Below are 144179 nucleotides of genomic sequence, written 5' to 3'. Positions count from 1 at the left end.
TTTCATACATGACATGAAACACAGCCTACGCACGAAAGTGACTAGGAGGAAGGATATTATAAAGTGATGCAAACAGAAATTCCACCAGCCTCCATGTATCATCATGTGTCAAAACTCAGCCAAGCTCAGTGAGCATTCTCATCACATTGCCTCAACAGCTTCCATCCAGGTGAGCCAGCTCAAGACTTTGCTCTCCACCAGGAAGAAGATGACAGACTGTGAATTTGGATATATTTACAGGCTAGCTCAGGACTATCTGCAGTACGTCCTACAGATACCACAACCTGGATCAGGTCCAAGCAAAGCGTCCAGAGTACTACAAAAGGTTGCGTTCTCAGTCCAAAAAGAAGTGGAAAAGAATCTGAAGCCATGCTTGGACAACGTTAATGTTGTGTCCGTAGACACTGCCAGAACACTATTCAACCAAGTAATGGAAAAGGAGTTTGAAGATGGCATCATTAACTGGGGAAGAATTGTAACCATATTTGCATTTGAAGGTATTCTCATCAAGAAACTTCTACGACAGCAAATTGCCCCGGATGTGGATACTTACAAGGAGATTTCATATTTTGTTGCGGAGTTCATCATGAATAACACAGGAGGATGGATAAAGCAAAACGGAGGCTGGGTATGTGTGATGGAAAAATTCTTCATTGTTCTTTACTGTGAAATAGAAATTGAGAATTTCTTTGCTAGTTAAAACAACAACAAAACACTTTACCTAAGAATACTATTTTCCTTGGGTGGCTTGTTTTAATTTTTAAAATATACTTTCTGGCTTATTTCCAATAAATCCTTGAACTTGAACTTTATAGTTGGAAAGCACTTGTGCTTCCAGTTTTTATTCCTAACAGTATAAATTACAGTAGTGAGGTTTGGGGACTAATAAAGCACCTCTCTCATGCAGCTTCACAATCAGCTGTGCACACACTCTAATCTAGTACTTAGCTTTTGCTAGAGTTGTCATGACAGTACAGACAGTACAGGGATTTCTACAATCAGTACAGAAAGTTGCTATTAGATGCTGTTATTTTTAGGTATTTATGGGTTGCAAAAGATAGGTGTAAATTTTTGTAAGTTCATCGCTTACAAATCGGTGTTTTTCAATTTACTAATACATAACAAATTATAACATACACTAATATATAGCAAATTACATTATATATAATATATAACAAATTATTACTAATAATAAATTCTGGGATGTTAAAGTTTGTTGATTAAAACATAATGTACTGTATGACCAGCAAGAACCTTCATTCAAGAATTTTCAAATAAAAATTCACTTTATTATCAGTGCCTCAAAAAGCCAAGACCGCATAGAGGCCTGTGTTGAAACTCATGTTGGTAAAAAGCCTGACACAGCTGGATGTATATGGTTTCCTTTATATTCCAATATACTTAATAATTATTTTTTTAAAGCACTTAAGTGTTCATTGATCCTCTTTCCAACCCCTAATTCCTGGCCTTCACCTCTCCCAAGAGGTAACCACTGTTATTAATTATTTTGCATGCAAAACATGCCTACTGAATCTATCCATAGAAAATAAACAATACTTCTTTGTAAAAAATTTTTCGTAAAAAAAGTTTTATGTAAAATGTATATGTATGCTTATGTATATGTTTTACATAACATATATGTTATACCATATAACACATACTTTTTTTACATATACACATAAATTTTTTATGTATACATATAAATTTTGCATATATATTTTTACATGTGTATATGTAAAAATAGTACATGGTACTAATTCTGCCACTTATTTTTTTACCCAGAGTTATTTAAAATAGTATTATTAAGAGTGCTGTGTATATTCTGTTATATGTAAATGCTGTGGAGTATCTGGCCATTTCTAGCTGATAGCTGTTTAGGTTATCTCGAGTTTGCTATCACACACAATGCTTCATTGAATATCATTTTATGTAAATCTTCCCTTGTGCGTGTGTGTAGTTTTCTAGGGTGGATGTTGGGTTGTAGATGCTGGGTCATGGTGTACATACATTTTTTAATTTAGTAGGTCCTTGCCCTCCAAAGTGGCTCCACCAAGTTACACTCCCATCGGCAGCTTGTCAGAGTATCCCAGGGTTCCCCCTACCCCAGCTGACTAACTTTAGGTTGCTGCAATTCGCCATAATTTTCTTAATTTGTTGGGCTAAAAATATAGAGTTTATCTTGTTTCAATTCTCGTTTTCTTGATTTCTAGTAAGGTTAATTTTTTTTTTTACATTTTAAGCATCTTTTCATATATTAACTGATCATTTGTAAATGCAGGGAATTGTCTGTTTACGCCCTTTGCCCATTTTCCTTTTGTCTTTTTCTTATTGATTTGTAGGAATTCTTTGAATATGCTGGATACAAATTATTATTTTTATTATTGTTTAAATTTTTTGAGACAGAGTTTTCGTTCTTGTTGCCCAGGCTGGAGTGCAATGGTATGATCTCAGCTCACGGCAACCTCTGCCTCCTGGTTTCAAGCGATTCTCCTGCCTCAGCCTCCCAAGTAGCTGGGATTACAGGCGTGCGCCACCACACCCAGCTAATTTTGTATTTTTAGTAGAGACAGGGTTTCACCATGTTGGTCAGGCTGGTCTCGAACTCCTGACCTCGGGTGATCCTCCCCCTTTGGCCTCCCAAAGTGATGGGATCACAGGCGTGAGCCATGCACCCAAATTATTTTTATGTATGTGGCAGATATCTTTTAGTTTGCTGATTATCCTTTAAAGCTAATGATGTCTTTGGTCATTATAAACGTTTAAAAGTTTGTTGCAATCAAATTTATTGATCTTTTACTTGATGCCTTTTTCATTTTGTTTAAGGCCTTCCTGCATGATAGAGCTTACTGCAGCTACTCCCCTTTCTCAATCACCTTCTTCCTGGAACTTAGTTCTTTCTAACTGAGCCTGGCTGAGGCTGGGCGAAGCATGTGAAATGTTTTGTCATGTTTTCTTCCGGTTGGCTGTGGGAGGCTATACTCGAGGACTGGTGGAAATTTCAGCTGCACTGTGTAGATTTCAGGTGAAGGCAAACGTTCTCTAGCACAGAGGATCACAGATGAGCCCGCGGAGAAATACTCTACTAGTTTGCAGGCTCTGTGTGGGTTTGGATTGTATTTCCAATGCTTAGCATAACACTTGGAACACACAGACAGTGAATAAATATTACTTAAAAATTTAACTTCTCCACAATAAATTTTGTGAGCTCCTGGAACTCACTGTTAGCAAGAGGTGTGGAATTGTCTCTGAGAATTTCTAGTAGTACCCTCATCTTTCGAGGGCGGTACAGATGTAAACATGAGTGTGGCCGCATGAACCTCTCCCAAGTGTAGATACAAATACACATATTGCCTGCACATGCACACACTCAGCCTTTCTAAAGTTTCCAAGCTCTCTTTTTTTTAAAAAAACACCTGAATAGTTCAAGTTGTAGACATGAAATAAATACTCTTGAAAATGTCATTTCAAAGCAATCTCCATGCTGCTTTCCCAGCTCAGATGAGACATTGATTCTGTCAACGATAGGCAGTGCTTTTTTGAGTCAGTGCAAACTGGCATGGAAAACTGTTATCATCTTTTCATAGTAATGTTGACAAATCTGCTCAAATGAATGAATTTACTCTTGAATGATTCATTTCAGGGGAAATGGCACAATCACACGCCTATGCTGGTAGAGTCAGTGGCCCACAAGAAGAGGTAAGAGTAGAGGAGGCCCTTACAGCTTTATCAAGATGTGAGCACATACGATCTATAATTTAATTGAATGTTAAAATTGCCCAGAGACTTTATGAAAACTTTGAATCAAGAATGTGGTATGTGCCGGGTGCAGTGGCTCACGCCTGTAATCCCAGCACTTTGGGAGGCTGAGGTGGGTGGATTACCTGAGGTCAGGAGTTCAAGAGCAGCCTGGCTAAGATGGTAAAGCCCTGTCTCTACTGAAAATACAAAATTAGCAGGGCCTGGTGGCGGGTGCCTATAATCCCAGCTACTTAGGAGGCTAAGGCAGGAGAATCACTTGAACCTGGGAGGCGGAGGTTGCAGTGAGCCAGGATTGTGCCACTCCAGCCTGGGCAACAGGGTGACTCCATCTCAAAAAAAAAAAAAAAAAAGCAGTATGTGAGCACAACATAGATGTTCAGAGCACCAACTCAGAATCAGACAGACCTGGCTTCATTTCTGGGCTTGAGTGCTTACTACCTGTGTGAATTGTACAGGTTGCTTAACTTCCCTAAGTCTTGTTTCCATATCTGTAAAAACAGGAAAATATTGCAGCCTATGTCTTGGGACTGGTATAAGGATCAAATTAGTTAATATATGCAAAGCACTTGAAACAATTCCTGAAAATGAGTACTCAAAACAAGTTTAGGGTTATTGTTTATCATGTAAAACAGATCCCCTAATGGGAAGAAACAAGACTGGTCTATCAGTAATGGGACTCATAATCTCTTTCGTTATTCTATTTCTCCTTTTTATCAGTTGTCTTCCCTTCCTTCCTGCTTTCCTGCCTTCTTTTGTTTGTGGCTTCTCATCTCTCTTTTTCTCGTCTTCCACATTTACCATGATTTCCTCCTGTCCCCTCTTCTAATTTGAAGTGCTGAGAAAGGATGTGCTCTCACAAGATCTGATAGGAGAGCTAGTGCCATTTGGCTGCCTTCAGTATTCATGAGCAAATGATAGTTCTTGAAAACCATTAGAATGTTCATGAGATGAAACTCATGTCTCTTCTCTTGGGATCACCCTTCCTTTTGAACCAGGTGGGTCTTCTTACTTCCTCCCGCTTCAATGAAGCATTCTCCTCTGCATATGCTGGGGGAGTAGAAAGAATGCTTGGCACTCAGCTCCACATGGGAGAAATCGTGTCTACTTAATGCATCACTGTGTACCTCATGCCTAGCATAGGGCCTATTGCATAGAAGGTAACAGTATTTGCTGATGGAATGATTCAACGAACCAACACTGAAACTGGAGATTTGAAATCTGGTTTTCTCACTCACTAGAAGTATAACCTTGGGTAAATTACTGAGGTACTCAGAGACTCAGATTCCTTATATAATGTATATAATAATATGATATGACATATGATAATTTATTATATATATAATATTTAATGAAAACAGTCTTACCTACCTTTAAAGGAAAGCTAAAGGATTATAAAACACTTTTTGTAAAACAGTGCTTTCCAAGCTGTCGAATACTATGCAACTATGAGAGTTACGTGGGAAATTCCAGGAAGTTTAAGTATGTAATTCTTTGCCCTTTTGAAAGTAGGATGTACAGTCAGAGTTGGTGCTTTCCCAGTAACCACCATTTTAAAGGTTGGGTCATACAGTTAGGCCAAGAGGTTTTTTTTTTTTTTTTTTTTTCTTTGTCATCCTCTTACTCTAAATAATAGTCTGGTCAATTTGAGGCCAAATAAATGGGCACACAGAGACATATAGATGATTAACTAAGTGTTCACTTTGGCAAAGGCATTTCCAAAAGGTATAAAGATCCAGCAGCGAGGTGACACTATCTCAAGTGTTCATATATATCCTTTTATTAAATAAGTTTTGGGGCAAAATTTTCTATTTCTTTTGAATTTTTGCTTGAGATTTTAAAATCATTTAGTGAAAAATAAAAGACCCTCAAGTCAGGCAGAAATGTATGACACTTAAGTGCTAGTTCTCTAACCTTGGGAGTCAGCCTGGACTCCTGTCTCTCATAGCCCACATCCATCCATCAGCAAATCCCCCTGGCTGCCCCTTTGAAATGCTGTAATCCCCTGTGCATCTAGGGGATCCCCTGTGCATCTTCCTCTCTCACTTGACTTTGTCAGTAGCCTCCTGCCAGACTCCATGGTTCCATCCTTTATCTGCTATAATTTGTTTTCCACATAGCCCCCACAGTGATATTTTTAAAACTTGAGGGGCCGGGCGCAGTGGCTCATGCCTGTATTCCCAGCACTTTGGGAGGCCGAGGCGGGCAGATCATGAGGTCAGGAGATCGAGACCATCCTGGCTAACACAGTGAAACCCCGTCTCTACTAAAAATACAAAAAATTAGCTGGGCGTGGTGGTGCACACCTGTAATCCCAGCTACTTGGGAGGCTGAGGCAGGAGAATTGCTTGAACCCAGGAGGCAGAGGTTGCAGTGAGCCGAGATCGTGCCACTGCACTCCAGCCTGGGTAACAGAGTGAGACTCTATCTCAAAAAAATGAAATAAAATAAAAACTTGAATTAGATCATGTCTTGGCCTAATCATAACCCTCCAAGCTGCCCCTTTACCCTGGGAACAAAAGCACAAAATCCTGACTGTGGTCCTCAAAGCCCTACATGACCTAGCCTCTAACCGCCTCTCAAATCTCATCTTCTATGAATCCCTCCGTGTTCTCATAGCTCCAGCCTCGTTGGATAAGCTAAGCACATTCCACCCTCAAGGCCTTTGCACTTGCTGCTGCCTCTGCCTGGAATAATTTTCCGCCAGAAGTTTGCCTGGCTTACTTCTTCCCTTTGTTCAGGCCTCTGTTCCAAAGTTGCCTCCTCAGAGAAGTCTTCCTTGATCACCCCAACTGAGAAAGTACTACTGCCACTCTGTCTCCCTACCCAACTTTAGTGCCTTCATAATAGTTTTCATGACTGGACATCCCATTGCATATTTATTTGCTTATCTGTTTATTGTGTGTGTCTGCCATGAGAATGTAAGCTTAGTGAGGGCAGGGATCCTGTATGATTTCTTCACCACTGTGTTTCCAGTGCTTTAAATGGTACCTGGCATGTGGCCAGTGCTCAACGAATATTTCCTGAATGAATAAATGAATAATAATATTTAGAGAACATCATAATGGTAACATAATGGTATTTGCCTGTATTTTTTTTTTTTTTGAAACGGGGTCTTGCTGTTTAACATAATGTAACGTAATGGGAGTAACATAATGGTATTTGCCTGTATTTTTTTTTTTTGAAACAGCGTCTTGCTCTGTCACCCAGGCTGGAGTGCAGTGGCGCGATCTTGGCTCACTGCAGCCTCGACCTCCAGGGCTCATGCAATCCTCCCATCTCAGCCTCCCAAAGTGCTAGGATTACAGGCTTGAGTCACTGCGCCCGGCTGCCTGTATCTTTAAAAATCCTGAGGTTTTGATTTTCTTTGGACTATTGATACAGTATATTATTTTATGCTTTAGGTTTTCTTGTAACCAAGGTAGCTGAATTTAACAAACTGTCACCATTCCCAGAAATAACAAGGCCTGCACTATTCTTATTTACTACTACATTACTGATAGGATATTGAATCCTTATTTGTATATTTATTTTTATGTAATGGTTTTAAGATACAAATAGCATCATTAAAGAAAATATATTTGAAAATAACATTTTTGAAAGGAAGAAACTCACTCGCATCACCCTAACATATCCACATGCAGACATTGTATGCAATTATAATTAGGGCATACAAGAGTTTTTTCGTGTGACATATTATAAATATTTTCAACACTGTCTCACATATTTCATGTTAACATTAGGCATTAATTTCTAGTGTCTACAGAATATTCCATTAATTGTTATATCATAATTTACTTAACCAATTCCCAATTGTTAGACAATTTGGTTTTTTCGAGTTTTCCCCTTTTAGATACAATGCTTCAACAGTGAAGCATGGATATGCTTTTCTGGCGCCCCCAACCCTCCAATATTTTAGTTGACTGCCTCATGATAAATTTCTAACACTGGAATGACTGGTTCATAAGATGTGTGTATAATTACAATACTCTAGCATATTGGAAAACATATTTTCTTTCCAAAAGTATTCTATCAATGGAACAATGTCACAACAAACTTAACGATGTGGGTGGTACTATTAATAATTTTGAGGTTTGATAGGCATAAAATAACAAAGCCAATTCAATAGGTCTAAAAAACAATAAGACTGTGTTAAAAGTACATTTTTAACTGCTATTAGTGTTTTTCCCATATACTTGTTAATAATTTATATTTCTCTCTTTAATAGTCTTTCCCTTTTAAACTATTAAGGGCCTGAGGATTTTCTGTTACATTTGAATGAACTCTTTCATGCTATAGGTAAATATTTTCCTAGTCTATTGTTCTTTTAATTTTAAGTTTTCATAGTTTAAAAAAATTTTGGGCCGGGCACGGTGGCTCATGTCTGTAACCCCAGCACTTTGGGAGGCCGAGGCAGGTGGATCATGAGGTCAAGAGATTGAGACCATCCTGGCCAACATGGTGAAACCCGGTTTCTACTAAAAATACAAAAATTAGCTGGGCGTGGTGGCATGTGCCCGTAGTCCTAGCTACTTGGGAGGCTGAGGCAGAGGCAGAAGAATCGCTTGAACCCAGGAGGCAGAGGTTGCAGTGAGCCGAGATCGCGCCGTTGCACTCCAGCCTGGGTGGCAGAGCAAGACTTTGACTCAAAAAATAATAATAATAAATAAATTTTAATCTCCTTCTGGCTGAATTCACCAATTTTTTCTTTGTTCACTGTCCTTTCTTTCAACATTGATGTATATAAGGTGATACATTATGACTGCCCAATGATAATAGACAATGATCGTTGTCATAATAATAAAAATCATGCTGGGTGCGGTGGCTCACACCTGTAATCCCAGCACTTTGTGAGGCCGAGGTGAGTGGATCATGAGGTCAGGAGTTCAAGACCAGCCTGGCCAACATAGTGAAACCCCGTCTCTACTAAAAATACAAAAATTAGCCAGGCATGGTGGCATGTGTCTGTAGTCCCAGCTACTCAGAAGGCTGAGGCAGGAGAATTGCTTGAACCCGGGAGACAGAGGCTGCGGTGAGCTGAGATTGCACCACTGCACTCCAGCCTGGGCAACAGAGCGAGACTCCATCTCAAAAAAAAATAATAATAATTTCAGAGGGCCTCATTATACTTGGGAAACATGGGGTTTATGAAAATTCTAGGAAGGAGAGTAATGAAGTGGATACCTCTTGAGAGTGTATAGGAAACTATGAGTATGTACTGGCAGGAGGGAAAGAGGAAGCAGAGAGAGGGGCAGTTTCCTTCCTCTGTCAAGGCATGACAGCATGTCTCAGAGCACGATGCACACTTAACACGTAGGCAGAAAATGGCTTTCTTAGGCAATCTTTCAAATGGAAAATCCCCTTGGCTGGTAGTAGTCATCTGCTCTACCAGTGATGCTCATAAAATGATTCCAAGGCACTGCAGAGCTCTCGAGTCTCTCCCAGCTATCAAAGAGTTATGCTTGGTTTACATTTCAATATTAGTTACACTAGGCTCTGAGCTACTTGCAGGCATTTGTAACCCCAGGTTCTGAAACCTGTAAGATGAAGACGTAAATGTTTGCCAGATGACCATTTGAAAAAATTATATTAACAATTTTCTAATTCTTTTGGCACTTGTTTGGAAATGTATGGAGTGGAAAGAAGTAGGGTGTTCGCATTCTCATCCAAGTCCAGGCACCAAGGGGTTGGCTAATCTTAGATAACTTATTTTTTTTCTGGGCCTCGATTTCCTCATTTGTTAAAATAAGGGAGGGCTTCAGGCTAGATGATCTCAGAGGTACTTTTTGGTGAGGATTATTTGACTACAGATTGTAAATTAACTAAATAAAATGTACAGTTAATTGGGTTATCCTATATTTTTAAAACTATGTCTGATCACAAAGAGAGTAGATTATAAAAGAAGCTATCAACCTTTTCGTAGCTTCAAAGGTATTAGTTTAATTTGGATTTATTGTGAGTTCTCATGATTTTCAATACAATGCAGTTTACAGTGTAATATAATTCATATTACAAATATAAGTGCATTGAAATCAATGTTGGACAATTGAACAAGAACGAGAAAAAAAAGGCTTTCTATCCTCTAGAGCTGTGCTTGCTGTCCACTATGGTAGTGAAATGTGGCTAGCCTGAATTAAGATGTGCTGTTAAGTACTAAATACTCATTGGATTTCGAAGGTTTGTTATGAAAAAAGAATATCTCATTAATGATTTTATACTGATTACATATTAAAATAAAAACTCTAAATGTATCTTAAAAGTTAGTTTTATCTATTTTTTTACTTTGTAAAATATGGCTACAAAAAATTTAAATTACAGATGTAGGTCACACTGTATTTCTGTTAGATGCTGCTGCTTAAGGGGTAGAAGGGGTAGAAGATTAACTATTTGCACTATTTAAATGAAAATATTTTCGCTTTTTATTCCAGCATACTTAATCTCCAATGATTTTTAAAATGTTAAATTTATTCTCTCATAGGAAAATGGCTTTGTAAAGAAGTTTGAACCTAAATCTGGCTGGATGACTTTTCTAGAAGTTACAGGAAAGATCTGTGAAATGCTATCTCTCCTGAAGGAATACTGTTGACCAGAAAGGACACTCCATATTGTGAAACCGGCCTAATTTTTCTGACTTTTATGGAAACGATTGCCAACACATACTTCTACTTTTAAATAAACAACTTTGATGATGTAACTTGACCTTCCAGAGTTATGGAAATTTTGTCCCCATGTAATGAATACATTGTATGTATTTTTCTCTATATGCCATTTTGTCTTCATTTCTTGGGTCTGGCTGGAAATTCAGCCAAAGGGTAAAGCTCAACACAGGAGCTAGGCAATTAATTCTGGGATGATGACCAGGAAGGCGGTGTCTTTTCTGCCCCACGGTAGACTCTTCAGGTGTGCCCATTACCCAAAAGTCCTTCTCTGTGTCACTAGGCTAGACTGCAGACTAGACTGAGAAGCAGACTCAGGCTAGAAGCAGACTCAGGTCGGCTTCCCTCTTCCCTCCTGCCTTCCTTCTTTCCCTTGCTTTCTTCAGTTGCCAGTGACCCTGGCTGCTTAGAGTTTCCACTGATGCCTCCTCCCCACCCTTCTCTCTCTGGCTTGCCATTTGGGGTTGATGGATATGGCAACCCGATATGCAAGATAGTCGGGGATATTCTGAACAAAGAAAATTAGGTAAATAATTCAATGTGGAACTAGTGTTTAAAAAAATGTTTTTTTTTTTTTTTTTTTTTTGTAAAAATGAACAGATTAGGAATTATGTAGTTTGTTAGATCTTGTGTTCTAATTTTTACATCAGCAAATATGATTGTGATATGGGAACTCTATACCTTGTTCTAGACCTTCCTGGCCTTCCCTTCCTCTTTTTTTTTTTAATTTTAATTTTAATTTTTTTAAATTTTTTGTTTGTTTGTTTGTTTTTGAGACGGAGTTTCGCTCTGTCTCCCAGGCTGGAGTGCAGTGGTGCGATCTCGGCTCACTGCAAACTCCATCTCCTGGGTTCACGTCATTCTCCCGCCTCAGCCTCCCTAGTAGCTGGGACTACAGGTGCCTGCCACGACGCCCGGCTAATTTTTTTTTTTTTTTTTTGTATTTTTAGTAGAGACGGGGTTTCACCGTGTTAGCCTCGTAGTCCTGATCAAGTAGTCTCGATCTCCTGATCTCGTGATCCTCCCGCCTCGGCCTCCCAAAGTGCTGGGATTACAGGCATGAACCACCGCGCCAGGCCCTCTTGACTTCCTCTTACAAACATTCCCCCTGGGGCTTGCAAAATTACCTTTCCCTGGAAGCTGTTGATAGATTGCATAAAGAAGCCAGAGCTCGGGCCATGTACATTCTCGCCGGGCACTTCAGTTAATTAATGCTTTACCTAGGAGGTGTGATTCTCTTTTTTTTTTTTTTTTTTTTTGTGTGTGTGTGTGTGTGTGAGATGGAGTTTTGCTCTTGTTGCCCAGGCTGGAGTGCAATGGTACGATCTTGGCTCACTGCAACCTCCGCCTCCCGGATTCAAGCGATTCTCCTGCCTCAGCCTCCAGAGTAGCTGGGATTACAGGTGTCCCCTACCACGCCTGGCTAATTTTTGTATTTTTAGTAGAGATGGGGTTTCACCATGTTGGCCAGGCTGGTCTCAAACTCCTGACCTCAGGTGATCTGCTCGCCTCAGCCTCCCAAAGTGCTGAGATTTCAGGTGTGAGACAACGCACCTGGCCAGGAGGTGTGATTCTTAATGGTGGGGATTAGGACACAGGTGCTGTCAGTAGGGAAGCGTTTTTGGCAGAGGCAGCTTTGGTTTATTTAAGAAGTCACATCTAAGAGGCAACCATCTATGCCATCTGAGGCGCCTGTCTACTGGGAGCAGGGTAAGACTTCACAGTTTCCTTTTTTCTTCTCTTCCTCCAAGTGCCTCACCCCCACCCCCCCATCTGCTTTTAGTGTTCATTCCTTTTTTTTTTGGAGACGGAGTCTTGCTTGCTCTGTCGCTCAGGCTAGAGTGCAGTGGCACGATCTCGGCTCACTGCAACCTCCGCCTCCTGGGTTCATGCCATTCTCCTGCCTCAGCCTCCCGAGTAGCTGGGACTACGGGTGCCCACCACCACTCCCGGCTAATTTTTTGTTTTTGTTTTTTTTTTTTTTTTTTTTAGTAGAGACGGGGTTTCACCGTGTTAGCCAGGATGGTCTCAATCTCCTGACCTCATGATCCACCCGCCTCGGCCTCCCAAAGTGCTGGGATTACAAGCCTGAGCCACCGCCCCGGCCGTGTTCATTCATTTTTGTGTGTTAATCAGAGCTGAGTGGTGGGAAAGAACAGTCACTGATGGTTCTAACAGGAAGTACATATATGGGCACTATTACCTGGAATACATTCACACTAGCAACCACAAAATCTGGTTTTTACACTGCAGTTATTTCTTTAGCAATGTGACACTGGGAAATCAGTGACTATTTCTGATTTGGTCTGTGACCTGGTCTTTTAAACTGTACCTTGCTGTGTGTTTTGTTTATTAATTTACTTTAAAAAAAGGTTTTTATGGCCGGGCGTGGTGGCTCACGCCTGTAATCCCAGCACTTTGGGAGGCTGAGGTGGGTGGATCACCTGAGGTCAGGAGTTCCAGACCAGCCTGGCCAGCATGGTGAAACCTCATCTCTACTAAAAATACAAAAATTAGCCGGGTGTGGTGGCGCGCACCTATAGTCCCAGCTATTTGGGAGGCTGAGGCAGGAGAATCACTTGAATCCAGGAGGTGGAGGTTGCAGTGAGCTGAGATCGCACCATTGCACTCTAGGCCAGGTGACAAGAGCGAAACTCCATCTCAAAAAACAAACAAACAAAAAAAAAAGGTTTTTATAAACCTCAACTCTTACTTCATGTGGCACAGAAAAATTAAATGGAAACAGATCACAGGCCTAAATTTATGTGAAAATTATACAACGTCTAGAAGAAAATGTAAGAGAAAATCTTTACAACCTTGGTGTAGGCAGATTTGTTAGGCAGAACACACAAAGCTTGAGCCAGCAAAGAAAATATTGATAATTAAAAAATCAAAAAATTAAAAATTTTTAATTTTTACTCTTAAAAAGACACTTAAGAACTCAAACAGAAGGTATTTGAATTATACCTCAATAAAGCTATTAAAAAAAGCTCTCAAAAAGGCAAACCACAGAACAGGAGACAATCTGTACCACACTAATATCTGATAAAGGACTTGTGATATGTGATACTCTTACAATTCAATAACAAGATCATCATCAACCTAATACTAAGCATGGGTAAAAGATTTGAACAGACACCTCACAAAAGCAGATACACAATGGCCAGTAGACATGGAAAAGATGTTCCTGGAAAACATGTTCAGCACCATTAGTCATCAGAGAAATGCATTTAAAACCACAGCAAGAGACCACTACGCATCCTCCAGAACAGCTAAAATGAAAAAGATAGACAATGCCAAGCTTTTGGGAAAATGAGCAACTGGAAGTCTTACACACTACTGATGATAATATAAAATTGTACTATTACTTTGGAAAACAGCTTGGAAATTTCTTATAAACATACACTTATTGTAGGACCCAGAAATTCTTCTCCTAGATATTTACCCCAAAGAAATAAACACATATGCTCATATTATTCATAGCTTTATTCATAATAGTCCAAACTGGAACCCAAATGTTCATCAACAGGGGAGTGAATAAACACACTTTGGAATATCCATGAGACAGAATGTCACTCAGCAATAAAAAGGAATGAACTACTGGTACATGCAACAGAATAGATAAATCTCAAAAACATGTCGAGTGAAAAAAGCCAGTCACAAGAGTACATAGTGTATTATCTCCTTTATGTGAAACTCAAAAAAGGACAATACGTAGTGTCAGAAAGCAGGTCAGTTGTTGCCTGGGGCTGGGATGTGAGTATTGACTGAGTAAGAACTTTGCCTGGGGTGATAGAAATGTTCTTCATCTTGATTGTGGTAGTAGTTACATGGGTGTATAAATTTGTCAAAACTCATACAGATGTACACTTAAAACTGGTGCATTTTATTGTAGATAAATAATATCTCAATGAAGTTGACTTAGAAAAAAGTGTTTTTGGCCAGGCACGTTGGCTCATGCCTGTAATCTCAACACTTTGGGAGGCTGAGGCGGGCGGATCACAAGGTTAGATCGAGACCATCCTGGCCAACATGGTGAAACCCTGTCTCTACTAAAAGTACAAAAATTAGCCAGGCGTGGTGGCTGGCGCCTGCAGTCCCAGCTACGAGGGAGGCTGAGGCAGGAGAATTGCTTGAACCTGGGAGGCGGAGGTTTCAGTGAGCCGAGATTGCGCCACTGCACTCCAGCCTGGTGTCAGAGTGAGACTCCGTCTCAAAAAAAAAAAAAAAAAAAGAAAGAAAAGAAAAAAACAGTTTTGCAAAAAATGATAAACACTCATCAGAAGCAACGTAAACAGTAAGAAAAAATACAAAATTAGAGAAATAAAAATCACTCCAACTACTAATTTAAACTGGAAAGTTATTAATGCCGTGAATAAAGTCCTGAAGCACCATTATTTTGTTTGCCTTGTCATTTAAAAGGACTTTGTCATTGTAAATTAGAGCCTTGCTGACACTCTACCAGGCCCTCCCTACGTGGTTTGGTCTCTACTGTGATTGTCCCACTTCATTTCAGTTGTGTCCTCCTCGGGGGTCTGTCTTTTCTGCAGCTTTGCTGGGCTGTTTTCAGGACCTTCTGCCACAGATGTTTGCCCGTGCTGTTCCTTCTGCCTCTGCATCTGGTTAATGCTTACTTGCCTTTCAGATTTCAGCTCAAAGTTCACTTCTTCAGGATGCCTTCCCTGACTAGGTTAAATTCTGCAATTACAGTCTTACAAAATGCCACTGTCTCAATTACAGGGTTACATTTGTGTGATTTTGAAATCAATATATCTGTTTCCCCAATAGATACTAAGTTCTGTATGGGCAGGAACCATGGCTGTTTTTGTTTACCATTTCATTTCAGAGCTCAGTTCAGAACCTGGTAAGAGTTCAATAATATTTTTGTTTAAAAAGAAATGGGGGCCAGGCACGGTGACTCACACCTGTAATCTCAGCACTTTGGGAGGCTGAGGCAGGTGGATCGCTTGAGGTCTGGAGTTCAAGACCAGCCTGGCCAACATAGTGAAACCCCGTCTCTACTAAAAATACAAAAATTAGCTGGGCGTGGTGGTGTGCGCCTGTAATCCCATTTACTCAGAAAGCTGAGGCAGGAGAACTGCTTGAACCCAGAAGACAGAGATTGCAGTGAATCAAGATTGTGCCACTGCACTCCAGCCTGGGCGATAGAACAAGACTGTCTCAACAACAAGAACAACAAAAACTACAACAACAAATGGGAATGAACATAAATTGGTTTTGATTATGTCATTTTGTAGCAAATGAGGCTGGGGTGAGGCTGAACATCATATTCTCAGTAACAGCATGTGCTGTGGTTTGACTGCTCCAAAACTCATGTTGAAACTTAATCCCCAATGCAACAGTGTTGAGAGGCTGGGCCTTTAAGAGCTAATTCAATCATGAGGGCTCTGCCCTCACGAATGAATTAATCCATTTATGGATTAATAAATTAATGGGTTAATGGATTAATGGGTTATCATGGGAGGGGAACTGGTGGCTTTATAAGGAGAGGAAGAGAGACCTGAGCTAGCATGCTCAGCCCTCTTGCCGTGTGATACCCTGCACTGCCTTAGGATTCCACAGAGTCCCCACCAGCAAGAAGGCCCTCACCAGGTCCAGGCGCAGTGGCTCACTCTTGTAATCCCAGCACTTTGGGAGGCCGAGATGGGTGGATCATGAGGTCAGGAATTCAAGACCAGCCTGGCCAATATGGTGAAACCCTGTCTCTCTAAAAAAAAAAAAAAATACAAAAATTAGCCAGGCATGGTGGTGTGCACCTGTAGTCCCAGCTGCTCAGGAGGCTGAGGCAGGACAATCGCTTGAACCCAGGAGGTGGAGGTTGCAGTGAGCCGAGATCGTGCCACTGCACCCCAGCCTGGGTGACAGAGTGGGACTCTGTCTCAAAAAAAAAAAGAAGAAGTCCATCACCAGATGCACCTCCTCAACCTTAGACTTCCTGACTTCCATAGCAGTACAAAAATAAATTTCTTTCCTTTACAAATTACCCATTTTAGGTATTTCGTTATACACAACAGAAAATAGACTAATACAGCATGGGAGAGTGTAATGGCTGTTTAGTGGTTGTTGTCCATGTGCGAAGAACTTTAGATACATAATTTTTAATGTTCATGATGACCCTCTGAAGTAGATATTTTCCCTATTTTACTGTTGAAGAAACAGGCTTAAAACCAGTAAGAAACGTGCCCAATGTCACAGAGTTGGGGGCTTCTGATCTCCCAATAGTCCTCACTGGCTCTCAGTCACTGGGCGTCCTCCTCCTGCACCACTTCCTCCTGATCCCATGGGGCCACTCAGACCCTATGCTTCCTTCCCCATCCCTTTCACAGGCTGAAACTCGGCATGAAGGCCAACTGGGTGAAACTGGTTTCCCCACTGATGGTGAGGACCTTTGGTGGGCAGGTAGCCATCCCCATACTCTCTCTTTTTCACCTTCCACCCTTTTACATGTGTCCTCCCAGTTGTATTGTCCCCAACTTAAACTGCTTGCCACTATTTTGGATCTGGACACGTTTTACATAGTGTGCAAAGTTGCTCACAGGGAAACGTTGCTTGGTAACATCCCACAGAACATGAAAATACAACAAATCCTTTATTTATAATTGGGAGCTCTGTGTGGTTATTTCTGCTTGAAGATGCTATTAGGATCCCATCACCAGGACAGGGCAACGCCAAATCGTTTTTCTACAGTTTGGGTTTTTGTGGATTCATCTGCCTTATGACTAGAGGCAGCATTTTCAAGACAGCTGACTGGGCCTAGGACTATGATTTATTGCCTTAAAAGCTAAGCCTGACTGGCTCACGTGAGATCCAAACCCACGACCCATGATTCCTTACACTGTTTTAAAGTAGGAGATAGATGACTAGGCTATTTGAGCAACAGAAGAATGTATATATAGAGTTTAGTATTATAAACTCTTGCAACACAATTATTTTGACACAATCTCATTTCCATTGACCTTACTTCCTATTTCACTGAGAACTTCTACATCCTCTCTCTGCCATATCTACCTCCCCTGCTGCATCTAGACAGGTTAAATTTCCCTTCCTGGTATTATGGTGAATCAGTTATTCTAAGGCCAACCCCTACATTTGTGTGTTAGACCTTGTTTCTTATTTCCTCTGCAGGAGGAAACTATTCTGCATCATACAATTTCCTGTCTCTAATGGACCAGTCCTATTAGCACCTGAACTTGCTATAGTTTCTCCTTGGTAAAAGCAAACAAACAAAAAACCAAACACACAGTCTCTGAGTGACTACCCTATTTTTTTGCTTCCCTTCATAGAAAAAATCCTCAAAAGAGGTCTCTATAATACTTCCTGTCTCCGATTCCTCTCCTCTCATTGTCTCTTGAACATGTATCAATCAGACTCTCATCCCCACTACTAAGTTCAGGGATGAATTCTCAGTCCTCAACTTCCTTTATGTGACATTTGACACAGTGAATGACTTTCTACATATTTTAATTTGACTTCTGGAACATTACTCTGTGGTTCTCCTCCCATGTCGCTGATTACTCTGTTTCCCTTGATGAATCTTCCTCATCTCCCCAAGCTAAACTCTGTAACTCTGAATATTGGAGTGCCCTGGCTAGTTTTTGGCTTACTTCTCTTCCTTACCTGCCTTCATGTGCTAGATATCTCTTTCAGTAGCATGGCTTTTAGGATCCACCATGTGCTGATGACTCCCAAAATCGTATCTCCAGCCAAGACCTCTCCCTTCAACTCCAGACTCAAATATCCAATTGCTGACCTGATGTCTCTCTACTTGGATGTTTAACAAGCACTTCAGATTTACTGTCTAAATCTGAATATCTGAACCTCTAACCCCTGAATCCTTCACCATCTTAGTTAATGGCATTTCCATCTTTTTACCCACTTAAGGTGGAAATCTTCTGGACTCATTGACTCTTTTCTTTCTTTCACTATACCCATTCAATCCATCAGGCAAAACTGTGTGGTTCTTTCATCAAAATACATGCAGGGCCAGGCGTGGTGGGTCACACCTTTAATCCCAGCACTTTGGGAGGCCGAGGCAGGTGGATCACGAGGTCAAGAGACCGAGATCATCCTGACCAACATGGTGAAACCCCGTCTCTACTAAAAATACAAAAATTAGCCGGGTGTGGTGGTGTGTACCTGTAATCCCAGCTACTTGGGAGGCTGAGGCAGGAGAATTGCTTGAACCCAGGAGGTGGAGGTTGCAGTGAGCCCAGATCATGCCACTGCACTCCTGCCTGGGCAACAGAGCGAGACTCCGTCTCAAAAAAAAGTATATAAATTATATATAATATATAAATTAACATGTAAATTATATATTTTATTAAAAAATTAATATATATAATTTCATATATATATAAATTACTTATTAAACTACTGCTATCCAGACTTGAACCACTTGAAGTCCCTTGTATAGATTTTGCAGTGACCTCCTAGCTGGTCGTCTGGCTTATTTCCTTGCTCCTCTACAATTTGTTCTCAACCTACAGTCAGAAGGGTCCTTCAAAATGTAAGATCACTTATGTTCCCTCTCCATTCACAACTCAGTGGTTTCCGCTGCACACAGAGAAATAGTCCAAGTTCTTAAAATGGGCTCCAACGCCTTTCACAATTTACTTCCCTGTGAACAGCTTGACTTCATCTTTCCCTTGCTCATGAAGCTTCCCTACAGTGTCAACCACACTCCGTCTTCCCAATATCTGAAACCTCTTATGTTACTGAGTCTTTTTTTAGGATCTTGATCTCTGCCTTGGTAACATGGCTCCTGAGGCTTAAACAAAATTGGTGAAATGTCCACAGAGCTCTCTGGGGACTCAGAACCATAATGAACTTCACACCTAGTGTGGCATGTACAAGTGCTGGTGCTTTGAAAGTACAATCCTTGATGGAAATGCAGAGTATGAATACTACATTGTTGTTAACTCTCAAGGATTTTGGAGCAAATGAGGAAGACTTTTCCCTCAAGGGAATCAAAGCTTTACCTAACTGGACAAGGGTGTTTTATTTTTAAAGGGTTCTGTCCAGGGTGCAGAATCATCAGAGTAGATATGAATACACAGAAAATAGATGCCTCGGAATTCCGCAGGGACACCTGACCCACAGCATTCTTCCTCCATAGTGCTGGGGTCGCCTCTATCAGTAAGTCCTCAGGCTGCTCTGCCTGCCTCTTCAGTGTCCTTTTGCTTTCATCCTTGTTGATATCCAATCAGCTTCTCAACCAGAAACTTGGTTCCTGGCAGTCATTCTCAAACCTTCTTCCATTCCTTTTATTCAACTAAAAATGGACAAATCCTGCCAATTTTACTTGTTAGATATCTCTTAATCTACCCACTTTTCTCATTCTTAACTTTTATGCCAACCACTGATAGAACTTTTTTTTTTTTTTTGAGGCGGAGTCCCACTCTGTCGCTCAGGCTGGAGTGCAGTGGCACGATCTCAGCTCACTGTAGCCTCCGCTTCCCAGGTTCAAGCAATTCTCCTGCCTCAGCCTCCCGAGCTGGGACTACAGACGCGCGCTACCACGCCTGGCTAATTTTTTTTTTGGATTTTTGGTAGAGATGGGGTTTCACCATGTTGGTCAAGCTGGTCTTGATCTCCTGACCTCGTGATCCACCTGCCTTGGCCTCCCAAAGTGCTGGGATTATAAGTATGAGCCACCGTGCCTGGCCCCTTCCTCCCCAACGCCCCCCCACCCCCGCTTCTTTTTTTGAGACAGAGTTTCACTCTTGTTGCCCAGGCTGGAGTGCAATGGCATGATCTCGGCTCACCGCAACCTCCGCCTCCCGGGTTCAAGGGATTCTCCTGCCTCAGCCTCCCGAGTAGCTGGGATTACAGGCATGCGCCACCACGCCTGGCTAATTTTCTATTTTTAGTAGAGATGGGATTTCTCCATGTTGGTCAGGCTGGTCTCGAATTCCTGACTTCAGGTGATCCGCCGGCCTCGGCCTCCGAAAGTGCTGCAGTGTGAGCCACCTTGCCTGGCCACAACCTTTTTTTTTTTTTTTTTTTTTTTTGAGACGGAGTCTCGCTCTGTCGCCCAGACTGGAGTGCAGTGGCGCGATCTCGGCTCACTGCAAGCTCCGCCTCTCGGGTTCGGCCATTCTCCTGCCTCAGCCTCCCAAGTTGCTGGGACTACAGGCGCCTGCCACCACGCCCAGCTAATTTTTTTTGTATTTTTAGTACAGACGGGGTTTCACCATGTTAGCCAGGATGGTCTGGATCTCCTGACCTCATGATCCACCCGCCTCGGCCTCCTAAAGTGCTGAGATTACAGGCGTGAGCCACTGCGACCGGCCCCGGCCACAACCTTTTTACTCACATATCCATATCTACTCCTGTCTCCATTTGGTACATTTGATACAGCCAGCGTATTAATCTTAAAAAGGAAATCTGATGTCACAATACTGCTTAAAAATCATTCAATTAATTCCAGCACTTTGGGAGGCCAAGGCAGGAGGATCACAGGTCAGGAGATTGAGACCATCCTGGGCAACATGGTGAAACCCCATGTCTACTAAAAATACAAAAATTATCTGGGCCAGGTGATCAAGGTTAAGGTGATAAGTTGTGTTGATAGCACACCTTGATATCATGTGATGAAAAGGCATTTAATCTTTGTGGTATTGTTTCCCCAAAACCCATAATCCCAGGAAAACATCAAATGTAAATTTGGGGACATTCTACAAAATACCCAACCAGTATTTCTCAAAACTGTCAAGGTCATCAAAAACAAAAAGTCTGAGGAAAATTTCACATTTAAGAGGAGCCTATAGGCAGGGCACGGTGGCTTACACCTGTAATCGCAGCACTTTGGGAGGCCGTGGCGGGTGGATCACAAGGTCAGGAGTTCAAGACCAGCCTGGCCAACATAGTGAAACCCTGTCTCTATTAAAAATACAAAAATTAGCCAGCATGGTGGCACATGCCTGTAATCCCAGATACTAGGGAGGCTGAGGCAGGAGAATCGCTTGAGCCTGGGAGGCAGAGGTTGCATTGAGCCTAGATAGTGCCATTGCACTCCATCCTAGGTGACAGAGTGAGACTCCAACTAAAAAAAAAAGAGGAGCCTATAGAGACACAGTGTGGTATCCTGGATTGGATCCTAGAACAGAAAACAGATATCACTGATGTCACTGGAAAAACCAGTAAAAAAAGTTTGGAGTCTATTTAATAGTAATATATTAGTGTTTCTTAGTTTTGTCAAATGTGCCATGGTAATGTAAGATCTTAACATTAGGGGAAACTGGATAAAGGATATGTGGGAACTGTTAGTATTATCTTTGCAACTTTTATGTGAATTTCAAATTATTCCAAAATGTTCATTAAAAAACAAACAGATGGCTGGGCTCGGTGGCTCAAACCAGTAATCCCAGCACTTTGGGAGGCGGGGGCAGGCAGATCACAAGGTCAGGAGATAGATGCCATCCTGGCTAACACGGTGAAACCTCGTCTCTACTAAAAAAAAGTACAAAAAATTAGCCAGGCGTGGTGGCAGGCGCCTGTAGTCCCAGCTACTTGGGAGGCTGAGGCAGGAGAATCGCTTGAACCCAGGAGGCAGAGGTTGCAGTGAGCCAAGATTGTGCCACTGCACTCCAGCCTGGGTGACAGACAAAACAAACACAAACAAACAAACAGACACTGGCCGGGTGCGGTGGCTCATGCCTGTAATTGCAGCACTTTGAGAGGCTGAGGCGGGTGGATCACCTGAGTTCAGGAGTTCAAGACCAGCCTGGCCAACATGGCAAAACCGTGTCACTACTAACAATACAAAAAATTAGTCGGGCATGGTGGCAGGAACCTGTAATCCCAGCTATTTGGGAGGCTGAGGCAGAAGAATTGTCTGAACCCAGAGGGCAAAGGTTGCAGTGAGCTGAGATCGATCATGCCATTGCACTCCAGCCTGGGTGACAGAGCGAGACTCTGTCTCAAAAAAAAAAAAAAAAAAAAAAACAGACAAACGAAATACAAGCTCATGTCATCTGGACCCAGGTTCTTCAGCTTCATCTTGTGCCTCTCTCCTCTTGGCTCTTGGTTGATTAGCCATTGGGGCCACCTTTCAATTCCAATATCATGCCATGTTTCCCTTTAGAACCTTTGTATATACAGTTGTTTCTTCATGAAAAATTTTCCAGTTTTTCTCTCTTCCCTGTTCTCACTCTCTCACCTAAAGAATGCATACTTAGCCTTGTGATTTCAGCTGAAAAGTCATTTCCTTGGAGTGGGGGTGGGGGTGATGGTGGAACAGGGGAAGGAGGGGTCGGTCACCAGCAACCTCCTAATCTATCTAAATGGAGAGAATGCTCTGTGCAGGCTGGCTATATTATTGTTTGCATGATAATTTTATTTCTTCCTGCAAATTGGCACTTGGTTTATACATTGATTAGTGGTAGTACTTCCCAAACACAACCAGTGAGACCGCATGGCAGTTGGTTATTGGGTTTTCTCTGGTGACACTGTGGCTTTTCTTTTAAATTTCTACAATGACTACCTACCACCCCGAGCTGAGGCAGTCAACTCCTTCTGAAAACGACGTGCCACCCTTAAAGTGCGTGGCAGCACTTCAGCTATAGCTCCATCAGCAAAGAGTACAATGGGGTTTCTTCTCTTGACCTGAAATTTCAACAGCAGCTGGGGATTTTATTAGCTTAATAAGTTGCTCTTCCCACCTCGTTGTCGCATGACACAGCCTTCCCTCCCTGACTCAGCAACTATCTGCTGAGCATCCGTTCCACACCAGGCCTGGTGTTGAGCAGTGAAGATACAGGTGACTGCAGAACATGGGCCGGTCTCATACTTCACAGGATGAACAAGAACAGAGCTACAGAGCTAATAAAACAGTGCTGTGACAGAGGAGGAGGTGCATTTTAGTGTCAGTTTTGGAGATCCTGGGTTAGAATCTGATAACCTTTATGTAGTATGTACGTGAGCTAGGGCAAGACACTTAGGATTTCCAAACCTGTTTCCTCTTCTATAAAAATACTGTAATAATATGTACTTTGTGATTTCGTTTTGAGGAACATAGAAATTACATAAGAAATTTAACTTGGCACCTGGCATTTAGTAAACTCAAAAATGGTACCTATTATCACTGGCCTTATTGTAGTCCAGATGCCCGTTCTCCTCTCATCCTCCAGTTTTTGTTTTTGTTTTTTTTTAGACGGAGTCTCGCTCTGTTGCCCAGGCTGGAGTGCAGTGGCGCAATCTCAGCTCACTGCAAGCTCTGCCTCCCGGGTTCACGCCATTCTTCTGCCTCAGCCTCCCAAGTAGCTGGGACTACAGGCGCCCACCACCACACCTGGCTCATTTTTTGTGTTTTTAGTAGAGCGGGGTTTCACCGTGTTAGCCAGGATGGTCTCGATCTCCTGACCTCGTGATCCGCCCGCCTCGGCCTCCCAAAGTGCTGGGATTACAGGTGTGAGCCACTGTGCCTGGCCTCATCCTCCAGTTGTTAAATTTTTCCCATACTAATCAGCCTTATGTTTACCCACAAGAATCCACTCACATGACTGTGCAATAAGGACCACTGAATATTTTGTCAGGGAGAGAGGTGAGGGGCCACATAAAATATAACCGAAAAAAATTCCTCTTAGACATTTTTATTCTTCAAAGCAAAGTTTCTCTTCCTGGCTGTGTTGTTTCCAGGGACTTTTCCCTTCTTTCCTCTCCCTCCAATGCAGGAGAAACTAGCCTTCTTATCCCCACAATCTTTTCTTTGTATTTGAGTGATTTCCCTCTACTCTTCCCTTTGGGAAGCAACTTTAAGTCCTGTAGTCATCTTATGTAAGCAGTTGAGGGATCATGTTTTTATCATTTTGGCTTCTAGCTCTCTACCCCAAGTGTCTTTCAGAAGTACTTCTTAAAAAAAGAAGTCATACACATGGTACTTTCCTAGGAGGAGTTCTAGTGAATAAAACACCTGTCACTCAGACTGGAGTGCAGTGGTGCTCACTGCAGCCTCGACCTCCTGGGTTCAAGTGGTCTTCCTGCCTCAGCCTCCCAAGTAGCTGGGATCACAAGTGTATGCCACCACAACTGGCTAATGTTAAATTTTTTTTGTAGATATGGATATCTTGCTTTGTTGTCCAGGCCAGTCGGGAACTCTTTAACTCAAGTGATCCTCCCCTCTCAGCCTGCGAAAGTTTTGGGATTACTGGCATGAGCCACTGTGCTCAGCTACATGTTTTTTGACTTAACACATAGGGTCAACTAAAATTCCATGTTTTTCACATGATGGTCTCTCCTATCACATGCTTTCATAAAGTTTATTTAACAGTTAAAAATTTTTTTGAACTTTTATTTTGCACTAATTTTAGTTTTACAGAAAAGTTGCAAAAATAGTACACTTCATCTAGCTGCCACCAACATTAACATCTTATATAGTCATAGTACGACTATCCAAAGAAGGAAATTAACATTGACACAGTATGATTAACCAATCTACAAATCTTACTGGTATTCCCCAGTTTTCTCACTAATGTCTTTTTCTGGTCCAAAATCTAAAAGAGATCATGCAATTTAGTTGTCATGTCTCCTTAAAGCTGTGACAATTCCTCAGTCTTTTGTCTTTCATGACTTTGGGACTTCTGAAGATTACTAGTCTGGCATTTTATAGAATGTCCCTCAATCTGGGTTTGATGGTTTCTCATGATTAGATTGAGGTTATGCATTTCCGGCAGGAATACAACAGAAAGCTGTGTCCTTTCCAGTGCATCATACTGGGGGCAACATATGTCATCTTATTAGTAATGCTAACATTGACTACTCAGTTAAAGTGGTGTCTGCTAGGTTTCTCCACTATTAAGTTTCTTGTGGGGATATATTTTTGAGATTATGGTGTTTTTGCGATTATGATGTTTCTCATCATTCTTCCACCCACTAAACTTAGCATCCATCAACAGTTTTCATCTGCAACAATTATAACTGCAATGTTTGCTTAATGGTGATTTTCCATTTCCATTATTCCTTCCACATTTATTAACTGGAATTATGTGATAAGGAAGCATATCTCTTCTCTCGTAGTTATTTATTCATATCAGTGTGCACTATGGATATTTATTTTATGGGTTATGATGTAAGATTATCATTATTTTGTTGCTCAGATTGTCCAAGCATTAGCCATTGGGAACCCCGATTCAGCTCCTGGCTCCCTTTTGTCATGCTCCCTTCCTTTCAGAGCATGTCCTTGCTTTGTGGCACCACAAGATACTCCAGTCTTGGCTCTGATTTTCACTGCCCCAACTCTAGAATCAGCCATTTCTCCAAGAAGCTCTTTTTTTAAAAAAAAAAATTGGAAAATGATATTAAGAAACCAAGATCTTGTTGTTAGATTTCATTGCTACTCGTGTGTTATTGCTTCCAGGTCCTCTCACAAACAGAGCTAGTTAATAAAATACAGGGGAAAAATGTAAATAAAGATATTTCTATATATTTTGTATCTTTTTTTTTTTTTTCTTAACACAATAGTTTATTTATTGAGTGCCTCCTCTCCCAGTCCTTGCAGTCTCTAGGTCACTTTTTCTGCTTGTAGATTTTGTGCACAAGACCCAGAAAGATGGCTGGGAGCAGGGGCGCTGCGGACTGTTCAGTGAGACCCATAATGTGGCTGTAACCGTCTTCCTCATACTGCAAGAACACGGCCGGCAGATCCAGCTCCTCATATAGTGCCTTCACCTGGACTACCTTCTTGGCCTTCTTCTGTCCGTAATTTTCCTTCCGGATCTGGTACTGTTCCAGAGTGGACCGTTGCAGACACTGAACCACCACCAGCCAGCTGCATTTGTTGTCCTGGATGCCAGTGCCAACTTTGCGGGTCACAATGGGGTCCCCAAAGAGGTCAAGGTAATCATCCTGAACTTGAAAAAACTCTCCCATCTCCAGTAGGATCTTCTAAGCATTGGCGTGCTCCTTCTCACCATCAAGTCCTACCATGTGCATGACTGCAGCTACAGGAAGGTAGAAAGAGTAGAAAGCTGTCTTGTACTTGACAATAGATTTGTACCTCTTTTCAGTGAATCTGCCAAAATCCACATGGTCCTAGGGGGCTGTGATGAGGTCCAGGGTCTGCCCAATCTCAGGCTGATAGGAAATCTGCAGGAAGAGCTCAATCAGGTTCCGGTAATAGGGCTGCGCTCGGCAATAGAGCTTCAGCAGGTAGTAGATACACGCTTCCAGAAGGATAGCATAATTGATGGCATCCTACCCCACACTCGTCTTCTGATAACAGCAGATCTGTCCCCAGCGGGTGAGGGATGAATCCATGATGTCATCTGTCACCAGGAAGAAAGCTTGCAGCATTTCCACACACCAGCCCACAGTCAGGGCCCTCTGGAGACTATCAGCATCCTGTTTCCTTGGCTGCACCAGCTCCTGGAATGCTACTAGCACCATCAAACCCCAGTGATACTTGTTTCCAATGGCATTGTACTCCAGGACCTCCTTGAGCCGGGCAATAGCATCTCCTGTCTCTGAGTGCCCCATGTCATCCTCAGTCAACACTCCAACGATCTGGGAGAAGTGCTGAAAGAAATCCTGCTTTTCTTGGGCATAAACATCTGATTTCTGGTCCCCATTCATTCTGAGGGAGGAGCAAAGGGCTGTGTTCCTGGATGTGGGTTCCTGCCGTATCTATCTGTGTGTGTACACTAAAAACCACGTGTTCATACCTCGGATTGACACCTCTGATTCTAATCCAAAACAACAGGGGTCATTCTAGCCTTCCCCCTTTTCTTATTTGTAACTTGTTTTTCCAACAGGGAGAATCCCGATTGTCATTGGTCACAACAAATTTACTTATTTGTTCAATGATATACAGACACAGATAAGGTAGATTCACAATTGCTAATTTATACCCCTGTGAAAAACAAATGTACTAACCAGAGGACAATATTTGTATGAAGTTGTTTTTGTCTTTAGTCTTATGACGCAGTCAAAATAAAAGTTTCCTAAATTACTTAAGTATTTTCTTCTCCACCCACTTTGTGGTGGTGATGTTAGTTATTTATTAACACAGGTTTTTTTTTTTTCTGCTTGCATTCTATTTTGGCTTGCCTCCACACCCTGGTTGACTGGATGTATGTGTGTATGTGAAACATTACCATGGTTCTGAGGCAGAACTATACACAAAGCTACAATCGGAGAAATGCTACTCTCTCCTCATCACTGCTACTCCATTCCCATCCTCCCATTGTTTCCACCCAGCTCTCACCCTTTCCCTGTAGGTACCCAAAGCTTGTTTTTGGTTTATGTTTACTGAATTCCCCCTATAATGTATATTTTCTTTTATCTCTTTTATTTTAGGAAGATATAATTCACATAACATTAAACTCCCTTTTAAAATGTTCAATTCAGTGGTTTTCAGTATAGTCAAGAGTTGTACAACTATCACCACACTCTAACTTTAGAACATTTTCATCAACTCAAAAAGAAATCCTGTACCCCAGTTCCACCAGTTGTCCCAGGCAACCACTAATCTACCTTCTGTTTCTATGGGTTTGCCTGCTCTGGACATTTCATATAAACAGGATCATACAATACGTGGCCTTTTGTGTCTGATTTCTTTCACTTAGGATTCCTTTTTTTTTTTTTTTTTTTTTTTTAAGACAAGGTCTTGCTCTGTCACCCATGCTGGAGTGCAGTGGCATAATCATGGCTCATTGCAGACTGCCTGGGCTCAAGCAATTCTCCTACCTCAGCTTCTCGAGTAACTGGGACGACAAGTGCACACCACCATGCTTGGCTAATAGTTAAAAAATTATTATCTGTAGAGATGAGGTTTCACTAGGTTGTCTAGGCTGGTCTCAAACTCAAGGGCTCAAGTGATCCCCCCACCTCGGTCTCTGAAAGTGTTGGGGTTACAGGCATGAGCTAGGCAGGATACCATTTTCAAAGGCCATCTGTGTCACAGTATATACCAGTACTTCATTCCTTTTTATGACTAATATTCCAAGGTATGAAAATTCTACATTTTGTTTAGACATTTCGTCAGTTGGTAGAAACTTGACAGAAATTTCCTCTTTTTCATTATTGTGAATAGTGCTGCTATGAACACTCATAAGCAAGTTTTATGTGAACATGTTTTCTTAAGTATATATGTAGGAGTGAAATTACTGTGCCATATGACAACTCTGTATTTAACTTTTTGAGGAACTGCAAAACTGTTTTCCAAAGTGTCTGCATCATTTTACCTTCCCATGGATATGAGTTTCAATTTCTCCACATCTTTGCTAATACTTGTTATTTCCTTTTTTTTTTTTTTAATTACAACCATGCTAGTGGGTGTGAAGTGGTATCTATTTGTGGTTTTGAAGTGCATTTCTCTAACGACTAATGATGTTGAACATCTTTCCATGTGCTTAAAGGCTATTTATATATTTTGTCTGAAGAAATGTCTATTCAAGTCCTTTGCCTATTTTTAAATTAGATTATCTGTCTTTTTATTGCTGAGTTGTAAGAGTTCTTTATATATTCTGGATGCAAATGCCTTATCAGATACATAATTTGCAAATATTTTCTCCTATTCTATAGGTTGTCTTTTCACTTTCTTGAAGGTGTCCTTTGATGCACAAATATTTAAGTTTGATGAAGTCCAATTTACCTATTTTTTCTTGTTGCTTGTGTTTTTGGGGCCGTAACTAAGAAAGCACTTATGAACTTGATGATGTAAGTGATGAAGAATTTATGCCTATTTTTCTTCTGAGTGTTTATTGTTTTAGCTCTTACATTCAGGACTTTGATCTTTTTTGAGTTAAATTTTGACTGTGATGTTAGGCAGGGGTCCAGCTACCTTCTTGCGCATGGGGACTTTCAGTTGTCCCAGCACTGACAACTAGTGTTTTAGTTCTCCTTCTCCCTCTAATGTTTTTTGACTTATTACAAATTATTAAGGGCCTTATTAATCATAGATAAAGATGAGCATATTTCCCCAGCCATGCTTATCATCTTCCTAGTAATTATTCAAAGGGTCCAAAAATTGAACGTGAGAAGTTAAGCCTTGGTCCTAACCCACAAGATGGAGAGAATGATGCCCTGGTGACAGAGCTGTTCTAATTCAAGGATGGAGGGAGTGGTAAAAGCTAAGAGGCCGTCAGTTCAGCCTCACTGGCTGGCTCCTTATCCTATGGCTTTCAGTCCTAACCTCTAATGGGTAAAGCCCAAATGTCAGCTCTTCTCTCCTATTCTGGCTTAAATTCAGTATTAATCAGCTGCTAATGAATTGTTGAGCTTCTACGGGTAGCTCAGGTTGATGCTGCACTCTTTCTAGTAATCTACCCAGGAGGCCAGTTGAACTGTACTTCTCTTTTTTTTTTTTTTTTTTGGAGACAAGTCTCGCTCTGTTGCCCATGCTAGAGTGCAGTGGCACGATCTCGGCTCACTGCAACCTCCACCTCCTGGGTTCAAGCGATTCTCCTGCCTCAGCCTCCTGAGTAGCTGGGGTTACAGGCACGCACCACCACGCCCAGCTAATTTTTGTATTTTTAGTAGAGACGGGGTTTCACCATGTTGGTAGGCTGGTCTCAAACTCCTGACCTCGTGATCCGCCAGCCTCGGCCTCCCAAAGTGCTAGGATTACAAGCGTGAGCCACTGCACCCAGCCGAACTGTACTTGTCTTTTAACTATTTTGCTTTGTCTACGATCTTGCTTTAACACCTCAGAATTGATCTAAAAGGTGGATGTGGGGTAGGGTTGGAAAAAAGCACCCTTTCTTCTCGTTATATAAGAAATTACATTATAGAAATTTGAGAAAAATAAAATGAAGAAAACAAAAATCACCTATATCATAATCCTCTGATATATTTTTTTTCCAGTTTTTACTATGCTTTTATAAAATAAACTTGACATTATAATAGATATTTACTTTTATACTGTTTTTTCTTTTTCTTTTTCTTTCTTTCTTTCTTTCTTTTTAAGAGACAGTCTCGCTGTGTCACCAAGGCTGCAGTGCAGTGGTACGATCATAGCTCTCTATAACCTCTTTGAACTTCTGGGCTCGGGGGTCCTCCTGCCTCAGCCTCCTGAGTAGCTGGTACTATAGGTACGAACCACCATGCCTGGATAATATTTTGAATATTTTTTGTAGAGACAGAGGCTCACTATGTTGCCCAGGCTGGTCTCGAACTCCTGGCCTCAAGTGATCCTCCACCTCAGCCTTGTTCTTTTCTTTTTGTTTTGTTTTGTTTTTTTGAGACGGAGTCTCACTCTGTCACCCAGGCTGGGGTGCAGTGGCGTGATCTCGGCTCACTGCAACTTCCGCCTCCTGGGTTCAAGCGATTCTCCTGCCTCAGCCTCCTGACTAGCTGGGAATACAGGTGTGTGCCACCACGCTTGGCTAATTTTTTGTATTTTAGTAAAGATGGGGTTTCACCATGTTAGCCAGGATGGTCTCAATCTCCTGACCTGGTGATCCACCTGCCTTGGCCTCCCAAAGTGTTGGGATTACAGGCGTGAGCCACCTCACCTGGCCGTTTTTTTCTTAACATTATAATATAACCATTCTTTCATTTAAAAATTCTTTTAAAACATTAGTGAAAACAGAGATGTGTCTAATTTCACAAGGTACAAATTTTTTACATGGAGATTGTTTTTAGCTTTTTACTATTATAAATATTTCCAAAATAAACATGTATGTACATAAATATTTTTTCCAGATAATTACTGTCTTAGGTTAAATTACCAGATCTAGAATTATCTGACCTAAATCTATGAATACAGTTAAGCTCTTGGAGAATACTGCCATATTGTTTTTCAAAAAGCTTGCTGTAGACCAGGCGCATGGCTCATGCCTGTAATCCCAGCACTTTGGGAGGCTAAGGAAGGCAGACAACTTGAGGTCAGGAGTTCAAGACCAGCCTGGCCAACGTGGTGAAACCCTATCTCTACTAAAAATACAAATAATTAGCCAGGCATCGTGGCAGGCACCTGTAGTCCTAACTACTCAGGAGGCTAAGGCAGGAGAATCGCTTGAACCCGGGAGGCGAAGGTTGCAGTGAGTCAAGATGGCTCCATTTTACCATCTAGCCTGGGTGACAGAGTGAGACTCTGTCTCAAAAACAATAACAACAACAAAAACCAAAGAGCTTGCTGTAATTTACACTTTCATTGACTGTCGTATGAGAGTGAGTGCCCTTTTTACCCCAAAACATTGCACCTTAAGACAGGGTAAGAAGCAATATGATGAAAAGGAGGAGGTAAATGGAAAAGGGAGATCAGGCGGTAAATGGAAAAGGGAGATCAGGCCATCACTTGAGAGAGAATATTCATTTCTGAGTTCTCTCCTTCTACATGAGTATGTGATGGGGCTATTTCGCCATTCTGATTTTCTTGGGGGCTTTTAGCCTTGCCTTATCATGCATCTAGGGAAACAAAAGATCTTCAATCATAAGATGCTTTGGTGCTGCTGGCATTCAAACTTATCATTTGACAGGGAGATGAAGGAAATTAAATTGCACAGTCTGGACACTTTGGAACATCCTTCCTCCCTCTGTCTTTTCTTCTCACCCTTCACATCTGATTGACAAATCCTGCCACTCCACCTCCTCTCTGTCACCTCCTCTCCATACCTATCACATTCTCTAGTTCAGGCTGTCATCATCCTTCACTTGAATAGAATGAACAAATTACCTATGGTCTATTTATCGAACAGTATACATACAGTAGTGAAAATCATGAACTAGGGCTAAATTTTTATTTTAAAATGCAGTTAGATTTGTTACAAGTTGGATGCATCTAAATTATCAAACTAAAATATCATGCCAAATTTGTTGTTTTCTTACAACTTTATCATAGGTCTTTGCTGAGAAAACTTACTTGAGGTCTATAGCTATGTCTCTATATTGTATCTACATCTCCATATGAAACAGAGCATTTCCGCTCTTTCATACTCCATCATTGTGAATGAAATTAAATAGGAACTTTCAAGCTGGTAGGGAAGAAACCGATGGCAATGCTTGAGGAGGAGAGGGATCAAACGAAATGCTGAATTGTGAGGGAAATCCACCTTAACGTGATTCATGTCAAATTCAGAAATTTTAATATTTGTAGTAAACTCTCATGTCCACACTCCAGAGAAGGTCTGAGAGTTGAATATAGCTTAGAAGGCAAGGAAAATTGAGAGTAGAGAAATGCTGTGTTTCACCTCTGTTGCATGCACTTAAGAGGAAGAATTTATAAATGGCAGACTTGGGTTACTTTGCTATTCTATTTTAGCTCCTATTTTTTGTCATTTTTCTTGATGTTTTCTTCTCTTTTATTGTAGTATCTTTTTTTTATACATGGTAACTATGGACAGCAAAATTTCTTACAAACTTATTTCCTGAAAGTAAAATGAGAGGAAGAATTTATAAATGGCAGACTTGGGTTACTTTGCTGTTCTATTTTAGCTCCTATTTTTTGTCATTTTTCTTGATGTTTTCTTCTCTTTTATTGTAGTATCTTTTTTTTTATACATGGTAACTATGGACAGCAGAATTTCTTACAAACTTATTTCCTGAAAGTAAAATGATATCCATTTGGGAGAATACTTGGGAATATCTTGTTAATTTGAAGAGGCACATACCATGTAACCCAGAAATTGTACCTGTAGGTGTATATCCTAGGGGAACTCTTGCACATATGCACAAGGAGACATGTACAAGTATGTACTTGCCACATTGTTGGTTATGTCTTCTATTAATAGAAGAATGATCAAATTACCTATGGTCTATTTATTGAACAGTATAACATACAGCAGTGAAAATAATGAACTAGGGCTACATGTATCAACATGGTGAATCTTGAAACCATAATGCTGAGGGAAAAAGAAGATGGCATAAGAATACTGATAGTATAACAGCATTTGAAACAGTGTGGCATAGCCATGCAGATGTTCTGGTGTCAGGCTCACTTGGTTCAAACCTGCTTCTGTTCTTTCCTAACGTTAAGACCTTGGTAAGTCTCGAACCTTGATTGGCCTTCATTTTCTTATCTGTAAGAAAGATTTTCTTTCCTCATTTTCTTATCTGTAAAGTGGGGATAATATTTTCCACATCTTATGGTTATTGTGAAAATTACAATGTTAGTACTAAAGTAGTAAGAGGAATACATAGCAGGATTATATTTATGCAGTGCATATTCCATCTAAAATCATGCAAAACAATACTGTATTTGTATAAGAATGTGTATATGTTGGTAAAAGTACATACAGATAAATGAGTGAGAATGATAAGCACAAATTTATGATAGTGGTTATCTCCTGGAGGAAGGGATATTTCTTGAGCTGTAGTGGGTACATGATTGTTTGTTGTTATACTTCTTATGCCTTTGTGTATGACTGAACTATTTCATGATAAAATTTAAATCAAATGAATGAAATTTATTCTTAAAACTATAAATACAGTGTAACCAAATTTCTGAGAAATTGGAAACACGAGGAAAAACTCCAAATTATACCATCTTACCTCACAATTTTTAAAAAATTAAGTAATTTCTCCAACAACTGAGTGAGACTGGTGAATGAGAATGTTATTTTTGTAGCATTTTTTTTTTTTTTTTTGGAAAGAGTCTCGCTCAGGCTGGAGTGCAGTGGCGTGATGTTGGCTCAGGGCAACCTCCGCCTCGCAGGTTCAAGTGATTCTCCTGCCTCAATCCCCTGAGCAGCTGGGATTACAGGCATGTGCCACTATGCCAGGCTAAGTTTTGTATTTTTAATAGAAACAGGGTTTCTCCATGTTGGCCAGGCTGGTCTCGAACTCCTGACCTCAGGTGGTCCACCCACCTCAGCCTTCCAAAGTGGGATTACAGGCGTGAGCCACTGTGCCTGGCCAGCAGCATTCTTCGTAATAGCCAAAACATGGACTCAAGCCGAATGGCCACCAACAGGAGAAGGGATAAACACAATGTGGTATATCCACACAATGGAATACAATTCAGCAATAAAAGGAATGAAATGCTGGTATATGCTACCACTTCAGTGAAATCCAAAATCATTATGCCCAGCAAAAAGAGCCAGACAAAAAAGGCCACATACTGTATGATTCTATTTGTATGAAATGTCTAGAAAAGGCAAATCTGTAGAAGTAAAGAGTAGATTAGTGGTTGGCTGGGGCTGGGAAAGGAACAAGGAGTAACTGCAGATGAGCATGAAGGACTTGGGGGGTTGATGGAAATATTGTACAACTCAGTGGTTGTGATGATTGCAGAACTTTGTATAATTACTCAAACAAACTGCATTGTACACTTAAAAGGGTGAATATTGGCTGGGCACGGTGGCTCACGCCTGCAATCCCAGCACTTTGGGAGGCCAACGGGGGCGGATCACAAGGTCAGGAGTTTGAGACCAGCCTGGCCAATATGGTGAAACACCATCTCTACTAAAAATACAAAAATTAGCCAGGCATGGTGGTGGGCACCTGCAGTCTCAGCTATTTGGGAGGCTGAGGCAGGAGAACTGCTTGAACCCAGGAGGTGCAGGTTGCAGTGAGCTGAGATCATGCCACTGCACTCTAGCCTGGGTGACAGAGTGAGACTCCGTCTCAAAAAAAAAAAAAAAAAAGAGTGAATGTTATAGTATATGTGTCAAGAAAGCTGTTTTAAAAAGCAGCCTTGGCTGGGCATGGTGGCTTAGGCCTATAACCCCAGCATTTTGGGAGGCCAAGGTGGGTAGATCACTTGAGGCCAGGAGTTTGAGACTAGCCTGGGCAGCATGGTGAAACCCCATCTCTACAAAAAATTCAAAAGTTAGCCAGGCATGGTGGCAAGCATCCGTGGTCCCAGCTACTCGGGAGGTTGTGGTGGAAGAATTGCTTGAGCCCCATGGGGAAAAGAAAGAGAGATCAGATGGTTACCATGTCTGTGTAGAAAAGGAAAACATAAGAAACTCATTTTGATCTGTACTAAGAAAAATTGTTTCTGCTTTGAGATGCTGTTAACCTGTAACTTTAGCCCCAACCCTGTGCTCACAGAAACATGTGCTATAATGAATCAAAGTTTAAGGAATTTAGCGTTGTGCAGGATGTGCCTTGTTAACAATATGTTTGCAGGCAGTATGCTTGGTAAAAGTCATCGCCATTCTTCATTCTCTATTAACCAGGGACACGATGCACTGCAGAAAGCTGCAGGGACCTCTGCCCAAGAAAGCCTGGGTATTGTCCAAGGTTTCCCCGCACTGAGAAAGCCTGAGATATGGCCTCATGGGAAAAGAAAGGCCTTACCATCCCCCACCCTGACACCCGTAAAGTGTCTGTGCTGAGGAGGATTAGTGAAAGAGGGAGGCCTCTGCAGTTGAGATAAGAGGAAGGCTTCTGTCTCCTGCTCGTCCCTGGAAATGGAATGTCTTGGTGGAAAGCTGACCATTCCCATTTGTTCTATTCTGAGATAGGAGAAAACTGCCCTGTGGCTAGAGGCGAGATACGCTGGCAGCAATACTGCTCTGTTACTCTTTGCTACACTGAGATGTTTGGGTAAAGAGAAACATAAATCTAGCCTACGTGCACATCCGGGCACAGTACCTTTCCTTGAACTTATTCATGATACAGATTCCTTTGCTCACATGTTTCCCTGCTGACCTTCTCCCCACTTGTTGCCTTGCTATACTCCCCTCGCTAAGATAGTAAAAATAAAGATCAATAAATACTGAGGGAACTCAGAGATGGGTGCTGGTGTGGGTCCTCCGTATGCTGAGCGCCGTTTCCCTGGGCCCACTGTTCTTTTTCTGTACTTTGTCTCTGTGTCTTATTTCTTTTCTCAGTCTCTCTCAGAGCCCAGGAGGCAGAGATTGCAGTGAGCCAAGATCACACCACTGTACTCCAGCCTGGGTGACAGAACAAGACCTTGTGTCAAAATAAATAAATAAATAATAAAACTGCAATGCTGCCCCGCCTCCCTCCCTATTTTTCTCCATAGGACTATTTCTATGCCCTTCACTCTATGCCCTCCTCCATTTGTTTACCATTTTTATTTATTTTGGGTTTATCTTCTCATCATAGCTTCTTACAAACATAAGTATATATGTATATATTTTCATATCCTTTACTGCTTCTTGTACTAAAGGTGCATACTATAAACACCATTCTGAACCAGTTATCCTGGAGCTACATGATCTTCATCTCTTTCCTTTTCATTGATGCATAGTCCTCCATCACGTGGATGTATCATAGTTTTTTAAAACTAGTCCCACATTGGTAATTTTGGGTTGCTCTCAGTCTTTTGCTATTGCAATAATACCATAATAAATAGCTTTGTGCATAGGTCTTACACATCTTACCCCTCAATTTTGAAAATTAAGTAATTTCTACAACAACTGAGTGAGACTGGTGAATGAGAATGTTATTTTTGCAGCATTATTATTATTTTTGAGACAGAGTCTCGCTCTGTTGCCCAGGCTGAAGTGCAATGGCACGATCTCGGCTCACTGCAACCTCTGGGTTCAAGCAATTCTCCTGCCTCAGCCTCCCTAGTAGCTGGGATTACAGGCACCTGCCACCATGCCCAGCTAATTTTTGTATTTTTCAGTAGAGATGGGGTTTCACCATGTTGGCCAGGCTGGTCTCGAACTCCTGACCTCAAGTGATCCACCCACCACAACCTTCCAAAGTGCTGGGATTACAGGCGTGAGCCACCATGGCTGGCCCAGGCTACACCTACTCTTAAAGGGGACCTTGTGCAACATGATGATGTAGCTCTGAATGCATCAAAGGTGAAGAGATAGAAAGGCATGTCTTTTATCTTGGCTGTTGGGGAGGTTGGGGAAATTCATTGCCTCTCATGTAGCCTGCAGTCCCACCTTTGAAAGCAGTACACACACTCCAGCTGTCCTACAGTAGACACATACCTTCTCCCTGCCAGGATAAATACATTTAACACCATGATCTGCCCTGCTGTTTTTGCACAGCAGAATTTTGGTGTTTTGCTCATGAATTGTCTGCAAATGATACTATAACATGATTTGAGCCCAATATTCAAGTACTCAGTAAGCAGAGTTGCTAACTGACACCTGCATCTGACTCAAGGTGAACTAAATACCAGGCCACACCTCTTGATCAACTGACATCGGCTGCAAAAATAGGCAGTAGAAAAAGCTCAAACAATTTGGGAGGATTGTTGTGGTAGGGAAGAGGAAACAAGTCCTGTAATAATGCAGGTAGACAAACATGCCCACAGACAAAGGAGCTCTGTTGGCCACTACTTCATTTGTAGGTGCCACATGTGAGGTAAACCATACCCACTGATAACAGGGAGCCACCTGTGCCATACCTGACTATTCATCTCTAACCTGCCCTGCCCAACACCTTGCCCTCATTTCTCTAGAATAGAGTGAAGATGTGCGATGAAGGCTATCTGGTTTCTAGGAACTACGGGAAGATAGAATCTGTTTACACAATGGTGGACTCTTCTGCATTAGAGAGCTTTGTAGATTGGGCTCTAGTCGAGCAGATCTGGTTACCAATTTGTCTCAATGCTGGAAACTCACAACCCTGCCAAGGCACAGAATCCCTAACCCTTAAATGCAACTGTTTCTTCCAAATGCCCTGCTACAAAGGGCATGGAAACAAAGGTTGCAACTGCCTGCAACCACTTCCTTTTGGCATTCACAAAGAATCACCCTCTCATCTAGCATTGAACCCAGTGCTCCTGGCTTTCATTTGTTTCCCTGGCTCTTTACTTTGGCTTTTCAGATCGGCTTCTAATCTTATTTCAGGACCCGTTCAAATTTTTCTTCTCTGATGTATAGGCCCAGGACTGTTGCCAGTAAATTCTGACTCTCAAATCTTCTTGCTTTGTTGATTGTGGTGGTACTACTGCCCTGGGTAAAAAACTCCTTCCGCTAACTTCTGCCCCCAAAAACTCCTACAGGCTGGGCTAGTTCACTAACCTTTGCAATGAGAAGCTCAGATGCTGAAGCTTTATTTTTATTTTTATTTTGAGACGGAGTCTCACTCTATCGCCCAGACTGGAATGCGGTAGCGGAATCTAGGCTCACTACAACTTCCACCTCCTGGGTTCAAGCAATTTTCCTGCCTCAGCTTCTCAAGTAGCTGGGACTACAGGCATGTACCACCACGCCTGGCTCGTTTTTTTGTATTTTCAGTAGAGATGGGGTTTCAACATATTGGTCATGCTGGTCTCGAACTCTTGACCTCAAATAATCTGCCCGCCTCGGCCTCCCAAAATTCTGAGATTACAGGCGTGAGCCACTGTGCCTGGACACTGAAACTTCACTTCAGCAAACTGCTGACTGATGGGTCTCTCGGCATTCCTACCTATCTCTCCAGTAGCTGGAGTACTGCCCAAATACACAGCCAACTTTTGAACAAGAGATCCAGGAACTACCTTCTTCTCTAAGGAACTGATTCCTTCAGTGCTGGGTTCCAGAGGTGCTGAGACATCAAAACTGGCAAACTTGCTCTTAGAGGAAGAAGACTGAGTTGTTGGGTATCACAAAGGCAATGACCCTTAAGTTCTCAACATTGTTCCTCAATCCCTACCCCAGAGGGTGGCTAACTAGGTATTAATACTTTCTTAAGTAAAAGAATGGAGAACTCATCATGTTCATGGGCCAAAGAAGATTGTGAGCGCAATTCTGAAGTGAGACCAGCTGGGTTCAAATTCAGCTCCACTACCTCCTGGCTATGGGACTGGAAATTATTTAACCTCTCTGTGTTTCAGTTTCTTCATTTGTAAAATGGAGATGATGATGGTAACAGCAGCTACCTCTAAAGACTATTGTGAGTTTTAAATGAATTATTACGTGTCACAAAAGTGGTCAATAGCTGTTAGTTACTACTATTACTGGGCCAATTTGGAGACCTGGATATTTACAGAATTAAACTTCCAGGGCACATATAACTTTGTCTACATAAGAAGGATGATGGACAGAAAGTAACTTTGTAGACATACTTGGTCAAATTGAATAGTTGATGATGTCCTTGTCTGTGTAATACTCCAGGGGTACCCAAAGAATCAGAAATGGAATTCTCCACAACTTCTTAGAAGGCTAATTATATAAGTATCTTAATGGCAGCTTAATTTACTTTTGCTTGATACAAGTTTCTATTTATAATCTACTCTCTCCATTGCATCTCCAAGTCAATACTCAGAATAATGTATTTTAAATCCTAGGGCAGATTATTGAGACTTATCTTATTGACTTGGAGATTTGGATTATTCCTAGTATGTTTTCTTCCATCTTCAAATAGTAGTTTCTCTAGAACATCAAAGACATTCAGAAGTGGTTCATATTCCACTTTTCTAACTTCACTGTCTTACTGATATACTAAAGAAAAAAAAAAAGAAATAGTAGATGTTATTTAAGAATCTTATTTTCCCATCACCTGCCAGAAAAACGGTGAAAGACAAGGTATTGTTTCACTTTGGGTAAGACAGCAGCTTCCTAACAGTTCAAGAACCTGTTCACCCTCTGCTCTGATCACAGACTTACCCACCCCTACGTCTATATAATATATGCCCCCCAACAGTGTGGTAGGGGACCACCGTCTAGACTGAATCCCCCTAAGGAAGTCCCCCCTCTTTTTGCCACCAAGCTTTCAATTCTTATGTACCTAACCTTTAAGGTTCCTGGGATTCCTTTATAAAATTGTATTGTGCCAAGACCATGAAGAAGAGGCCCTTTGACAGACCAGAGGGAGGCACATCTGGAGGAAGGATGCCGGTAAGGAATAGATGAAAGAGGATAAATAGAAAATACCTGACCATGTGTACCCATGAAGATTAAATGAACAGACTGTCTAGTGAAATGATCTGTTATTTTTAAAAATGGATGGATTGGATAGCAAAGGTTTTGTCAAAGGAGTGAGCATTTTCTAAGGAAATGCAAATATTTCTATGTCTAGTAATTTCTAAATTACTTTTTAGCATGTGCTCAGACGGACAGACACACACACACACTTTGATTTAGGATTTTAGAATGGCTAAATATCTTTAAGCCATTGAGTAATAGTTTTTCATTCTAAATGCTTTTAGTGGCTTGTAATATTTTCCACTTTGTCCGGAATTTTGCTAAGAGCTAACATGCGCGTAGGAGCAAGTTATGAAAATGGCCACACCTGCTTAGAAAAGAAGAAAGTCCCTCTTCCAGTAAGAAAGCAAGGCTATCATAAAAGACAACACCTGAAAAGCTAGTTGGGTTAACTGCGATGCATACTTCAGACACCTCCTAGCTCCGTATCTATATAACAGTTCTTGTATCTATAAAACAGTCACATTTACAGTGATTTAAAAAAAAATGCTCTAACACTTCTGAGTCACCAGAGAGGACAGGGTATCATAGTTCACCAGAAAGAGGAAGATCCTGGCAAGGTTAAGGATAGAAAGGAAATATTCTTGTCCTCATACTCTCTCCTCAGCAACTCCTAAGGGCTGTTTGCTCTCAGGAAGTGGACAGTGACCTAGTTTTAAGGACGACATATATAGTATGACATGTTGCTCTTTTGGAAGGGGAAAATATAATTGTAAAAGTCAACTGGCCGGGTGTGGTGGCTCACGCCTGTAATCCCAGCACTATGGGAGGCCGAGGTGGGTGGATCACGAGGTCAGGAGTTCAAGACCAGCCTGGCCGAGATGGTGAAACCCTGTCTCTACTAAAGATACAAAAATTAGCTGGGCATGGTGGCAGGCGCCTGTAATCCCAGCTGCTCGGGAGGCTGAGGCAGGAGAATCACTTGAACCCGGGAGGCAGAGATTGCAGTGAGCTGAGACTGCACCACTGCACTCCAGCCTGGGCGACAGAGCGAGCGAGACTCCTTCTCAAAAAAAAAAACAAAAAAAAAAGTCAACCATTCGGCAGGGCACAGTGGCTCACTCCTGTAATCCCAACACTTTGGGAATCTGAGGCAGGCAGATCACCTGAGGTCAGGAGTTTGAGACTAGCCTGGCCAACATGGTGAAACTCCGTCTCTATTAAAAATACAAAAATTACTCAGGTGTGGTGGTGGGCACCTGTAATCTCAGTTACTATGGAGGCTGAGGCAGGAGAATCGCTTGAACCCAGGAAGTGGAGGTTGCAGTGAGCCGAGATTGTGCCATTGCACTGCAGCCTGGGCGACAAGAGCGAAACTCTGATTCAAAATAAAAAAAACAGTCAGCCATTCAAAATAATTGCAAATTTCCCCTTCAAGGACTTGAGATATAACCATATTATCTGAAATTCTCTTTTAGGAGGCTTCACTTAACCTAAATCCATTCACTCACTCATTCAAACATTTACTGAGCATTTAGCATGTACTAGGCACTGTTGTAGGCACTGGGGATGTAACTGAACTCCGTTCTCATGAAGTTCACATTCTATTGGGGAGAGACAGGCAGGAAAGGGGAAGGAAGGAAGGAAGAAAGGAAGGAAGGAAGGAAGGAAGGAAAGAAGGAAGGAAGGAAGGAAGGAAAGAAAGATAGATGTGTTGGAGGAAAAATGAAACAGAATTAAGAGGATGGGGGATAGGGATGCTATTTTATGGAGAATCATCATAATGAGGATAGTGAATTCAGGTGATATTTGAGCAGAGACCAGAATGAAGTGAGGCAGTCAGTCACATGACAATGTGGAGGAAGAACAGATGCTAAATAGATGGAAAAGCAAGTGCAAAGTTCCTAAAGTAGTAACATGCTTGGCTTGTTTGAAGAACATCGGGAAGGCCAGTGTGATACAGTGAGAAGGGGAAGGGTGGTTTAATGAGATACTTGCGGAAGTTGCCAAGTATCCAGAGCCTTATAGGCCAGGGAAAAGACTCTGAAATACGTTGGGAAGCAACTGGAGGATTCTGAGCAGGAGAGTAACCTGATGTGACTTACACAAAGGATCATCTGGTTGCCGTGTATACAAGATACTGTAAGTAGCAAAGTGGAATAGCTCATTAAAACAGTACCACTGTAATCTAGACAAGAGAAGATGGCGACTTGAATTAGAGTCGCAGCAGTGGAGGTACTGGGAAGTAATCAGACATATTTTGAATGCAGAGCCAGCATGACTTGCTTAAAGAATGGATTTGGTAGGCCGGGCGCAGTGGCTCACACCTGTAATCCCAGCACTTTGGGAGGCTGAGGCGGGCAGATCACAAGGTCAGGAGATTGAGACCATCCTGGCCAACATGGTGAAACCCCATCTCTACTAAAAATACAAAAATTAGCTGGGCATGGAGGCACGCGGGTGTAGTCCCAGCTACTAGGGAGGCTGAGGCAGGAGAATCACTTGAACCCTGGAGTCGGAGGTTGCAGTGAGCCAAGATCGGGCCACTGCACTCCAGCCTGGCGACAGAGCAAGACTTCATCTCAAAAAAAAAAAAAAAAAAAAAAGGGATTTGGTGGGTGAAAGAAAGTGAGGAGTGAGGAGTAGGGACTATCCTAAGGTTTTTGGTCTGAGCATCTAGAAGAAAAGAGCTGCCATTTACTGGAATGGTGAAGACTACAGGACAAGCAGACGAGGGTGTGTGTGTGTGTGTGTGGGTATGAGTTGAAAGTTGTCACCGGGCACAGTGGCTCATGCCTGTAATCCCAGCACTTTGGGAGGTGGAGGTGGGCGGATCACGAGATCAGGAGATCGAGACCATCCTAGCCAACATGGTGAAATGCTGTCTCTACTAAAAATACAAAAATTAGCCGGGCGTGGTGGTGCGTGCCTGTAATCTCAGCTACTCGGGAGGCTGAGGCAGAATAGCTTGAACCTGGAAGTTGGAGGTTGCAGTGAGCCAAGATCGCATCACTGCACTCCAGCCTGGCAATAGAGCGAGACTCCGTCTCAAAACAAAACAAAACAAAACAAAACAAAACAAAACAAAACACGAAAGTTGTCTTGTACTTACACGGCCTATTAAACATCCAAATATCTAGATTGGTGCCTGCCACATAGTAGATGCTCAATATTTACTGAGTGAAAAAGGTAAGATATTGAGTAAGGCAACTGAATTGAAAAATCCAAGTATATCTATCTACTATTAACTTCTCTATATATTTAAGTATATTTACTCTTATGTTTTGCAACCATGGGGGCTCATCAGAATCCTTTACTTTTTGGTCTTGGAAGAGATATTGGAGATCCTCCAACTCACATATTCTAAATTAAGTTAAGGACCAGAGATTAAGAGACAAGTGATCAGGGCAAGCACATTTATGCTACAGCTAGAACCCAACATCAGGATTTCTGATTCTTAATTCATTGTTCCACACTACAACAAGCTCTCCTTGCCCCAAACATTAGTGCTAACTTCATATGTCCAGTGAATTACTCTTTTCAAGGAGTATATTGGAAGGGTTCTCCTTACAGACACTGACTAGTTGGAATCTATTTCACAAAGCATTAAACGCAAGTGAGAACTTCTATACGTGAAGTATTTTTTTTTTTTTTTTTTTTGAGATGGAGTCTCGCTCTGTACCCAGGCTGGAGTACAGTGGCGCAATCTCGGCTCACCACAACCTCTGTCTCTTGGGTTCAAGAGATTCTCCTACCTCAGTTTCCCGAGTAGCTGGGACTACAGGTGCACGCCACCATGCCCGGCTAATTTTTGTATTTTTAGTAGAGACAGGGTTTCACTATGTTGGCCAGGATGGTTTCTATCTACTGACCTCATGATCCGCCCACCTCGGCCTCCCAAAGTGCTGCGATTACAGACAGGCGTAAGCCACCGCGCCCGGCCAGTAGTCATGATTTTCAACCCTCTGGCAACGTGTTCAGACTGGTCCGAAACAGCAATGATATTTAGATGTGCATTACACAGATTATATATATTACTTGGCAATTATGTTGGCAAACAAATACATCCTTTTGTGTCCGGAATTGGTGGGTTCTTGGTCTCACTGACTTCAAGAATGAAGCCGTGGACCCTCGCAGTGAGTGTTACAGTTCTTAAAGGCGGCGTGGCGTGTCGCGAATTTGTTCCTTCTGACGTTCGGATGTGTTCTTCCTTCTGGTGGAACGAAGTTTCTTCTTTCTGGTGGGTTCGTGGTCTCACTGGCTCAGGAGTGAAGTTGCAGACCTTCACCATGAGTGTTATAGCTCATAAAGGCAGTGTGGATCCAAAGAGTGAGCAGCAGCAAGATTTACTGCAAAGAGCAAAAGAACAAAGCTTCTACAGTGTGGAAGGGGACCCCAACGCGTTGCCACTGCTAGCTCGGGCAGCCCACTTTTATTCTCTTATCTGGCCCCACCCACATCCTGCTGATTGGTCCATTTTACAGATAGCCAAGTGGTCTGTTTTGACCGGGAGCTGATTGGTGCGTTTACAATCGCTGAGCTAGACACAAAGGTTCTCCACGTCCCCACTAGATTAGCTAGATACAGAGTGTCCACACAAAGGTTCTCCAAGTCTCCACCAGAGTGGCTAGATACAGAGTGTGGGTTGGTGCATTCACAAACCCTGAGCTAGAAACAGGGTGCTGATTGGTGTGTTTACAAACCTTGAGCTAGATACACAGTGCCGATTGGTGTGTTTACAATCCGTTAGCTAGACATAAAGGTTCTCCAAGTCCCCACCAGACTCAGGAGCCCAGCTGGCTTCACCCAGTGGATCCCGCACCGGGGCTGCAGGTGGAGCTGCCTGCCAGTCCCACGCAGTGCGCCCGCACTCCTCAGCCCTTGGGTGGTCGATGGGACTGGGCGCCGTGAAGCAGGGGGTGGTGCTCGTAGGGGAGGCTTGGGCCGCACAGGAGCGGGGGCGGGGGAAGGCTCAGGCATGAAGGGCTGCAGGTCCCGAGCCCTGCTCCGCGGGGAGGCACCTAAGGCCCGCCAGAAATGGAGCGCAGCGCTGGTGGGCCGGCATTACTGGGGGACCCAGCACACCCTCTGCAGCCGCTGGCCTGGGTGCTAAGCCCCTCATTGCCCGGGGCCGGCCGGGCCGGCAGGGCCCTCTGAGTGCCGGCCCGCCGAGCCCACACCCACCCGGAACTCGCGCTGGCCCGCAAGCACTGCGCGCAGCCCCGGTTCCCGCCCGTGCCTCCCCCTCCACACCTCCCCGCAAGCTGAGGGAGCCGGCTCCGGCCTTGGCCAACCCAGAAAGGGGCTCCCACAGTGCAGCGTCGGGGTGAAGGGCTCCTCAAGCCGGCCAAAGTGGGAGCCCAGGCAGAGGAGGCGCCAAGAGGGAGCGAGGGCTGTGAGGACTGCCAGCACGCTATCACCTCTCACTTTGACTAGGTCTGTATAGCTAGGAAAATACTCGACTGACAGTTAGCCAGCAAACTTTTAACACAATACGTTTTTTTGCTATGAATAAACATCTACCTGGTCTTTGGCCTGTAAGAACTTACATTCTACTTAACTTTCAACAAACCAAGTATTGAGTGTCCACTGTGTCAGTGTACTAGACATGGTAAACAAAAATGGTGTCTTTAAATCAAGTAAACAGACAAAAACAAAATAATAGAAAATAATGAAAATTTTTTTAAAAAGTGCAAACACCTATTGAAAACTATGGCTCGGGTAATGCTAGAATACAAAGAATAATTAGATTTTTGTGGAATTTTCAGGAAGAGGTTTCCTGAATGAATGAGCGAGTACGGGTTTTAAGAAAAGGAATCAGCTATGGCAGGCAGGATATTCTAGGCAAGGAAACTAAGGCACTAGAAAAGCTAAAGGGTAGAAGCAAATCAGTCGTGGCATGAGTCCACACCCAGGTGTAATAGAACTGGATCACTGGCCAGGCACGGTGGCTCACGCCTGTAATCCCAGCACTTTGAGAGGCCGAGGCGGGCGGATCATGAAGTCAGGAGATCGAGACCATCCTGGCTAACATGGTGAAACACCGTCTCTACCAAAAACAAAAAATTAGCCGGGCGCGGTGGCGGGCGCCTGTTGTCCCAGCTACGCGGGAGGCTGAGGCAGGAGAATGGCCTGAACTCGGGAGGCGGAGCTTGCAGTGAGCCGAGATCGCGCCACTGCACTCCAGCCTGGGCCAAAGAGCGAGACTCCATCTCAAAAATAAATAAATAAATAAATAAAAGAACTGGATCACTGTTTGGAGGAGGGAAACTCCACTCTTAATAACTTCTACTTGTGTTTAGTAAGTAGCGTTAATAACTCCACTTGTGTTTGTGGCTGCAAACACAAGCCAAAGCAGTGCACAATTGACATCTGAAGCCCAATGAATGTCATCAAAACAAAGCACTTAAGTTTTGTTTGGATTTGCTGCCACTAATACACATCATAAAGGCAGATTTTCACACTCATACAATTTTCTGCATTCTTCAGTATCTGTCAGCGTGTTCAAGTACTTTTAATACACAACTTAAAGTCAAGACACACTTCGGAAAACTTTTTCCGAAGAAAATGATCCAAAGAGCAGAATGTGAGTCAATAAACGGAGAAAGGCAAGCAGCGGTTTTCCATCTTCTGTGCCAGTGTGCTGTAAACTTTTACGTCAGGAAAACTGTTTTAATCGATGAGATAATGCCTTTCAAAGTGATTAGCACGGCCGGGCGCGCGGTGGCTGATGCCAGTAATCCCAGCACTTCAAGTGGCTGAGGTGAGCGGATCACCCTGAGGTCAGCGTCCAGACCAGCCTGGCCAAAATGGCGAAACCCCGTCTCTAGTAAAATACAAAAATCAGCGGGGCGTGGTGGCGCCCGCCTGTAATCCCAGTTACTCAGGAGGCTGAGGCAGGAGAATCGCTTTAAACCGGGAGGCGGAGGTTGCAGTGAGCCAAGATCGGGCCATTGCACTCCAGCCTCGGTGACAAAAAATAATAATAATAAAATAAAAAAGGGCTTAGCATAGTATCTGGCCAGTAGGAAGAAATTATGATTATTATTTTGACCTTAGACCTCTCTTAACTGTCTGAAATTCGGGTTTCTTACAGGACACAGGCGGCCTCTGAGGCTCCCGCCAGCGGAGACAATCTCCCATTAAAATAGGCATCGGTTAAATATTTGCTGAACAAAGTAAACTATCTCTCCCCGGACCCCATTGAGCGCCCACTCGAGATCCGGCCCGGAGCCGGGCGGGACTGGCCCGTGGGTCCCACACGCCGTATAAGGGGGTGGAGAACACCCCACACGCCCAGACCAATAGGCGGGGTGAACGAGGACCGTGTTCACCACCTCAGCCCGGCTCGCGGCATGCCTTCTGCTCGCCTCCGGGCCTGCAGGGGCTTTCCATCGCGGGTCAGGCCGCGTTCCACTTCTGCCAGCAGTCCAGACACGCCCCTTCGGGTGCAATCCCCGCCCCTCACACACCTGGCCCCGCCCTGTAGGGAGCTCGGCGGTCCTCTCTGCGCCAGGTCTTCTTAGCGCCCGCCGGGGCCACGCCCACCCCCGACGCTCTGAGGTCACCTACAGGGCAGACCCTCGGTGGGCGGAGGGACGGAGGGAAGATGGCGGCAGAGACCGGATATTGGCGCTGCCTCGCCGAATCCCGGACGGGTGCTGAGGAGGTGGTTCATCTGTGGCCAGCGGCGCTTCGGAACCCGCGCTGGGGGAACCCTGGCGACGGGGCCTGGCCCTGCTATATGCGGGGGCCTCGGCTGGAGTGAGCGGCGTGGAGGCCTCTTTCCTCCGGCTCTTTCCTTGTTGCTGCGAGAGCGAGAGGGCCGCGGGCGGCGGAGGCAGCGGGGCCGGGATGGAGGACGTTAACTCCAACGTGAACGCGGACCAGGAGGTGCGGAAGCTGCAGGAGCCGGTGAAGAAGCTGGGGAAGCAGCACGAACAGCTGAGGAGCCGCTCGCTCTGTGCTGGGGCCGGGATCCATCGGCCCGGCAGGGCGGTTCGCCGGCTTCTCCACTCCCTTCTACGGCGCGGGGTCCCCTTGGGGCTTCCCCTTGGGCCTCAGCGCAAAGTCGGGCGGCGGGGCCGGGTGGACCCGAGGGGGACGAATAACGAGGAGCTGCGGGACGCCACCTTTTTGCTGGCGGCGGGGGAGGGCGGCTTGCTGGACGACCTGGAGCGTCCGTCAGGCTAGGAGGAGGGGGAGGAGAGCTGGTGAGCGCGGGGCGCCGGGCGGGGCTGGGCGGGGACGCCCCGGGGGCGGAGGACATCCCCGAGGGTCCCTCTGGTCGGGTGCCTGGCTTTGTGTAGCCAGCCAGGTCCGCTCTCGGCGGGTACTTGTGGTCTTCTTGCTCTGGCAGAGGGGAGGTCAGTTGGAGTTGGGGGTTCGAGGCTTGAGAGTACAGGGCTTGGAGCTCCTTCTCTGGATTGTGGACCCTCTGGGTGCTGGGACCTATTGGGGTTGGTGGGTTGGTTGGATCCAGAAGGGCTGTTCGCCGTGGGGAGGAGTCGGAGGTGGGAAACTGCTTTGTAGGCAGAGATTCTGCTTTGTATAAGAGACCAGAGCTGGTCTGGGCATTTTGGATGTTGGGGAGGGGTTTGGCTTGATGAGGTATCACCAAGTCCGGGGGGCAGACCAAAGTCGTCTACGTCTATGCAGCGGTTGGTGTTTGGGATCAATTTCTAGCGGGGATGGGGAGACCATGTGGATCAGCACTCCCCTTTGGGTAGTGGGGTAAAGCTTGCTCTGTGTGAAGAGGTCAGAGAATGGTGCTGTTTTGTGTGAAGAATCAAGGGTGGAACAAGAACCCTGGCTCTGATTTTTTAAAACAAGAATTGATTGGCATTTTGCAGAGCTCTGAATTGACATTTATCACATCTATCCTTCATTTCCATGTCCTCCTATGGGCAGAGAAAGAGTCCTATTTTAATACCTAAACCAAAGCTGTATTGTCATAAGCCACTTCTTGATGAAATTGCGACCCACATCTTAATATCACTTTCATGTGCCTGCTGGCGGGGAGGCTTTTCCCCTCATTTTATTATAAAGATGTCTGTGGGAAATTCTCTTAATTCATCCTTTTTAAAATTGTACCTTTTAGCTAAAATGTCTCTGCTCTGTTGAAATTCAAACTTCTAACTTAGTGAAATCGAAATCATTCATAGACTATAGTATTGCAGGGCTCGAACTGTGCAGTGTTCTGAGGTAGTTAAGAGCTTTGCTGGATTCAGGCCCTGGTTTTGCCACTTACTAGCTGTATGACCTTGAGCAAGTTATTCTGAGCTTCGCTTTCTTCCTCTATGATGGAGAAAATGATAATAGCACTTACCTCTATAGAGTTATGAAAATTTAGTAAGATAATCCATGTATGCATTTAGCACTGTTGAAATCTTGGCTCACTGCAAACTCCGCCTCCCAGGTTCACGCCATTCTCCTGCCTCAACCTCCCGAGTAGTTGGGACTACAGGCACCGGCCACCACGCCCGGCTAATTTTTTGTTTTCATATTTTTAGAAGAGATGGGGTTTCACTGTGTTAGCCAGGATGGCCTCGATCTGACTTCGTGATCCTCCCGCCTTGGCCTTCCAAAGAGCTGGGATTACAGGCGTGAGCCACCGTGCCCGGCCTGTTACTCTTAAGCCTAGCTATTTAAATCAAACATTTTGTGAGCTCTTACATGATGTTATAGGAGACTCTGAAGATTCTCAAGCGTTGATCCATGTTCATAAGGCAGTTATAGTCTTGTTGAGAACTAAGTTTTATGCAGATAAATAAACTAGAAAGTGTATGGTGAATTGCTGAAAGAGAGATAGAACAAAAGTACTGTCAGTGTGCAGTAACTGGGAAGAAAACAGTCGTCCAAAGTAGATGGGCCAAACTTTGAGGAGGAGGCTTTGGAGTCTGGAAGTGAGGAAAGAGTGGGAAGGGCATTTTATGCTCTGACAAGAGCAGAGTCAGAGATATTTGTAACTCCCAGTTAGGAAGATTTGAATAACAGAAGTACTCTTGAGTATGTGGTGACAAACCTTTATTTTTTATTTACTTTTTTTTTTTTTTTTGAGACGGAGTCTCGCTCTGTTGCTCTGGCTGGAGTGCAGTGGCATGATCTCAGCTCACTGCAACCTCCGCCTTCCGGGTTCAAGCAATTCTTCTGCCCCAGCATCCCAAGTAGCTGGGACTACAGGTGCCCACCCCCATGCCCAGCTAATTTTTGTATTTTTAGTAGAGATGGGGTTTCACCATACTGGCTAGGCTGGTCTCGAACTCCAGACCTCGTGATCTGCCCGCCTTGGCCTTCCAAAGTGCTGCGTGAGCTACCACACCCAGCCGACAAACCTTTATTACCAGGTGATGTCAAATATTATTAGAGCTGACTGTGGTAGTGACAGTTTTTCATATAAATGTGAAATTGCATCCTCCCAAAGGAATCCTGAGTATGTATGCACTTTAAAAGAACCCAGAATCATCTAAATATTGTCACATGACTCTTGCAAGTGATGATAATAGTGATGCTCATAATAATGAGGATTAGCTGCACTCATCAGCCTGTAGAAAGTAAAAAGTTTCCTTTTCAAAATTTCCTTTCTTGTTAAAGAATAAATCATAAGTGTTAGAAATAATAGTTTCTTTTAAAGACTAACTTCCTTCAAGCCTCCTCTCCTCTGTGCTAATAACTCTTTGTTAAGCCCTATCCTATGTAGCTGTTAGATTTAAGGGAATAAGTATATTCTATGTCCTTGTACTTTAACCAAGATATTTGTGCTGGACATGCTCACAGGCACGTTCCAGCTCACAGCCTATGCCTCTTCCTTATTTGGAAATAGTATTACTTTTCTAAGTCATTTCGCAGGCAACTTCCTCTTTTCCTTTGTTCTCTATTGCCTTTCCCTATATAGGAAAGTTTTAAGTTATTAGTCAGTCGGGTTTAATTTAAATTGTGAGATCCAGCTCCAGCCAATGGAGACAGGACACAAGCTGCATAAGTGATTAAAAACTGCTTCCCTCCTTTGTTTGGGTGTGCTGTCGCCATTGTTTGATCTGTGAGGAGCACCCTTTCTGCAGAAAGTAAAATTGCCTTGCTGAAAAAACTTTTGTCTAAATGCTGGTTTTTCCTTGTGGTACCTAGGAACAAGCATTCTGTTTCTAAATAAACATTTTACTTATAACAATGGCGGTGGCCTGTACAGGGAGCCATTCTCCTCCGGGGGCGGGGGGGTGGGTCTCTGGTCCTCTCTCATGAGGAAGGCGCCCCACTGCCTTGTTGCGGAGGCCTCAGGGTAAGGAATCGAGACCCACCAGGTGTGACAAATAAACTGGACTCTCAGCAACGTGGAAAGAAACCAGCTGGTGACCTGGAGTAAAAGATCCTCACATACCATGTGGACCAGGCAACTCTGCACAGACCAAGGAAGGAAATGCCAGGGGAGCCAGTAAAATACTTCCTTGGTGGTCAGGACTAAGGAAAAAGAAGCCACAGGGCGGTGAAGCATTCTTTGGTTGGGACATACCAAGGTAAAGCATTCCTTAGGACTAAGGAAAGAAAAGCCACCGGGGGAGGGGTGGTGAAGTATTCCTTGGTCGAGGTGTCTTGGAGGTTAAAAAGAGGTGAAAAATCCCCATTAGGGGGAGATTGAACCTCACAGAAACTTCCAGTCATAGGAAAAATGTTCAAAACTTCCCTTTCCCCTCTTCTTGGGGGAAGAAAGAGGCAAGGGAAAGACCAACAGAGAGGAAAGAGAAACTAGGAAAGGAAGTCAGAGAGAAAGCGAGAGCAGCGAGCATGGCTCTACGTTGTTGCGGATCGCTGGCACCTGGCAGAGCGGCGGTGGCTGGGGCACTCTCCTCGCTCCTGGCTGCACAGCCAGAGCCACCCAGGCTGCCGGCCCCTGAGCCCCGCACCTTCCGCGCCCCTCGGGTGCATCCTGCCACCCTCGGAGGCTGGCTGACCATGGACGCCTGCAAGTTGGAGCCGAGTGGGAGACTATGAGCGCACTGGGGCCAGGAGCCTGTGCCAGGCAGCCAGGCGCGCCAGAGGGTGGGTCCCTCTCCCCAGCCTGGCTCTGTGTGGAAGAAGAGGGCAGGGACCAGCACCAGGAGGAGAGCAAAGGAGGCGAAGGGGCATGACTCATGCAACTTGGGGCAGGCATCTATCTGCCTAGCCTCTAGGCCGGCGGTGGCCCAGACTGTGGCCACGTAGATCCCACCCAGCCCAGAAGACTAAGTGTAAGAGAAAGAGGAAACGGGATGACAGAAAAAGAGAGAGCCCAAATGAGAGAGAGGGAGGGAGAGAATAAGTGAAAGACTGAAAGAGACAGAGATCAAAGAAAGACACAGAAGGTAAGACTGGGAAGAGAAATAGTGTAAAAGGTAGTCAAAAAGTTGAGGCATGTCAAAGATTGTGAAAGTTGAAAAAAATGTTATAAAAGGGAATTTATGCAAGAAATATTGTATAATTTAAAAGTAGGCATCCTGAATGTAAAACTATTAAACAGTTTATGTGCAAAATATGTAAAGAAAGTAAAATATACTTTTAGTAAAAGAATTATAAGGAGGCATAAGAATACAGATTTTTACCCACATTAAAAGGTTAAAAAATAAGTGCTAAAAAAATTCAAAAGGAAAATGAATATTGCTAAACCAAAAAGAAATATCCAAGTACCTTATTAAAAAAAAAATCTTGTTCCATCTGCATCAAAGAACCCAGGCCAGGGCCCTCTAAGCTCAGGCTTAATGCCAACGAGTTTCCACCTCCAGCAGCTCTTATAGAGGCTGCAGTGCGAGCTGGCTGGAGGACCTAAGCACAGACAGACACTTCGTGTGCGGGGGAGGGGGCCGGGCAACCATTAGCCAGCCAGCCCAGCCCAAGGCCAGGGGCCAGATGGCGGGGTCTCAGGGAGGAGCAAGGTCCAGGGGCAGCCGGGTGAATCACAAGGCCCCTCATCCCCAAGGCCTCAATGCATGGGAGCGGTGAGGGCCATAAGGAGGCCAAGACCTTAAGAGGTGGTGGGGCTGCATTGTCCGCAGTGCTGAGCTAGGGTGGAGTGGGAGGCTTCACCATGGGGCCTCAAGCCCCAGGATATGCAGAGTTCTGACAAAATAAGGAGCCCCAAAGGATCCCTCAGAGACAACATAAGTAAAAACAAGGAAAAAGAAACTTCTTAGCAAAAAGGCACTAGGGACTATAAAGTCAAAAAGATACCTATGGGTTACCTTACTTACATTCCACTGCTGATGCCCCCACATTTAAAACAAAAGATCAGTTTCTTAGAAATTATATACTTATCTTCCACTTTCCCTTCCCTCAGAACTAAAAGTCTTTTAGCACAGGTACCAATCCTAGAATTTCCAGTACACTACCACCAGCCTGGGGACCACGTCCTCATCAAAGCATAGAAAGAAGAAAAACTGGAGCCAGCCTGGGAAGGACCCTACCTTGTGCTGCTAACCACCGAGACTGCCTTTTGCACAGCAGAAAAAGGATGGACACATCATACCCCAGTCAAGAAAGCGTCATCACCTTCAAAATCATGGGACGTTATTCCAAGGTCAAGCCCTACCAAATTAAGGCTAAGAAAAGTTTTATCTATCTTTTTCTTTTTCTTCCCTTTAACTATTCCCCATCTTATTATTCATGTAACTAGATCTAACTCACCTGAAGTTATTACTTTTGATGCCTGTTTAGTTACACCTTGTGAAGATTTAAATAACCAAAGACAGCTTACTACTTCAGAAAAATATCTCTGTCCCTCTTGGACTTCCTTAGTTTAGAAAGACATAATAAGTTCCTATAAGGATACTAATAATCCAGAGAATGGTAGCTATATTAATTGGTAGGAATTGGACTCTTGTCCCTCTAAAACAAAATCTCTATATTCTGCTTGGTCTAATATCCTATAGAACACTAAAAGTCTAAGGTGGACTGCTTCCAGAGGTCTTTGTCCTTAAAACCATATATCCATTTCACCAAAAGAGTTGCTCTTTCTAGCTGTCAACATAACCAATGTAATCCTATACAGCTTACTATTACTATTGCAACATCTGAAAACTCCTCTGCTTCATTAAGTCATATTTATAACATGGGAACTGACATTTCAGAAAAGGATCCTAAAGGAATTTTTAAAATACGCTTTATTGCTCCTTCAACCTCTCCATCAATCACTCCTCCCAAACATAGTGACAAAACCAAAGTCTCTGTAGTAGAAGTAAAAAATCTAAGGCAAACCATAGCAATTAAGACAGGGTATCAGGATGTAGATGCCTAGCTAAAATGGATTAAATTTTCCATCCACACTTGAAATAAAAGCCATTATTATGCTTGTGTGCACAGTAGGTCAGAGGCTCAGGTTGTCTCCTTTCCACTCAGATGGTCCTCTAATCAACATGACATGGACTGCATGGTAGCTCTTTTTCAAAATCCTACAGCCTAAGATAGTAAACTGTGCCAAACTCTCTCTGCTATTTCCTAAAGTGCAGTACCCCAAGGACCATTCAGCCTCCATCTTCCAAGACCAATTTTATCTCGTGTCTCCAATGACAAGGGGAAAATTTGTCATTCCTTGGAGACTTAACAGAATGCAGTAAGGTCAGGCACTTCCAAAAGCTGACCCATCAGTCCACCCTTATTCATCCCCAAGCAGATGTATGGTGGTATTATAAAGGACCTTTGCTGGACACTCTGCCAAATAATTAAAGCAGTACTTGCGCTCTAGTTCGATTGGCTATCCCTTTTACCCTTGCATTTCATCAACCAGAAAAACTTCTTCTTTTAAAAACTCAAGCAAAACAACTAAGCCAAAACATGTTTTAAAAAAAAAAGGTTTAAAGAAAAATATAAAATCAAGAGGAGGGAATTGTAGAAAGTAAAAAGTTTCCTCTTCAAAGTTTCCCTTCTTTTTAAAGAATAAATCATAAGTGTTAGAAATAATACTTTCTTTTAAAGACTAACTTCCTTCAAGCCTCCTCTCCTCTGTGCTAATAACTCTTTGTTAAGCCCTATCCTATGTAGCTGTTAGATATAAGGCAATAAGTAAATTCTATGTCCTTGTACTTTAACCAAGGTATTTGTGCTGGACATGCCTCTGTTCCTTTGTTCTCTATTGCCTTTCCCTATATTGGAAAGTTTTAAGTTATTAGCCAGTCGGGTTTAATTTAAATTGTGAGGTCCAGCTCCAGCCAATGGAGACAGGACACAGTAGCAGGGACAAGCTGCATAAGGGATAAAAATTGCTTCCCTCCTTTGTTCGGGTGTGCTGTCGCCATTGTTTCATCTGTGAGGAGCACCCTTTCTGCAGAAAGTAAAATTGCCTTGCTGAAAAAACTTTTTGTCTAAATGCGGATTTTTCCTTGCAGTACTGAGGAGCAAGCATTCTGTTTCTAAATAAACATTTTACTTATAACAAGTCCACTTTAAATGATGTATTATTAGAACACATTGAGTCCACTTGGAGAAGCCGATTAAGTCTTGGGCTGCTTTGGTTCCTGAGCATGAGTTTTATTAAGCTTTGTCAAGTCTTCCTAAATACTATGCCAGGAGTTTCTTTTGACCAGATGATTCCTGCTTATTGCTTTGATCCTGGCTTCATATCTAGATATTATAGATGTCCTACACTTTTTCTGAGAACATTTGTGTGAATTGAAAGTTGGATAAATCATATGTAAAATGCATTGAGGCATGTGTGTAGGGTAAAAGTTATAGGGGGTGGATGTCAGTGGCAGGAAGATTTGAAGTTGAGATTTTTTTCTTTCTTAGCAAGCTAAAAATCTACCTTCTGTAACTTCTAGCCATTGCATCTTCTTTTTCATTTAGAGGAGTGTTTCCTCCAGAGTGTATATACCACAAAATGTTAGTTCTGAAGATGTCAATAAATACCATGTAGGAAAAAAAAGTGGGTGGGTCCTGGGGTTGAATAAATGTGGGAAAAAACTGGTTTCAACAAAGATAAACAAGTTTCTTTAATGCTGGGCTCTTGGAGATGCTAATGTGTACTGAACATAGTAAATCTCTAGGGAGTATGGTTTGTTCCTAAATCTAATCAAGCTCCCAAGGAACTAGCATCTTATAGAACACACATAGAAAATAGTGCTCTACAGTAGTCACTTTCACACTTTTTTTCTTGGATCCAACTTCATGATAAGACATACATTTTAACTCATAATCTATTCACTGTATATGAATGACTGAAACAGAAGTTTCACAAAATTATGATTACGTTTACCACAAATGGTGTACTCTAATATTTTCCTTCTGTTTCATTAGAAAAAAAATCCCTAAGCTGATTTTGTGACCCATGAATGAGTTTCATTTCTCACTTTGAAAACACTGTTCTAGAATAACAGAAAGATCTAGGGACGAGAACTAACATCACTATGCATCACAGTTTGTCAGTCTGTGCCAGGCAGCTTTTAAATATTTTTTGCCTCTAATTTTTATACGTTTATGAGGTAGGTATCATTTTCTAGGTAAGGACACTAATCTCTCTCCAAGCCAAGTAACACACAGTAAATAATGGCACCAGGATTTGAATCTGGGTCTTTATACATCATAGCCTATGCTGTTCTCACTGTATTTTGCTTTTTCCAAGTATAACCCCGTTTTTACATGAATGGCCCCTTCACATATTTGAAGACTACTGTCGTGTCACTGCTGACCCTTTCTCCCTGCCACACACGGTGAGCATTCCCTTCTCCAGAGTCAATAATCCGAGTTAGTTTAACCATTCGTTAGATAATGTAATTCTCTGATCCTTCAACCATGGTTATTTTTTCTTAATTAACCCTTAATTGCTCATTGTCATTATACATTGTGCCCAGCATTTTAGATGATATTTGACCAGGCAGAGTGTGTGGTGGGTATGAGCCAAATGCTGGTTTTTTTTTTTTTTTAAACCAAATATTTCATTAACAGTTTTAACTTCTGTTACTTATGCTTAATATGAACCAGAAGTATCAACTTCTCTCCAAAATGTTTTATACATAAGATGTTAAACTGAGTCTTCCTAATCTTGTTTTTGTGTAGTGGATTTTTTTTTTAAGCTTAAATATAAGGCTTTTATTTTTATTTTTTATTTTTTTAGGTGTGCTTAGATTAAATATAAGGTTTTTAAATTTCGTTTTGTTAGTTTTTATTTAGACATTTAATATTACACTTTCTATTTTGTCATCTTTATATTTGGTAGGCATACCTACTATGTCTTCATTCAAATTGTTGATAAAAATATTGACAGAATAAATTACTCAGAAGTGTGCAAGTCAACTAGACTCACTTTAGATTAACACAGTCCATTAATCAGCACGCATTATGGTTGTTTAATAACAACTAGTTCTGTCTATTATTGTCAGGCCCATATGACATTTTGTGTGGATATTAGGAAAGATTTTGTCAAGTGCTGTACTATAATTAAGTTATACTGTGCCTACAAGATTCTCACCTACAGTGAAGAATACTACATTACTAACGTTTGAAAATAACCATTGCAGTTGATTCAGTTCAACTTGCTCATGGTGAATCTTCTAGCTAGGATTTCATGTATTCACTTTTCCTTTCTTAACTTCCAAACGTTCTTTTTAATCTAATTTTGAATTTTGCAAGGAATCAGTTTTGTCTGGACTTTCTAGACACTGTTTATTTTTCTCATGAGAAATTATCATATTTCCTTTTATCCAGACTTTTGATCCTACCAATGTTCACCATGATATTAGTGATAAAATTTCTGTTCCTTTCCATCATTGGGAGTGATATGCCTAAACCCATGTCAAGCTACATCCTGGCTCACTGGATAAGTTTATGAAGATGCTTTAAACTCATACTGACTTCTCAAGAATAACCTTTGTTGATAAATGTCCCAATTCAGAGACAGGTAGCTCTGTGGTTTTTAGTCTTTTTTGTCACTTGTGGCTCTTCACTGCTGAGAGTTTATTTATTACATGACTTCTTTGTTTATGTATGCTTTTTGTAGAGGGCCATTGGTAAAATTTGCCTGTAATTTAATCTGATAAGCCTAAGTTAATAAAACAATTTGTGTACTTATCACCACTTATCTAAATAGTTTGGCAGTCATTCACTGATTAACGTACTAACATCTTGGGAAATTTTATGTTTTCTAGACTCTTCTGTACCAAAGAGATGTTACTTTAAAGGAATGTGGTTTCTTTGTGTGTGTGTGTTAGATTAATCAGCTTTTTTTTTTTTTTAAGACAGGGTCTTGCTATGTTGCCCAGGCTGGTCTCAAATGCCTAGGCTCAAGCAGTCTGCTCACCTTAGCCTCCCAAAGTGTTAGGATTACAGGCATGAGCCACCATGTCTGGCCCTCTATTCCCTTGTTTGCAGTGGTTTTCCAGTCATTCTAAAATGGCTTTAAAATTTTTTCTTTAATGGAACAAATTCTTAGAGTACCTGTGTGCAGCACAGTGTTGGGAACACTGAGAGACATGATAATACAAGTTTTTTCTTTTTTTTCTTTCCTTTTTTTTTTGAGACAGAGTTTTGCTCTGTTGCCCAGGCTGGAGTGCAGTGGCACGATCTCGGCTCACTGCAAGCTCTGCCTCCCGGGTTCACACCATTCTCCTGCCTCAGCCTCCCGAGTAGCTGGGACTACAGGTGCCCACCACCACGCCCGGCTAATTTTTTGTATTTTTAGTAGAGATGGAGTTTCACCATGTTGGCCAGAATGGTCTCGATCTCTTGACCTCGTGATCCACCCGTCTTGGCCTCCCAAAGTGCTGGGATTACAGGCGTGAGCCACTGCGCTGGGCCCCAGGTTCTTACTTTCTTAAAAAATAGAATTTAGCCAAGCAAGGCCCCATAGTTGGTAACAGTCTATTACAGTCACTATTGTGTGCCCATGTTTTATATGCCAAGTGTTGTGTAAGCAGCGGTCTCCAACCTTTTTGGCATCAGGGACTGGTTTCGTGGAAGACAATTTTTCCACGGACTGGGGGTGGCAGATGGGGGTTGATTTCAGGATGATTCAAATGCATTATATTTATTGTGCACTTTATTTCTGTTATTATTACAGTGTAATATATAATGAAATGATTATACAACTCAGCACAATGTAGAATCAGCGAGGGCCCTGAACTTGTTTTCCTGCAACTAGATGGTCCCTTCTGGGGTTGATGGGAGATTGTAACAGATCGTCAGGCATTAGATTCCCATAAGGAGTGCCCAACCTAGATCCCTTGTGTGCACAGTTCACGATAGGGCTCATGCTGCTATAAGAATCTAATGCTACCGCTGACCTGAAGAGGTGGAACTCAGGCGGTAATGCAAGCAATGGGGACTCGCTGTAAATACAGATGAAGCTTTGCTTACTTGCTCAGCCACTCATCCTGCTATGTGGCCTGGGTCCTAACAGGCCGCTGACTGGTACTGGTCCATGGCCTGGGGGTTGGGGACACTTGGTGTAAGGCATTTTATTTATTTTTTTGAGACACAGTCTTGCTCTGTCGCCCAGGCTGGAGTGCAGTGGTGTGATCTCGGCTCACTGCAACCTCCACCTCCCAAGTTCAAGCGATTCTCCTGCCTCAGCCTCCTGAGTAGCTGGGATTACAGGCACATGCCACCACGCCTGGCTAATTTTTAGTATTTTAGTAGAGATGGGGTTTCACTGTGTTGCCCAGGCTGGTCTCGAACTCCTGAGCTCAGTCAACCCACCCACCTCAGCCTCCCAAAGTGCTAGGATTACAGGCGTGAGCCACCGCACCTGGCCACACATTTTTTTTTTTTTTTAATTGAGATAGAGAACTCGCTGTGTTACCCAGGCTGGAGTGCAGTGGTGGAATCCACAGCTCACTACAGCTTTGACCTCCCAGGCTTGAGTGATTGTGTTACCTCAACCTCTTGAGTAGCTAGGACCACAGGTGTGTTACACCACGCCTGGCTAATTTATTTTTTATGTTTTGTAGAGATAAGGTCTCACTATGTTGCCCAGGCTGGTCTTGAACTCCTGGGCTCAAGTGATTCACCTGCTTCAACCTCCCGAAGTGTTGGGATTACAGGCGTGAGCCATTATGCCCAGCTCCTTTACACATGTTAAATCATTTAAAGTGTACAATTTTGTCATACTTACTATTCTTTCTTTATTGTAAAATGTACATAACAAAATTTACCATGATAATCATTTTTAAGTGTACAGTTCAGTGGCATTTAAGTACATTCACATTGTTGTGCAGTCATCACCACCATCCATCTCTAGAACTTTCATCTTCCTCGACTGAAACTGTGTACCCATTAAAGAACAATTGCCTGTTCCCATGGCCCCCAGCCCCTGGCAACTACCATTCTACTTTCTGTGTCTATGATTTTGACCATTCTAGGTACCTCATATAAATAGAATCATACAATATTTGTTTTTTTGTGTCTGGCTTATTTAGCATTATGTTTTCACAGTACATCCATGTGGTAGAATGTGTCATGTTATCCCCATTTTACAGTAAAAGAAGCTAAACCCAAAGTTGCATAGCTAATAAAGTGAAATTGAGATTCACACCAAACCTAAAAGTCATGTCTAATGAAGAACGTTTGACCTTGTTTTATTTAGCCTATTTAGCTTGGGAAGAGAACTTTCTGAATATTTGAAGGACTATAATAAGGATTATTACTTATATAACTCCTCATCATTACACTAATAGGTGTAAATTAGAGGCAGGCAAATTTTGATTTAGTAGAAGGAAGGATTTTCTAATAGAGCTGTTTTTGGATGATATGGACTACTGGAAAAAATTGTTGGAAATAACCTTCAGAAGACTGCCAAATGTTCCTGTGGCAGGGAATGTTACAAAGAAGTAAAAAAGTTGAGTTATCTGAATTCTAAGTGTTCTTTTAATTCTGTTGTGGTCTGTGTGGGAGCATAAGATAGCTTCAAGACAAAGTGCTAAGCTTAAGTGTGGGAGAGATCTTTAGCAATGGAAGCATCATGGATTTTTTATTTTTAAGTCTATGGCGCATTTCTCTAAATATCCTCAGTAATGGCCAATTGTTTTCCTCTTGAGGGTAGGTTTGAATTTTGAAAACCATTAGAAGTCCTTATCATGCCTGGTGAATAAAAATGGATTAGCAAGATACTTAGAAGTCCTCAGCAGTCCAATGCCAGTTTGCCTTTTTCCTAGATTTACTTGCTTTTCCCAGAACCTTTATGAACATTTATGTTGGCATTTGATGTTCATCCCTTTTTTTCTCTTCCTCTTACCAAAATTTTCCTTATTCTTCAAGCACGATGCAGATTTTCTTTCCTTTGTGAAGTTGTGAATTTTTAACTTGGTTTACTTCCTCTTTAATGTTAACCTGTTGAGAGGTGAAGCCAGCTGGACTTCCTGCCTCAAGTGGGGACTTGGAGAACTTTTCTGTCTAGCTAGAGGATTGTAAATGCACCAATCAGTGCTCTGTGTCTAGCTAAAGGATTGTAAATGCACCAATCAGCACTCTGTAAAGTGGACCAATCAGTGCTCTGTAAAATGGACCAATCAGCAGGATGTGGGTGGGGACAAATAAGGGAATAAAAGCTGGCCACCCCAACCAGCAGTGGCGATCCACTGGGGTCTCCTTCTACAGCTGTGGAACCCTTGTTCTTTTGCTCTTCACAATAAATCTTGCTGCTGCTAACTCTTTGGGTCTGTGCCACCTTTAAGAGCTGTAACATTCACCTCAAAGGTTGGAGGCTTCATTGTTTAAGTCAGTGAGACCAAGAACCCGCTGGAAGGAACCAACTGTGGACACACTATCACTGTTTATATATCCTTTCTTAGAGTATATTTAACATGACCACCTTGTACTTTGGTCTGTGTAGTCTAGATTGTGAGCAATCTAAGCAGGAGGACAGTACCATATTCATGTTTAAGTTTCTGAACAGAACCACTGTATAGTAAGACTTCAGTTATACTAATTTAAATGAAATCAGTCTGTCAGTGATGTTAGGTTAAAATGAGGTGAAGCTGTAAACTAATGAGACCGAATTTCTTACATGACCCTTATGCCAGTTACAGATGAGGAATTTCACAGATTCTGAATAATGGCAGTATTGAATCTCTACTTTCCCATGATGAATTAAAGAAGAAAATACTGTCTAGATCTAGTGTCTGATTTTAAAAATCAGTTTTAGAATTAACCAAAATACTGGCATGGCTCTATTTCGTAGGATTACAGAAACACTTTGTTTTAAACTTCTTTATGTACTTTTTGTGATTTCCAAGTTTTCTCATATGAACATGAATTGCTTTTATAATTTAAAAAATCCTACTGATAAAATTTGTCAGTTTCATTACCCCGTGGTCATGTAGGGATCATAATATAACCTGATACATTAAAAGCCATTGATGTTTTCCTTGTTACTTAGTGCTAGTAAGAGTATACATCACAGATGGAGAAATTTTGGTTTCAATAAGTTTAGATATGCATTTTTGATAGAATGGGAACCCAAGACAGCTGATATGATCTTATGATCTATTATACTTGTTTGTTTTAAATTTAACAGTTTAATTGGAAAAAAAAATTTCTTGAATTGGATAGCACCCACGACCAAAAGTGGTTTAGAATGTCTTTTATTCTTGTTTTTAACTTTTCATTTATTTATTTATTTAGAGATGGAGTCTTGCTCTGTCGCTCAGACTGGAGCGTGGTGGCTTGATCTCGGCTCACTGCAACCTCCATCTCCCAGGTTCAAGTGATTCTGCTGCCTAAGCCTCCCGAGTAGCTGGGATTACAGGCGCCTGCCACCATATCCAGCTAATTTTTGTATTTTTACTAGAGACGGGGTTTCACCATGTTGACCAGGCTGGTCTCTAACTCCTGACCTCAGGTGATCCGTCTGCCTTGGCCTCCTAAAGTGCTGGGATTACAGGCGTGAGCCACTGTGCCCAGCCTAACTTTACATTTAGAAAATGAAATTGCACAAGTGTAACTATTAAAATGTTTATCGTATCTACCTAAATAAACTATGTAGTCTGTTTTCATGAAAAACAACAGCAACTTTGTTTTTTAGGAATATCAGATAAGGAACCCAAAACAGTATTGCTCACATCCTGTGAACCTTCTGGATTGCTGATGTTGTTGCTGTTCCTCGGTCCCATCTTTGAGGCCACCCTGCATTCAAAACCCTGTGCCAAATTGCCCAGGGAACCTGGTCCTGATGCCCTGGTAGCCCAAAAGGGCTACTTGCCTTCTCCTTCCACTTACCCAGACCCCTGCCTCCCTACCCTTCTGCTAGGAACATGTCTACAACTATATAAATTCGTGTAATTTTGACATGATATTTGAAAAACACAATTTGGGCAGTAAATAGCAGAATTAAGTAGTGTCTTAATGTAAATGGTTTGTGTTACCACAATACACTGTTTCTTATAGTAATTGTACTAGCCAAAGCACATTGCATGTGACTCCTGTTGCACTAGTTTTTAGTAGCAAAAATGAACTTGTAAAAGAATGTAGGTTTTAAGGCTTTGGTAATATAAGTTCTTCTTTCTTTCTTTCTTTCTTATTTATTTTAAGACAGTTTCATTCTGTCGCCCAGGCTGGAGTGCAATGGCGCGATCTCGGCTCACTGCAACCTTTGTCTCCCAGGTTCAGGTGAGTCTCCTGCCTCAGAGTCCAGAGTAGCTGGGAATACAGGTGGCTGCCACCACGCCTGGCTAATTTTTTTGGTGTTTATTTTTAGTAGAGATGGGGTTTCACCATGTTGGCCAGGCTAACATAATACTTCTTTGTAAAAAAACTTTTTGTAAATGTTTTATGTAAAATGTTTTATATAAGCATACATATATGTACATGTATTTTATATATACATAAAAATCTTGCATACATATATTTATGTGTGTATATGTAAAAACAGTACATGGTAGTAATTCTGCAACTTTTTTTATCCAAAGGTATTTAAAATAGTATTATTAAGAGTGCTATGTATATTCTATTGTATGTAAATACTGTAGAGTATCTGGCCATTTGTGGCTGATAGCTGTTTAGGTTATTTCAAGTTTGTTATCACACGCAATGCTTTATTGAATGTCATTTTTCCTCATGCATGTGTGTAGTTTTCTAGGGTGGATGTTGGGTTGTAGATGCTGGGTCATGGTGTACGTACATTTTTTAATTTACTAGGTCCTTGCCTTCCAAAGTGGCTCCACCAGCTTACACTCCCATCAGCAGCTTGTTAGAGTATCCATGTCTCCCTACCCCAGCTGACTAATGTTAGTTTGTAGCAATCTGTTATAATTTCCTTAATTTGTTGGGCTAAAAAACTACAGAGTTTATCTTGTTTTAATTCTTGTTTCCTTGATTCCCAGTAAGGTAAATATTTTTCCATTTGAGCATCTTTTCATATATTAACTGATCATTTGTAAATCTTATGCAGAGAATTGCCCGTTTACATCCTTTGCCCATTTTCCTATTATTTGGTCTCTTATTGATTTGTAGGAATTCTTTGAATATTCTGGATACAAATTATTTTTATATATGTGGCAGTTATCTTTAGTTTGCTGATTATTAAGATTATTATTATTTTTTTGAGACGGAGTCTCACTCTGTCTCCCAGGCTGGAGTGCAGTGGCACGATCTCAGCTCACTGCAAGCTCCGCCTCCCAGGTTCACACCATTCTCCTGCCTCTGCCTCCCGAGTAGCTGGGACTACAGGTGTCCGCCACCATGCCCGGCTAATTTTTTGTATTTTTAGTAGAGACGGGGTTTCACCGTGTTAGCCAGGATGGTCTCAATCTCCTGACCCCGTGATCCACCCGCCTCGGCCTCCCAAAGTGCTGGGATTACAGGCGTGAGCCACCGCACCCGGCCTGCTGATTATTCTTTAAAGCTGACAATGTCTTCGGTCATTATAGCTGTTTAAATATTTGTTGGTGATTAAATTTATTGATCTTTTACTTGATGCCTTTTTCATTTTGTTTAAGGCCTTCCTGCATGATAGAGATTACTGCAGCTACTCCCCTTTCTTAGTTACCTTCTTTCTGGAACTTAGTTCTTTCTAACTGAGCCTAACTGAGGCTGGGTGAAGCATGTGAAATGTTTTGTCATGTTTTCTTCTGGTTGGCTGTGGGAGGCTATACTCGAGGACTGGTGGAAATTTCAGCTGCACTGTGTAGACTTCAGGTGAAGGCAAACGTTCTCTAGCACAGAGGATCACAGATGAGCCTGCAGAGAAATACTCTACTAGTTTGCAGGCTCTATGTGGGTTTGGATTGTGTTTCCAATGCCTAGCTTCATACTTGGAACACACAGACAGTGAATAAATATTACTTAAAAATTTAACTTCTCCACAATAAATTTTGTGAGCTTCTGGAACTCATTGTTAGCAAAGGCTGTAGAATTGTCTCTGAGAATTTCTAGTAGTACCCTCATCTTTTGAGGGCGGTACAGATGTAAACATGAGTGTGGCCGCATGAACCTCTCCCGAGTGTAGATACAAATACACATATTGCCTGCACATGCACACACTCAGCCTTTCTAAAGTTTCCAAGCTCTCTTTTTTTTTAAAAAAAAAAAACACCTGAATAGTTCAAGTTGTAGACATGAAATAAATACTCTTGAAGATGTCATTTCAAAGCAATCTATGTGCTCCTTTTCCAGCTCAGATGAGGCATTGATCTTAAGGAAAGGCAGTGGTTTTTTGGGTCAGTACAAACCGGCATGGAAAACTGTTACCTTCTTTTCATAGTGATGTTGACAAATCTGCTCAAATGAATGAATTTACTCTTGAATGATTCATTTCAGGGGAAATGGCACAATCACTTCCTTATGCTAGTAGTCAGTGGCCCACAAGAAGAGGTAAGAGTAGAAGAGGCACTCACAACTTTATCAAGATGTGAGCACTGGCTTTAACTTGCCTGAAAAAACTCTCAAGAAATCACTGATCATAAAACATACAATCTATAATTTTTTTTTTTTTTTTTGAGATGGAGTCTCGCTCTGTCTCCCAGGCTGGAGTGCAGTGGTGCGATCTCGGCTCACTGCAAGCTCCGCCTCCCAGGTTCCCGCCATTCTCCTGCTTCAGCCTCCCGAGTAGCTGGGACTACAGGCTCCTGCCACCACGCCCGGCTAAGTTTTTGGATTTTTAGTAGAGACGGGGTTTCACCGTGTTTGCCAGGATGGTCTCGATCTCCTGACGTCGTGATCTGCCCGCCTCGGCCTCCCAAAGTGCTGGGATTACAGGCGTGAGCCACCGTGCCCGGCCACAATCTATAATTTAATTAAATTTTAAAAGTGCCCAGAGACGTTATGGAAACTTTGTATTAAGAATGCAGTATGTGAGTACAGCATAGATATTTGGAGCACCAACTTGGAAGCAGACAGACCTGGCTTCATTTCTGGGCTCAAGTGCTTACTACCTTTGTGACTTATACAAGTTTCTTTCTTTCTTTTTTTTTTTTTTTGAGATGGAGTCTCGCTGTGTCACCCAGGCTGGAGTGCAGTGGCACGATCTCTGCTCACTGCAAGCTCTGCCTCCTGGGTTCATGCTGTTCTCCTGCCTCAGCCTCCCAAGTAGCTGGGACTACAGGTGCCTGCCACCATGCTTGGCTAATTTTTATTTTATTTTATTATTATTTTTTATTTTTGGTAGAGATGGGGTTTCACTGTGTTAGCCAGGATTGTCTCAATCTCCAGACCTCGGACTTATACAAGTTTCTTAACTTCCCTAAGTCTTGGTTCCTCATCTGTAAAAACAGGAAAATATTGCAACCTATCTCCTGGGACTTGTATAAGGATTAAATCAGTTAATGTAAACAAAGCACTTGGAACAATTCCTGAAAATGAGTACTCAATACAAGCTTAGGGTTTTTGTTGTAATAGTAGTATTACCTAGCTTCCATTGAGAGAATCTGACTATATTTAGTTTCCATAAATTATATGATCAAATACAGTTAGATACTAGTTACCATGTAAAACAGATCCCCTAATGGGAAGAAATGAGACTGGTCTATCAGTAATGGGACTCATAATCTCTTTTCTTATTCTCTTTCTCCTTTTTATCAGCTTGTCTTTCCTGCCTGCCTGCCTTCCTGCCTTCTTTTGTTTGTGGCTTCTCATCTCTCTTTTTGTCCTCTTCCACATTTACCATGATTTCCTCCTGTCCCCTCTTCTAATTTGAAGTGCTGAGAAAGGATGTGCTCTCATAAGATCTGATAGGAGAGCTAGTGCCATTTGGCTGCCTCCAGCATTCATAAGGAAAGGATGGTTCTTAACAACCATTAGTATGATCATGAGATGAAACTCGTGTCTCTTCCCTTGGGATCACCCTTCCTTTTGAACCAGGTGGGTCTTCTTACTTCCTCCCGCTTCAATGAAGCATTCTCCTCTGCATATGCTGGGGGAGTAGAAAGAATGCTTGGCACTCAGCTCCACATGGGAGAAATCATATCTATTTAATGCATCACTGTGTACCTCATGCCTAGGACCTGTTGCATAGAAGGTAACAAATATTTGCTGATGGAATGATTCAGTGAAGCAACACTGAAACTGGAGATTTGAACTCTGGTTTTCTTACTCACTAGAGGTATAACCTTGGGTAAGTTACTGAGGTACTCTGAGACTCAGATTCCTTATATAATGTATATAATAATATGACATATGATAATTTATTATATATTTTTAATGAAAATGATATGACATGATAATTTATTATATATAATATTTAATGAAAACAATAATACCTACCTTTAATGGAAAGTTAAAGGATTATAAAACTTTTTTTAAAAAGTGCTTTGCAAACTGTCAAATACCATGCAACTATGAGAGTTATGTGGGAAATTCCAGGAAGTTTAGATAGGTAATTCTTTGCCCTTCTGAAAGTAGGATGTACAGTCAGAGTTGGTGCTTTCCAAGTAACCACCATTTTAAAGCTTGGGTCATAGAGTTAGGCCAAGCGGTCTTTCTTTTCTTTGTCATCCTCTTACCCTAAATAATAGTCTGGTTAATTTGAGGCCAAATAAATGGGCACACAGAGACATATAGATGATTGACTAAGCATTCAGTTTGGCAAAGGCGTTTCCAAAACATATAAACATCTAGCAGCGAGGTGCTATGATCTCAAGTATTCATATATATCCTTTTATTAAATAAGTTTTGGGGCAAAATTTTTCTATTTCTTTTGAATTTTTACTTGAGATTTTAAAATCATTTAGTGAAAAATAAAAGACCCTCAAGTCAGGCAGAAATGATACTGACACAGGAGTTAGAGAAAAGCACCTCTCCCGAGGGGCCCCTCAGTCAAGCTCTCTTAAGTGCTAGTTCTCTAACCTTGGGAGTCAGCCTGGACTCCTGTCTCTCATAGCCCACATCCATCCATCAGCAAATCCCCCTGGCTCCAGCCCCTTTGAAATGCTGTAATCACTTGACTCTGTCAGTAGCCTCCTGCCAGACTCCATGGTTCCATCCTTTATCTGCTATAATTTGTTCTCCACATAGTACCCAGTATGATATGTTACAAACTTGAATTAGATCTGATCTTAGCCTAATCAGAACTCTCCAAAATGCCCCTTCACCCTGGGAACAAAAGCACAACATCCTGAGTATGAAGTCACCCAAAGCCCTTTATGACCTGGCCTCTACCTGCCTCTCAAATCTCATTTTCTACGAATCCCTCCCTGTTCTCATAGCTCCAGCCTCCTTAGATAAGCTAAGCACACTCCATCCTCCAGTCTTTGCAGTTGCTGTTGCCTCTGCCTGGAATAATTTTCCACCATAAGTTTGCCTGCCTTCCCTCTTCTTTTCGCCCAGGTATCCCTTCCAAGGAATTCTTCTCCTCAGCGAAATCTTCCTTGATCACCCCATCTAAGAAAGTACCACTGCCACTCTCTGTCTCCCTACCCAACTTTATTGCCTTCATAATAGTTTTCATGACTGGACATCCCATTGCATATTTATTTGCTTATCTGTTTATTGTGTGTGTCTTCCATGAGAATGTAAGCTTAGTGAGGACACTGATCCTGTATGCTTTGTTCACCACTGTGTTTCCAGTACTTTAACTGGTACTGGCATGTGGCCAATGCTCAGTGAATATTTCCTGAGTGAACAAAGGAATAGTCTTTAGAGAAGTGAGAAAGCATGATATTTGCCTGTGTCTTTTTTTTTTTTTTTTTCATACAACGTCTTGCTCTGCCACCCAGGCTGGAGTGCATTGCTGTGATCATGGCCCACTGCAGCCTTGACTTACCAGGCTCAAACAATCCTACCACCCCAGCCTCCCAAAGTACTAGGATTACAGGCATGAGCCACTGTGCCTGGCTGCCTGTATCTTTAAAAATTCTGAGGTTCTGATTTTCTTTGGATTACTGATACTGTATATTATTTTCGGCTTTAGGTTTTGTTGAAACCAAGGTAGCTGAATTTAACAAACTATCACTATTCCCAGTGATATAAGGCCTGATATAATATATTATATTATATCAGTGATATAATAATAAGTGATATAATAATAATAAGTGATATAATAATAAGTGATATAATAAGTGATATAAATAATAAGTGATATAATAATAATAAGTGATATAATAATAAGGCCTGAACAATTCTTATTTACTACTACATTACTGATAGGATATTGAATCCTTATTTGTATATTTATTTTTATATAATGGTCTTAAGATACAAATAGCATCATTAAAGAAAATATATTTGAAAATAACATTTTTGAAAGGAAGAAAGGTCACTCCCATCACCCTAACATATCCACATGCAGACGTTGTATGCAATTATAATTAGGGTGTACAGAAGAGTTTTTTGGTGTGACATACAAGTATTTTCAACACTGTCTCACATACTCCATGTTAACATTAGGCATTAATTTCTAATGTCTACAGAATAGTTCATTAATTTGCCATATCATAATTTATTTAACCAATTCCCAGTTGTTAGACAATTTGGTTTTGATTTTTCCCCTTTTATTTATTTATTTATTTTTTGAGACACAGTCTCACTCTGTCATCCAGGCTGTAGTGCAGTGGCTTGATCTTGGCTCACTGCAACCTTCACCTCCCAGGTTCAAGCAATTCTTCTGCCTCAGCCTCCTCAGTAGCTGGGATTACAGGCATATACCACCACACCCAACTAATTTTTGTATTTTTAGTGGAGACCGAGTTTCACCACATTGGCCAGGCTGGTCTCGAACTCCTGACCTCAAGTGATCTCCCCACCTCAGCCTCCCAAAGTGCTGGGATTATAGTTCTGAGCCACTTCGCCCAGCCTAGTTTCCCCCTTTTAGATATAATGCTTCAGTAGTGAAGCATGGGTATGCTTTTCTGGTGCCCCCTACCTTCCAATATTTTAGAAGACTGCCTCATGATAAATTTCTAACAGTGGAATAACTGGTTCATAAGACGTGTGTATAATTACAATATTCTAGCATATTGGAAAACATATTTTCTTTCCAAAAGTATTATATCAATAGAACAATATCATTAACAACCTTATCAGTGTGAGTGGTACTATTAATAATTTTGAGGGTTTAATAGGCATCAAATAAAGCCAATTTAATAGGTCTAAAAAACAATAAGACTTTGTTAAAATGTACATTTCTTTAACTGCTATTAATGTTTTTCTCATATACTTGTGAATGATTTATATTTCTCTCTTTAATGGTCTCTCCTTTTTAAACTATTAAGGGCCTGAGAATTTTCTCTCACATTTGAATGAACACTTTCATGGTATATGTAAATATTTTCCTAGTGTATTGTTCTTTTTAGTTTTTCATAGTTAAAAAAAATTTTTAATCTTCATCTGGCTGAATTCATCAATATTTTCTTTGTTCACTGTCCTTTAGACGTTGATGTATGACATGTTAGCTGATCAATGATAATAGACAATGATTATTGTTATAATAAAAATCATTTCAGAGGGTCTCATCATACTTGCGAAATATGGGGTTTAGGAAGGGGCATAATGAAGTGGATACCTCCCTAGGGTGTAATCTATGAGTATGTACTGGCAGGAGGGAAAGAGGAAGAAGAGGGGCAGTTTCCTTCGTCTGTCAAGGCACAACAGCATGTCTCAGAGCATGATGCACACTTAACACGTAGGCAGAAAATGGCTTTCTTAGGCAATCTTTCTTTCGAATGAAATCCCGCTGGCTGGTGGTATTCATCTGCTTTGCCAGTGATGCTCATAAAATGATTCCAAGGCACCGCAGAGCTCTTGAATCTCTCCCAACTATCAAAGGATTATGCTTGGTTTACGTTTCAATATTAGTTACACTATGCTCTGAGCTACTTGCAGGCATTTGTAACCCCAGGTTCTGGAACCTGTAAGATGCAGACACAAATGTTTGCTAGATGAACATTTGAAAAAAATTATTTTAACAATTTTTGAATGTTTTGGCACTTGTTTGGAAATGTATGGAGTGGAAAGAAGTAGGGTGTTTGCATTCTAACCCAGGTCCAGGCACCAAGGGGTTGGCTAATCTTAGATAACTGATTTTTTTTGTGGGCCCCACTTTCCCCATTTAAGAGAGGGCATTAGTCTAGATGATCTCAGAGGTACTTTTCAGTGAGGATTCTATGATTATAGATTGTAAATTAGATAAAATGTCCAGTTAATTGAGTTATCCCACATTTTTAAAACTATGTCCGATCACAAAGAGTAGATTATAAAAGAAACCATCAACCTTTTCATAGCTTCAAAGGTATTGGTTTAATTTGGATTTACTGTGAGTTCTCATGAGTTTCAATACAATGCAGTTTACAGTATGATAGAATTCATATTACAAATATAAGTGCATTGAAATCAATGTTGGACAATTAAACAAGAATGAGAACAAAAAAAGACATTTTATCCTCTAGAGCTGTGCTTGCTGTTCACTATGGTTGGAAAATGTGACTAGTCTGAATTAAGATATGCTGTAAGTACTAAATACTCATGAGATTTTGAAGGTTTGTTATGAAAAAAGGAATATCTCATTAGTGATTTAACATTGATTACCTATGGAAATCATTATCACTAAATATATCTTAAAAATGAATTTTTCCTATTTTTGTACTTTTTAAGATGTGGCTACCAAAAATTAAAATTACAGATGTAGGTCACACTGTGTTTCTATTACATAATGCTCCTTTAGAGGGATAGATTATTTGCATTATTTAAATGAAAGTATTTTTGCTTTTTATTCCAGCATACTTAATCTCCAATGATTTTTAAAATGTTAAATTTATTCTCTCATAGGAAAATGGCTTTGTAAAGAAGCTTGAGCCTAAATCTGGCTGGATGACTTTTTAGAAGTTACAGGAAAGATCTGTGAAATGCTCTCTCTTCTGAAGCAATACTGTTGACCAGAAAGGACACTCCATATTGTGAAACCGGCCTAATTTTTCTGACTCTTATGAAAACGATTGCCAACACATACTTCTACTTTTAAATAAACAACTTTGATGATGTAACTTGACCTTCCAGAGTTACAGAAATTTTGTCCCTATTTAATGAATAAATTGTATTTATTTTTCTCTATATGCCATTTTTGTCTTCATTTTTTGAGTCTGCCTGGAAATTCAGCCAAAGGGTAAAGCTCAACACAGGAACCAGGCAATTAATTCTGGGATGATGACCAGGAAGGCGGTGTCTTTTCTGCCCCAGACTTTTACGGTGTGCCATTACCGAAAAGTCCTTTTCTGTGTCACTAGGCTAGACGGCAGACTAGACTGAGAAGCAGACTCAGGCTAGAAGTAGACTCAGGTCGGCTTCCCTCTTCCGTCCTTCCTTCCTTCTTTCCCTTGCTTTCTGCAGTTTCCAGTGCCCCTAGCTGCTTAGTTTCCACTGATGCCTCCTCCCCAGCCTTCTCTCTCTGGCTTGCCATTTGGGGTTGATGGATATGGCAACCTGATATGCAGGATACTCTTGGATATTCTGAACAAAGAAAATTAGGTAAATGATTCAACGTGCAGCTAGTGTTACTTTTTTTTTTTTTTTTTTGGTAAAAATGAACACATTAGAAAATTATGTAGTTTGTTAGACCTCGTGTTCTAATTTTTAGGTCAGCAAATCTGATTGCAATATGTGTACGCTGTACCTGCCTGGCCTTCCCTTTTTCTTAAAACACAATCCCCCTAGGACTTGCATTACCTTTCCCTGGAAGCTGTTGATAGATTCCAGAAAGAAGCCAGAACTCCCCTCTCAAGCCATGTGCATTCTCACCGGGCACTTAATTAATGCTTTACCTAGGAGGTGTGATTCTTAACGGTGGGGATTAGGACACTGGGGCGGTCAGTAGGGACGTATTTTTGGCAGAAGCAGCTCTGGTTTTCTTAGGAAGTCACATCTAAGAGGCAACCATCTATGCCATCTGAGGCGCCTGTCTACTGGGAGCAGTTTAAGACTTCACAGTTTCTTTTACCTCTTCCTGCAAGTGCCTCACCCACCCCCCAACTGCTTTTAGTTTTAATTCATTTTTGTGTTTTAATCAGAGCTGAGTGGTGGGAATGAACAATCACTGATGGTTATAACAGAAGTACTTATGTCAGCACTATTACCTGAATACATTCACACTAGAAACCCACAAAATTTGGCTTTTACACTAGTTATTGCTTTAGCAATGTTCCCGACTATCTATCATCTATACATTCATCACATAAGGACATTTCCATCAACCACTGTGGTCCCTTAAGATTATAATGGAGCTGAAAAACTCCTAATACCTACTGATGTAGTAGCCAACCAACACATTACCTTTTCTGTGTTTAGATTCACAAGTATCATGGTGCTTACAATTGCCTACAGTATTCGGTACAAAATACGCTGTACAGGTGTGTAGCATAGGTGTGTAGTAACTTTGTGTAACTACACTCCAATGTTTGCACAAAAAGGAAATCGGGGCATCTGTCAGGCATATCCCTGTAGTGAAGCGACTCGTGACGATTTCGCTACTTGTCCTGCCTTGCCCTTCTTTTCTGGCCCCTGAAGTCCCACTACTGAACAGTACAAGAGATGCCAGGCACCGTGGGTACTGCCGGCCGTCTTTACCATCCCCGCCAGTGGCGCTGCCGCCTCCGCGGTCCCGGTGAGGGCCCAGGCTCAAGGAGGTCAGGCGGCAGGGCAGCGACGGCGCCTCGCCACCGCTCCCGTAGCCGGGGACGGGGAGCTGGACCACGGGGGCCGCACAAAGGCTGGGTCCCAAGGGCCGGAGGCGAGGTAAGTACGCGGCGCGCCGCGAGCCCGCGTCCCGGAAGCGGGGCAGGGGGCGCTTCCCCGAGCCCGACCCGCCCCTAAGCCGCGGATCCACCTGGGGGCGGTCAGGGGCGGAGACCGAACCCGAGGGCGCCCAGGCGCCGAGGGCGGGATTGGACTCGGCTTGGGCGTGAGATGGCGGCGGTAGCTGTGAGAGGCGCCAAGCGGAGCCTGCGGGGAGAGCTGAAGCAGCGTCTGCGGGCGATGAGTGCCGAGGAGCGGCTACGCCAGTCCCGCGTACTGACCCAGAAGGTGCGGGGCCACCCGTAACGGAAGCCGCGGCGGCCAGACGCTCTGAAGGCCTGGCGGCCAACGCTTGCTGATCTGTGCATGGTCCGTTCAGGCGCTGGGCAAGGCACCGCCCTCCGGCGCGCGCACGTTTCGCCCCCCCCCGGCGCGCGCACGTTTCCCCTCCCGGCGCGCGCACGCCCCTTCCTGGCGCGCGCACGCCCCGTAGTCGTGGTCTTGGCGCTCTTGGCACTATGGTGGGGAGAGGGACTAGTAACGAAAGTTGTGGGGCTAAAGAGCGAGAGGATGGCAGGGGTTGACAGATTTATCCCTGGGAGGAGAGTTCGTTTGCATAGGTGGCACCTTTGGTGCTCGAAAACTCCTCCGTGGGGATGACGGTATTGTGGTGAGAGCAGGCTGAGAACAGAAAGTTGTGGTAGGGGAGACGGGTGAACACCTGAGTGCCCAGGTTCCCTCAGTGAGGCCTAAGGTTAATGAGCTATGAGTAAGACTCCAGTTATGTTAGTAAAATGGCCAGAGAAAGATGCAGGTGCTTTAGACGAGGGAACACCAAAAAAGGTGTGGAGATGCCTAAGGGCAGAACTCAGATGTTGACTGGACTTCACTAAGCATATGGAGGGCTAAGGCTGTGTCTCAGTAGCTCCAGGGCCTAGGCTTTTCTTGTCTCAGAGTTGATGAACATTAAATGCTTTTTCTTGAGTGAATGAAAGGAAGACGTGGCTATCATACCCAGGCTTCCCAAGAACGTAGGAAGCAGAAGAGAGAAATGAGAGGAATAAGTGAGGGTCCATGTTTGTTGGTTAGCAGACCTCTGTTTTATTACTTTCACCAACTGCACTGCTGTGTATTTTTAGTCTATGTAATGTCAGTTTTCTTATCAATAAAATGGCAGTCATATCCTGTCGTGAAGGCATGTTCTAAAGAGTTTTTGGGGACTTATTTTTGTTAGACACCAGAGGAAGAAAAATTTAATGTCCGCTGAATAAGTACATATTTGTAATTCTGTTGTAAGTCAAACTGATGATCTGTCTTCCCAGCATCATGCCTCAGAGACAACAGTGGGTATTTGGAGACTTGATGTTCCTTGGAATTAGTTATACCATCAGGCTTTCTTAATTACTCTTCACTATTCTATTATCCGTTATTTACTCAAATTCAAGGTGCCTATGGGTTAAAGCAGTAAAGCATATATGCTCATTTCACCCCTCTCTTCATCTGTGTAGGTGTGCATGAGGGAATCTATACAGATGTTAATTCGTTCGTTCAAACAGAATTATTTTAGCTATTATGAGGAAGCATTGCTGGGTGTTTTAGTAGATGTAAAGGATATAGACTCTTGTCCTTACTATCTAGTTGTTTAAAATTTAGCGAATTCATTCACATATGTTGAACACTTATGTAGTGCACACTTGGCTATGTACTGGGTTGTGGAGATGAAAAAGGTATGATTGTTGCTCTAAAGGAGCAGAGAGCCTGGAAGAGGAAACAGACGTGAATAAAGAATTGCATTGAAGCCGGATATATGATAAAGGTAAACACCAATGTTGTGGAAACGTAGCCTTGGGGAGGGGAAATTGGAAAGCTTTCTATTGGAAAATGTTTGAGATGAATTTCGGAGAACAAGATGAGTTTTTTCAGGTGAAGGGAAAGATGGGATAGGGGAGTGTGAGTAGGGATATTTAGGCAAGAGATGACAGGATACAGTTTAGCATGGGCTTTGGAACTACACAGATCTGAGCTGAATCTGGCACCATTGTTTTTTAACTGTATATCCTTGGACAGGTCTCATAATCTCTCAGAACCTTTGGTTCCTTGTCTATAAAATGGATAACATCACTCTTGTAGGTCGATTGTGAGAGTTAAAGAAGTGTGTAAAGGGATGTATTCAGAACTTTACCTATTTTTTGTTATGTCCTTTAGGAAGAGTATACTGGCAGCATTTGGATAATGGGTTGAGGAAGGAAGAAAGAAAAAAAAAATATGGAGACCAGTAAGGGGCTGTTGTGCCAATTCAAGTGAAAGATGAAAAAGATGCAAACCAGAGCATGGGCAGTGAAGATGAGGGGAAAGGAGGCAAATGGGAGACTGTTAAGTGAGAAACAGCAGGACTTGGCAACTGATTGGAAGAGGTTAGAGAATACTGGAAGGGGAGGAGAGTCACCTATGATTCCAAAATTTAGAGCTTGGTATAATGGTGTTTCACCTTGGGCATAAAGAATGTAGGAATTGGAACAAATTTTGGACGGGCATGGGGAAAATAAAGATGAATTCAGTTTCTAATCTTCTACATTGTCTTTGTCCGTAGAAGATTAGAATTCATAAACTATAGATGGGAATAGTGGCTACATAGATACAGAGTCACTGACAGCAAAAGAATGACGACTGAGAGCTGGCATTAAAGGAGGAGAGAGAAAAATTAAAAAGCAGACCCATGACTCTCAGTAATAAATACATTTTACTCTGTACAAACAAATATACACATACAAGGAACATTTTACAGCTCTTACCACATACAATGGCATTTAATATTTTCTTTTTTTTCGAGACAGAGTCTTGCTCTGTCGCCCAGGCTGGAGTGCGGTGGCATGATCTCGGCTCACTGCAACCTCCGCCTCCCATGTTCAAGCGATTCTCCTGCCTCAGCCTCCCAAGTAGCTGGGATTACAGGCACGTGCCGCCATGCTCAGCTAATTTTTCTATTTTTAGTAGAGATGGGGTTTCACCATGTTGGCCAGGGTGGTCTCGAACTCGATCTCATGATCTTCCCGCCTCTGCCTCCCAAAGTGCTGGGATTACAGGCGTGAGCCACCGTGCCTGGCTCGAACTTTAATATTTTCTATTCTATTTCATTTGAAAATTGTAGCCCACTATTGATTTCATGACTAACCAATGGATCATCACTGGAAACGTCAGTGTACTGTGTAGTGTTTTGCCACAGTGAATGCTCAGTAAAGATGTTAAATGATGTCTTTCATTTAGAAAAGCATATTTATTCCTATTGGCACTGTACCTTTTTATAACTTAGAAATTTATCAGAGAAGTAATTTAAATGGTAAAGAAATTCAGCTTTATGTCATATCTTGATTCCCTAACTAATTAAGATGAGGAAATTAGTGCCCCTTTACTCACTATGTTTTCTACTCCCTCTGTCAGTTTCTGACATTTATATTGTTATATTTATGTTGTCAAGTTTGGGAATTTTTCTTTTTCTTTTTCTTTTTTTTTTTTGAGAGGGAGTCTCGCTCTGTTGCCCAGGCTGGAATGCAGTGGCGTGATCTCAGCTTACTGCAAGCTCCGCCTCCCGGGTTCACGCCATTCTCCTGTCTCAGCTTCACAAGTAGCTGGGATTACAGGCGCCTGCCACCATGCCCGATTAATTTTTTGCATTTTTAGTAGAGACGGGGTTTCACCGTGTTAGCCAGGATGGTCTCGATCTCCTGACCTTGTGATCCACCTGCTTCGGCCTCCCAAAGTACTGGGATTACAGGTGTGAGCCACCGTGCCCAGCCAGTTTTTCATTTTTTGAGACAGAGTTTCGCTCTGTTGCCCAGGCTAGAGTGCAGTGGCGCAATCTTGGCTCACTGCAACCTCTGCCTCCCGGGTTCAAGGAGTTCTGTGCCTCAGCCTCCCGAGTAGCTGGGATTACAGGCGCCTGCCACCACGCCTGGCTAATTTTTGTATTTTTAGTAGAGACAGGGTTTTACCATCTTGGCCAGGCTGATGTTGAACTCCTGACCTCATGATCCACCTGCCTCGGCCTCCCAAAGTGCTGGGATTACAGGTATGAGCCACCACGCCCGGCCAGGTTTTGTAATATTTAAACTTTGTTCTGTAACTATAATGAGTCTACTGAGCAGTATTTGTGACTGATTTCCAAACTTGAGATTTCAGTAAATCATATTTACAGTAAACAGTATTTACAAAAATATGTAAAGCACTGAATACATACCTTGTATTTATTTATTTATTTATTTTTTAGATGGAGTCTCGCTCTGTTGCCAGGCTGGAGTGCAGTGGCCCAATGTTAGCTCACTGCAACCTCCGCCTCCCGGGTTCAAGTGATTTTCCTGGCTCAGCCTCTCGAGTAGCTGGGACTACAGGTGTGCGCCACTACGCCCAGCTAGTTTTTGTATTTTTAGTAGAGACGAGGTTTCACCATGTTGGCCAGGATGGTCTCGACCTCTTGACCTCGTGATCCACCCACCTTGGCCTCCCAAAGTGCTGGGATTACAGGTGTGAGCCACCATGCTCAGCCGTATTTTTGTTCTATAGATGGTATTAATTGTAGAATCAAGTTGTATGATTGAATATGTAAGAAAAGACATAACTTTATGTCACTAGGTATGTGTAGCTAGGAAGGTAATGTTTCGAGTGTCAGTACCAAAGCTTTTCTCTTTTCCTCCATAATTGCTCAAAATTGTTCTCTTTTTTACTTTGTTCCCATTTGGAGCATATTTCTAATTTAGTTCTGTATTTTTCCAGGAACTTCTGATTGCCTTTATTTTTCCTTTTTTGACAAATCAAGAATATGCGTTTATCTTATCAATAGATTCTTTTTCATCATCTGTTAAAATAAATCCACCCTCTTTTTGAAAACACTCCAGCCCCTTGCTTCTTCTGGTCTGGTTGTCTCCGGCTCATTGCACTGCCATTGCCCTAGGGTTCCTCCTTACTCCACTTCCGAGTTAGGGCTGCTTTTTGAGTCTAATATCTTTGTCTTTCTTGGATTCTTTTCCTTTCATCTTATTAGAGTATATCTTCAGATAATTTTTTTTGAGAAAGTATCTTTGGGGGTGGTAAACTTTTAAATATACATTAGGAAATGTTTTACCTTCATACTTGATTGATAGTTTGAATTTCAAATTTAAAATTATTTTCCTTGTTCTGCTCAGCACCCATGGCCCCCATTCAATATGGAGACTTGTGTTTTTCTTTTTCTTTCTTTCTTTTTTTTTTTTTTTGAGGAGTTTCATTCTTGTTGCCCAGGCTTGAGTGCAATGGCACGATCTTGGCTCATCCTCTGCCTCCTGGGTTCAAGCGATTCTTCTGCCTCAGCCTCTCAAGTAGCTGGGACTACAGGCATGCGCCACCACGCCTGGCTAATTTTTGTATATTTAGTAGAGACGGGGTTTTACCATGTTGGTCAGGCTGGCCTCGAACTCCTGACCTCAGATGACCTACCTGCCTCTGCCTCCCAAAGTGCTGGGATTACAGGTGTGAGCCAAGTATATCTTCTTTGATTATTTATTTTCCTTTGTGCCTTTTTGGAACTCTTGTTAATCAGATAATAAAAATCACAGATTGATCTTCTCTATTTCTTAACATTTTTTTCATTTTTCCTATTTTTGCCTTTTCCGCTACTCCAAGGCTTTCTCCTAAGTTGTTTTAATTTTGCTAATCACAATTTTAGTTTCCACTGATTATTTCATAATTCCCTGATTGCTTCCTCCCCATAGCAGTCTATTGTTATTTTAGAAATGCAATTATCTTCTTGAGTTTGTCTGAGGAAACTAATTAGAATTTCAAAAGATTATCTGTCCTGTTTGTCCATTTTTTCTCCCCTTCTTATTTTTTTTTCCATCCTTCTATTTTGTATTTTGACTTTTCAAAATGTTTGATGATCCTTTATTATCTGTACATATGTGTGAATGAAGATGTCTTAGCTAATGGGGATTTCCTCTGCCTTTTATGGTTGCTTTGGGATTTCAAGGGAGGAATGGATTCGCCTGACCTGCACCCTTATTCTCTGAGTGTTGTGATCTGCTGCTGTTTTGTCAGTAAACTACTGTCCCATCCACTCTTTGTCTTACAGAAATTAGGTCTCTGTTCTCTTATTCTCAGTACTCTAATGGATTTTCTTTTTTGTGCTTCTTTACCGTCATATAAATGGGATTTGAGGAAGGAAGATAAATATGTATACACAGTCTCACATTGAGTGTTAACTGATGTTTATTACTGCTTATTCAACTCTTGATCTTCTATATTCTGCTGTAAAGAGAGCAAAAAGGGTACTTAACTTTCTCATATAGTAGTTGGATGCCAAAAGCCCCAGGCCTGCCCAGGTCTAGGTTTCACATTTCCTTTCTTTGCCCATTTCAGGCCTCAAAACAATTTTGTAACTTTTCAGAATGTGAGAGTTAACTTTCTTCCTTAGACTGGTTTGATGTGCTCTATCTACTTAATTTCTGTGTTTCGTTTTTTGTTAGTAATAACTTGACTTACTGTTCCTGTATCTTTCTGCCAGTCATATTTATAAGCTACTTTTATGGCTTACAATTATATAATAATAACAAAAGTATTAAAAAGTCTTATAAAGAATAAGAAAAGTATTCTTTTCTTTTTAGTTTGGAGACTAGGGAAGAACAGAAAAGGAAGGGAAAAAAAGAGAGCTGGCCAGGTGCAGTGGCTCACACCTGTAATCCCAGCACTTTGGGAGGTCCAGGTGGGTGGATCAGTTGAGCTCAGGAGTTTGAGACCAGCCTGAGCAACATGGTGAAACCCTGTCTCCACAAAAAATACGAAAAATCAGCCGGACATGGTGGTTTGCACCTGTGGTCCCAGCTACTCTGGAGGCTGAGGCAGGAGGACTGCCTGAGCCTAAGAGGCAGTGGTTGCAGATTGCACCACTGCACTCCAGCCTGGGCAACAGAGGGAGACCCTGTCTCAAAAAAAAAAAGGAAAAAAGAGAGCGAAGGGTTAACTTCTGAGTCTGGTTAAGTTCCTGATATTGTTGACATTTCTATGATGAGCAAAGCTCATTTACCTTCTCCTGCCTGATGGATGATTCAATTGAATATGGTTTCTTTCATCAGGATCTGCCCCCACCCCATAATTGTGAATATTTTAATATTCATTTGAACAGATGGATTTTAGGAAATGGGATGGGGATGGTAGAGGCATGTTCTCTGCTTCAGAGAACTCAGTTCATGGACCAGTTAGGGATACCACATTTAGGGCACATGAAACAATTAGTGATCCACTCATGACAGTACATCATTATTAAGTTATATATTAACTCTAAATGTAGTAAGGGTTCGGCAGAAGTTAGGAAAAGTTAGGGCTTGCATTGGGCTTTAAATGGGTAGAATTTGGGAGGAGAGAGAAGCCTGACGATCCAAGGAGTGGAGAAGCTTGTGGGAGCCCAGATACAGAGATAAAATAAAGCACACTCTAGGGAAAGCATGTGAAATGACCGAAGACTACTAAAATGGATAGGTGGGGATCAAGCCTGGAATTCTCTAGATAGACAGCTTGTCTCCACAGTGACCTTTTAATGAGTTTTCACACCTACCAGAGTGGGTGTACCAGGAAGGGATAAAAGGAGCAGGTAAGTGCTGGGTCCCAAACTGAAAGTCAGGCTTCATGATGCAACACTGTTTGACCCACTATATCACTCTGGTCCCCCCCCTTTTTTTTCTTTTTAATATTTAAAGAAATTGGAGAAGGCTGAGAGAGAAAGGAGGAATTGTTAAGAGGAGTTGCTAAATATAGTCTTGGAAAATATAATTGCCATAATTTCCCATTTAGGTGATTGCCCACAGTGAGTATCAAAAGTCCAAAAGAATTTCCATCTTTCTGAGCATGCAAGATGAAATTGAGACAGAAGAGATCATCAAGGACATTTTCCAACGAGGCAAAATCTGCTTCATCCCTCGGTACCAGTTCCAGAGCAATCACATGGATATGGTGAGAATAGAATCACCAGAGGAAATTTCTTTACTTCCCAAAACATCCTGGAATATCCCTCAGCCTGGTGAGGGTGATGTTCGGGAGGAGGCCTTGTCCACAGGTGAGTATTATGGTGTTAGGATATTGTTAGATTATGACCAGTTGTTAGATCTCAGATCCACGTGTTATGTGTGGGTCAGTGGGAGTTGCTTTTCCTGTAAGGGATTAATTTGTATTTTGCCTACGTTCCAAGACACCTGTATTACTTGGTTTAGGATGTGATGCCTTTTGAAAACTGTAAAGTGTAAATGAATAATATTGTTGACTTCTCACATATTGTTGCCCTACCTTGTGGGTTGAATTATATATTTTTCATGAATAATTATTTCCTGTGGTTTCAGTTATGGTCTGCTTGCTAATGAGCATATTATTATAAATGCTAATGAGCACTTATATCTTCTCAACTTCGACTACTTACCATGTGTTTATCTCAGTACATGGCACCACCAGCTACCCAGCTGGCCATGCCAGAAATCTCCAGGTCATCCTTGACTCCCCTCTTTCTCTTATGCCCCACTGTGGTCTATTGTTAAGTCCTGATGATTTTACCTACTGAATATTTACTGAATCTGTCCATTTCTCCCCAACCCACTGCTACTACTGCAGTCTAAGCTGACATCTCCTCTTGCCTGCATTCCTGGAAAGGCCTTTTCACTGTTCTTTCTCTCCATGTCTTGCATCCTCTCCTTCCTCTTTATTGGTTATTTAAAAGTAATTGGAACAAGGTTTTGAAAACACAAATCTGCCGCTTCTCTCCCCTCCTTAAAATCTTTCTGTGACTTACTATTGCCCTTAGATTGAAGTAAACCCTCCTTAACGAGGTTCTTCCTAATCTTGGCCCTGCTGCCTTTCTATTTTCACATCTTTCTACTCCCCACTTCGTAGTCTGAGTTCCAGCCACTCTGAGTATCTCTGTTTCCCAACTCCACTTTGCCTTCTCTACTGCTGGGTCTTAATACATGCTGTTCTCTGGCCAACAGCTGCTTCGGAAGTTTTATCATTATGAAACAGGTAAGGAGCTGAAAGCAAAACAAACGAAGGGTATTATTTTTTAGTATAATGCCTGAAGCCCATCTTAGAGGTGTATATTTTTTACTAAGACTTAAATGGTTGCAAAGAAGCCCTAGCACAACTTTATGCAGTCTTCGCTCAGTTTCTGCCCCTTCCAATATAACACCATAGCCTATAAAGTCAGTATGATGGAGTCGGAGGGGAGAGGGTCAAGGACTCGTAACAGTAGAGGGATTATGTACTTTGCTAGTTTAACTTTCCCTGTATTGTCCAATCTTGGGCTTTGCTAGATGTTTAGGCACCAAAAATATATTCAGATCTACCTCCTTCATGTCCTGCATCAATTGGCCAGATGAATGTCGGCATTTTAAAACTCTTTCATATTTTCAAGGGGAAACATTGCAAGCATTTTAAGGCAATGAGATAATAAGGGAATACAGAGTATCTTGGAGAGCAGCCTAGGTTTATAGATAAGAAAAGACAGGAAATTATAGATACTGATTTTGCTCAAACTTAATGCAGCTACTCCAGACTCGCAGGCTTAATGATGGAACCCAGGATACTGTCCCAATTCCAGTTGACTCTGTTAACAGCTCCTTCAATGCTTGCATTATCTCTATAATGTGCCTGCTAATTGAAATTTTAGTTGGTTTCCTCCAGTAACCAATTCCTCTAGAGGCAGCTCATAGAACAGCTGTGCTCCTTCTAGAACATCTTCTTTGTGTTGAGCTAAAGTGTGTCACTTTGAACTTTTATGCATTTGTTCTGGTTCTATTCAAGTACAGTGGTGAAAAGAGTAAGGAAGAAGCATTATTTTTCCTTTTAACTTATATTTACACTTCCTGGTTAGGATAATCTCAATACAAATAAGTGAGCCAATCATTTATGCATGTTTTTTTTTTTCTTTTTTTTTTTTTTTTTTTGAGACGAGTTTTGCTCTGTCACCCAGGCTGGGGTGCAATGACGCGATCTCGGCTCACTGCAACTTCCGCTGCCTGGGTTCAAGCGATTCTCCTGCCTCAGTAGCTAGAATTACAGGCGTGCATCACCGTGGCCGGCTCATTTGGTATTTTTAATAGAGATGGGGTTTCACCATGTTGGTCAGGCTGATCTCGAACTCCTGACCTCAGATGATCCACCTGCCCTGGCCTGCCAAAGTGCTGGGATTACAGGCCACTGCGCCCGACCTATGTATGGTTTTTAGCATGTCATTTGTCACATAGGAGCTATCGAATAAATGGTAATTTATTAATTTTAAGCAAGAAGTCAGAATTATTCATTATAAGATAAATTCATTACTAGCCAAGTAGTTAACATTTCGGTAATTTTCAGCAGACATTTTCACCCATCTACTTTGTGTCAGACACTATTTTAGGTCTGGAAAGATAAGGCCCTGATTTGAAGGGACTCACACTGTAACTGATGAGGCAGAAAATGAACATAAACAGAATATCCTAACCTGTATTATATGTCAAATATAAGTGTCAAATGAAAAGATACTGAATATTAAAAACATAGAAATTTAGAATATGGTTCTGAATAGAAAAAAGTCCACCAAAAAAACCCCACAACTGGTTGTTCATTTTTTTTTCTCTTCTATAGTATTTATTCATGCTGTATTTGTAGTAACAGTGGCTTTTTTCCCCCATGCATTTTTCTTTGCAGATACTTGCAATCTGGGTTGCAAAGGGATAGAGGATTATACCCACAGTTTCTTGAAACTGCAGTCTAGGGTCAAAGCTCGCTGCTATTGTTTATAGAAATATTTGAGTAGGCAGCCTTGGCTGTTTGTTATCTCCTAACATCACACTCTGTACTGTGGATTTCTACTTGCGTCAGCAACTTAAAATGTGACAACTTCAGTGCTTAAGCATACATCTAGCTTTATAGTGTTTGAGACAAGCTGATCAGAGCTCAGGCTGTCCTTGGTGTAGCTTTTGTTGTCTGTTTGTCTTTCTTGTTTGCTCACATTATCAGAGCTTAGAAAAGAGTGAGCTTTTGTGTCCTCAGTTGCAATTATAAGTTCCTAAGCAAAAATTTCCCATGGGCTATTCTTGTATTATATATGTAGCAAAAGAAATCGATTGCTAAATGAAATCGAGGGTCGGATTCCTTCCCAAGTTTATCCTCAAGGTAAGGGCTGCTTGGGCAATTAGATTAGAGCAGGAATTTTTCCAATGCAAGTATATAGTCTGATTCAACCTGGTTTAAGCAAAAATGAGATTTTATTGGCCCAGAGACTGAAAAGTTCACAGAAGGGCTGGCTGGATCAGTGGCATTAGGAGCCAGTCTATCTCTGCCTTTTGGCTTTGCTTCCGTCTATATCAGTTTCATTTACTGGTGCCACATGGTGGCCCATAGCAGCTCTAGGTTCCATGGCATCCTTACTGCTAGCAATAAAGAACAAGTTCGTTTTCTAACAGTCCGATGAAGTCCTGGTCCTAACTCTTCTTGACCCAAATGGACATCTTGAAATTAATCACTATGGCCAGAGATATGGAATCGGCTGACTGGCTTAGGCCTGGGTCTTACGTGCCTGTCCCTTACCCATTCTTTGTGACCAGGAAGAAAAGAAGTGCCAATTGACTTAGACTAGGTCATATGCCCAGCTCAGCAGCCCTACCCAAACCACTGAGCTGAGAGGAGGGTGAGAGTGTTTGTTGTGTTTCCAGAACAAGGGGGAATGGATACTGGAGAGTCAAAACTAAACTCACCTGTGCTGTTAATCATTTCTGAAATTCTGCAGAATATAATAGGCTCTTTGCAGTCATAGCTTTGTCAGTGCTGATTTTAAACTTATGATCTTCTTGGAGGCTTTTTGGGAATTAATATCTATGTGTAGGTACCTGAGCCATAACTTAATGATCATAATGAAGACTTTCTAGTCCTCAAATAAAACATTTTAAAGTAATTTAGTGGGGCATCATCAAGGACAGAGTCTTTGAACAACCCTTCTATGTTGTTCATGATCAGTACTTTTGGGAGGGTTATGATTGGTTCACTGTGAGTAGCTCACATTGACTTCATTTCTTTCTTTGTTAGGGTTGCATGGCATCTGCAAGAATATAATAAAAGATAGTGGGTATGGATTTCATCAGGCATATTTGATGGAGTCATGATATCCTCAGGAGGCTGGAGAAATTTGGATTGGCTCATAATACTTTATTCAGAAAAGATGTGTAGAGCACTGCTCTGTGGGAGGTGTGATGGGAATATAGCAGGGAACAGCATGGACCTGATTCCCAGTGTTGTGGAGTTAACTAGCCTGTTGTCCTCACAGAAGCAGGTTTGTGCTGGCATGTCACAGGGCTCTCTCCTTTGTGCTGTTCTGTTCAACTTTTTATTGAACTTTTAGCTTTTTTCAGCTTTTGTTGAACATTAAGATGTCTCACTGTTCCTTATTTTCAGCATGTCTAAATTCATTCTTATCATTCTTTTTTGTTTTTCATATTTCTGTTAGCAGCCCCTTTGTAGACATGGAATTATCCTTGCCTCCTTCCCACCATCCAGTTATTACCAAGTTTTTCTTTGTAATGTTTTTTATCACCTGTCTTTCTCTAATTCCAGTTTTGGGGGAATTCTTAGTCTACAATTTTCATTCTTCATATCTGTTCCATTGGAGTAAACTTTAAATTGATTTCCTGGCCATATTAATTTTCCCGAAGTACCTTTCTGTACAGGTCATCTACCCTATTCAGCCCTTCTCTGTACACTGAATAGATCTGTGTACCTGAGCAAACAATGGATCCTGCTGGTTGTTGCCAAAAGAAGGGATATTGGATGAAATCCAAACATTCAGGCCACTTTCTGGATCTTACCTCCCTTTCTACCTTAATACTTGTGCCTCCTTGGTACAGCTCCTTATTTCAGCCAAAGTGGTCTGCTGGAAGACAGTATTTCCTAGTAATGGAAAATATGGATTTGAGAATCACACCAACCTGGATTTGAATTCTAGTTTTGCTCCTTTCTAATTGTGTTACCTTGGGAAGATCACTTAACTTCTTAGAGTTTCAGTCTTCTTACCTGTAAGTGGACTCAGACCTACCTTACATATCTGTTATGGAGTTTAAATAAGATAATGTCTGACTAGTGTTTGGCACATAGTAGGTGCTCAGTAAAAATGACATTGTTGCTGCTGTGGCTGCTGTTGTTTTTGCTGATGTTGAGTGGTCAAGCATAGGGTAATGTTATGGGCTTTGCTGTGACAGTGATTTTGTTTATACCATTTTCCAGTCTAGAATATATTATGTGTTTCTTCAGGATAGTCTCTTCTAGTCTGGTGCTTAAGATCACTAGCTTTGGAGTCAGACTAATCTGAGTTTGAATCTGGCCTTTACCACTTGGGCAGAATTACTTAACATCTCAAAATCCAAATTTCCCCATCTGAAAATTGGAGATAATTACAGTACTGATTAATTGTGTTGTTGAGAGGATAAAGTAAGGTGATATATGTAAAGTGCCTAGTACAGTTCGCCATGTAGTCAGAGATCAATACATGGCGGTTATTAACAGTAAGCAGAAATTATTTCCCCCAAACCTTCCCTGGCTGCCCACAATATACTAGTTCTTTTCTTCCGTAATTCTTATGTACTTGGCACTTTACATATATTACCACGTTTTATTAATTCTTTTTGGAAATACATCCCTTTTCTTTGCTGATAGACTTAGACTGTTTCGGAGCAGAAACCTTCTAAATCATTTGTATCCCTGGTACCTAGTCATATGGTTTATGTTGTAGACTTTCAGTAAAAGTTTCTTGAGGTGAAGCTAACAGTTTTGAATTCAAAGCATGCCTGTATAAATGAATAGATTATCAACACTTTACAGCTATGAAAGAAAATCTGGATTTAAAAAAATATATGCATGTACACAGGGACACATTAAAAAGTATACTAGAGTCAGTTGTTTTATAAGGCGCTGTAACTTCTTGTTTTTAGAGACAAGGTCTCACTTTGTCACCCAGACTGGAGTGCAGGGGTGTAATCATAGCTAACTGTAACCTTGAACTCCTGGGCTCAAGTGATCCTCCAACCTCAGCCTCCTGAGTAGCCAGGACTACAGGTACACACTACCATGCGTGACTAATTTTTAAATTTTTTGTAGAGACAGGTCTACTCTGTTGCCCAGGCTGATCTTGAACTCCTGGCCTCAAGCAATCCTCCTGGCTTGGCCTCCCAGAGTGCTGGGGTTATAGGTGTGAGCCACTGCACCCAACCAACATTTTTTATATTTGTGAGTAAAGAGTTGACATCGGTCCCAGACTAAGCTGGGCCTGCCTGGGGGAATAACCTTGAAACTTATCTTCTCTCAGCACTAGTTTTGGGGAAGCCATAGAGTTGTGATAATGTGGGATGTACCTGTACCTGCCTGTTACTGTGTGCTACTATACCTGAATTGGGAGCTGTGAGTTGGCATGGAAGCCTTGGGTCTGTGGAACTAGATATGTATAAAAGATGGGCAGGAAATGGGAGTTGCAGCTTCTCTGTGTGAAGGTGACCTATGTGCCCCTTGGCTCTTGCTGCACCTTGTGTGAGTGAGGAGGCAAAAGAAGCAGTGTACTGAGGTAGCTGCTGGGCCCTGGATGAGGTAAAGATGCTGAACCTGCCATATCTCCTCTTCTGTGTTCTTCTGTAAGGCTAAGTACATGGAGTAATACTTAGATTGGTTCCTGAGCCCGAGTGCTATAACAGCTGCTGGGTCAATACAGTATTCTCAATCCAGTCTCTGGGTTTGTTTTTTATTTTTTGTTGGGGGCGGGCAGTGCAGCTTAAATAACAGACATGTATTTTCTGACAGTCTGGGTATTTTTAATAATATTCTGTGGAGACTCTAACACCACTGGTCCCACCAGTGACTGTCAGCATGTCTATGAGAATGTTTAATTTTTACTAAACCAAGAAATAAGTAGTTATAAGATCCTACATGGTATGATATTTTGATATGAGTTACAGCTTATCTTCTCATTGAAAGTGTTTCTAAACCTTTAACACGTGTTTCTTTAGCTTAACAAAAATCATCCTCACTAATTGTATTTGAACTTTTGAAATAAGTTACGACTAAAAGTAAATGAAAGCAATTGTAATTTTGGAATGTGCTTTTGCACATCGCACGTGCCATTGTAGGCATTTTGGGTGACCTCCCTCTCTGGACAATTGAGAACATTGCCTCCTGAGTTAGGCACTGTGGGAGGGAGAGTGAACCCTTACTGTCCTTGCTTCATCTTCTTTATTTTCAGATAGGATAACTGCAACCCAGGGAGGTTGTCACTTCCCCAAGGACACACAGACAGTTAATGATAATGCGAGGTCACCCAGTTCTGGTTTCCACTCCAGTGCCCTTTGAAGTGCCATTTTTCTTCACACTTCATTCATTAAGATTGCTTTACTACCTAGATTTTCTTCTCTGTCTTGACAGCATACTGCATTAAAACTGTTATTCATGGAACAGGTACCCTTGGTAACTGTATGCATGGGAACATTGTCATATTTTCCCAAGGAAGAACTTGGACTGAGTCACATGTATCTAAAAGTACTCTGGTCTCAAAGTTAAGCTTTTTTTTTTTTTTTTCCAGTCATTTTGTATTCAACTAAATATACAGGAAGAACCAGCTACAGCTTTGATTTATAACAGGGCCTTTCATTTGAATGATAAGTGCACCCATGATAGGCTTCCTTGGACCTGTTCCAGAATTGTCTATTTTATCTTTTGCAGCGGCTTTAGAATATATCCTCATTTCAGAGAAAGGTAATTTACTTCTTGTTAACTCCCAGCCCATTAAGATTAAAAGACAGTTCCTTAGGGGTTATGGCCTGTTATTCTTGCCAAGATGGGCTAACCTGCTAAATGTTCTACTCAAGCATAATGATTCATTGAATGTACTATTGAACACTTAACTGTCTTTAAAAGGACTAACCCAGGTGACTTAAACCTCGCTACATATAGAACTTCAGGTGTTTAAACTGCTTTTCCAATTCAATTTTTATTTTATCACCTTAATTGAGACATTAAAATGTCTATTAGGTTTATATGTATTTCTGTATACATTTAATTCAGAGGAAGGGCAGAATTTTTAAGAGGAGTGAAGTTGGAATTAGAAAAAATAAATTCTTTTTTTAGTTTATTCCTCTGAACCTTAAATTTCAAGCTAGGGTAGTAAAGACCTGTGTGTAAATGAATGCCCAGCTTAAATGCTCCCTCCTTCAAAAGTCTTCTTAGATTTCTTAGTCATATTTAAACACTTCTTCCTTTGTTTTCTTCCTGTGTTTTGACACCTCAGCATACCTTTTGTCATTGGATTTGCTTTATTATATCCTATATATGTAATTTAAAAGTTTTTTTTTTTTTTTTTGCTTTACTACTTGCAGGGATTAGGAGTCCACTATTTAATAGAGAATCCCATTTCATTTACCCCACTTTATAAAAGGTTAGAAAATTACTCTCCATATTAAGCTTATGGCTTCATGTAAATTTCACCTGATGGTCCTTTAGAGAAACATATAAATAGTCTTCAAACATTTTTTTTTTGGTGTGTTTGGGCTTAGCACAGTGCCCTGATGAATCTGAGGTACCATCCGTTTCTTCAGTAACTTAAATATCCTTTTTAAAGTACAGCTGAGAATTGTATATTGAGTGAATGACTGATAGTACTGCAAAGAAATGCAGATATAATAGCACATGATCCATCAATGTTTATCTTTTATGCTAATCATCATCTACAAAACCAGATTTGTATTGATTATTATCCATAAATAAGCAAGCAGAGGCTGGGCGTGGTGGCTCATACCTGTAATCCCAGCACTTCGGGAGGCCGAGGCAGGCGGATCACAAGGTCAGGAGATCGAGACCATCCTGGCTAACATGGTGAAACCCCATCTTTACTAAAAAATACAAAAAAAGAAAAAGAATTAGCCGGGCGTGGTGGTGGGCGCCTGTAGTCCCAGCTGCTCAGGAGGCTGAGGCAGGAGAATGGTGTGAACCTGGGAGGCAGAGCTTGCAGTGAGCTGAGATTGTGTCACTGCACTCCAGCCTGGGCGACAGAGCGAGACTCCGTCTTAAAAAGAAAAAAAAGAACAAAAGCAGAATAAGCTAATTTACTGTTGGATGAAGGAGGCAGCAAATCATGAGATGGAAATTGAACAGAAACAAAAGATATCTTCGTAACTGCCCATGTCATTACTTTGGGTTAAAACAGTCAAATCCACTGTAAAAATTTAAGTGTTCTTTGGGTGTAGTGACACAGGGAACCAGAATCACTTGTAAGAAGTCCTGTGATTAATTAAAAAACAAGAAAGAGCTAGGAAAGAAATTTTGATTTTAGTCAGAGTTTTGTGTGTATATATGTGTGCATGTGTGTGTGTATATGCATGTGCTGTGTATAAAATGGGTCATGATGTTTTTCTTACTGTAGTTTCTAAAATGTTTGAAAGCCACTGATTTAGGCCTCTGCTTATCAAGAAGGCATGCATCTATTACAGGCCTTATTGGGTAAATTTTCTTCAACTATTAATTTTACTTAAACATTTTAGCAGAAACAAACCAGAAAAACAAACATATAAACATACAAACCACACATTATTTTTATAACAAATACAATCACAAAGGTAGCATATAGAAGATAAATAAAATTCACAAATTTTAAGGAAAAAAATTAGCCAGGCATGCTGGTGGGTGCCTGTAATCCCAGCTACTCAGGAGGCTGAGGCAGGAGAATTGCTTGAACCCAGGAGGCGGAAGTTGCAGTGAGCCAAGATTGCACCATTGGACTCCAGCCTGGGTGACAGAGTGAGACTCTGACTCAAAAAAAAAAAAAAAAAGAAAAAAAAAAAAGATAAAAATTTAAAGGTAAAACACAAAATATTAAAGCAAAAACTTTGCCTCTGTGGGCAGGCCTGCAGGCAGACCCTCCAGGGATTTTAACTTTCTCTGCAGTTACCTTAGTGAAAAATTTGGGAAGTACTGGTCATTTAGTGGAATTTCAGAATTCCACTAATGGGTGATACAAATGAAAAGCATGATACAAATGAACATGAAAATTTTTTGTGTTAAATTTTTTTTGATGTGCTGTTTTAGTTCCTCTGTTGATTTTTAAGCTATGTTTTAATTTGTTTTTGCAGTTGCTGGAGGGATTACATCTTTTATTTAGTACAGTTTGTTTCAGATTAGTATTCACCTAACTCCAGTAAAATACAGCAACTTTGCTCTTATATAATTCCATTCTTCCTTCCCCATTTATGTTATTATTGTCATATTGAGGCAGGAAATTAAAGAAAGAAAGAAAAATAATAAAAAAAAAAGAAATAAGCTTTCCTGTATTAGGCTGACTTGTCCCGGAGGTAGCAACGAGCACAGCCCAAACCCAGGAAAAGTCTTGATAATACTCTCTAAGAAGCCAGGACACAAAAGAATGTGCTCTGGAGACTCTCCCACCACTCCCTCCACATAGGGAGAAGAAAAACAAGTTTCCCTTTGTTTTACAGTATGAGTTTATAGATTCCTGTTCTCTGTAACTAGTGACTTCTAGTATTCTGTTTTATCTAAGCAGTGGAGTGATGGTCATAAACCAACTGAGCAGGCCTGAGATATGGCCACCTGGGCACCATAGTGAAGGCCATGGAATAAGCCTTGCTAGGCACTACGGCAAACTAGATAATGGTCATCTAAGTTGCATAGCAATGGTCATGTGTAATCCTGAGTTATGAACCTGTTACAATTTGATTAACTGTCTTGTCCTGCCTCTGTATCCTTGCTTTCTCTTTGCGCCAGTGTAAGCTTGACTCAAGTTAGCTCATCCCTTTTTAGAAGTATGTATAAGAGTCAAGTGCTGTCTTTGTTCTGGGCCCAGTTTTTGGATGTTGAGTCTGCTGGGTCTGAGTGCACTCAGAAAAAATCCTCCTGGTGTACCCCGAGGTCTCTCTTGTCCTCCTAATTCACACAACAATATAAGTTACATCTGTATGTACTATAAATCCAACAAATAGTATTATAATTATTGCTTTAAGAACTCTTATGTTTTAAAAAGGAATAGAAGAAAAGAGAAAAAAACCAATCTTTTGTGTTTACCTTCCTACTTACTGTTTCCAGTGTTCTTCATTCTTTCCTGTAAATTTGAGTTACCATCCAGTGTAATTTCCTTTTGGCCCAAAGGACTTTCTTTAGTCTTTCTCAGACAGCTCTGCCAGTAATTATTCCTCTCAGTTTTTGTTTATCTAGGAATGTCTTATTCTGCCTCTGTTTTTGAAAGGGTTTTGCTGAATATGAAATTCTTAGTTGACATATATTTTTTTCCTTTCTGCATGTTCAATGTTATTCTTCTGCCTTGTGGCCTCCATTGTTTCTGATGAGAAGTCAATCATTCATTGTATTTTTGTATTTCCCTGTTTATAATAAGTTATTTTTTTCTTTCAGCAGTTTGACTCTGATGTGTAAAAATGTAGATGTCTTTTCTTTTTTTTTTTTTTTTTTTGAGATGGAGTCTCGCTCTGTCGCCAGGCTGAAGTGCAGTGGTGCAATCTTGGCTCACTGCAGCCTCTGCTTCCCGGGTTCAAGCAATTCTCCTGCCTCAGCCTCCCAAGTGGCTGGGACTACAGGTGTGCACCGCTACGCTAGGCTAATTTTTTTGTATTTTTCGTAGAGATGGGGTTTCACCGTGTTGGCTAGGATGGTCTTGATCTCCTGACCTCGTGATCCACCCGCCGTGGCTTCCCAAAGTGCTGGGATTACAGGCATGAGCCACCACACCTGGCATACGTAGATTTCTTTAGTTTTATCCTACATGGGATTTATTGAGCTTCTTGGGTCTGTAGATTAATTTTTTCATCAACTATAGGAGGTTCTCAGCCATTATTTTTCAAAAAAAATTTTTTTCCTGCCACATTATCTCTCTTCTCCTTCTAGGACTCTTATTCCATGTATAGTATATTGGTATTCTTGATACTGTCCCACAAGTCACTTAGGCTGTGTTCATTTTTCTTCAGTCTTTTTTTCTTTCTTTTCTCATGTTGGATAATTTCTGTAGATCTGTCTTTAAGTACACTGCCTTTTTTCTTCCATCGTCTCAAACCCATTGTTGAATCCATGTAGTGCATTTTTTATTTCAGTAGTTGTACTTTTCTTTTTTTTTTTAAATGGATTTTTGCTGTTGTTGCCCAGGCTGGAGTGCAGTGGTACAATCTCAGCTCACTGCAACCTCCGGTCACCGGGTTCAAGTGATTCTCCTGCCTCAGCCTCCCGACTAGCTGGGACTACAGGCACGTGCCACCATACCCAGCTAATTTTTGTATTTTTAGTAGAGATGGAGTTTCACCATGTTGGCCAGGATGGTCTTGATCTCTTGACCTCGTGATCCACCTGCCTTGGCTTCCCACAGTGCTGGGATTACAGGTATGAGTCACTGTGCCCGGCCAGTAGTTGTACTTTTCAACTGTAGAGTTTGATACTTATTTAAAGTTTCAGTTTCTTCATTGATATTCTTTATTTGTTGAGTCATTGGTGTCATATATTCATTTACTTCTAGGAACATTAGTTTCCTTTACTTTTTTTTTTTTGGGATGGAGTCTCACACTGTCACCTAGGCTGGAGTGCAGTGGCACGATCTTGGCTCACTGCAAGCTCTGCCTTCCGGGTTCACACCATTCTCCTGCCTCAGCCTCCTCAGTAGCTGGGGCTACAGGTGTCTGCCACCACGCCTGGCTAATTTTTTTTTGTATTTTTAGTAGAGACCGGGTTTCACCATGTTAGCCAGGATGGTCTCGATCTCCTGACCTCGTGATTCGCCCACCTCGGCCTCCCAAAGTGCTGGGATTACAGGCATGAGCCATTGCGCCTGGCCTACTTTAGTTTTTTTGAACAGAATTTTCTTTAATTCTTGGCTCATATTCATAATGGCTGCTTTGAAGTCTTTGCTAAATTGAGTATCTTGGCCCACTTAGACTTCGTTTTCCTTGACTGATTTCCCCACCTTGATTATAGGTCACTTTCTTGTTTCTTTGCATGTCCTATATTTTTTTTGTTGTTGAAATCTTTTTGATAATATCTTGTAGTATCTCTGGATTCTGATTTACTTTTTAAAGTGTTTTGTTTGTTTGTTTGTTTTTTGGTAACTAGCTTGCTCTTAGCCTGTTAGCACATATCTCCCTATGATATGTGTCTATAGATATCTCTGCTCAATTTTTGTGTGCTTATTTATTTTTTGGCCTGGCTTCCTAGGTGCTGCTCCTATGTCCATATAGCTTAGTGGTGAGCCAATGATTGTTTCTTCAAATATTCAAATCTTTTGCCCAATTTTAATTGAGTTGCCTTTTTACTTTTGTGTTATCTAAGTTTTTTATGTGTTCTGGATAATAAGTTCCTTGTCAGATATGTGATTTGCAAATATTTCTCCCATTGTGTTTTTTCACTCTCTTGGTGGTATGCTTTGCAGCAAAGTTTTTAATTTTGATGGAGTCCTATGTAATAATTTTTTGTTACTTGTGCTTTTGGTATCATAGCTAAGAAACCATTGCCTAATCCAAGGTCATGAAGATTTATGCCTCTGTTTTTTTCTAAGAGTTTTATTGTTTTAGCTCTTACATTTAGGTCTTTGATGTATTTTGAGTGAATTGTTGTAAATGGTGTAAGTTGGGGCCAACTTATTCTTATGTATATGGATATTTGGTTGTCCCAGCACTGTCTTTAAAAAGATGATTCTTTCTGTATTGCATTGTCTTGGCATCGTGTCTTCTTGTTTTTAAAGGACAGCTTTGCTGGAAATAGAATTCTTGGATGGCAGTGTTTTTCATTCAGCACTTTGAATGTGTTATTTTCACTGCCTTCTGGCCTCCAGGTTTCCATTGACAATTCAGCTGTTAATCTTATGAGGATCTGAGGATCTCTAGTGATTCATGTTTTTTTTTTGTCACTTTTGTTGCGGGAAGTCAGGGACCCCGAATGGAGGGACTGGCTGAGGCCATGGCAGAAGAACATAAATTGTGAAGATTTCATGGACATTTATTAGTTCTCGAAATTAATACTTTTATAATTTCTTACACCTGTCTTTACTGCAGTCTCTGAACATAAATTCTGAAGATTTCATGGGCATTTGTCACTTCCCCAGTCAATACTCTTGTGATTTCCTATGCCTGTCTTTACTTTAATCTCTTAATCCCATCATCTTTGTAAGCTGGGGATGTATGTCACCTCAGGACCCTGTGATGATTGCGTTAACTGCATAAATTGTTCGTAAAGCATGTGTGTTTAAACATTATGAAATCTGGGCACCTTGAAAAAAGAACAGGATAACAGCAATGTTCAGGGAACAAGGGAGATAACCATCAGGTCTGACTGCCTGAGAGCCGGGCAGAACAGAGCCATATTTCTCTTCTTACAAAAGCGAATAGGAGAAATATTGCTCAATTCTTTTTCTCAGCAAGGAACAGCCCTGAGATAGCCTTCTAGATTCCCTGGAATATGTCGGAGCTTTTCAAAGGCTCCTCAGGACATCTTCTCCCCCTGTTTTTCCTTTTACGTTTTTTGGTCAGCCTCTTGTTAGCACTAACTGGATTCCTGCCCCAGACAGCTGTGATATTAAACAATTGCCATTGATTTTTAAAATAAATATCCTAGGGCTAGGGCTTTTTGCACGGAGAGAGCTATGAGTCAGATCAAGTAAAGATAAGACCTGACAATGCACCTTTTCAGGGAACTGCCAGACAAATTAATTAGTGACAGTTTTCTGGGATGGAGCTTTTGTTGAGCTCCAAACCTGTTCTGCCCCTCCATTGGCTGCCAGGCTGTTGGTGGTTGTCACAGCTACTTTAGTTGTAAGGCTGTTGATTTTCAAATCTACCATGAAGCTGGGGAGAGGGGGATGGGAATGGAGCAAGTTGAAAAGACACAAAGCTCACTGTTCTTACAGAGAATAAACATTTGGATTGTTGTAAGCCTTTGGCTAATTTGTAGAGTTTTGAAAAGTTGATTTTGACCATTTTTCCCAATGTTCTTGCTGGTTTTATTAAGGAGCAGATTTTCAGTTTTCTACTCTGCCATTCTAGAAGTGACTCTGAGCCAGTGATTTAGATAGCAGTTGTTTTCAAACACTGTAGTGCGTGAGGTTTCCACCCTCCACTGATTGATCTGTCTGTGAGTTGCAGAGTGCATTCAAGTTTCAGCACTTCTCTAGTTGTCTTTGGCTGTTACTCTCTGCCACGTTCTCTCGGATCTTCCCTGCATGTCCCTATAGTTTCTAGTCAGCCAGGTATATAGGAAGAGTTTATCTCAGCCCTTCTATGGACCTCTTATTTTAGTATAGCCACATTAAATTCCCATTATGCTCTTACACCAACTGGGATTACAACCTTGGCAAGTAAAGCTGTAATTTTTCCTGTATATTTCCTACCGTATTTGCTATGTTTAGCTCACAAAGACCCCTACCACAAGTTATGTCTGCCCCTTCTGGCAGCAGAGCTGCTGTTTTTTCTAGCCAGCCCCATATTGGTAAAACTGCCATTCTTGAGGACTGAGCTGGGGGCCTGGGAACCTCACCAGTTAAGAGGACCAGAGACTTCTGCTGTTCCTACCTAGTCTTTGGTCAGCTTCTAAATCCCTGAAATGGCTGGCTTTGGATGATTTTGTTTGATATACAGTATTTTTTTTTTCAGAGAGGATTTTCACTGATTTCTTACCATCATTGCGAAAGGAAATGTTCAAGAGAGGAAATTTCTGATTTTTCAGGGGTGTGGTATGTGGGAGAGATGCATAATATAATAATAGTCCAAATTTCTTGAGTACTTACTACCTGCCAGGAACTGTGCTAAGCAATTATTTTGCATTGCTTCATTTGATTCTTTCCATACCCTGCGGAGGCATGGGTGCTATTAATATCCTGCTCCTCCATTTTATAGATCAGAAAAAAGGCTCAGATGAAGTACCTTATCGATGGTCACACAACTCATGAGTGGCAGAAATAAGATTAAGACTCAGGTCACTTTGGCTGTAAGACCCCAGCCCTAAACCACTATATCATATATCTATAGCCGGAGCCTGGCACCAGGAGGCATCACAATGGGATTGAGATAGGGATACAGAAAGAAGGATGGGGACTGAAGGGTGAAGGGTCCTGAAGCCCTGAGCTGCCTCTTTTGCTGTTCTCACTCTGTTTCCTCGAGGTTTTACTGAGTGCCCTGCAGTGTTGACTGCGTCCTACTTGCAAGCCCTGTGGTCTGCCTAATGGTCAGCTAGGCTGGGCCTCTAAGGTCTTTCAGAAGTGCACAGCCCTATAGTGAAAAGGCATCCTTTCTCATGAGGTAGGAGACCAGCAGGACTTGCTTTTTGGTCACAACACTGCTGACCAAAACAGGATGTGGTCCAGATAGGATAAAATGGAGAAACTGGCAGAAACCAGCAGACGGCGACAAAAGTGATCCCTGGCTGCTCTCATTGCTCATTGGCTTAAGAAACTCCCACCAGCACCATGACGATTTACAAATGCCATGGCAATGACCTGGAAGTTACTACCCCTTTCCATGGCAACAACCTGGAAATTACGATCCTTTTGTAGAAGGTTCTAAATAACCTCAATTTGCATTGACCTGCCCCTTAATTTACATATAGCCAAATGTGGGTTTACCTGAATGTTAAATACAGTTGCCAGGAGCCCCTGCCTTGCTGACTCTGGGCTATTGCCTGAGAGCTAGCCTTGCTCTGCAAGGAGCAGTACTGTTCAATCAAAGGCTCACTCCTGAATTCTTTCCCGGCAAAGCCAAAAACCCTCCTGGGCATAGCCCCAGTTTTGGGGCTCACCTGTCCTGCATCACTCACATGACATTTCCCTATTTAAACACCCATGATCCCTGAGCCCTACAAGACCAGAAGGTCATAGGGCTCCACAGTGTTACCTGGTAATGTTACAGAATTAGATCAGAGAAAATGGAATTTCTTCATTGTAGTGTGCTTAATGATCTCTGTGAAGAGTATAGCATAAAAAAACTTCATTAGTTTGAAGACTTATTTTGATTGAACTACAGGATTTCTGGACTCGTGTATTCTATTAAAATGAAATAAAGTAGCTATACTTAAAATTTTTTTTTTTTTTTTTGAGACGGAGTCTTGCTCTGTCGCCAGGCTGGAGTGCAGCGGTGTGATCTCAGCTCACTGCAACCTCCACCTCCTGGGTTCAAGCAATTCTCCTGCCTCAGCACCCCTAGTAGCTGGGATTACAGGTGACCACCACCATGCCCGGCTAATTTTTGTATTTTTTCAGTAGAGACGGGGTTTCACCATGTTGGCCAGGATGGTCTCGATCTCCTGACCTCGTGATCCCATGCCTCGGCCTCCCAAAGTGCTGAGATTACAGGCATTAGCCACCGCGCCCGGCCTATTTAAAAAATTTTAATTTTAATAGCATTTGAAGTCACCATTTAATTTTCTTCTTTTCTTTTTCTTTAAGCATTTCAAATTGTCACTTCAAACATTATACAGCGTTTCCTTGATAGTACTTAAAAGTACTATTTTTCTAGTAATCACCTTTAAGTTTGGCATTAATATTTTTTTGTCTGAGAATATTTGTATAATTTTTTTATTCAGCAAAACTGCAAATGAATCATTAATTATAAAAGAGGTAATGAAAGAAGATAAAGTGGAAATTGAACACTAAAAAAAAAAAAAACCCTTTGTCTTGAATTCTCCCCTCATCAATTTTCTGTGGGGCATCCCTATGTAAATAGCTTATGATTGAATTTTTGATACTTGTACCCAACTGGTAGTCTTCTTTTAGTTAGGGCTGTTCAGTCTGTCCTCTTTTTTTGGGAGTAACGCGTGTGTCTGGCCTTCTTTCTGTTACCTTTGTCATCATGTTTTTGGGAGACAATTTTTTTTGTCATTTCCTTTTCCTTGTGTCCTTTTTTCTCTCTAGTACTTCATAATTATGCATTCATTTCTACTATTGGTTACATTAAAATATTTTTAGCCTCAAATTCTCACTAGCATTATAAATATAGTATTTATTGACCTTACCCCTGTGAAAGACAAGAAAGTAAATGTGCCTTTTTTCTTTTCTTTTTTTTTTGAGACAGAGTCTCACTCTGTTGCCTAGGCTGGAGTCGAATGGAGCAATCTTGGCTCACTGCAACTTCCACCTCCCGGGTTCAAGTAATTCTCCTGCCTCAGCCTCCCCAGTAGCTGGGATTACAGTCATGTGCCACCACGCCTAGCTAATTTTTTGTATTTTTAGTAGAGACAGGTTTCACCATGTTGACCAGGCTGGTCTCGACCTCCTGAGTTCAGGTGATCCGCCCGCTTTGGCCTCCCAAAGTGCTGGGAATACAAGCGTAAGCCACCATGCCCGGCCAATGTGCTTTTTCTTTCTAGCTTTTGTCAGCATAAACTGGTGTTTAAAATTAATAGTAGTTTAAATATGTGTATATTCTTTAAGGAATTTTTTTCATTGACATTCGATTATTTTCTTACTATATTATAGAGAAGAGTCATTTAAACTGAACTGTAAATTTTCCTGGGTTCATGGTTCCTTGTTCCTGCTGTTAAAGCATATCTTCTTTATTCTTGATTTATGTATTTTGATTAATTTCTTGGTCAGATGGAATATTCCTTTAGGTAGTTTTTTCAGCATGGTCCATGAGTGGTATGTTTTCAGAATGCTTTTATTTTTGAGGCTGTCTTTGTACACATCAGTGAATTCTTGAATAGGATAGAATTCTAGGGTCACAGTTTTTTGTTTTTGTTTCTTTTGTCCACCCAGAATTCTAGCCCAGGATTTGGCAATTATTTTGTCAAGTGCCAGATAGTAAATATTTTAGGCTTTTCAGGCCGTGGAATCTTTGACAACAACTCGATTGTGCCACTGCAATATGAAAGAAACCATAGACAGTACCAAAACAGACAGTGTTCCAATACAACTCTATTTACAAAAACAGGCAACAGACCAGATTTAGTCTTAGGGCTATAGTTTGTGACCTGTGTTCTAGACAACCAGTCTGTTGTCTTGTGGTGATTAGTATTGTAGGTGATGTCTGATGTCATTCATTTTTTCCTTTGTAAGAAACTTGTTTTTTCATTGCTTGGCTTCTTTTAGGAATTTTTATTATTTTTGATTTCCAAATTTAATATTCATGAATTTTGTGAATTAATTGGTATTTAGTCATCTCTTTCATCCTAAAGTTTCATGTCCTTTTTAACTCCAGGGAACTATTTTCAACTATCTTTTTTGATAATCCCTTCTTTCCTCTGTTTTTGAAATTATTATTATAGTTACTTTGGTTCTTCTGGATCTGTAATATATTTCTCTCATCTTTTTATCCCTATCACTTTCAAAATCATTTGGATTTATAACTGAAGTTCCCTATCTTGTCTATTTTATTGATTTGGGTTTTTCTTCTGTCTATCCTGTTATTCCTTTGCCATCATTACAATTTTAAAATTATTAATCTTTTAAAAAAGTCTCTTAAGTGAGCCAGGCATGGTGGCTCATGCTTGTTATCTCAGCACTTTTGGAGGCCGAGGTGGGAGGATCATTTGAGCCCAGGAATTCAAGACTAGCCTGGGAAACGTAATGAGACCCCATCTCTACAAAATATTTAAAATTAGCTGGCTGTGTTGGCATACGACTGTAGTCTTAGCTGCTTGGGAGGCTGAGGTGAGAGGATTGCCTGAGCCCAAGAGGTCCAGGTTGCAGAGAGCTATGCTTGCACTCCCACCTGGGCAACAGAGCAAGACTCTGTCTCAAAAAAATAAAACAAAAACCTCTAAGCAATTATTACAAATCTCAGATTATTCTTTTGTATGACTGTGTTTTCTAATTTTATATTATAGATGCAGTGTATTCTCAAATATCATTGTTAAAAGCTTTGTCCTGAAATATGTCTATTTTAATGGGAAATATTTGCACTGATTCTTCAGACTGGTCCTTCTCCCCATCTTTTTTGTGAGAGATATAGAATTTAACTTTTAAAATAGTAATTAAATACCACAACAAAGTAAGGATACTTGTGGAGTTGTTTTCTCTTTAAGTAAGTATACTGACTAAAAATACTTCATTTGCCAAGAGTCTGCTTTCGTTCCTTTTGTATATTTTATTAAATGCTGGTGGCATAAATACGTATTTACTTTTATTCCTTATGACCTGATATAGTCATAGTACCCCGAAGTACTGTATGTATTATCAAATAAGCTACCAACACTCACTGTTTTTTCATTTTTCATGAAAAGTTTTACATTAAAAAAAAATGCACCTAGTGTATAGTCAGGGTTCTCAGAACCAGTAAGTTTTATGTTTGTGTGTGTGTCTGTATACATCTATATCTATACTTTTAGGAGCTTTATTATAATGAATTTGCTCATGTGATTGTGGAGGCCTAGAAGTCTCAAAGTCTGCTGTCTGTAAGCTAGAGACCCAGGAAAGGTGGTGGTGTTTACTTAAAGTCCGAAGGACTGAGACCAGGAGAGCCTATGGTGTAAATTCTAGTCCTTGTGCAGGAAATGTGATGCGATGGCCTAGCTCATGCAGTTAGGCAAGAAAGAAGGGACAAATTCCTTCTTCTGCCTTTTATTCTATTCAGGCCACCCTGCATTGAGATGGGCTGTCCAGTTTATTGAGTCCACTCATTCAATTGTTAATCTCATCCTGAAACACTCTCATAGACACACATAGAAATAATATTTGTTCTGGGCACCCATTGGCCCAATTAAGTTGATGCATAAAATTAACCATCACACCAAGAAATACCTCTCCTTTCCCCAAACCCTTCATAGTATGTGCTATATTTCACTTTGAATCTAAGAAGATTATCTTCTATGAGGAAATAATCTGCTCCACACAGAAACCTGATACAGAGCTCTTTCAATAATGACTCATTCTCAACATCATGAAATTATATTCGAAGTTGCAGAAGATTCACTATTGTATATTGAATGCTACATTGAAATTGGAAAGAAAAAGTTAATATAAAGTAAAAGCTATTACATATTTTGTGCTTCTCCCTAATCTGCTTTATTTATTGGAAATTCCTACTTAAGTTTAGTCTGCTTAAAACAAGCTAGATACTTGATTTTGCATGCAACACCTTGACTATTACTTTTACTGTCTCCTAGCACTGTGCTACAGACTGCAAAATATTTAGAGAAAATTCAGACCTCGCTCAAAATAAAAAATCAAAAATGCTAGCATGGTCTATACCAACGTTGGATTGCTGGGCTCACTCTCACATGTGTGTGATCTCTTTCATTCTCTCGCTTGTGCTCTCTCTCTCACACACACACCCCACTTAAAGCTACAGTGTGCATTCTTCTGTGATCCCAGTAGATTGTAGGTCTCTGTATCGACTGGAGATACTCTTCCAAGTTGAAGATTTAAAAAAGAACTTTAGATTTTTAGTGCTGATTCTTCAACTTTATATTTAGAAAATTGTCATTTTTAGATTCCTGATGGAAACTTTCTCTAAAAAATTATCTTAGTACATTAATTAGAAATTTATGTCCCACATATACTAGCTCTAGTAATTTACTGGTGACTAAGGCATTGTTAAGAAATGTGTTTGGAAAACTTCTGTTTTTTTTTTTTTTTATGACCATCGTTACATTTTTTTCTATTTTTTCATATATCTACATTTAAAAATGTTTGGAAATATTTCAGAATTTGATGGTTATAACAAGCTACAAGAGAATAAATATTTAGCTGGATTACAAGAAAAATATCTACTTAGTAATGAGTGAAAATGAGATAAATTTGTCATATGTGACATATGGTAATATACATACAGAGGCCTAAAGAAAACTTCAATGTCCCTTTTTTTTTTTTTTTTTTTTTTTTTTTTGCTATGTAATCTTATTTCCTTAGAAAGAGCATATTGATTTTACTCCATTGAGAGTTTGGCTTTCTAAAATCACCTCAACAGTTAATTGATGGTGATAATCAACCAAGAATTGTTCTTCATTTATATAATTTGCTAACTTTCAAGTTCCCATTGAGTTGAGAAAGATAGAGATGATAGCTCTGACAATATACCTGAACCAGTTTGAATAGGAATGTTTAAAAGATGTATTAGGCTATTTTTATCCTGTAGAAACTATAGTTCATAGGAGTGGTGAGTTAGGGGAGGCTGGAGAGTGGGGGAAAATGGGAAGTAAGATAAATTGTTGGTGTATGTGGTTTTGCAGATTTGCTTTTTTGGCACTAAAAGAGTACTTTTTTTTTTTTAATCACAAACAGGTGTTTTTTTTTTTTTTTTTTTTTTTTTTTGAGACAGAGTCTCACTCTGCTGTCCAGGCTGGAGTGCAGTGGCATGCCCAGGCTGGAGTGCAATGGCACGATCTTGGCTCACTGCAGCCTCTGCCTCCCAGATTCAAGCAATTCTCCTGTCTCAGCCTCCTAACTAACTGGGACTACAGGTGCCTGCCGCCACCATGCCCAGCTAACTTTTTTGTGTTTTTGGTAGAGGCGGGGTTTCATCATGTTGGTCAGTCTGGTCTGGAACTCCTGACCTCAGGTGATCCACCCACCTTGGCCTCCCAAAGTGCTGGGATTACAGGTGTGAGCCACTGCGCCTGGCCAATCACTAGCAGTTCTTAAGAAAAAAATATTTTGGAAGGTTGTGTGTTTGCCCTCATGTTCTGTGCATGCACGTGCACTGAACAGGGGGCAGTCCCAGGGTCTCGCCTGCTGAAGAGATCCTGCACACCTACTGTCTGCTTGGCTGTCATCCTACTGTATTGTAGTAGCATCCACATCAGCTCCCTTTTTATTTGGGGATTGTGCCCAGATCCTAATTCTCAACAAGATGTTTTTCATTATGCTTTATCCAGGACACTCTTTCTCGCTGCTGTTTTCAAATGCCTTTGGGTTACTTCTGGGAAGTATAGATTCAAACTCTTCCATCAGGTAACTGTTTTCACCAAATAATGTACAGGTAAATATTTGGAAGACATAAGAGAAAATCAAGGGGAAAACTTAGGAAAAAAGGAAACCGTTGAACTCAAACAGTTATCTTCTGGACCCATGATCAGGTCCTCTGCGGGAAAAAACACAGATCCTTTTATTCATGAGGACTGGACATATTCCTGCTGCTGGATTTGTTCCTAGCCATTAGCCTCTCGAATGCCACCATCACTGTCACAGAGACCAAAAAAACAAAAAGCTGCTCCTGTTCCTCCTCGTTAAAAAAAAAAAAACTTATAAAATTTCAAACTGCAGTGACTGTTTTCTCTCTTCGCTCACCTTAAAGAGGTTTAGGTTTGCCTGCTATTGGTAGTTCTGATAGGCTCTGTTAGAGATTGTGTGGTTAGTGTTCAGGCCCAGATGAAGAAAGAAGGGAATAGTTTAAATTTGCTACATTTTGTTTTGCTTGAGAAAGATGCAGTAAACTGAGGGGAGAAGGGAATAAGTGATTATTGTAGGCGCCTGCTGGAGGGAGCTTTGCCACTGTATGAAGGATTTGTTTTCTCCATAGTTGTTTGTTGTCAGCATAGCCCAGTATTTGCAGGGGCAGAAGATCCAAAAATGGAGACTTTGTTAGGAGTCATGGCCATACCCACATTTTGCCTAGCACACTGCTGAGGGTAAGCAGGGATGAGGGCTGGGGTGGTCTTCCTCATTAAATCAGCTTTGCACTAGGTGTCTGAGGCCCAAGAAGGGTCAAGATTTGCTTTTTAGCAGCTTGCTGCCCAGAGACCCATCGTTACAATACATATACCTGCTCCTCCTGGCTGGGGGCTTAACTGCAGTTCCACACTGGTTTCCTTCCGGCTCTTCCCAAGGCAGCTTTTTCTTTAACATGTATTTCACTATCAAATTCCCTTTTTCCTAAATTATATCTTGCAGAAATACCTCAAAGTTTCCGACTTAGATATGGCATTCTTTCCTGGTTTCTAATCATAATAGACATTTTTCCCAAGTTTGTTTTCCTTTGTTCATTTCACTGGAAATGAAAGTAGAAAGTCAAATATTTGTGCTAAGGTCTTTATCTTGAATTTTAAGACTTATATTTAAATAATGACAGTTTTACAAGTTCAGGTACATTTCCACTTCGTCTTCTTGTAATAGAAATTGTGTATCTTTATGAATCAAGGTTTTCTTTGTGAAAACAGTGGGAGTTACATTATTGATCACATTTTGAATTTAACCTTTTGAATCTGCAAAAGTTGCTGTAATATTTTGTTTCATTGTGAACCTCTCCCCTGAAGCAAAGAGAAAACACATCACAATATTTGGAAGTTTGCCTGGGGTGAACGTTTATTTTTTGGGGGTATTTTTCTTTTTGACTTTTTAAAAAACAGTTTTTGTTGTTTAAAAAACTGCAAATGCCAGCCATAAAAATATTCTCTATTTGATCTGCCTAAGGCCAAAAAGAAATCAGAATTAGGCAAATGAAAATCAGGAGCTGAGCCCAGTGATCAATTATGTACACTCTGCCTTTTTCTTTTCCTTTCTAAAGTGTTGTATTTGTTCACTCACTTGTGTAACAAATATTCTGAGAGTCCTACTGTGTGTGACACTGTGCCAAGCATGGGGATACTAACTTGTCATAAGCCTGAACCCTGCTTATGAGTCAGGTTTCTTACACTATATTGAAGGAAGCACCAGAAAGTATGTACAGGTCTATGAAAGCTCAGTTTCTGGACATTTACTCTCAAGGACTTTTTTTTTTTTTTTTTTTTTTTTTTTGAGACAGAGTCTCACTTTGTCGCCCAAGCTGGAGTGCAGTGGCGTACTCTAGGCTCACTGCAACCTCCACCTCCCGGGTTCAAGCGATTTTCCTGCCTCAGGCTCCTGAGTAGCTGGGACTGTGGGCGCGTACCACCACACTCAGCTAATTTTTGTATTTTTAGTAGATATGGGGTTTCACCATGTTGGCCAGGCTGGTCTCAAATTCCTGACCTCTGGTATTTCGCCCACCTCAGCCTCCCAGAGTGCTGGGATTACAGGTGTGAGCCACCGTACCTGGCCCCAAGGACTTTTTGTACAGAGACAGTGACATGGGTAAATTATTAGTAGCTACCCTTTGTCTACTAAGTGCTAAGCCTTATGCTAAGTGCTCTTATATATGTAAGCTTATTACTCATCATGACTATATTATTATCTCATTTTCACAGTTGCAGAAAGTAAGTCTCAGAGCATTATTTATGGGTATGCCACAGTCAAAAGGCAGAGCCAGGTCTTCCTGCCAGGTCTGCTTTCCCCGAAGGCATGCTGTTTGTGGGATGGCACACGGTGCCTTTCCTTGCTGCCGTCATGTGCTGTGGAGGTGGGTAAAAGGAGGGCATGCTCAGCTTATCAGTTAGAATCAGATTTGGCTGCATGTAGCAGAAAACTCCAAAGTATCAGTGAAAACTTCAAAATATCAGTGAGATGCTTGGAAAAGAAGTCTGGGAGTTGTATTTATAGTCTGTGGCTGTTGTACAGGCCCCACAGTCATCAGGGACAGATCCTGCCGCATATGCCATATGGTCCTGCCTGGTATCTCAAGCTTCAGCCATCAACTCTGAATTGTACGCAGCAGGAGGAAAGAGAGGGTGATGGGGGAAAAAGAGCATCCTTCACCTTGAAAGTCCCATTTGTCAGAACTTAGGCACAAGGTCATACATAACTACCAGGGAAGGTGAGAAATGTGGTGTTGCGGTGGGATTCATGACCTCCTGAATAAAGTTCTTTTTCTGCTACTAAGGAGAAAGAGAGAATGATGTCCAGATGGGCAACCAGCAGCCTCTGCTGCGTTCAGCTCAAGGCAGGTTGTGATTCAGTTGGTGTCATGGCCTGAGCTGAGGCTGGAGGCCCACGTTGTGAAGGGTATTGTATGTCACGCATCTGGGGATTTGAACTTTATTCTGTAGGTGCTGGGAGTTAGTTATTGAAAGAGTTTAATCATAGGAGTGACATGACTAGTTCTATGTTTGGGAAAGGTTGTTCTGCCAGAAATAAGGAGGACAGGCTGTGCCAAGGGATAGCCAAAGAAACTGGGAGTGGGCCATCCCTTGGGAATCTGATGGATTCGAATGGGTGAGAAATGATGACCACTTTTAGAAATGGACAGGATGGAACAAGTTCTGACATATGCAGCATGTAGAGTCTCCAGGCCACTTGAGGCTGTTGAGGGACAGTCTGGCTTTGCCATCTGCATGTCATGCTCTTAACCTAGGCAAAGAATGCAGAAGAGAGAGATGTGGGGGGTTGGGGGACAAATAGTGAATCCCGTTTGAGGTGGCTCTGGGACCTCCCAGAAATGCTGGTAGATGGCTAGTTGGATATATAGCTCTGGAGGTCAGGACATAGGAGATACTGATTCAGGACTTGCCAGAGTATGGTCTTGGGGTTTGCCCTGATATTACAAACAGGGATCTTAGTGGCTAGGGGATGAGGCCATGGCAAATGTAGATGGACCAAGATCAATTTGCCTTTCTAGATGAGGTTTTCTAGGTGAAATGTTTTTGAAACTATTTTGTAGCCTAGTATAATTTATAAAAGTAGAGAGAAACTATAAATATAAATTTGGAAGGGGTTAGCTAAAAGGAGAAAACAGCAGAATCTTCAAATATATAGAAATGGATATTAATTTGCTAGAATTAAGAGACTACAGGTAAAGATAGTTTTTTTAATACCTCTTTTTGCTGTAGAAAGGGCACGATAAAATGATAAAGGGATGCTGGAATGAGGAATGGTAACTTTAGGCAAGATAGTCTTCTGTGAGGGCTGATATGATCAATGAGAGTAAGACATTAGAAATACAAGAATTGTCCTGCTGCTCACCCATCAGCATTTTCAATTTCTCCTTGCAAAAGTAGTAATTAACTTTGTACTTTGAGATGTATGTTCAGTTGGTGATAAACCGTAAATAAAAAGCAGATTTAATTGGCTGACCCCAGGTAAGACTTGCCTCTCTCGTGTACCCTTTGAAGGTTTAACCAATAAAATTTGAGGGAAAGGTTGATGTTACTTTTAGGGTATGTTAGTTAGTTTTTTGGGGGTGGGAAGGAGGCATATCTATGCACAAGCTGCCAGATATTTAAGATAAGGACATAGTCTTTGAATGAAAAACAGGAATATGAGAGGATTGATTCAGTTAGCCGTCTTGGACAACCCAAGTTAACTATATCTTAGTCTATGTTGGTGTTAGAAACAACAAAAAGGAAAAAAAAAAAGCCAAACAGTAGAGCAACAATTCATTCATTCATAAAAGTAATTACATGCCATCTAACTAATTACATGGTAAATAATTTAAATGGTTTAGAAGGGTATGAAAGAAAAAGTCCCACCCCTCTTCTTCCCAGCCTATTCCCCAGATGTGACCACTGTTAACATACTTGTGTATCCTTCTAGATATATATATTTGTATCCTTTTAAAAAATTTATACAGATAGGATCGGAGTTCACATTTTGTTTTGCATGCTGCTTTTTCACTTGTTAATAAACCATAGAACTCTTCATAATAACACATATAGATTTAGCATAGTGTTTTAAATGGTTACATAGCATTGATGTGCTCTAAGTTATTTAACCAGTCTTCTGTTGATAGCTATTTGGGTTGCTTCTGTTTTTTATGTATTACAAATAAAAATAAAATAGAACATCCTGATAGATATTTTTCTGCATAAGTTATGCGAGTAAGTCCATGGGATCAACATCTATCCATGAAATGGCTATGAATTCTAAATTTTTATAGGTGTTTCTGTATTGCTTACTGAAAAAGGTTATGCCACTTTACGTACTCATCACCAACACATGAGAGTATGTTGACCTCTCCCGGAGTGAATGAATGGCTGAAATAACAAATGGACGTGCACTAATGACTACCAGTTGTGTGGCAGCCTCCATGTGATGCCCTGGAAACAAAAAGATAAATAAGGGGCAGTGGTGTCTGGCCATAGGAGTTCACATTTTGTTGGGTAAGACAGGTGTATGGAGGGGGATGATGGATAAGGAGTGATTAGGATCAAGGTTTTGGTCTCAGGTGGAGTTGAATCTAGTTACTGACTGCTGCATACTAGCTGAGTGGACATGAGTAAACCCCTTCACCTAAGCCTCTGATCATTTGAAAATGAGGGTAATAATATCTGCTTCACTGGATTGTTTTGAAGATTAAATAGGAAATTTACATAAAGCTTTTAGTACAATGCCACTGCATATAAGTGCTTGATGATGATGATGATGAGGATGACTACTCCACATGAACTAGTGATTTCAGTCCTGGTGCTAAGGATCCCATTGGGATGTGCCCAGAGTGCTCTGGGGACACAAGATGGAGAGTTCTCTTTGCCTAAAGTGCGTGAGAAGGCTTCAGAAGGGAAGTTGTAATTAAGTCTTTAATTTTGAATAGTAGTTTGCCATGAGGTTGTATCAGAAGGAAACGTACCCCTTTTAATAAGTCTCTCAAGAAAGTACACTGTAACCGGAAACCTCGTTAATATATTGAAAAAATTATTCTCAGAAGAAATTCATTGTGGGCATCTGTGTGAATTTTCAACCTTGGAAGTAACTTAATTTTGTCTCATCAGTATTTCTGGTTTTGTTTTGAAGTACTGATCAAAAAATAATCCTTAAGTTTTAATTTTTCCTTGCTTCTTTTAAAAGTTATAGTGGTTAAAATACACTCCTTATGAAAATTTCAAAATATATACTAAGCTTTCTAAAATGTTTTTTAACCTTTCTAATTCATCTTTTGTAAAGTGCTTTTCTTTGCCCCATTTCTTTCCAGGAATTTGTCTCTCTTGGTATTCATTTATTTTCTTCCAGGTTGGTAATAATTCTTTATATATTAAAAGATTAACCATTAGTCTGTCATGTATGCTGCAAATAATTTGTATCCTTTTTTTTTTTGAGATGGAGTCTCACTCTGTCGCCCAGGCTGGAGTGCAGTGGCACAATCTCTGCTCACTGCAAGCTCCGCCTCCTGGGTTCACGCCATTCTCCTGCCTCAGCCTCCCGAGTAGCTGAGACTACAGGCACCCGACACCACACCCGGCTAATTTTTTGTATTTATAGTAGAGGCGGGGTTTCACCATGTTAGCCAGCATGGTCTCCATCTCTTGACCTTGTGGTCCGCCCACCTCGGCCTCCCAAAGTGCTAGGATTACAGGTGTGAGCCACCAAGCCTGGCCAATTTGTATTCATTTTTAAACCTTTTTCTTAACTTTTTGTATTTTGGGGGGGAGGATACAGATGTTTTAAAATGTTATTAGTAAAGTTTATTAATCTTTTCTTTTAGGATTTTTGCCTTTGGCTTTATTTTTAGGAGGTCTTACTTTACTTGAGTTTATATAAATCATCATCATTTTATCTTAGTATTTTGTGTTTTTAAATATTAAAGTCTTAATCCTTTTTGAATTTTTATTTGAATCTCTATGTATACAGGGAGAGAATATAAGGTTTTTGTTTGTTTGTTTGTTTTTGACATGTAGTCTCTCTGTCATCCAGCCTGGAGTGCAGTGGCACAATCTTGGCTCACTGCAACCTCTGCCTCCCGGGTTCAAGCCATTCTCCTGCCTCAATCTCCCGAGTAGCTGGGATTACAGGCTCCCGCCATCATGCCTGGCTAATCTTTGTAATTTTAGAAGAGATGGGGGCTTCACCACGTTGGCCAAGCTGGTCTCCAACTTCTGACCTCAGGTGATCTGCCCGCCTCGGCCTCCCAAAGTGCTGGGATTACAGGCATGAGCCATCGCACCCGGCTGAGAATATGTTTTATAAAGAAATGTTAGCCAGGTGTCCGAACACATTTAATGAGTTATCTACCCTTTCCCTACCTTTTCATGAACAAAATTCTTATATATGTTTGGGTGTGTATCTGGATGTTTTTGTCTTTTCCAAACTATCTGTGGAATCTGCCTATTTTGCACTAGTGCCATAGTATTTTGATGAATATAGATGTATAATGGCTGTTCAATGGATTTTAATACCTGGTCGGATGAGTCCTGCCCCATTATTCTACTTTGAAAAATTTAGCTGACTATTCTAAATTTATTTTTTAAGATTAACTTTAAAAGAATTTTGTTAGTTTCTTTTCCAAAATCCCCTTCAGAGCTTGATTGGAATTGTGTTGAATTTGTAGATTAATTTGGGGGAAATGGATTTCTGTGCAATATTAAGTCTTCTTCAGGAATGTGGTGTGTCTCCCCATTTATTCCAGGACTTTGCTGTGTTCCTTTGTAAATGCTTTTGCTTCTAGTCATGTTGTTACTGCACTGGTCCTGTTAAGTATATTGTTAAGTGTATTCCGGATCAGTTTATATTTGTTGTTCTTACAAATAGAAATTTGTCCATTGTGTTGTTAAGCTGGTTATTTTTGTCGTATAGGAAAGCATAGGAGCATAGGCCCAAATTTCCAAATGGAAACAGACGTTTCTAAAGTAATTTTAAAGTTATTTTCTTCACAGTTTTCTTAAGTTTGATAAAATAAAATATTAGAAGATTTAATTTCATAAGAAACTTGCATCTTTGATAACATGTTTTCAAAACAAAGTATTCAAGACTAGGTTTTTAAAGGCTATTTATGAGATGGATTGAGTAGTTTTCTTAATTTCCAGCAGATGTCAGTGTTTTACAAATTTATTGTTAGTCCACAGAGACAGATTTGTCTTCAGTCTTCCAATTTCTGTATCCTTTAGTTATTTAATCGGCACATAGGGGATTATCTGAATTGGAAGGGATTTGAAGATCATCTAAGCCAGTTTTTCATTTTGTAGATAAGAGAACAGGCCTAGGTGGGAAATGACTTGTCCGAAGTCACACAAACAGAGGAGGGCTAAAACCCAGGTGTTCTTGTTTCCAAAAGACTTTTCCTTTCTAAAAGACTCATCCTTTCATGGTTGATACAATAGGCCACCTCCCTAGTGAGGTTTTCCTGTGTTTAACTCCCTTCTCAAGGGAATACAACTTCCTTCCTTTGTACCTATTACCTTGGAACTTACATTATTCTACCCCTTATTACCATTATTTAATTATCTCTTTACAGACAACTAATTAGATGCATTTTTAGCTGACCAGGTTGTTAGGTCCTAGAGGGCATGGATAGTAACTTTCCTCTGTGTTAGCTATAGTTCATTGGGCAGGGCCTTCCATAAAGTGAGTCATTAGTAATGACTATTTATTGATTTGAGTCCATTAAATTTTGATTGAAACTTTTTTCTGCTTTTTTCCTGTAAAGCTGTTTTAGAAGGTTTTAGAGAGGATTTTTTTTTTTTTTTTTTGAGATGGAGTTTCGCTCTGTCACCCAGGCTGGAGTACAGTGGCGCGATCTTGGCCCACTGCAACCTCTGCCTCCTGGGTTCAAGCAATTCTCCTGTCTCAGCCTCCTGAGTAGCTGGAATTACAGGCACACGCCACCATGCCCGGCTAATTTTTGTGTTTTTAGTAGAGACGGGGGTTTCACCATGTTGGTCAGGCTGGTCTTGAACTCCTGATCTCGTGATCTGCCTGCCTCGGCCTCCCAAAGTGCTGGGATTACAGGCATGAGCCACTGTGCCCAGCTGGATTTTGGGTTTTAAGAGCAAGTTTCTCCCCCACCAGAAGAGGACTTATTGAAGCAGATAACAAGGCTAGTTCCAGTGAAAAGGCACTTGGAACTCACTGGAAAAGGACATTATATAAAATCCAGGTACTACTATTTCAAAGTAATAGGTTACTTATCATAGACTTGCTGTAATAGAATTTGTTCTAGATGGCACAAGGCTCATATTAGCTGGGCTATGAGTCCTCTTAGGCATGCAAGAAGAGAGCAAGCTGAAGAAATATAATGTACCGTGTAATTTTATTTTAGTTAAATATACTGAACCAGAGAGCTTGCAGGACTTTCAAGTGCTCATTTAACAGCTCAGTAAAAAAATGATGAAAGATAGGCAGAAGTTTCCATTTTACTAAACTCTTAAGGCTTGGAAATCATACTGTGCAGTAATTAATTAAGAATAGTGGGCCAGGCACGGTGGCTCATGCCTGTAATCGCAGCACTTTGGGAGGCCGAGGTGAGTGGATCACCTGAGGATCAGGAGTTCGAGACTAGCCTGGCCAACATGATGAAACCCCATCTCTACTAAAAAAATACAAAAATTAGCTGGGTGTGGTGGCACATGCCTGTAATCCCAGCTACTTGGGAGGCTGAGGCAGGAGAATGGCTTGAACCCGGGAGGCAGAGGTTGCAGTGAGCCAAGATTGTGCTACTGCACTCCAGCCTGGGCAACAAGAGTGAAACTCTGTCTCAAAAAAAAAAAAAAAAAAAAAGTGACTTTGAGAGCTCATCTTCTAAAAACTGAGAAAAATAGAAATAACTCCAAAACACCCTTGTATTTCTGTATCTGAAGAAATTGTTTTTCACTTCTTTTAAGAGTAAGCTAGACTTTTCTTTCTTGAGTACACCCTCACATGAATGTGAGCATAGGATGGACTGCCCTCTAGACTCTTCCCTCAATGCCTAATTTCTTTCTTTCTTTCTTTCTTTTTTTGTTGTGGTAAGGAAACGCATAACAAAATTTACCATCTTAACCATTTTAAAGGTACAGTTCAGGAGTGTTAAGTATATTCACATTGCTGTGCAACAGATCTCCAGAATTTTTCATATTGCATATCTGAAACTCTATACCCATTAAACAGTTCTTCTTTCCCCGCTTTCTTCAGCCTTTGGTAATCACCATTCTACTTTCTGATTCTGTGAGTTTGACTACTTTCAAGACTTCCTTTAATTAGGATCATATAATGTTTGTTTTTTTTTGTGACTGGCTTAATTTATTTCTTGATTGAATCACACAGATAAACAAGGTATTGTCCTTAAATTCTCAGAGTCACTAAGCTTTGATTCTAAAGAGATCTGAGATATTGAATCTATAAATAAACAAATTTACAAGAAGAAAAAAACCCATTAAAAAAGTAGGCAAAGACATGTACAGATACTTTTCGAAAGAAGACATATACATGGCCAACAAGCATATGAAAAAATGCTCAAATTTTTTCCTCATAAGAGAAATAGAAGTCAAAACCACAGTGAGCTACCATCTCATACCAGTCATAATGGCTGTTGGTAAAAAGTCAAAAAATAACAAATGCTGGTGAGATTGTGGAGAAAAGGGAACGCTTATGCATTGCTGGTGGAAGTGTAAATTAGTTCAGCCATTGTGGGAAGCAACGTGACGATACCACAAAGAACTAAAGACAGAATTACCATTCGACCCAGCAATCCCAGTATTGAGTCTATACCCAAAGGAATATAAATCGTTCAGCCATGAAGACACATACTCGCATATGTTCATTGCAGCACTATTCATAATAGCAAAGACATGGAATCAGCCTAAATGCCCATCAATAGTGGACTGAATAAAGAAAATATGGTACATATATACTATAGAATATTATGCAGTTATAAAAAAGAGTGAGATCATGTCCTTTGCGGCAACATGGATGGAGCTGGAGGCTATTATCCTAAGCAAACCAACAGAAGAACAGAAAACCAAATACTGCGTGTTCTCACTTATAAGTGGGAGCTAAATGATGAGAACATATGGAACAAAGAGGGGAACAGCAGGCACTGAGGCCTCCTTGAGGATGGGGAGTGGGAGAAGGGAAAGGATCAGAAAAAGTACCTATTGGGTACTAAGTACCTGGGTGATGAAATAATCTGTACACCAAGCCCCTGTGACATGAGTTTACTTGTATAACAAACCTGCACATGGAGCCCTGAACCTAAAATGAAAATTAATAAAATGGTTACTGAAAAGTTCCATCCACCCATTTTACAGATGAGTAAAATCAGACAAGCAGAGGTTGCCCACAGTTAGTGAAAAATCATAGGAAGTTCTAATGTCTTCTCCATTTCATTTTTAGGTCCATCTGATTATCAACAACTCAGATGCCAAATAAATATAATATTTAGAAATGCCATTTATATTAAGCTACTGCTGATGTGGATCCTATTTTCTGCAGAGCATTTTTACATATCTGCAGTAAAGAGAGTTTAAATTATATTTTTTTCCAGTAAGATTTATTTTTGTCAATATCTGCTAAGATAGGATAAGCTGATGTATAGATTATTTTGTTAAAAACCTTATGGCAGAAGCTGTAAAGTAGGGATTGGCAGGGTGCTTTTTCTGCAGAGGGCCAGATAGTAAATATCTGGGGCTTTGTAGTCCATACAGTGTCTGTTGCAGTGATTCAATTCTGCTGTTTTAGTGTGAAGACAGAGCATGGCTGTGTCCTATTGAAACTTTATTTACAAAATCATACGGTGGACCAGATTTGACTTGCAGGCTATAGTTTGCAAACCCCAGTGGTAAAGTATTGGGACACCATTCCCACTTTTCAGTCTGCAGCAACCTAGCTTGCTTCTTTCATATACAATTGCAGTTGTTTATGGTGATGGTGATGATGATGTTGACTAAGAAAATAATGTAAATCAAGTTACTATTATCTGTTGACATGATTTTAGAGTTATTTTCTAGACAATGTAGTAGGCTTAAGTTATAAAAAACATACTTAAGAAAATAGCATATTTGAAGTACATCTTCAAAAAGAAGACTGGAAATTTTTCTGAGTATTGATAAAAATATTTTTTTCTAAAGGAAAACAGCTTTGTTCTTATAAGACATAAAGAATAAATTAAAAATAAGCCCAAATCTCCAAGCCCGGAGTAACCACTGATAATAACCATATTTCGGTCTTTTGCTAGGTGATTTTGGTTGGCCTCCTCTAGATCCACTGTCTATCTTTTCTACTTGCTTAGTGGCAGGGAAGACCAGCCTCTGTGGACTACATCAGCAGGCAGCAATGAAGGCCAGAGGCTGCAGGGTGTTACCCCTCGCCCCCAGTGCACATCCACACTCCAGTCAGGCAGCCTTCTCATCGCAGCTCTGCAGGTTCTTATAACCATGTCCTCCCCAGCCCTGCCCCTTGCACCTTCAGGCCAAGTTGTTGGTACAGTCAGCTACCCCAGGGACTGTACCATCTCTCTTGCTTTCTCTAAGCATCTCCATCTCTTTATTAATCTTTTCTAGTTTCCCTAGTTTGAGTGTGCCATCTGTCCTTCACCATGGCCCTGACCTGACTGGTACAGACGCTGCATCCAGTTTGACTGATTCCACCACCAGGGCAAATAAGCAGAGCTCTCCCTGTCTGCTTTAATTTCGTAGGGAAAGAACAAAGAGCTTCCACACTTCACTAGAACTACACTGCCATTCACGTTCCCAGGCCTGCATTTCCTAGCTGTATGACTTTGGGCAAATTACATCATCTTGGTTTTCCAATTTGAAAACAGGGGATAACAATATATACCTCACAGAATTGTTGGGAAGATTAAATTAAGTCATGTTTGCAAAGAGCTTAGCACAGTGTCTAGCACACAGCTGAATGTGCTGAAAGAAATTATAAAAGAGCAACTTCATTTTTCTTGGTTTGTAAACAGATACACCTCAAAGGAGCCTTTTAAAGAGAAAGGCTATTTCAAACAGAGGAATGCTTTCCTATCACACCTGTTCTGGAGACTGTGTATTTTAGTGAGCCATCACGGCTCCTGCTCTGCCTAAGGCTTGAGCAGTTTCTTATGGACCGCTCTCACCTGCATGTTTCTAGCTGACAGGAGGTGGCAGTAGAGAGCTAGGCCCACCCTTGCACATGGTTTGGGCTGATAGGAAATCTGCATGATAGCTCTTGTAGTGTTAGTATTATGACTCAAGAAATAACTTTCAGAGTCAACAGAAAGAGGATAGGCATTATTCATATCCCCAAGTATAATACGGCTAGAATTTATTGAACACTTACTAGAGTTTTACCTCCTTTATTTAGTCCCTCTAAAATAGATAGCATTATTTTTATCTGAAGGAGAATAAATTGGGTTTCAAAGAGAATTTCAGTAACTTTACTAATGTTTCTTAGCTAGTAATGGTAGTTATGGGATTCAAACCCAGGCAGTCTCTGTAAAAGCCTGCACAGATAACTGCTGTGCAGGACTGCCTCCAAGGCTCTTGTCCTTGATGTTTATATTTACAAAATATAAGGATGATATTTTTTAAAATTTGGTTCCATATGCGCATGATAAAAATGTAAATTGTATAGAAGAATACTATGAAAGTGTAAAATAGTCTTCTCATCCAAGTCTCCTGTTCTTTAATACTTTGTTTCAGAGGTAGCCACTCTTCTTTCGTATCCTTCCTGAGATATCCTTATGGGGTGAACCTGTATTATGGGTAGAAGGATTGGTTTCTATAACCCATTTTATCTTGACTTCTGGCCTCTTGTCCTTGATATTTTTATAGGCTCTTTGGATTAGGTAGGAGGAGAGTGCTGCTGTGAGATCTTCAGCAGCCAAGTCACTAAATATTATTCACATTTCTTATTTGCTTTTTCAGCTTTACTTAGAAGAGTCTAAATTCCTGTCACCTCCTGCTTCCTTCATTTAAACACATAGTGTTCATAAGGTTGAGTGAAAGCCTTGAACCCATAATACACTTAGGTTTTAAATATAAGATGCACACAGATTGTCTTATATTCCGAATACCTCATTAACTGATTAGCAGAATGACTTGTGTCACCCAGGGATACTAGGAGAAGGGCCACCTTACGTGGTGTTGGTACTTATTTCTAATGCTTTTGTGACAAATATGGTCGCTGTATTCTGGTGCAAATGTTAGTATCTGTGTTAAAAGAAAGAATTTTATAGTAACAATGCAGAAGTGATCAGTTATGGTGATCATGTCTTTAATAGATGATTCTTACTACAGTGTGTTTGATTCAGTGTGAATATTCCCAGATGGCCGAAATAGGTTGTGACCATTCATAGCAGAAAGAGTGAAGGTATGTTTACAATGTAATTTTTAAAAATTAACAGTCTATAATAGTAGGTGGCTCAGTTAACTCCTCCTTAAGTATGTTATAGATTTGCAGGGAACCATGTTTTTTAAAAACCCAATTTTTGTATATAATCAGAAGTTGAATAAATTTTATTACTGCAGTCATGTAAATGGTTTTGTTTATTACCTAGTATGTGCTGTACTGTTTTATATGAAGAGTGATTCAAGGAGGTTGTGCTTCAGTCTGTTCTTTCTAAGGCAATCATAATGAGTTCAAAACATATGGTATTGATTTTTGACAGTTCTGCCTCAAGAGCTATCATGAATTATTGGTTCTGTATTTTATTTTAGGATTTCAGCTTCTTCATGTTTTAGAAGCATGTTTGATGGAAGTGCCTGTGTCTCTCTGTAATCAGCCACGTGGCCTCAGGAGTAGGCATGCAGCAGTTGATTAAGTTGACATTTGGTATTAATAGCTTAGAGACTCTTTACATCATAATATGCTTATCCATTCTAGATTTTAGGTGAAGGTAATTTTGACGATGTTTTATAGCTAATAAGTGGTAGTGCTGGATTCAGACCCAGGCAGCCTGTCTAGAATCCCACACAATTAACCCCTCTCCTGTACTACCTCTAAGATGCTTGGCCTTGTTGTGTTTCCTCCATACCTTTACTTAATCTCATTTGTATCTTTTGGTAATAGGAGCCATGTATATTATCCATCTGGAACAGCAAGCCCTCAGCTTCACCTCTTATGAGCTGAGTCTCTTATGAGTTGAGTCTCTTATGAGTTGAATGACTTTAGGGAGTAATTTGACCTCTCTGAGCATCAGTTTATTCTTTTGTGAAATGGGGATAATAGTTCCCACCCTCCTACCTCCCTAGGTAGATGTACTGACCAGCTGGTTTTATTCATCCTTCTCTTTTCAGATATGGCATCTTGCCTGACACATTGTAGGCACTTTACAAATGTTAGTTTCTGTGCTCTCCTTCTCTTCTAGAAGCAGGACTTTGGTTAAGAGTTAGGTGTCTCATGGGATAATCTGAACAAGTCACTCCTTGGATATAGTCAGGAAGCTAAAATAAATACAGCAAGGGGACTACTCATTATATCCCTTATATCCTTCACTGTCATTCTTTTTTTCATGGTAAACAGAACTGAGCTCAAATTCTCTGGGGAAAGACAAAAGCTCTGTTCCTAGATGGAAAGGAGAAGGATTCCTACTACTTAATGGACCACAAGCATTCTTACAGTGTAGGATAAGAGCTGGTCACACCAAACTGCATGGACTGGGAGGACTCAATGGAAGTTTAAGATTTGTGATATTATGATTGTTATGATAAATAAGTTAAAAAGAGTAGAAAGCCCTTACAGGAATGAAGAACAGTGTCGCAGGAGCAAAGGTGTGCAGGTAGGAAGGTGCCCACATACCTCGTGGGCTCTAACACTTATTTTCAGCCTTCTCTTCAGTATTACAGTAAAGATAGTCCACTAGCTGAACTGATTATATTCTGAAAAGCTCACAACAGGGAGTCTGAGTTCAGGACATCTTAGGAGGTGTCAGGGGTCCAGGCTGCCTCGCTGCCAGAATTAATAAGAATGTTTTGTGACGGTAAACTGAATCCACAGAGCCTAATACTTCTGTCTCAGGAAGTAGAGGCATTTATAGAATCTTACTTCTTCATTTTTTTTCAAGGCCTACTACCTAGGCTTTTTTCCTGGTCAACGAAGATTCTGCAGCTCAGCATCTGTCCCCATCTCTCCACTTATATCATCCTTGCCCCGGTGATTCCCTAGTTGCCAAATCTAATAGATATTTTTGTGTCCTTACCTTACTTGTCCATTCTGCCACATTTGACACTGCATCTACTTCTCTCTCCCTGAAACTCTCTTTCCTTATGTTCTATGATGGGGATTATCACATTGCAGCCCCACAGGCCAAAACTGGCCCTCCACCTGTTTTTGTAAATAACATTTTATCAGGACACAGCCACACTCATTCATTTACGTTTGTCTTTGGCTGCTTTCATACTAAACAGCAGAGTTATGTTCTAACAGAGACCCTAAGGCCTGCAAAGCCTAAATTATTTACTGTCTGGTCCTTTGTAGGAAAAATGTGCTAATCTGCATTCTATAACCTCATTCTCCCCTGGTTTTCTTCCTCCTTTTTTGGCTCTGCTGAACCCTTTGCTGAGAGAACATGTAAGAGCCAGTTCTAAGGTAAGATTGTAAAAGCTCTGGTCAAAAAATACTTGAAATATTGGAGAAACTATACCCCTTTCCCTGCTACCTGGTTCAAGAAATAGTGCCTGAGATTTCTTTTTAAAAAAATAGGAAGTTATCCTAATAAATATAATTGTTGTGAACAGATATGTTGCATTATCTAATACAGTTTTCATGACCAGCTCCATTTTACAGATGAGAAAACAAATGGAAGCACAGAGATTGCAGTAGCTTGCCTATGATCACACAGCTAAGAAATAGCCTGAGCGCCCATGCCCCTAATCACCACATCAGACTGCCTCCAGAGGGCACTACTGTTTCAGAGCCAGCACCAAATGAAAAGACAGATGTTTTTGAGCAAATAAATGCAGTGTGTGGGGTTGGGTGAGTTTTCCAAAAGGTTAGCTTTGCAGTTTTGGGATGCAAGATCACATTGGAAAGCTAGCGAAGCCTGGAGAAAAACACTCGACAAACCATGACTCTGCAGAACAATCTTATGACATCTAGAGAGCTCTGTGCCCACTAGCACAGAATGTGAAGCAAGTGCACACAGGATTAAACAAAATCAGAGCAGGTTGGCTCTTGCACTTTGCACTGTCTGTGGACGCTATTAATGAGTCCTTGGTGATTTGAAAACAGAGCGATGCCAGAAGCATATGAAGAACTGTGCACGGACTAAGGTTTTTCTTCTGTCTCCCCTATTGAATTCTGACCTTGTGGTGTGTGAAGGTGTCTCTGGTGTCTACCTCTATTAGTGGGACCAGTGTGTGTGAGGGAAGCTTGTTGAGCCTCTGCATGATTTTTAAGCCCCACTGAGCTGTCATCTTTGAGGAGGAAAAACATCCAGCATAGTGTTCCCAAAGTGTGAGGAGCCCCAGGGGTGTGTGGGGGGTGGGTGATGCATGTGGGGATGGTGGTAAGGCACAGGAAGAGCTTCAAGGGTGACAACAAATAAAGTCAAGCAAAGAATACACGATGCGTTTCAGGGAAAACACTTGGATTTAACAAGTAGCAGAAGTGGGAGCAGACTAGGAAGTATATCTTAAGGACCTGAGGCCAGGAGCAACCTGTGATCCCCATGGTTGAAGGGAGCAGCAGGAACAGTTCTGTGGGCAGGGCTACAACAACAACACCACATGTACGATGTAAGGACCTCCACCTAGGAAGGGCTGTTTCCGAGCCTTAGTTACCTGGGAATCCAAAACCATTCTCGTCTTGCTTCTCAAGTGTAAAACTCATTTTGAAAAAGCAGCCATACAAAGTTATATTTTTATTATTTTATTTTATTTTTTTGCCTCTTTGAGCCAAATTTATGTACTTCGGAATTATTAAAATAGGGGATGTCATGCTAGGATTGATTCATTCTGCAGGCAAAATATTCATTTTTCAGGGTTTCTTTGGCCTAAAATTCTATTAAAATCCAAGGATGAAAGAGGACTTGGAAAAATTATGGCCCTCAAAGAAATTTTCTGTCCGGTGAGGGAGACAGAGACGTGTACCATCAGCTGTGGTACAAGGTAGACTACAGTGAGAACTGTGATCAAAGTACAGGGAGTAACAAGAAAAGAGGGAGTAGATTAACTCTCGCTCAAGGGATTTGAGAATGTTGTTTTCTTATCTCTGTTTCATTTCTTCATTCTTTTCCTCCAACTGCCTAAATGTGGATGTTCCAAAATTCTGCCTTTTCTTTCTTGTGTATTGACTCTGGTGGGAATCCTGACTATTCTCCTGGCTTCTCTTTTGGTCTCTTTGCTTTTTTAAATTTTTTATTGTGGTAAATAACATATAATGTGAGATCTACCCTCCTAAAAGTTGTAAGTGTCTGGGAAAGTATTGTTAACTGTAAGCACAGTTGTACAGCAGATTTCTAGAACTTTTTCATCTTCCATGAATGAAACTCTGTATCCATTGAATGGCAACTCTCTGTTTCCCCCTTTCTCCTGCGCCTGGTAACCATCATTCTACTTTCTGTTTCTAAGATTTTGACTACTCTAGATACCACATGTAAGTGGCATCATAAAGTATTTGTCTTTTTGTGACTGACTAATTTCACTTGGCATAATATCCTCCAGGCTTATCATGGGTTGCATATTGCAGAATTTCCTTCTTTGATATGGCTGAGTAATATTCATTGAATGTATGTACCACATTTGGTTTGTTCGTTCATCCATCAATGCATACTTGTTTCTGTATCTTGGCACTTGGGAATAATGGTGCAATGAACGTGGGAGTGCAAATATCTCTTTAAGACCCTGACTTCAATCCTTTTGGATAAATACCCAGAAGTGGGATTGCTGGGCCATATGGTAGTTCTTCTTTTAATTTGTTGAGGAACCCATTTACTCTTTTCTTTAATGGCTGCATTATTTTACACCCCCACCAGCAGTGTACAAGGGTTCTAATTTCTCCACATCCTTGCCAACATTTGTAGTTTTCTATTTTTTGGATATTGGACATCCTCATGAATGTGGGGTGGTATTTCATTGAAGTTTTGATTTGTATTTCCCTGATGATCAGTGATGTTGAGTATATTTTCATATGCCTGTTGGCCATTTGTATGTCTTCTTTGGACAAATGTCTGTTTAAGTCTTTTTTTTTTTGAGACGGAGCCTCACTCTGTCGCCCAGGCTGGAGTGCAGTGGCGCAATAGCTCCGCCTCCTGGGTTCACACCATTCTCCTCTCTCAGCCTCCTGAGTAGCTGGGACTACAGGCGCCCTCCACCATGCCCGGCTAATATTTTGTATTTTTAGTAGAGATGGGATTTCACCGTGTTAGCCCAGGATGATCTCTATCTCCTAATCTCGTGATCCGCCCGCCTCTGCCTCCCAAAGTGCTGGGATTGCAAGCATGAGCCACCATGCCCGTCCTGTTTAAGTCTTTTGCCCAGTTTTTAATTGGGTTATTTGTTTTTTTGCTATTGTGTTCTAGGGGGTCTCTGTGCCTTTGACCCCAAATCTCCATGCCTGTACCTGGTAAACTGTACACTCATGTCTTCTGCTACTCCTCAGCTTGATCCTTCTGTCCAAGCAAGTAAACTGCTCCCCACTCCCTACTCCCTCACTCGGCTCTTGCCACCCTTCTTTTGGTTTCTGAAAGATACTTAGATCCCACTCTGACACATCTTAAAAATCCAGGTCAAGTTGAGTTTTCCATGAATTCTTCCCTGACCACCCAGCGTTTGCTCTCCCCCTGCTGGGGTCTCTAGTATTTTTCTCTGTTGCTTTTGGGGCATTTGGCAGAGACTGCTGCCATGCATTGGAATGGATATTACATGTGGTTATATTTTGTACTAACTGAACTGCCATCTCATGAAGGGAAGAGACTGTGTGTCCTCCAGAGGACCTTACAGAGCACCTTGCCATACTGTAAAGAGGCAGGAATCCTTAGAAAGGTTTGCGCATTGTGTGTTCTAGGTGTAGAAGACAGAACTGAACTTCAAGCCTGATGGTGCTCTGGCAACAGAAAGAGGACACGAGGGAGTAAAGTCCAAATTCACAGTCCACTGTCAATCCCAAGAGGGACAAATGAGCTGGATAGGGACAGGGAGGAAAGACAAAGGTCAGTGACCAGGACCTTTTTAGCAAGTTGGGATTGGAATAAACAAGCAGGTTTACAGGGGAAGGTCATTACTGTAATCTGAGGCATGCTTTGCTGGATTTTGGCAGGCAGGGGTGACCAGGTGTGTGCTGGGAGCCAGAGAGCAGCTGAGTTCACCTCACAGTTCTGCAGGTAGTCAGAATATCTGCTGATAGCGGGGGCCACCCATGTTGGCAGTCTGATCTTCTCTACTGTGAACACGCCATTCTGGAGAATTCATGGCTTCCAACCCTGGTATATCTTGCCAGCAAATGCTATATGAATGGTTAGTCCGCGACTAAGCTATAGGTCACCCAGAAGCCCCCAGGACAGCTGTCAGGAGGCCAAGACTCAGTATAAGGAGGCTACAGGGCAGACCACTGGGTTTGACATATAATGTGGCTCTTATGCTGACACTGGTACCCCATGTTTCTTGCCAGAGGCTGGCATACCATTCCCTCATGGAGGTCCTTCACCTAGTGACCTTCATTGCCATCTTCATGGGAATCCCCACACACCCTTACTGCAGTTGGGTTTTTATAGCCTCCAGGACCCTGCCTCCCACCCTGAGCTCCAGCATTCTGTCCTGATAATGTCATAGCCAGTTCTGGTCTTCGTGTTACTTCAGAGGGTTCTAGCCAGAGGACTAGTTGTGGGTCCCCATCTTGTACCTTTCCCTGAGTAGGTCAAAGCCTGCTCTCACATGAGTCTGGGGAAGCCCGGCAGCCTGGCCTTGACTCTCCAGTGGGAGGGGAAATGAGGAGGGAGTAGGCTGTCTGAACTGCTTGTTATGCCTGACAGTGGACTCTCTTTCTGCTCACTGACCCTGAGAAACAGCTCTGTCCTTTATGGCTCCTCCTTGACCATCTCCCGCCCTCCAACTGTCATTATCCTGGGGCATTGATTTCCAAACCTGACGGGTATGGAGAATCACCAGGATGCTAGAAAAAAGAGGGCCCTATCTCTGGAGATTCTCTTTATTTAACTAGTTATGAATGAGGCCTGGGAATCTGGCACTTTTGTACAGCTATATGTAAAAGATCTGTTGAGGATGAATAAGAGACTTAACTAAGTTGCTGAGTAAGTTTTATTTCCTTTTTTGTCCGACTCTGTGCTTTTTGGATATTAATGGTCACACATTGTTTTTAGAAATCAGAGAAAGAATTGATATCATTACAAAACAAAAAACACATCCTGAAATGATCTTTCAGAAACAATTAATCCTCTTAAATTTGTTCCTCTTTTCCGCAGGGGGACTCGATCTCATCTTCATGCCAGGCCTTGGGTTTGACAAACATGGTAACCGACTGGGGAGGGGCAAGGGCTACTATGATGCCTATTTGAAGCGCTGTTTGCAGCATCAGGAAGTGAAGCCCTACACCCTGGCGTTGGCTTTCAAAGAACAGATTTGCCTCCAGGTCCCAGTGAATGAAAACGACATGAAGGTAGATGAAGTCCTTTACGAAGATTCATCAACATCTTAAATCTGGATTACTACAGCCAAATAATCAGTGTTTTATATGAGAGTAAAGCAAAGTATGTGTATTTTTCCCTTGTCAAAAATTCGTTGAAATTGTACATTAATGTGAATACAGACTGCATTTTAAAATTGTAATTATGAAATACCTTATATAAAACCATCTTTAAAACCAATAGAAGTGTGAATAGTAGAATATTAATTAAAATGGAGGCTATCAGCCTGTGATTTTCAGCTTAACTTCCTGGTGTTAATGTGACAAGTTGATCTGTCTACTTTGCAGTTTAAGTTAAATATTTATGAGGAACTGTGCTCCGACTGAGTGTGAGAGGAAGGTAAACTCGCTGGGAGTGGACACTGTATTTCATTATGCCTGTCATGACCTGGTCGGTCCTGGCAGGCCCATGGAGACTTGGGGACTATTAATTTATTTGTTGGTATTTGCTTTGGATACAAAATTCCCTAAGAATATTATCTCACTTCATCATGACTTCCTTTACCCACTCTAGAATTTTATGTTGGACACTTTGTAGCTTTTGGTGGTTAGTGGAGGGAAACCTTTTATGATTTAAATACTTCCACTCCACTGATTGGTTACCATCACTGCATGTATCAGCCCTTGATGAGTTTAAGATTTGGTATCTTATAAGTTAGAAATTATTTCTGTTTACTCATGGTTTCTGCTTTGGAAATGAAATTTGCTGTGGGTTGAAAGTTGGCAGATGGCAACACAGCTAGGGAGCAATAATTTTGTTGTGGGGAGGATTTGGTCATCTCCAGAAACCCAGGAGTCTTAATAGACATGGCTGTCTTACTCACACCCCACGTCCATCCTTTCACCAGGTCTTGTTGATTTTGCCTCTGAAATGCCTCTTAAATCTATTCTCTCCTTTCAATTGTCCTGTCACTCCTTTTGTCCATCCAGCCTTTTAGCATTTCTAAGCTGGACTAGGCGAGAGTGTCACACCTGCTTCCCTTGGCTTCCATCTTGCCTCTTCCAGTTTATTTCTCAAGCTGCAGTCAAACTGATCTTAGAAAGCACGAATCTAATCATGCAGCACCCCTGACTAAGGTCTTCCAGTGGCTGTTCAGAGCCTCCTGGGTAGCAAACAGATGGCTTTTGTTGTATACAAAGCCCCTTAAGAGAGGTCTCATCTACTTTTTCTAGCCTCTTCTCTCCCATCTCTCATATTCTCCTTCTGTAACACTGACTGAGCACTGCAGGCTTCTTCTGCCCTTTGCACATAGTAAGCATGCATTTCTCTCTGTCTGAAATGCTCTTTCTTTTGTTCATCTAGAAGACTGTTTTCCCTTGAAGACTCAGCCGTAGCATCACCTCTTCTGTGAAGTCCTCTGTTACTTTTTCAAGCAGAGTGAGTGTTCCTTCCCTTGTCTGAGTGGCCTTGGCCATTGATCTGCTTATCATGTTGTCTTACGTATCAAATTATTTGTTGTCATATCTGTCCCCTTCACCATACTGTGAGCTCCAAAGAAGAGAAGTGATCTTTATGCTTCTTATGCTTAGTAGACAACTAGACATATAGTGTGTGTGTGAGAGAGATAATTTTTTAATGAAATAATTGAATACATTGGAAGTGTTTCATTCAAAATACTCATCCATTATTCTTTGGATAATAGCATAAATTTGATGTTTGATGTACAAAAGTAAAAACATTTGAAAAATATCAGGCTGAATATGGATTTGTACAATATAATATGTATGATGAGGAAGGGGAAGGAAACCGAATTCCCACAAGCTGTGAAGTCACATTATTGTACTGGTTAAAAATATTGTTAAGTATTATTTCGACTATAAGGTTAAAGTGAATGTTAATGTAGCTGACATGACTGTTGGTCTGAAATGGTAGAGCAGTAAAATTCCTGACCTGCCGCAGGTCTAGAAAGTTTGGCATTGTTGAACTTAGTCTATGTTATTCTTCTATTAAATGAGAGCATTTAAAAACCACTCTACCAGCTCCTCAAGTGCAGACAGAATGCCGAGTTAACTGGCCAGAAAATGCAGGGTGCTGAGATTCAGGAAAGTCAGAGGGCCACAGAGTCTCTGGCCTGAAAAGTGAAGCACTGCCTAGTGATCAGTAATGCACAGTAGTCTTTGTGCAGAGGATATTGGAAGGGAGAAAATGCCCCTATGATGTAGGTGATGACAACACTGTAACTCTGATTAGGGCATACACAGAGGCTGAAGACAAGGCCTTAGACTCAGGAGGCAAGCACTTCAGTACAGGCTAACATGAAGGAAGAATGATGAGTGTCTCAGATGAGGGGACAATCTGAGTAGAAGAGAAATAGCAACTAGATCTGAACAAAAACAATTTCAAATATTGGGAAATTGGAAATATATCAGGGCCCCAACATAGGTCTGTGTTTGCTGTACTATAGAACTGTGCTTAATTTAATTAGAAAGTAAACTATATAAAGTTCTAGTCAAGAGCATTATACACTTAATCACAAAGTCTTACTAACTAGGAGATTGATAAATGTGTCTAGGTGTGAGTGTCTTGCTGCAGACAGTTCCTGGTCCCAATTTTTTTTTTTTTCCTGCAGAGATCATTGAAATTCAGTTGATCACACTGCTCTTTAGTCATATGTTTACATGCTTAATTTCTCCACTACCCTATGATCTCCTCAAAGGCAAATTCTCTGCCAAGTTCATGGTTTATTCCAGTATCTACCACAGACACACAAAATAAAGAGCCAATAAATTCTTTTTTTAATTGTTCCAGCAACATTTATTGAATATATAACCTTATGTCTGTTATAGATTAAGTTCTCCAACATATGTGAATCTGTTTGCTGGCTTACTTCATTGTCCCTTTGTTATGTTTTTCTGTCTCAGCACCAGCCCCACATTGCTTTAGTTCTCATAGTTTTAAGTGTTGATGGCTATGAGGGTAAGCCTCCTTCCTAATTCTTCTTCAGGAATGCCTAAGAGCCAATAAATTCTTGATGAAGGAATGAACCAGTTTGAATATTGCCCTGCCTGTGCTGTGCACTTGCTCGTTTTTATGTTGGTTGCTGTTTGCTGCTGAGATTCTGTCCCCTTAGCATTGTCTCAGGCTTGGATTATCCCAGAACAAGTTTTCTATTACTGCATTGCGTTGTGTTGGGCAGTCCATGTGTGTGTGTCGCATTGTCTTTCTGTGCTACTTTTCCTTCTTAGTGCTCTCTTGTTTACTTTTCATGGTTGCCTTCTTCCTTTTTCCTGGATGATTGTAGACCTCCTGCCCTTTAATGGTAGTTTCCAATCCCTGTAAGCACCTACCCCCAAATATGTTTATTTATATGCTTTAAGTAATAATAAATTTTTCTGAGTAATAACATACACATTATAAAATATACACACAAGAAGTATGAGATAATGTTGAAATAGAATATATGATATATAATTTATAATATACTTGTTTATATATATTTTATACATATATAAATAAGTGTAGTATACTCATTTTTAAAAAGAGCAATATGATCAAGAGCAGCATGAGATGATGTTGAAGTAGAATATGTTATATATAATTTATAATGGACTTTTTAAAAAAGCAATATTTTTTAAATGAAATTTTTTGGACATTTACTATTTGTGAAAACCTTATTTTAACACCTTTTGAATGATTCAAAATTCTGGTTCTAATTTCAGTTTATTTCAATATTTGGTGTTAAGGGCTGTTAGAGCTGAAAAAGATACCTTCTAGAGAAGCAGATTCAGATGGAAGGAAAACTATACCTACTAAAATTTTCAATCCTATTTACCAATTTTGCAAAGATAAATTTTTTTAATTTAAATCTAGCTGGTAAATACCCATTTTCTTGATGTGAATCTGTCATTTTTGCATGTTAATCAGAAGGTGCTACACATTTACTTTGTTAATAAGTAGGGGCCGGAGTTCGAGGTTACAGTGAGCTATGATTGCGGCACTGAACTCCAGCCTGGGTGACAGAGCAAGACCCAGTCTCTAACAACAACAACAACAAAAATACATAAAAAACAAATAGGTTCGAAGCTTATTGAAATTCTTTCAAAGATTTTAAATCAAGTTAGAAAAACTCTGCTTACAAGTTTTTTAGTTGTGTAGATGTGAAAGTGTTTGTAGGTGTCACACTATTAATAGTTTTTGGCAACATAGTCATATAATGATGAAAATATTTCCAAATAGCCATTTTTATATGCAGTCTTCATACTACAGGTCTCTGAAAGTAGTTCCTTTCTGTCTCAGTGATGAACTATAACTTTCACTCTGAAAATTCAGATGAGATGTATTTATTTCTTTGAAGTTTACTAGTGGCCATTTACAGTCTCAGAAAGGTCAGAAAATGTGGAATACTTGCTCTTTGTGCAAAAAATACACATAAAACTCATATTTAAGTTTACAGCTTGTTTTTTTTTGAGACAAGAGTCTTTCTGTGTCCACCCCCCACCACCCCAGCTGGAGTGCAGTGGCGTGATCTCGGCTCACTGCAACCTTTGCCTCCCGGGTTCAAGCGATTCTCCTGCCTCAGCCTCCCAAGTAGCTGGGACTACAGGTGCCCGCCACCATGCCCAGCTAATTTTTGTACTTTTAGTAGAGACGGGGTTTCACTGTGTTGGCCAGGCTGGTCTTGAACTCCTGACCTCATGATCTGCCCGCCTCGGCCTCCCAGAGTGCTAGGATTATAGACGTGAGCCACCACACCTGGCCAGTTTATAGCTCTTTTAAAAGTACTTTACCTTGAGATGATCAGAGAAATTTAAGTGAATCAAAGTATTGTTCATGGGTACCTCCTATTGCATCCCAAAGAGTTGTAAATATTCTACTACATGTTAAAGGTCTTAATTTTATAAAATTCACATCAGTGATACTGTTAGAACAGGAAGGTCTTGCCTGTGAATTATTTAGTAATGCTATTGCTCAATTCTTAATGTGGAATCCACCATCTCACATTTATATATATATATATATTTAGAGACAGAGCCTCTGTCTGTTGCCCAGGCTGGAGTGCGGTTGTGTGATCTTGACTCCCTGCAACCTCCACCTCCTGGGTTCAAGCGATTCTCCTGCCTCAGCCACCCGAGTAGCTGGGATTACAGGAGTGTGCCACCACACCCAGCTAATTTTTATATTTTTAGTGGAGATGGGGTTTTGCCATGTTTCTCAGGCTGGTCTTGAGCTCCTGGCCTCAAGTGCTCTGCCCACCTTGGCCTTCCAGAGTGCTGGGATTACAAGCGTGAGCCGCTGTGCCCAGCACACCTTTAAAAAAACATTTCAGTCAAAGTAGCCATCATCCCATTAGGGATTAGACTTAGTTTGCTCATAAAACAAACTTGTGTTTTTTTTTTAAGGTAGATTAATTTTGAGAAATATATCCTCACCATTTCATCGCTACCTTAATGTCTTTCTTCCTGCAGTGGTACTGTAAGAGGAGACATGTTGGAAACATCTCTCCTTCTACTCAAAACCTCACGCCCTGAAAAATTTATTCCTGTACTTATTTCTTCAGATTGTCAGCAGTGTTTTCTACTTGTCATCCAATAGTACTTCCTGACAAAAAGATACATCAGGGCCTTTTCCCCCCTAAATTGTTTCACCAGTATTTCATCCATATTTCCATGGCATGAAGAACAAGTATTTTTTAAATGGTATGTTACTTTTTGTCTTTTGCTATTAAGTGAGAAAACTTCTGAAAGGTTTATAAACATTTATGACTATATTTAGTGAGCATTGCTTAACAAGTATTGGAGTTAGTATCTCATGATGTTAAGTATTGCTGAACACATTGTGGAAGTTTGTCTCATCTTCTGGATCTGTAGCATCTGCTAATTGTGATGGCTTCACACTTTTCATTGTGTGTATCTGAAGAGTGAGGTTCATCATTAACCATGGTGAACACAGATACCTACTTTAAAAAATCTTTGTGATAATAAATTTTTTGGCTGACTTCTTGGTAAAACTTAATGTTTTTTCCTGGCTGATGAACAGCTTGCACCAGGAACGGAAGTATCAGCTAGTGTTGTCATTTTTGCTTGCATTACAGGCTGAATATCTCCTCTCTGAAATCTTGGGACCAGAAGTGTTTTGGATTTTGGATTTTTTTGGATTTTGGAAGATTTGCATTTATACTTACTGGGTAAGCATCCCTAACTGAAAGTCTGAAGTCTGATATGCTCCCATGGACATTTCCTTTGGGTCTTATGTTGGCACTCAAAAAGTGTCAGATTTTGGAGCATTTCAGATTTTGGCTTTTCGATTTGGGATGTTCAGCCTGTATTACAGTTATCCTTGTCTGCTGTTTCTTTGCAAGAATCTTTTTGTTTTTGTTTTTGAGATGGAGTCTTGCTCTGTCGCCCAGGCTGGAGTGCAGTGGCGTGATCTAGGCTCACTGCAAGCTCCGCCTCCCGGGTTCACGCCATTCTCCTGCCTCAGCCTCCCAAGTAGCTGGGACTACAGGCGTGTGCCCCCACACCCGGCTAATTTTTTGTGTATTTTTTTTTTTTTTTAGTAGAGATGGGGTTTCACCGTGTTAGCCAGGATGGTCTTGATCTCCTGACCTCATGATCCGCCCACCTCGGCCTCCCAAAGTGCTGGGATTACAGGCGTGAGCCACCATGCCCGGCCACAAGAATCTTTTTAAGCTACTTGTCCAGTGGCTCGGTTTAGTAAAAACTACCTAATAGGTAAGCCCCTGTGTCTGGGCACATATCTAGGAACTGCAGTACATCTCAATATGCTGAAATCAACTAAACACCCCTCCCACATTATCTAACTCCTACACCCCTGCCACTTCCCACCACAACTTGTATACTGTACCTGATATAAGACCTTCTGATTTGCAAGTGGAGGGGGGTGCTGATGTCAATCTAAATTTTAACTTTTAGCATAATGCAATTTCTTGTCTTTTAAAGATGAAAAGTAAATATTAATAGAGGTTCTAATGTCTTCCTCCCAAACCCCAGTGGGTCAGGTTCACTGGTCACTCCATGGTCACTCCACTTAGCAGCTCTGCTTGAGCTACAGGGTCATGAACTCCATCAGTCTCTCCTCTGTTGTGTGTGCTGTGTCTGTGTGTAGCCTCTTGCTGGTACTGGCCTCCCCAGGATTTCTTCATCTTTCTGGTCCCCCTGTGTCCCAATACAAGCCTCTTTGTCTTCTGTCTGAGTGCTCTGGTTGGGGCTGTTACTTTGCCCACAGTATTTGGGTGGAATAATTTCTTTAAGTTATTCTTTTAAGAACAGAGTGCCTTTAAGACCCCTGTCACCTTGGAAACAACAGATCCCTTTCTTTTGGGTCTTTCCCTTTCAGACTTCCCCTGGCTGTCAGGATCTATCTCTGAGTATATCAAAGGATTTCCAAGACTAGATTAAAAACTAGAAATACTTTTTAAGTCCCCTACTCTTCCCCTTCCCATTTTCTGCCTCTTCCCATCACCAGTTGCAACTGTTTTTTTATTTTATTTTATTTTATTTATTTATTTTTGAGACAGAGTTTCACTCTTGTTGCCCAGGCTGGAGTGCAATGGCGTGATCTTAGCTCACCACAACCTCTGCCTCCTGGGTTCAAGTGATTCTCCTGCCTCAGCCTCCTGAGTAGCTGGGATTACAGGCATGCACCACTGTGCAAGGCTAATTTTGTATATTTAGTAGAGACAGGGTTTCTTCATGTTGGTCAGGCTGGTCTCGAGCTCCTGACCTCAGGTGATCCGCCCGCCTCAGCCTCCCAAAGTGCTGGGATTACAGGCGTGAACCACTGTGCCTGGCCTGTTTTTCATTTTAATATTGAGGCTTATGATGACAACAGACCACATCATTGCCAATGAAAAAGATATCTGAAGGAAAACCTGTTGTATTTTATTGCTTTGATTATTATGTGTCCCATGAATGTCTTATTTATCCTTTTAGTCTTAAAACAGTATGTTTAAAAAGTACACTTTCAAAGCAAATTGTTTCAATGGTGAGTCAGATCCCAAAGAGTTCACTACTATAAATGGCAAACATTTGGTTTATCACCGAGAAATAATCTCTTCAGGATTGAAATGCAAAAAGTGTTATTTCCTCCCAAGCTTAGAGATAAAGAATACTATATTATTCGGAAGATCTGGGTTGGGATACTGTAGATGTTGACCATGTAGAATGGATACATTTCTGTAAGTCCTAAGCACTTGCTGTTCCTCAAGTCTAGGGGTAAGATAAGATATCAAGTCCTACTCCCTGTAGGTATACTTAATGTAAGAACCAGAGGACGGTAGAGATTAGTTATCTGTGTGACCATCTCCTCCAGGCCATCCTCCATACTTCCATGATTATCTTCGTAAAACATAACTCTGCCCAAGCCACCTACCTGCTTAACAGCTTTTGATGGTTCTCTATTGCCCAAGGAATAAAGTCCAAACCCTTAGCTTGCAGATAGGGCCCTTTCCAGCCTGGCTACAACCTTGCGTTCTCTCTCTCTCTCTCTCTCCCCCCATCCCCATTTCTCCCCACCCTCCTCCATGCGTGCACACGTGTGCGCAAACACACACACACACACACACACTTTTTATACCCTTCAGACCAATAATGCTAGGTACCAACAATGTGGGGTAAGAACTAGATATATACAATTGAATATGATAATTAGTCTATAACTAGAAAAGTGTGTTAACAGATAGTGGATGATTCGGGAGTGGAAGAGTCAGTGAACCACCAAAATATTCTGGAAAGTGAGTATTCACCTTTATTGGCACGTGGATCACCTGGGGATCTTGATACAATGCAGATACTGATTCAGTAGGTCTGAGGTATCTAGGGTGGGGCCTGAAATTCTGCATTTCTGACAAATCCTGGGTGCTGCTGCTGCTGCTTGTTGTTTGCTGCCCACTTTGAGTAACAAGATTCTAGGGTGCACTGTCCAATGTGGAAGCCCTAGTCACATGGGACAATTTAAACTTAAATTGATTAAAATTAAATAAAATTTAAAACTTACTTCCTTGGTAAGCAGTTAAGATGGTAGCCACATCTTAACTGCTACATAGGCTCATTTGGCTAGTGCCTACCATATTGAATAGTGCTCTATTTCTATCATCGCAGAAAGTCCTATTGGACAGCACTGTTTTCTAGAGCACTATTTTTCAAACTGTTTTCTACAGACTACCTCTTAAATCAGAATCTCTGGGGATGGGGGTTGGAAATTTGCATTTTACATAAATACCCCAGGGTGCCTTCAGCATGTTAAAATTAGAGGAACACTTCTATAGGGGATCTAAAATCTGCTGTCCAGAGGTAAATTTAATGTGAGAATAGGCAAATATCACAGACAGACATGGGGCAGCTCAGCTTAAATTGGAATACCCTCTTGCCAGCCATGAGAATCATATCCAGTTGTCTACAGGTGCAGCAGATTTTGTCTGGCAGAGATGACTTCTGACACCAAAGCTACATAGGCAGCCTGGGCAACATAGATCTTGTCTCTACAAATTTAAAAAATTAGTCGGGCATGATGGCACCTGCCTATAGTCCCAGCTACTCAGGATGCTGAGGTGGGAGGATCACTTGAGCCCAGGAGGTTGAGGCTACAGTGAACTGAGATTGTATCACTGCACTCCAGCCTGGGCATCAGAGTGAGACCCCATCTCAAAAAAAAAAAAAAAAAAATGGCTACATAGGGTGGAGGAAGTGTAGTCCTCAAGCCAGTGGCTTTCTGCAGGTGTACAGCTGGTCCCAGGTGTGTTCTCTGGTCTCATATGCTTTCTTGTCCTCCAAGTGCTAACATCTGGTGAGGACCACAGCCTACATCTGGCTTCAAGGATGACTCCCAATCCTGGAAGGTACAATCAACTTATTCTTTTTCAGATCGATTGGATCTGCCTTTCCTGCCCAGGAACATATCTAGGGAAAATCTTTTCATTTTTTTGTCACATTTCAGATATAAAAAGAAGTTCCATTTTCAGGGATCAAAAAGTTCAGCCCAATCTTAAATCAAAATTTCATTTTCTTATCCAGCTTTATGCTTGTTTCTTTCTTCTATGTCCCCCTCCTCTCTCAGCTCAGATGTAGTCTTGGTGTGGAATTTCATTTTCCTTGCTCCACAACCTTTCTTCTGGCTTTGAAGGTTCTGACAGTCAAGGAGAAAGGCAAAGCCACCTTGAATCAGTGCTAGTATAACCTGGCCATCAGTGCCTTCTGCGTGTCGAATGCCCGGCTGATTTTCTTAGAGTTCCTGTGTGGTTTTTGTGGAGAACCTCTGCTGGCACTGTGTGTATTGTACCATTCTCTAGCTTACTTCTGACAGTCTCTGCTCAGATCCTGCCCTGCAGAAGCACACTCCTGAAGTTTCCTAGCCCAGCTGGCAGCCTTCTTGACCAAGTCCTTTCAGGATGACTTGAGTCTATTAATAGTTCCACTTGAGTGACTACTTGACTAAATAGGTAATTGGCTGCACACCAGACTGGAAGTGTCACCTGTTCCCATGCTACTCTTGAGGGCTGCTCCAGACAGTCCACAACTGTCAGAGTTCTGCTACTTCCCCAAGTGCTGGAAGTCACATGTCATGTTCTCCCAGGAACTGCTGCTGCTCTCCTCCCAGAGCTAACAGTAGCACCAGGGTGTCTGATTCTGCCAGGAGGTAGATTCCTCTTTTGGCAAACACTTCCATGCTCTGAAGGAGCCTTTACTTGGCGTGGAGTGATGGCAGGGAATCGTGGGGAGGGGAAGGAAAATGTCACAGCACCCTTACACTTATAAGTCCTCTTTCTTCAAAGAGTCTGCTTAATCTCTTTTTTTCTAATACAGCCTGGAGAAGGATGGTGGCGGCGACCAAAGAGCCATTCTGGCTCTCTGTTGGTAAATCCTGCGTGGATGTGTATGTTGGACACCCCTTGTCCTGCACCTGCATCCTTTCAGACCACTTTTTTTCCCTCCAGCCATTGGGTACAGCAGACTGGCTGCATACAGGTGAAGCCAGACAGCAGTTCTCCTCACCTGCATGATTTTCAACCCTGGAATGTCACATCTGAATGAGACCCTTGCAAGGACCTTCTCAGTCATTCTGGTGCATGTACAAACCTGGAAGTGTGTGGTAGTTAACACCTCAAGAGGTAATGAATGCTTGGCCAGTGTGGATTAGAAGCCAGTGGATAAATTATCTTGTCTTCCAACCCTTTGGCAGACAATTCCGAGGTGTATTCTCCATCATTCCTGAGAGGATTGTCAGGCTGGTAGCAGCAAACTTCTTTGCCCATGGTGGCAACCAGGTGGATAATTCACCCTCAGATTGGCCTTCCTTCTGTTTCTGTCTTCCCAGTCCCCACTCCTGTTTTTTGGGGATCATTTCCCAAAATATACTTTCTGCATGCAATTCCTTGTCCCAGGCACTGCTTTTTTGGGGACCCAGTCTAAAACAATATGTTCATTACTTCTCTTTAGAATATGGTGATACTTGTCATTTATTGTCCTTGCTTTGTGGAAAATTCTAGACCAAAGGAGAAGTCCCATCTAACATCCTTCTGTACATCGTTACTGGAAATGAAGAGCTGACAGTCATAGACTGATTGCCAAGCAGAACCCCACACGGCTTAACAGCTCGCACAGCGTTCCTGTTGATGTGAGTTCTTGTTCTTGTTCTGGTTTTTGAATGGGGGTTAATGTGAGGTGGATGGATAAACCTTGATTTAGATGTTGAAGAGGGTCTCTAAGAGCAGGAGGTATATTGGAGTCTATAGTCTAAGATTGCTTTGTATATATCAGTTATGGTTCTTTGCTTCAAGCAAAGACTAAAGTAAGAAAAAAGAGAGCTGTTGGAAGGAGGACTAGATGCTGTGGCATGCCTCCCAGTTCCTCATTAGGACTGAGATATGCTCTCCTCCAGCTCCCAGGATGTTGGCGGCAGGTAGCTCTGAGCTGAAACCTCCCCTGCAATTGTCCTTGGCTAAAGAGGGCCACCTTGCCCAAGGTTACAGCCCCTTCTTGGTGGCAGCCTACACCCAATACCTGGTCATTTTGGAGGTGCAAAGCCTCCATTGCTTCAAGGCAGGACACCTCTGAAGGGCCATCCTAGCTCCAGCTCTCCAAGAATTGGCTGAGGCCTATGTGCAGTGCACAGTTTCATTTCAGGTCCTAGTCTCTGCTCAATCCCGCTTCCTTTTCTCCCTCACAGGTGTTGTTGCTGAGAGCACTTTCCAGTAATCTTTCTGCACACAAATCACCAGCTCAGTCTGTTTCCTGGGGAACTTGAACTACAACAGAATGATACTGGGGAGTTTGCAAAATCAAACTAAACATAGGCAGCAGGAAGGACACAAAGCAGGGGAGCCCCAGAGATCTTAGTGGTAGAAACTTTTAAACCTCTTAGGGTACCACCAGGGTATCTCTGCTCAATATTTAAATCCCTGGAAGGGAGCCTCTGATTGGCCTTGTTTGGGTTGGGAATCAGGGCCCTGTGATCAGAACTATCTGGGGTGGTGGGGAGGAAAGAGAAGCAACCTGTGTCTTCCAGACCATGGTATCTGAAGTTTTCTTGGAGGAAGTCAAATAAATATGTGGGTTGAAGATGGGAGCTCTAAGCAGAGGTTGTGGTGGCTCATTTAAGATCACACATTGACAAAGAGCAGAGTGGTGTCAAGATTCTGGGACAGAGGCAAGTTAGAAATAAAACTCTTGATGTTTTTCCCAAGGTCCATCATACAACTGAAATGGAAGACCATGGCTTGCTGACCAATTCTTGCTCATTTGGGGTTACTTTATATAGGGGGATAAGTGTCCCTTCAGGTGGACTGAGAGTCACCAGAAGATTTAGTGGAAGGACCCTGCCTCTGGGGATGCATATGTAGCCGGTACTAATGAGTACTTTCTATGTATCAGAAAGCCACCAAATATCACTCTTCCTCCCCTGAGTTCAGAACCACCTGACAGACAGACACAGGGGTCATATGGGGCTAGGTCGAAAGATCAGCTTGATTGATAATGGATTGGTGGATGTAGCCTGGGTATACAGCTTCCTAGTACTAGACTCCTGCATCAGAGACATCCATTCTCCAACCAGTCATGAGAAGAACTAGCCAGACACCGTAGGCTTTCTCATTAGGGCAGGAGCTCAGCTCATGGCACGTCCACACTGAAAGAATGAGAGGAAAAAATGAATGGAGAATACAGGTGGTATTGAAGAAAGAGCACTCTTCCTGTGGGGGGGTCAGATCCAAAATAAAGAAACCAGATGGGGCTGAATCTAACATGCTCTGCTCCTTCTGTATAACTCACCACCCAGAGTGAGGAGGAGTGAGGGGAGGAGGAGTGAAAGGACAGGTGTGTCGCTCTGGCCAAAGTCCTTCCATGTGCTCACATGGAGCTGGGGAAGAGGAAGTGTGGAACAACTACTTTCCATATATTTACATATATTAGCATACCTAGTTTCACAACACTATGAAGTATCACTGTCCCCATTTTATAGAAGAGGAAACTGAGGCCAAGGCCATCTTCCAAGTATGTGCTGGCTTGGGATTTAAACCAAGGAACTAAGTGTCCTCTGATCTGAAAGCCCATGTTCTTTTCAGTGCCCTTTACCTGGTCCTCATTTGGAGTGCAGGGGAAGGGGAGGACTCCTGCCTCTCTTCTCCAGCCCTTACAGGGGTCCTGAAGCTTCCACTTTGGGCCTGGTTGCTTGAGTTATCTCATGTACCTGAGTCCACAAAGGCTTCTATGGGAATGTGACAGATTTGAAGGGGCAGTCACTGGGCCCATACCAGGAAGGCTGGGAATAGGGCTCCTTTCCTGTGGTGCTTAGCATTGGTCTCCCCTGCAGGACCTATACCCGCTTGCTAGACCAGGCTATCCTCACATGGCCAAAGAGGCTGCCACAAAGGCCTCACCTTGCCTCCCACCAGGACACCCTGGGCCAGGGCAAGAGCAGCTGCTTTAGCTCAGCCCTTCAGGTCAGGTCTGCAGTAATCAGCTCCTTCCAAGGAAGGGCTGGGCCCAACGGGGTCTCTATTAGCTTAGGCATGCCCTTTAGGCTTAATTCTCTCTGATTATGAAGCCCCAAGACCCAACCCATCCCCAGCTGGCTAGTCTATTCTGTTGGACTCTGACATTTTCCCCAAACCTGGCTTTTCTCTTGGTTTCCTTACAAGCCTTTGTGTCTTCACCAAGTTGTTACATTTCTTGCGTTTTCAGTCTCTGCAGATGTTCCAACCACTACACATCCCCCTTCTCCCCCTCCATACCCATCTTCCTCTTCCTCTCTCCCTTTATCCTTCTGTGTCTTCTTCCTCCTCTCTTCTTATTGCTCACCCCGACCTCCGTCTCGACCTTCCCCTCTCTTCCTCTCTAATCCTTCCCTTTGAACCCCACGGAGATAGGCCTGTCTGCAAAGGAAAGATCTTTGTCACGTGATTACTAAATCTCCAACATATTATTTGGTAGAAGGCAGCCCAATAGGAGTTTTCTTCTAGGGGCAAAGGGGCTATAGAGGATTTCCAAATATCATAGAAAATCACCTGAGGACGCTGAGCTCAGGGCAGCTGCAGCAGGGGTGAAGGTGGGTCACAGCCCCCAACCCCCATGGAGACGAAAGTTAACAAAAGGAGAGGGGAGAGTTCCATACCTCATTTTATTCTCTTGACAGTTTTGCCCAGAATTACCCCTGTCTGTATTATTATCACTTGTAAAAGCATTTTTTTATACCATTTAATCTATCAGCCTTTTATTAAAGCCTAGATAAAAGTAGGAAAAAAAATCTCATCAACATCAGCCACCAGAAGGGAAATTTCAGAGACTGAGATGATCAGATTTCCAAGTTTATTGAAAAACCTATAGATAACTGCATGGCTGCTCATGCTATTTTATAAAACAAGTGCAGCCAGGCGAGCCATTTAATAACGTGGGAATTGTCGGCTGTGCGGATAGTGGACAGAGCATAAGCTCACCTCGTAAAGGCGTAGGCTCTCGCGGAAATGAACACTGCGGCACACTGTGGGCCGGCAGCACAGCGTGACTTTGCAGACTGAGCCTCCCAGCTTCTTGGGAGCCGTCCACGGTGCAGCCAACCACCATGGGACACGGTGCCCAGGTCTTTCCAAGAACAGTAGAGCCCACACTTATACCCTCCCATGTCAGCCACACTCTGGAGCTCACATTTGGAGTAGGGACAGGCTTTCAAAGGTATTTAATCTCACCACAATCATGAGATAGGTATGAAAACCCTCTTTTCCAAATGAAGAAATTGACCACCACAGGAGGGAAGGAACTTTGGTGAATCCACAGAGTGGAGTGGCAGTGCTAGGGTGATTACCTAGGGGTCCAGTTCCAGTTCCTGTTCTCCTTTTGCTCCATTGGGCTTATCCCATCACCAAAAACAGTCTAGAGCCGGAGATGTTAAAGAAACCACCATTTGACCTGCAGGGTAAGTGTGTGAGAATTGGTGGGTGGGTGGGGATAGGGGAGTCAGGTTTGGGCAGTAGAACGGAGGAGTAATGTATACTCTAAATAGGTTCATTTCCTGACTCCCCCACTTATCTGTGTGACCTTGTATACATCACTTAACTTCTCTGTGCCTCTATAAAATGAGGAATGATAATAATATCTACCTCATAGGTTTGTGGTAAAGGTTAAAAGAGATAATGGATCAAGCATTTAATACAGTATTGTAAGTTGGATAAATGGTATAGAGTTGGGCCCACTTTTGGAATCAAAAGGAATTTGTAAAAGTGCCTCACACATGCCTGTCCTGTAGAGGTGAGCAAGTATTTTAAATCCCTTCCAGATATCTTTCCTGTGGCTAAGAATCCTTATAGGCACTTGGGGCCCCTGCCTTCCCTGCTGTGGACTAGGATGCCTGTAGGTACCAGGTTAGAAGAGCTGCTTCTTGGAATTGCCATGTGACTGTACAATGTGCTATCTGTGGCCCTGCCATTGACTCACAGTATAACTTGAGCTGACCTCAGTCTTACCTGGTTGGGCCTCTGTTTCCTTAGTTATAAAGGGATAAGGACAGAGCTAGGTTTGAGGAAGTGTAGTTTGTGAACTTCTACATCAGAATCAACTCCATTGTTGATGGCGGAAAAAGTTGATTCATGGGCCTTGCCCCAAGTTGGCTCAATCACAATCTCTAATGGTGCTCTAGAACGTATATTTGTGAAAAGCCCTCTCCACTTGCCCCATGCCCTGGCCTAACTCTCAGAGATTCTGATATAATTGACCATTAATACATAATGAAAGTAAATAATGGATTAATAAATTAAAAATTGATTTACTTTTTATCTTTGGTTGTTTTTAAGATTTTCCCGTTTGTTTTTGTTTTTTAGCAGTTTTACTACATGTGCCTAAATGTGGTTTTCTTTGAACTCCTCTAGGGTTCATAACAATTCTAGAATCTGTGATTTGATACCTTTTGTCAGTGTTGGAAAATTCTCAGTCATCACCTCTGTAAAAATTGTTTCTGACCCATTTGTTGTTTTCCTCTCTGGGACTCCAATTACATGTATGTTGGACCTACTTGCCATGTCCCATTATGTCCCATACATGCCCCTCTACTACCACCTGTATTTTCCATTCATTTTTTCCTCTCATTCTTTCATTGTGGATATTTTCTATTGACCTATCTCTGAATTCACTAATCTTCTTATCAGCTGTGTCTAGTTTGCTATTAAACCCATCTATTTAGTTCTTAGTTTTAATTATTGTATTTTTCAGTTCTAGAATTTTCATTTGATTTTTTAAAATAGATTTTAACTCTTTGCTAAAATTAATTTCTTGGACATATTAATCAGTTATTTTGAAAGTCTTTGTGTGATCATTCCAACATCAGAGTCTCCTTAGAGCTTTTTCTTTCTACGTCTTATTTTTTCTCTTGGTTTCTGGCCTTGCACATCTCCCAATATGCTTCATAATTCATTTATTTAAAAAAGTTTTTTTTTTTTTTGAGATGGAGTCTCACTCTGTTGCCCAGGCTGGAGTGCAGTGGTGCAATCTCTTGGCTCACTGCAACCTCCACCTCCTGTGTTCAAGTGATTTTCCTGCCTCAGCCTCCCAGGTATCTGGGCCTACAGGCACATGCCACCACGCCTGGCTATTTTTTTTTTTTTTGTATTTTTGGTAGAGACGGGGTTTCACCATGTTATCCAGGATGGTCTTGATCTCCTGACCTTGTGATCTGCCTACCTCGCCTCCCAAAGTGCTGGTATTACAGACGTGAGCGCCACCACACCTGGTCTTGTTTTTGTAACTTTTTATTGAATGTCAGGCATTGTGTATGAAAAACTGAAGGGAGAATTTGAGCCTCTGGATGATGCTATTTTCCCCTTAGAGCATTTACTTCTGCTTTTGGAAGTCAGGATAGGGGCAGATTGTTATAATCCAGCCTGGGATTGAGCATATTTGAAGCCAGGCTTTAGTCTTTGTGAATACTGGCTTATTTGGGTTAGTCCTTATTCCCAGGCTTCAGGAGTTCCTTCTGAAAGCTTGGGTTGCATATCAGGGCCACTCCTTTTTGGTGATGGCTGCACTATTTTTGTTTCCCCAGGATGGTGGGGCAGCAAAGCTCTGCTTAGCTTTGTAGCCTCCTGGCTGCCAGTTTCTATTTCATTTCTCCTGTTGGCTTCTTCATTGATCAGTTTCTACAAAGCACAACTTCTCAGCTTTTAAGTTTTTCTTAAGAATCAACAAATGCTTTGAGGCAAAAAGCTGTGCCAAATATCAGGTTCAGTTCTGTGCTTTCTTCCTCTAAGATCTTGGTGCCTTAAGACCTCACCACATTTGATAGCTCTCTGATGCGTTCAAACAGGGCATTTCTATTTGTTCTTGGTAGTAGAGTTGATCTGAATATATTAGCCTATCAAAGGCAGAAATGGAACTCCCTGATAATGGTTTTTAATCTCTTTGGGTGATTTGAATGTAAGATGCACTGGACAAAATCAACTCCTTGCTACATCATAAGAACCACCTTAGGCTGTTGTTTAAAAATGTTGATTTTTCTGGTCCTATCCTAGA

The 144179-nt window shown here is 41.4% G+C and overlaps 2 protein-coding genes, 1 non-coding gene and 2 pseudogenes across 11 annotated transcripts in view; 3 read left to right on the top strand and 2 right to left on the bottom strand.

The window, feature by feature from the left end:
- BCL2A1 (BCL2 related protein A1) overlaps window positions 1–10517 on the top strand; it is a 10634-nt gene extending 117 nt beyond the window's left edge. Inside the window, exons 1-3 of one of the 3 annotated variants that reach the window (XM_024232647.3) lie at window positions 1–628; window positions 3641–3696; window positions 10235–10517. The exon at window positions 1–628 is cut by the window's left edge and continues 3 nt beyond it. In XM_024232647.3, the coding sequence (XP_024088415.2) occupies window positions 104–628; window positions 3641–3696; window positions 10235–10250 (597 nt within the window). In that variant the 5' untranslated portion in view covers window positions 1–103 and the 3' untranslated portion in view covers window positions 10251–10517. Of the gene's footprint in view, window positions 629–3640; window positions 3697–7984; window positions 8022–10234 lie in introns of those variants that run through there. The other 2 variants (XM_054531711.2, XM_024232646.2) reach the window with 2 other exon arrangements.
- A 15374-nt stretch (window positions 10518–25891) lies between these two features.
- Window positions 25892–27145, bottom strand: LOC100453346 (farnesyl pyrophosphate synthase-like; annotated as a pseudogene).
- Window positions 27146–46502: 19357 nt separating this feature from the next.
- On the bottom strand, window positions 46503–48326 carry LOC129050050 (uncharacterized; annotated as a pseudogene).
- A 5-nt stretch (window positions 48327–48331) lies between these two features.
- LOC100938758 (uncharacterized) lies at window positions 48332–72520 on the top strand. The gene is made up of 3 exons (XR_008513710.1): window positions 48332–61741; window positions 63579–63652; window positions 72239–72520. It is a non-coding gene; the product is annotated as an uncharacterized LOC100938758 (transcript).
- Window positions 72521–72988: 468 nt separating this feature from the next.
- On the top strand, window positions 72989–128142 carry MTHFS (methenyltetrahydrofolate synthetase). 7 transcript variants are annotated; one of them, XR_008513709.1, is made up of 4 exons: window positions 72989–74197; window positions 82010–82271; window positions 124596–124740; window positions 126010–126143. XR_008513709.1 is itself a non-coding variant. In XM_054531709.2 (4 exons), the coding sequence occupies exons 1-4, from the start codon at window positions 73994–73996 to the stop codon at window positions 126100–126102; spliced, it is 597 nt and encodes a 198-aa protein (XP_054387684.1). In that variant the 5' UTR covers window positions 72989–73993; the 3' UTR covers window positions 126103–128142. The 7 variants fall into 7 exon arrangements, 6 of the variants coding, with proteins under 6 accessions (XP_054387684.1, XP_024088499.2, XP_009248366.3 ...); XM_054531709.2 differs by lacking the exon at window positions 124596–124740 and adding an exon at window positions 110890–110927 and having other exon boundaries at window positions 126010–128142; XM_063716264.1 differs by lacking the exons at window positions 72989–74197; window positions 124596–124740 and adding exons at window positions 74269–74485; window positions 110890–110927 and having other exon boundaries at window positions 126010–128142.
- Window positions 128143–144179: the final 16037 nt, after the last annotated feature.

Source organism: Pongo abelii, chromosome 16, assembly GCF_028885655.2.
Source record: "Pongo abelii isolate AG06213 chromosome 16, NHGRI_mPonAbe1-v2.0_pri, whole genome shotgun sequence".
In the NCBI taxonomy this organism is placed as follows: Eukaryota; Metazoa; Chordata; class Mammalia; order Primates; family Hominidae; genus Pongo; species Pongo abelii.
This window is presented reverse-complemented; position numbering and strand designations above follow the sequence as displayed.

What these genes read in the sequence shown, in the direction of transcription:
- MTHFS (XM_024232731.3), top strand. Translation starts at nt 73,994, where the DNA reads ATGCCAGGCACCGTGGGTACTGCCGGCCGTCTTTACCATCCCCGCCAG. An exon ending in TCCCAAGGGCCGGAGGCGAG is followed by an intron (nt 74,198 to 82,009) that starts GTAAGTACGCGG and finishes TTTCCCATTTAG; the next exon opens with GTGATTGCCCACAGTGAGTA. An exon ending in GGAGGAGGCCTTGTCCACAG is followed by an intron (nt 82,272 to 126,009) that starts GTGAGTATTATG and finishes TCTTTTCCGCAG; the next exon opens with GGGGACTCGATCTCATCTTC.